Source organism: Rousettus aegyptiacus, unplaced genomic scaffold, assembly GCF_014176215.1.
Source record: "Rousettus aegyptiacus isolate mRouAeg1 unplaced genomic scaffold, mRouAeg1.p scaffold_m13_p_9, whole genome shotgun sequence".
NCBI lineage: Eukaryota > Metazoa > Chordata > Mammalia > Chiroptera > Pteropodidae > Rousettus > Rousettus aegyptiacus.
Genome location: NW_023416312.1, coordinates 1 through 120,702, shown reverse-complemented (window position 1 = coordinate 120,702; position 120,702 = coordinate 1). Strand labels below are relative to the sequence as shown.

At 46.7% G+C, this 120,702-nt stretch overlaps 1 protein-coding gene across 5 annotated transcripts; it reads right to left on the bottom strand.

Moving 5' to 3' along the window:
• Positions 1–11,035: 11,035 nt before the first annotated feature.
• On the bottom strand, positions 11,036–113,524 carry LOC107508375 (protein WWC3). 5 transcript variants are annotated; one of them, XM_036226447.1, is made up of 24 exons: positions 112,921–113,524; positions 76,968–77,077; positions 71,750–71,953; positions 62,303–62,379; positions 61,352–61,431; positions 50,193–50,322; positions 47,526–47,672; positions 44,915–44,988; positions 36,224–36,466; positions 35,513–35,602; positions 34,190–34,755; positions 29,140–29,260; positions 28,285–28,362; positions 27,382–27,468; positions 26,094–26,286; positions 24,637–24,888; positions 24,063–24,214; positions 22,730–22,895; positions 21,890–21,967; positions 20,458–20,619; positions 17,718–17,810; positions 15,722–15,949; positions 15,191–15,318; positions 11,036–13,792 (listed from the first exon to the last, which is right to left on the bottom strand). In XM_036226447.1, the coding sequence occupies exons 1-24, from the start codon at positions 113,196–113,198 to the stop codon at positions 13,726–13,728; spliced, it is 3,804 nt and encodes a 1,267-aa protein (XP_036082340.1). In that variant the 5' UTR covers positions 113,199–113,524; the 3' UTR covers positions 11,036–13,725. The 5 variants fall into 5 exon arrangements, with proteins under 5 accessions (XP_036082340.1, XP_036082341.1, XP_036082342.1 ...); XM_036226448.1 differs by having other exon boundaries at positions 29,200–29,260; XM_036226449.1 differs by having other exon boundaries at positions 34,190–34,425.
• Between the last annotated feature and the right edge of the window lie 7,178 nt (positions 113,525–120,702).

The following is a 120,702-nucleotide window of genomic DNA, read 5'->3' as shown; positions in this document are numbered from 1 at the left end:
AAATACCTTCACAGTGTATTAAATTTAAAAAGCAAATTCCAAAGCATACCCTTCTAATACAGGTAGGTGTGATGTATTTCTGTCTACACAAATATCTTTGTATATGAACATAGAAACCAATCAGGAAGCGAATTCACTTAAGTATTAACCTTGGTGTTTCACTGGTTAGTAAGATTAGGGGTGTTTTATGTTTTTCCTTTGTAGTTTAGCTACGTTTTTAAACTTTTCCGTGATTAACATATATTCCTTTTGTAAGAAGAAACAATTACCTCTGCTTGTTTTCTTAAAAGCACCACAGTAGACATGATTATGAGATAAACATTTTGATTACTTTTTAATTCAGGTTTCATTACTTGAACATTCTCAAATCTTAACTGCAAAGCCCAGAGAGAATCATTCCTAGTTTTCCTAAATTGCTCTGCTCAATCATGAGGAAAGAAGATGCCAGCCAGGAACTGCCGTTAATATTTAATCATCTGTAGGTCCAAGCTCAGTTTCTCTTCCGTTTAAATTCACATCTTCTTGTTCTGCCCGTGGAGAGAGGAAGTTCACTGCTACTATCCCATGTGAAAAGATTCTTCATATACTTATGGAATAACCTTTGAGCTTTAATTTCTCCATCCTGGCACTTTGTTTTCTTCACAGATTTCTACTTTTTATCCCTTTCAATCATTTACATCTTTTTCCTCTTGACTATCTGCTGCTGGAGCAATGTATGGGGACATTTTTGGCTGCCACGACTGGAGCGGGGGGTGGATGCTACTGGCATCTGGTGGGTAGTGGCCAGGGATTCTGCTCGACACCCTGCAGTGCCCAGGGCATCCCCACAATAGAGAGCGTTCCGGGCCAGGATACCGATAGTGCTGAAGTGGAGAAACCCTCATTTAGAATTACTTATAAGGTGATGCCTAGAATGTTCCATTTCCCAGCCATTTTTAAGCACTCACCATTGTATAATGTGCTGAAACCTGGAGGCAAGGACTCTCTTTTATCTGTTTTTATGTCCCGAGCTCCTGCACATTTGAACACATTGTCTGAATGAATGAATCAATCAATGAATGAATGCATTCTCCCACATCTAGCATGGTGCTATACACCTAGCCAATGCCATAAAAGATTTGGGGACTACGTGAATGATGTGGACTGTAAGAATACGCAGTCTAGCCTTTCCCATGCATTCTGAGCTGTGGTTGTAGATGGCCATGGACGTCTGAAAGCTACAAACGTGACCATATTACTCTGATATTATTCAAAGGGATGGCCTTGGTCGACGTGACAAACAACAGCTTTGAAAGCCCTCTGCATTTCTGCAGTGGAGTTATTGTCAAGGGTGCTGTCCATTCAAGGAAGCCTGAGAGGAGACCCCGTGTAGCACCAAGGGCTAGGAGGATCCTGCTTCCCCCGAGGAAGCATCACACTGTGTTCATCTCTAACAGTAAGCGTGGTATGATTGACAATGTCTCCTTTTTCTCTTTGGGTGCCGGGAAACTCAGATCATGCTAGGCCTGTCTCTCCAAACTGGCATATGCACAGGGGTGTGCTGGTCCAGGTTCAATACCCCAGCTCTCCAAGGCTGGGGGTTGGGGGCGGGGAGGGGAGGGAGCAGGCTGATTCGAAGCGTTTGCAGAATCCCATGGTATAAATTCTCCCACCACAGCTGGCGTCGTGCTGCCGAGCGTGGAGCTGGAAAGAGATACGGCGTATCCACCCTGCACAGGCAATAGAATTAGACTGAGGCACCGAGACAGATTTTCTCAGCCAGGACCTGGCCTTTGAGAAAAGCTGTTACTTGTCCAGTTGGTTTAAATTGGAAATGTGATTTTGTTCAATCATACTTCTTCCATATGGTAGCCGCTAGCCACAAGTTGCTATTTACATTTAACCTATTTTCCATTTGCCCCGAGAATACTCGCCAGCAGCGCTTGTGGCTGCAGCTTTTACCCCGAGATAACTCGCAGATTACAGTCCTAACCTCACCCCCAAAGTTTGCCATGAAGTATCTGGCTTTTATTATTTATTCGAGCATCACTCTAGTATGTTGATAGTCTTTGGAAACAAATGACATCATTCTATTTATAGCATTCTGTTTTTAGTAGCGGTATTTCCATTTACAAAATATAGTAATTCTCGATCGCTAAAAATGTCAAATCCTAGAGAATGTAGCAGTCCTACACGTTAAATTAACGCTGGCAGCAAGCCGCACTGTTTTTTTCTAAATGGGAAAATGGCTAGATCAATTTCAGTTGATAAAATTTCAAATTCAGTTCCTCAGTCACACTAGCCACACGTCAAATGCTTGAGAGCCGCGTGTGGCTGGCAGCTACCGATATTTTAGTGCAAATATACAATTGCATTATCACGGATAATTCAGTTGGATGGTGCTATAAAGCATTTCTTTTAAATCAATCCCATTGCAATAAAACAATTTGCGTTTTCACCCAGGGGATTCTGCTTATAATTGCAGGATAGGAAAAGCAATCTGGCCGGAGTGTCTGCTAGTGGGAAGGATGGAAAAGCACGCACAGATTTCAGAGGCTGTGCGCCTTCGGCCGCGGGTCTCAGGCGCGATGCTTCCAAACACCACGAAATGTTCAGCCTCTGCCTTTGAACTCCCCCAGGGGCCAGCAGATATTGTTCCGGAATGAGAAGGGAGCATCTGATCATTTGTTTCAAAGCAAAAATTGAAATACATGATGAAAGCACACACATGTTAGAATATAGGAATGGTCCTTTAAAGAGGAGTGTTTCTGTGGTCGGCTGAATAATGATCCCCCAAAGATGTTCACACCTTAATTCCCAGAATCTGTTACCTTACAGGACAAAGGGGACTTTGCAGCTGTGGTTACGTTAAGGTTCCTGAGGTGGAGAGATGATCCAAGGTTAGCCGGGTAGGCCCAATGTCATCACAAGGGTCCTTACGAGGGAGGCAGGAGGGTCAGAGCCAGAGAAGGAGATGTGACCACAAAAGCAGATGTCAGAGAGAAAGACATTTGAAGGGCTACGCTGCCAGCCTTGAAGATGGAGGAAGGGGTCATAAGCCAACAAACGCAAGTGGCCTCTAGAAGCTGTAACAGGCAAGTAAACAGATTCTCCCCTAGAGCCTCCAGAAGTAACACGGCCCTGCTGATACCCTTATTTTAGCCGAGTGAAACCCATTTTGGACTTCTGAGCTCCAGAAATATGAGAATAAATCTGCGCTGTCTTGTCACTAAGTTTGTGGTCATTTGTTACAGCCACGATAGTTACCTAATAGAGTCTTGACTCATTGATTCACCTGGTTCATATTAACTGAGCACCCCCTGTGCACCCAGAGTGCAAACCACCCAATCTGTGGCATTGGGTTATGGCAGCCCCAGCCAGCTAATAGATATACATAAAGTAGAGCGGCCAAATTGATCCAGGGATGGAGATCACTTCCCGCCTTCTTGAGAAAGTAACTGGTAACCTATGAAAGGATGTCCTATTCTGGGGGCAAATAGGAGAGTGGGCCAGGGGGGAGGGTGGACAGGGTATGCCAAAGGTAGCCAGGAGGGAGATACTTTATGCTACAGTAACTGAAGGAAGCTTGACTGGGCCACGGTAGTGTTTAAAAGAAAAAATTTTATATATATATTTTTTAAGAGAGAGAAGAAACATGATGACGTCCCTACAGATCATGAAAACATGCCAGTAAGATGTGTTCACAAAATAGTTGAAAAGTGTGATGTGAAGATCTCAGAGTAAAAAGAAAAAGAATATATGAGAGAACATGAATTAGCATGAGAAAAACTCAGAAATGAGGTGGAAAGATCCAGGAAAGAATTATAAATACGAGGAAGAAATAGAGGGAACACAGGAGTGAATAGATGCCTTAAAATATTAAAAAGTGAAAAGAAAATATTAAAAAGCAAAAGAAATGAGGAACTGGGAAGGTTTTGAGAGAAAGTGACAAAGAGGAGCAAATGCATATTTAATGGGAGAATCCAAGGAAGAAAAGCAAATGCAATAGAACTGGACGGATGCTTGAAAGTGTAATTGAAGAAAATTGTCATCAAATAAAGACAAGAAGCTATATATTGAAAGGGCGCACTGGAAACTGAGGAACTGATTTTTTTTTTTTTAATGGTCAACACTAAGATATAAGCTGGTAAAGATTTTGCCTTTAAATAAAGAAAATCTTCCAAGTATCCAGAGGGAAAAAATAAAGAACAAATCACTTACAAGAACATGAAAATCAGACTGCCATAAGACTCTGAGGACATGGCTTCATGCCAGAAGACGACGGAGTATCATATTCAAGACACTGGAGGAGGGAGAATGTGAGGCAGGGCTTTTATATCCAGCCGGTCTGACTCTCCACTATTAAGGCAGCAAACACACTGTTAGCAACATGCGAGAACTCAGAGAATATTATTTGCAGAGCCCTTCCAGAAGAATCTACTCAGAACAAGGTACAGACAACCAGAAGGAGGTGAGTAAGCAACAGAGGACTGACGGTGAGCATTATATGTAAACATTTACTCGTAGAACTATCACAAAATATGGTTATACAAAGGAGCGGAGGGGATGCGGCAGTCAGAGCCACCCTGACAATGAGGATACGTGACAGCTGTCAGAAAATGGGGCGCGACGGGGAAGGATTATGAAAAGGAGACTAAGCTTGTTGATGGACTTCTTATATTACTTCAAATCAAACCTAGGGGAAGAGGAAGAAGGGGTTACTTGCTAATTTCAAGATAGTTCGTAGTAGGGAACCAACAGACATCGATTAAAAAAAGAGAGGGAACTTAAAGGAGTATATAAAGATGTTAATGTGAGGTAATCATTAGAATAAAATGTAAGCCTTCCTAAATACTACATACATGCGTATATATTTGTGTATACACACATGTACAAACATGCAGACACACATGCACACAAGCATACAAAAAGAAAAGAGAATGGCTACACTGTGAAAATTATATAGCCAGAATTTTGAATACACATAAAAATGACAGAAGCAAGGCATATATAGCAAAAATATTAATAAATGTAAATAGCGTATATTAATAAATGTAAAATCGGTCAAGCAGTTTTAGAATATCTAACAGCAAAATATAATGTTAATTTGTGTAGAAACAGATGGAGCTAAAACAAAAAGACTGAAAATAAATGATGTACAAAGATAGGCAAGGAAAATGCAAATAAATGAAATCAGCTATCACGTTCTTGGCGTCTGACAAGGTAGAATTCCCAGCAAGACGCATTCAGAGAGAGGAAGAAGGCTGCTTTACAACGGGCCATGGCTACAACGCCCAACAAAGATTTAAGAGTCACGAATACTTACGCACCTAATAACACAGCAACAGCTTTCAAAGTGGAAACTGCTAGCAATGTAAGGAAAAATGGAAATGCATCGTCAATGCGCCCAGGACAGTTTAAGTAGCCAAGACCGAGTAAAGATACAGAAAACCCAGACGTGGTCAATAATCAACAACATAGAGCTGAAGCACGTATGTGTGTATGTGTAGTGGGCTGAACAGTGTCCCCCCAAATTCATGTCCACCAGAACCTCAGAATATGACCTTATTTGGAAATAATGCCCTTGCAGATGTAATTATTTAATGATTGAGATTAAAGTTACAGGGGGCAGAAATCCAATGACTGATGCCTTCTTAAGGGAAAGGAGAGAGAGATTTAGAGACAGAGAGATACAGAGAAGGCCGTGAGAAGACAGAGGTAGAGCTCGGAGCCCCCAGAAGCTGAAACAGGCAAGGAAGGACCTTCCCCTATAGACTGGGAGGAGCCCGGCCCTGCCAAACGCCTTGATTTTGGAATTCTGACGTCCAGAACTGTTGAGAGAATAAAATTTCTGTTGTTTAAAGCCCCCTTGTTTGTGATAACTTCTTATGGCAATCCCAGGAAACTAATATGTATGTATGCGTGCATATATATATGTAGGTATCAATCAATCAATTTCTGAACCCTAATTACACAGAAATGCCTGCTTTTCACAGAACACTCACAAAAGCTGACTATATCATAGGCCACAAAGAAAACCTCGATAGATTCCAAAGAATAAAAATGACACAAACAGGATTTTCTGACTATTTTGCAATGAAAGTAGAAATAAAAAATAAAAATTTATAGACTTTTACATCTGGAAAAAATTCTAAGGACAGGTTAATAAACACCTCTGGGGTCAAAAGTGAAATTATAGAATTTTTTAGAAATGATGATAATGAAAACAACATATTCGTTGACAGAGAAAATTTTATAGCACTAAATTGGTTTAGAAATATAAATTTTAAAATAAAAATAAACACATCCACCTCCAACAACTATAAAAAAGCAACTAGACACAAGAAAACAGGAAAGGATTAATAACAACAAAACAGTATTTCACGAGGTATAAAACAGAAAAAAAATAAGAGCACTAACAAAACCAAAAACTGGTTCTCTTCAAAAAAGAAAAAAAGTAAAAAAATAACCCAGTAACTAACCTAATCAAGGAAAAACAAGAGAGAAAACACAAATACAAAAAGTTGGAAGTGGCAAGGGGAAAGGACTCATCAAAATGAAGGAAATTACAAAACATTCCTGTGTACAGCTCTTTACAAATAGATTGGAAAACACAGATAAAATAAATCATTTTTAAGAAAAACACAACTTACCAAAATTGACCTCAGGAGACAAGTCTAAAAAGCTCAATTTCCATAGAGGAAATAGAAAAAGTGGTTTAAAGAGCTCCCCTGTGGAAAAAAAAAAAGCATGGAACACACCCAGATGGTTTCATAGCAGAATTCTCCCAAACTTATCTTCTCTGAGCCAAGAAAAAGAAGAAAAACCTGCCCATTTGTTTTTTGAAGTATAACATTGATCCTCACCCTGGCAGAAACTGCACTAAAAAATATTACGACGTATCCACACGAAAAATCATAAAAGCCTAGCAAACCAACTGCAAAGCACATTCATATCTCTATATCATGACCAAATGGAGTTTATTTTACAACATCTATTCATGTTAAAAACACTTAAGAAACTAGAAATAGATGTATGCATCCTTAACATCATAACTGTGTGCGTGTGTGTGTGTGTGTGTGTGTGTGTGAGAGAGAGAGAGAGAGAGAGAGAGAGAGAGAGAGAGAGAGGAGATTGCCCGTAAAGCCAACATTTTGCTAAATGGGGAAACACTAGTTTTTTCACTGGAGTCTGAAAAAAATAATATAGAACTTTGTGTGTAATTATATTTATCTTATATTTATCTTATAAAGACAGAAAATAAAATAGCTAAAAACTTATCAAGAAATAGCAAAAATATATGAGTAAAACTAAAGCATTCCTGACAGGCGCAACATGAGTCTTGAACAAATGGGAATACATTCTTAAATGAGGACTCAACGTCATAAGGATGGGAGTTCTCCCTAATTTGTGAATTGAATGCAATTCCAGTAACGATTTCATCATTTTCCTCCTGGAGCTAAAGACGGTGATTAAAAAATCCTTTTGGAGGAACAAATACACAAGAATAGCCAAGAAAACACTGAAAAAGAAGAAAGGAAGGAGGGCCAACCCTACGGATATTAAAACATACCAGTGAGCGTCGATAATTCAAGCTGCCTCGCTCAGAAGAAAAGCATACATGTACACAACACTGAGATGTCATTTCTCACCTCTGCAAGTGGCAAAGCCTCACCAATGTGACGACATTCTCCTGGTGACAAAGTACCCTCCAGGAGGGAGAGGCTGCGATACTTAGCCAAATGTCATATGCATTTACCCTTTGATCTAGATACCCTACTTCTAGGAGTCTATCCCGCAGAAACCCTGGCAAAAAATATGAAGAGATATCTTCATATTTAATTAATTTAATTATTAAATTATTTTTAATAGCAGAAGACTAGAAACACCAGGAGATGGTGGAAGAAAGTATGGTACAGCCGTTAATGCAGTGTGCAAAGGAAAGGAATGGAGAACACCTGTACAGACCACTCTGGGGGGCGGGGGGCGGTGAGTGTATTTTGCACGTGGGATGGATGTGAATTTGGGAGAGCCAGAGGGCAGATGGTAGTGGGCGGAATGGTGATCCTGCAAAAGTATGTCCCATCTGGAATGTGTAACGAGACCTTGGAGAAAAAGCCTTTGCAGAGGTAATTAAAGATCTTGAGATGTGATCATCTCAGATTAACTGGTGGGCCCTAAATCCAATGACACATGTTCTCATAAGAGATGAAAGAGGGAAAAGAGAGAAACAGTGGAGAGGGTGGTGTGAAGATGGGGACAGAGATTGGAGTGATGACTCCACAAGCCAGGGGACGCTGGGGATGACAGGCAGCCCCAGAAGCTCGAAGAGGTAGGAAGAACCCTCCCCTAGAGTCTTCGCAGCGAGCATGGCCCTGCAAACCCCTTGATCCTAGACTTCTGGCCTCTAGAACTGTGAGAAAATCATTTTCTATTGTTTTAAGCCACCCAGTGTGCGGTGAATTGCTACAACAGTCAACACAGATTTACACGGTCTCTTGAGATATCTTTAAGGAAGAAAAGGCAGTTGGAGAAAGTGTGTTCAGTGTGCTACCATTCATCCGAGAGAGGGGAGCAAGTACAAAGATGTGTACATATTTGTGTATGTACGTTCACATGTACATATGTGTACATGTCTGTGTATGCATATATATGTGTATATATACTTATATATCTGATTATACTGGAAAATAAACGATACAAAGGAGAACAGTATTTCTTAAATGGTTACCTGCAAGGAGAGGGAAAGAATAGGGCAGAAGGGCGAGAATAAACACTGGACTCCTCTGAACAGACCTAGTTTTGTAGAATTGACTTTGGAACCATGTCAATATTTTATATAATTATCAAACTTCAAATCCACAGTAAAGTGAAACACATATATATCTGACAGCTTAACCACACACACACAAAATATTGAGTTATTCTGATATGGGATAAAGCAAATGAGTTATGCGATATTCTATTTGTATCATCCTTTTTCAAAATCCTACCTTTAAAAAAATAAAATATTGTCTATCTGTTGGAAAGGCGTAAAAACAATGATCAAGTAGCATCGAGTACCCCTATGTCCAAAAAACCAAGTCTCCCAGGAGAAATGACTATTTTCAGGTTAGAAACACCTGGTCACGCAGAAGAGAAAAGAGACTAAGACTCCTGGGACTATAACAAAGGAGTCCCATAGCCAACTGGAAGTTCCCCAGCTAAAGATGGGAGGCTTTGAGCATCATTAAGGATAGCAACTCTATTGAACTAAAGCACACCAAACTTATTTAAATCCATGTGTTGATGTTCCAAAAAAAAAAAAAAAACCTCAAAAAACAAAAACAAATTGGCCACCACTGCGCAATGCTAGGGAAACAATTCATTGTTTTCAAAACTGGTCAATAAAGAAAACAATCAAGCCTTTATCTTATTTTCCCATACAAACTGTACCACTAGGTGACCAAACAGATGAGTAAGTTTCTCTTTACAAAGGTATTTCAAAGTAAATAGTAAGTTGAAAATTGATAGAATTTGAATATCATTTTTGCAACCCTTAGAAATTAATGGATCTATCAATGGTTATGAACATTATAAAAGAGATATTATAAGCCACCGGATGAACACCGGATGAATGTCTTGTTACCCATATCCTCCAAAAAATAAAGGAAAAAAATGAACTGGAATTTGATCAAGCTCCTAGACTCAACAATGCTTTACTTACAGGAACATGTTAAACTGTACTACAGGGAAACGTCCAGAATGTGGGGGACTCAGAGGACATGTAAACTTCTTTCTCTGACAAATGATAAGTTGTGTATGTGTGTTTGGGGGGCGGGGAGCAGATCCTGTAGATTAAAAATAGACACAACTACGATGAGATACCAGTTTGCACCTACTAGGATTACTATGATCAAAATGACATAACAAATGTTGGTCAAAATGTGGAGAAATTGGAACCCTCATACACTGCTGCTGGGGATGTAAAATGACAGCTGCTTTGGAAAACGGTCTGGCGGTTCCTCGAAAGGTTAAACGTAGAGTTATCATATAACTCTGCAATTGCCCTACCAGGTATATCCCCGAGAAAAGTGAAAACATACATCCACACAAAGACTTGAACACGAACGATCACAGCAGCATTATTCATAGTAGCCAAAAATATCCATCTGATAAATGGACAAGTTACACGTGGTAGGTAGAGCCACACGATGGAGTATTATTTCCAATGAAAAAAAATGAAGTCATGATACTCCTTATGACACACATGAACCTGGAATGATGCCGAATGAAAGAAGCCAGACACAGAAGGCCACACGTACGATTCGATTTATATGAAATGTCCAGAACGGGCAAATCTATAGGGACAGAAAGCTGGGGCCAAGGGGAGGGGAGAATTGGGGAAGACTGTTAATGGGTATGGGGTTTCTTTTTGGGGTGATAAAAAGTTCTCCAACTGATTGTAGTGATATTTTCACGACTCTGAATATATTGAAAACCGCTGAATTATACACTTTAAATGGGTGAATTGTGTGGTAGGTGAATTCTATATCAAAAAAGCTGTCACCCAAAAAACAGATTGGTGGTTACCAGAGGCGAGGGGTGGAGGGGCAGGAGAAATGGGTGTAGGGTTTGAGAAAAAAAATGACATTAAAATATCTCAATGAATGGATCCTATTTGGATTCTGCTCATTTTTTAAAAAGTTTTAAATGATACATGAGAAAATTAGAAAGGTAAACCTCGAATGGTTAATGACATTAAGGAGTTATAAAACATTAAGATGTGATAAGAAGATTGTGCATGTTTATCTTTTTCGTTTAGCAGTACACACTGAAAAGTTTACAGCTGAACTGAGGTGTATGGGATTTGCTTCAAAACACAGGAGAGGAGGTAGGCGCGAGGTATAGACGAAGCAACATCAACGACGATTCATCCATGTTGAAGCGGGGGAGGGCTGCGTGCGTGTGTTCATTTTACTTTTTATACCTCTATTTTTACGTTGAAAAAATCGTATATTTTTATATATTTGTCTTTGTAATTATTATTTTTCTTTAAAAAAATCACACATTTCCATTCTGTTCTTAAGGCAGGTTAGTTTAATTTTATAGAAGAAATAATTTCAAACAATGCGAATGACATAATTAGAACAGTGACCAAAACAGAGATGAATACTAATCAGAACTTAATCCCACAACAGAAGGTCAGTTATTTCAGCGGTGACGATTCGGTGATGAAGCGATGATCGAATTCCCTTTTCCCCGTCGTACTCTTTCTAAAGAGTCCTGGTGGCAGACTTGGGTGTGTCTGGACCACAAGCACTGATGAAACATAGCAATGTTCTTTTAGCGCAAGGCAGGCTATACAGACAAATTGCAACAGATGAAAACACTCCATAAGACAAGAGAACTTCCTTTCTGACATGTGGAACATTTCCGGGGGATGCCAGTCTTAACCAGCCAGACGCTGCAAAACCAAGTCAGGAATGAGAAGCCAGTCAGGTACTCCGAGTCCTCCTGCCTAATGGGCCCAGCCTGTCACTGGTCATGTGCCCTTTCCGGCAGGCGACGCAGCAGACACACGCAGGCAGGTGCAGGCAGTGAGCGGGAGGGTGGCCACGGCAAGCACTCCTAGGATGGGTACCAAAGCAGGGGCTGCCTTTGCTTCCGATGGATCTTTCTTAACCCCTGGGGCGGGGAGGCACTTCACACGGAAAGGTGTGCGTGCTGGGCAGTGAGATTTACCGGAAAGCCTTGCGGAGGGCTTTCTGCCCGGGCACAGTGGGTCTTCCCCACGCTGCCACTTAACGGGGCTTGGCGGAAAAGCTGCCTCGACCCGCTGGGCCACTGAGATTCACGTGTGGCCAGGGGACTCTCCCATATCTAGGGAGCCGTGCACCTCAGACGTTAATGATTTGCCATCCACGCACCCCAGAGTCCAGCAGCAGTTTTTGTTGGAGGTTAAAGTTTCAACGGCTGGGGGCGTAGAGAGGGCCTGCCATCGGTATCACCTGCTGAGCAGTACCGTCTGCTGCGGGGCAGTTCTGGCAAGGAGTGACGTTTTGTGTGTCTCTACCTCTGTTGTGGGTATGTACACAGAGAAATTAGCCCAAAAAAATCAAAAAAACCAAACGAAACAAAACAAAACCCCAAAAAAACCACGAGACTAGAGGCAGAAATACAGAGCAAGAGATGACAATCGTGAAAAAGCACAAAATTTTCAGTCTTACCACCACCGACAAATTCCATTGCCCGTGATTGGTCGCGTGTCAATGAAATGCTTTTACAAAATTCATTTTTAATAAATGTAAAAAGGCAGGTTATACAAGGGGGGAGGGGGAGGCTACAGACTAATGCGAATCAAGAGACGTTGATTAAAGGGGGCATTTCCCAAGGGAGGAGCAGAAAAATCTAGCAAGAGAAAAGTTCTGTTTTCTTTCTGATTTTGTGTGACCACCTCATTTACTTCTCTGAGGCCTCATAAAGGAGAGTGCATTTCATATATAATAAATATGTATTAGGCAAAATATATCATTTGGTATTTTAAAAGAATAATGGTAAATTTTCATTACATAAAACAATTTTTCCTCATGAACTACTTCTACGATTTCTTAAGAAACATGGATAGACTTCAGCATTAAGGGATGGGGGGAGCATTGTGATTAAAATCAGAGAAATCAAATCAATCAAATCAATCGAATCAATCAAATCCTCTCCTGTAAGTGACTCGCTGGGTAACTGTAGGTACCCGCATGTTTCCTTCCATAAAAAGGCGCCTTCAGAGGTCGTCGTCATGTCTACGTCACGACCGCTGTCTCCATCAGCGGCTTCGCTGACTCGCGAAAGTGCGCGTTCCTATTCCCTTTCACTTCCCTTCATGACAGAGCAGTAGAACTGGAGCCCCGGCACCCACCCTCCTGGCCAGCTATGGTCAGATGGAGCGCGCTAGCAAGGCGGGGCTGCCCAGGGCCTGGCGCGGGGGCAGTGTGGACTGCCAGGGTGGGCGGGCAGGCCACAGCCAGAACGCCGGGGGCTCTGTGGCCTGCTTCAGGCTGGTGGCGAGCACGGAATGATGCGTGCTGTGACAACACAGAAATGAGGGGCGCTCAGCGCGCAGGCCACGTGGGAGACTGAGCTCTGCGATGTTCGCACGTGTGAACTACGGCTGAGCCACTGCCGGGGCGGGGGGTGGTCTTAACAGAACACAGTGAAAGTGGACAATATACATGATAAAGGCACATATGAGAAACTGATACGAGTGACGAATCTAGCACATAGTGTTTGCATTTCCGTGTCAGAAACCAAACCGGCCCCAAAGTTCCATTCTACTGCATGACAAATACTGAAGAACAAAATTTCAGTCTTAAAAATACATCTTAAAGTCAGTATTTTCCTTCAAGGAAAAAAGTACTATAAATAAATTACAATACAGTGAATTTGCCTGAACTCACTTCGTTTCTGTCTTCCAGCCTTTAAGTCAAATAAAACAGTGTAAAAACTGTACACTCTTAACGTGATAGTTGATCTCTTATAAAATAACTTGTCTTCAGAGATGTCAATTTCACAACAAGGAAAAACCAAGCCCTGTTGCCGTCGCTATTATAAAATATATATGTATAGATATATGTGTTTGGGTTTTTTTTTTTTTTACAAAATGTGTATATTAATAGCTTTGCACAAATATTTTAAAGACGAATTGAGCTAGTCTAAAAACTTCATGAAAAATAAAACAGGCAGATAAATACTTCATGTGTACAAAGCACTACATCAAACATCGTCAGCGGGCAGAGGAGGTATGTTAATCCTTGGTCTGGTAAAAAATGCTATCTTCTCCCTGGGAATGGAAAGAATTACAGGTTAGAAGCTGATGGAAATACAGTGAGAGCTGGCAAGAGGCTCTCGATATCGATGATAGCGTTTCTTACTCGTACAACAAACTGAACTTAAATCCCCGGCAACAGATCCGTCTGTATATAGATTCTCTATATTTTAATAGCATACCCCACGTGGGCAAGGATTTGTCTCCGGCGCCTCGAACAGTGCCTGGCATACAGTAGGCGCTCAGTAAACATTTGCTTTACTAATAAATGAGTGAATAAAAAACTACGCAAATGAAAGTGTTTTAAATCTACTGAATGAAGAGAGTTACACTGTTTTACGTTCTTTTATGATGGGGATGTGAAAATTCAGGGCAGAAAAAAAAATTAAGGCTAGAAGTCAGGTGCGTGTTATTCAGCCATAAAAAGGAACGGTTCTGACAATGCTACGGTGGGAATGAACCTCAGAAACAGTAGGCGAGGCGAAGCCAAGCACAAAGGACGACATACTGTGTAACTCCATTTATATGAAATGTCCTCAACTGGGAAAGCCATAGAGAAAGAAAGATTGGTGGCTGCCAGGGGCCGGGCAAGGGGGAGTGCGGAGTGAGGGTTTAATGGGTAGGGGGTTTCCTTCCGGGGTGATGGAAATGTTTTGGAACTAGACAGAGAGGGTGGTTGCACCACGCTGTGACTGTACTAAATGCAACAGAATTGCTCACTTTAAAACGGTTCATTTTTCATTACGTGAATTTCACCTCGATTTTTTAAAAAGTCAGAAAGTAAAGAATATAGCTCTGTGTAATTCTCCTCATATAAAGAATAAAAACGAGGCAAACTAATGTATGGCACTCGAATTCAAGACGGTGGTTCCGGCGCTGTAGGATGTCTGAGGGCTGCCGATAACGCTCGATTCCTGCCGCGTAGTTTGCGACAGATCACTGAGCTATCTCACGCATACTACGTGCACACTTTCCCGCATGCGCATCATGCTCCAACCAGAAGTCAACTAAGAAGGGCAGGTGACACACGGATGTATGTACATGTCAACTGCTGTGTTGTTTACAATAGTAAACATTTGGAAAGAAACGGATTACAAAGTAGAGTATTCAGATAAGTGAGATCTATTAGATGAGACATTACAGCCAACGAAGATAGTGGATTATGTGGCAACGTGGGATATTGTAATGAAAAAAAAAAAAAAGCCAAATACAAACTTGAACCCACATTATGATTACAAGTAGCATGGAAAAAAAACGTCTAGAAAACAAAGACCAGAAGAAAATATTAAAATGCTAATAGCAGTGGGGATTCCTGTTTTGTGGCCATTTTTCAAGACCTAAGTTTTTACAATGACAGCGGCACGACAGTGAGCAGAAAGCAGGAAAGGGCGGCCCGGCTTGGTTTCCGCCTACCTGAAGGTCTGCACTTGGATGGGCTCTTTGTGGCTCTGCCCACGCAGCTGGCAGACCCCCTTGGAGGCCTTCTTCAGCATCTTCTCAGCTGCCTGTTCTTGATGGAAGTCAAGTTTGGTCTGTCTTGTCTGGAATGGCAACATTGGATGAACGAGATGTTTATAGTTCTGGTTCTAAGGCAGAATGAACGAAGCCACCCCCAGCTGTGAGGACCTAAAGGGGAGAAAGGGGTACCCCGCCCCACCCCCTGCCCCCAGGGGATCTTCACGGGAGCTGCTCAGGATCGCTGCAGTCATGCCTCACAGACGTGGGACCCAGCGGGAGTGGCGTGCAGGCAGGGGCGCCTCGAGATGTGTGTTGGTGCCGCCTGCACGCCAGCCACCTGGCCCGCAGAGGGAGAAACCTGCTCCTTCAGACGAGCCCCTGGACTGCTGGAATTATCACACTCTTATCATCTGCAAGGCTCACTGCAGAACCCAAGCAGAACTGGAGCAAAGGGCAGTGACTGTGCCCAGGCCCTGAGCCTCTTACCTGCCTCTCTGCTTCCTTCAGCAGACTCCGGAATCGTTCGTCCCGCAGCACCCAGTGCGGGAGGTCAGTCTGGCCTCGCAGCTGGGCATCCTCTAACCGCTGCCTCAGCTCGCGAAGGGTGCAGATCTCCTCATTCAGCTGCCTCTGCCGGGTTCTCGACGCCTGGAGGTCCAGCTCCAGGTCCAGGGAGGTACGGGCCATGAGCTCGGCCATGGATGACCTACAGGACTGCAGGAGATGACAGCCATGAGCACAGACACACACACACGAACCAGGCACACAGGCACCATGTGGCCAGCAAGCTCGGGCCTTCCAGAAGGTTCTTCCACAATTAAAGACAGATGAAACTCAGTTATTGGCGAGGTATTTCTCTATGCATGGCCCGATGTTTGAAAAAATAACAGATTTGGGCAAACAATATTGACGTAATGACAGCAAGTTGTTTTCTTTAATGATGACCTACAAATTTGCAAAAGTATGGAGAAAGAGACCCTCCCATATGGGGCTGGTGCAATCAGAGATGGGCGTGATCTTTCCAAAGTGCTATTTGCCAATATATATCAAAAGCCAAAAAATATGCATTTTCTTTGGTTCTGAAATTTCATTTTGACTTGCATTTGAAAGGAACGATTGATGACGTGCAAGTGGTCCAATTAAGGTTTAACACAGAAAAAGTCCTAAATATATAACAAGAGGAAACTGAGTAAATAAATGGTAAGTCCAGCAAAAAATGCTGCCATGGTAAAAAGTTGACAAACTATATTAATGTGGAAAAATCTTAATTATCCACTGTATAAGGGGGAAAAGCATGTCACAAATCACGTGAGTGCTTTTTGTTTTAAAAAATCACACATACACACCCATGCACGCGCACACACACAAACTGGCAGACTTTCCTCCTCAATAAACCTCAAGTATGCAAATCTGCTGTGTTTAAGAAAAGTCCTAAGACAAGAATTTTGCATGTGGAGTTGAGAGCAGTACTTCCTGTCCAATGAAAAACAACCCTGGGAATGGCAGTTTCGGCAACAGATCAAATCCGTGAGCATATCAGCGTTGTTCAGTGGACTAAATAACTCTGCTTTTTACACACACTACCACCATTTTGCACATATACGGAATTTTAATGCAAATATATGATGCGACTTAGTAAGTACAAATTCATTTAAAAGCACTGCTGAATTCATAGCAGAACTCAGTGCTTCTCAACCAGGGGAGACTTGGCACTGTCTAGGGACATTTTTGGTTATCGGAACAGGGAAAAGGGGGTGCCACTGGCGGCTAGTGTGTCCAGGCCAGGGATGTGGCCCTACATCCTCCAGTACGCAGGGCGGCGCTGCAATGAAGAATGATCCAGTTCAAAGTGTCAGCACGGCTGCTGCTGAGAAAGACTTTTGTAACTGAATTATGTATTTTCTTATCATTCTCAATCAGTGGCTACTGTAAATACAACTGCCACATGGAAATCGGAGATGTTTGTTGTTATTGTTGTTGTTGTTGTTGTTAAAAGAATAACTGCCCCCGAAAGATAGGGAACCACTCACTAGCTTACAAACTAAAAGCAGCAAAACTTTGTAAAGTAGCATGATGTGGAGAAAAAAAACTTGGCGGGTTAAAGACATGAAAACCATAGAACAGTCCCATGTAGAAGAATGTTCTATGTTGAAAAATTCGGATTTTCTAAACTACATATACTCCCTGTCAAAAAAGAAAAAAGAATCTCTTATGTAGAACGGTTGCTTGTTTATCAATTCATTATCTTTAAAAGTGTAAAGATCATGAATTATCTTAGCTCCTGACATTGTCTTTGGAAATTAAGAAACATTAGTAATATTCTGCCACTGTATATATGCTTTTAAAAATTAAATCTTAGTAAACGAGGAAGTAAATATATTACCTTTTAATTAATATTATCTAAAAGACTGCCATTTTAAAGGTTTGTAAAAATGAGTCCCAGGGTAAGTACAGATTCCATATTAGTTTACGTGGCACATACCTGCTTATAGCGAAGTGTTCGTCTTTCCAAAGTATTTCGGACAAAGGAGGACTTCCGGGGCAGTGTTGAACTGTCACTGTCACTACGATAAAGCTGCAGAAACGGAATGAGGTTCAGAAACACTTTCTCAGAAATTCAATAGTCTTTCTGTCTGTGTGCTCTGAATGGGATTATTTCATTTCTCCTCACAGGTACTCAAATGCACTTATGACTTTTAGTGCTTTTACCAAGACCTCTGGTTTTAGTAAAAACAGAACCTGCACGAGAGTTTTCAAATATGATGAAAGACACATAAAAAGAAACCAAATAAGCAAACCAACACCCATCCCAGTCCTCCTTTATGTCCATCAATGGAACCACGGGAACTTTCCAGGCTAAACGAGTCAACGAAATTTCTGTCCCACCAATACCAACTGCGAGTGGATGTGATGTGTGATGAACATGAAAGCCAGCACGGTCCTCGGCGCCTTTCATTTTCATCATTCCCATCTGTTGTATTTCTGGCTTTGGCAAGAGCTGGGGAAAAAATGGCTTCCCAAAAAAGAGACTCACTCCTGGTAATAGGACAAGAAAAAGAAAGAATGCCTTTTTTATGGGAACCAAGACATTATATATTTCATTGGGCGGCGAGTTCTCACTTCGGGACCAATATGTATCTGTGTGAAAGCAAAAGTCCTTGTCATTGTGGCCTGATTTTCCACGCCAACAAACCCGCCTGCTCAGGCCGTGCCGTGGCACGGCAGGTGACATGGCTCCCGATCCTCACGAACACACCAAAACGAGGAGGCCTCCGAAAGCACAGCCAGCGCGTGCACGCGCGCACACACACATACACACACACACACACACACACACACACGCACGCCTTCAGGCAGGGCGCAGGGCGCAGCGCAGGCACGGGGAGCCTTTCTCTGGGGAGGTGAAGGGCTTCCTCCTCTCCCGCCCTCTCCTGCCCAGTGAGCAGGCTCGGCCCGCTGGTTCAGCAAGTCTAGAATAAGGACGGGACGCGGGGATGGCCTTCCATCTAGTGCCTCCAGATGCTTGATTACACAACAGTCCCCGCAGGGCTGAAGCCTGATGGGGCAGGAGTGCTCGGGCCGGATCCCGTGCTGCCCAGGGCAGCTGTGACCGGACACCGAGCTTCTGTGGAAAGAAGAGCAGCTGGTGTCGCAAACGTGGCAGAAGGGCAGCTGGGGCCACCTAGGGCTCAACTCCTGCTGCTCGCTCTGTGACGTAAAGGATGAACCTTGCCCCAAGAAAAGTTTGTTCCTTGCCCAGATCCTGGGAGGTGACCTATAAGGCCCTGGAATGTCCTAAGTGTCGTTGTTTACCTGGGATCTTGGGTCAGGCCGCGTAATCTCTGCTGACAGTGCGATCTACGGTGGGAGCCTTGGCCGTCAGCTGACCTCTGGAGCGCTGGAGACTAAGGTCAGCCACGCAAGCCATCAACTATGCGTACAGAACCAAACCCCACAGAAATCCTGGACACCAAAGCTCAGGTGAGCGCCCTTGGCGTGCGATACTTCATGCACGTTGTTACCTGTCACTGCTGGAAGAGACATGAGCTGTCCCTACAACTCTACCGGAAAGGCCGACTAGAAGTTCCTGAACCTCTCCTGAACGCCGCCCTACGTGCCTCTTCCTTCTGCTGCCTGTCACTGTAATAAACCGTAACCGTGAATATAATGGCTTTTTGGAATTTGGTGACTCCTAGCAAATTGCCGAACCTGAGGGTGGGCCTGGAGACCCCTGCCCCGCACCCCCAATGCTCCATGTGCAGATATGGGGGTCTGTTTCTCTTGCGTGCTCTAAGTCCGGCTCTGCCCTGGTGGCACCAGCTCCTTGGTGGCCCCTTCACACGAAGGTGTCTTTTTGAACAAGCCCAGTTCGGAGGAGCAGGAAGGGTCAAAGTTCTCCTCGACCCAATGGCCCCTCCACACCCCTGTGTCGAGACTACCCTTTCATCCCTTCTCTTTACTAGTCCATGCTGTCATTCACTGTCACTGCTGGACGACCTCCAACATGCCGTCCCGTCTTCAAGGACCACAGCAGGTTGGGTCTTCCGCGTCACACATCTCAGGGACCTCAATCGCGTGTGCACGTTAGACTCATCTGGGGCCCTCCCAGCACTCCGATGCCCAGGCCCCACCGTGACCACTGACGAACCCTGGGGGCGGGGGGAACCCAGACACCAGCCTTTCGCGAACTCCCGCAACATGACCGCGAGGTGCAGCTAGAGCTGAGAAACACCCAGCATGTCCCGCTATCGCCCGTGGGGAGCAACTGTACGTGCAGGGGAGTCAGAACCATGCGCCTCAGTGCCCGCACGTCCCGGGCTGCGGTCCTCCCTGGGGACCTCCGACACAGCTGCGCCTCGGGACTTCTAACCGCTCGGCAACCCGGCGTGCCGACCTCAACCCCATCCGGGCGGGGCAGCCCCCATTTCCATGTGTTACTCCTTAGACTGATGGAAAACTGAACCACCCTGCCTCTTGACCACGCATCGGTGCGTCTGTAACCCTGAAGTCTGCAGCGGGGGTGGGGAGGGGGGGATGTATTAGAATCCAGAAGCAATCCAGTTAGGGGAGGCGAAACCAACATCGATGTGATACCTATCACATAAGCATGCTGTTTACTTACTGGTGTTATTTGTGAGAACATAGGGCTTTTAGTATAAATAGTAAAACATAAAACATGAGGAGGAGGAAGGAAAACTTGTGGCAAAGGGATTCCAACTTACTCTGCAAACATACTGGCTACGCGCCCCGGGCGAGAAAGTCTGTGAACGGACAATGGTGCTGCTGCGGACGAAAGGCGACCCGCGGGCCCTGCGGCCCGGCCGCTCCTTCGGATAACTCGCTACTTCTGGGAAGAGGTCTTCCGTGTTCGTTTCCTTATCCACCTAGATAGGAATTCAGTTATTGCCATGACATTTGTAGAACACAGGCAATAAACTCTGTGTGAACAGCAGTCTCCTCGCCTTGCCTACTTGGACGTCGAACTGGCATTTCACACTTAGCACATCCAAAACTGAACCTGTGACATTCCCAACATCCTGTCCTCTGACAAGGATCTCTACTGTGCATGTTTCATGCAAAAAAAAAAAAAGAAAAAAGAAAAAAAAAAGAAAAAGAAAAAAAAAAATCCCAGGTCTTCCTGGACTCTTCTCTTTCGCACACTCTAAATGGGGTCTAAGATCAAATCCTATTGGTTCTACGTTCAACACTAGGGACGTTTTGACCGCTGCTCACCGACCCTTCATCTGGGACCACCATCCTGTGCCCAATTTAGTGCAGTACGCCTCTCACCCACCTCCCCGGTTCCGTGCCTCCCTCCTCTTCCATCTCCTCTCAGCACAGCGAATGGGGAGATCCCGAGAAAACTGAAGCCAGACTAGGCAACCCTTTCCTCAGTGTACACCCCAAAGACCGGAAAATAGGTGTTCATTAATGAGAAAGGAAAGACTGTCTTCTTAAGCCACTCCAGTTTAACCAGTACCCGAGGGTAAACGGTGAATTCCTAACTAAAACCTTCCGCAGGGCTAGTCACGTCCGCTCTAACAGTCCCAATCACGGAGATAAGTGATTAGGGAGGGCAGAGCCTGTTCTCTCTACATCTTGATAAACGTTTCAAAATAATTGCTTCCAGACCCATTCCTGCGACTTCCTGTCGCCAGGTGCTTGAGATCCAACCTTATCTGCACATTCCCTCCACCTGAAATAAAACTGCTTCCTTGAATGTATGCAACTCCCTGAAAGCGCTGACACACAGCTGCATTTTCCTTTGCCTTCCTGCCCAAATAAGCACCGCCCCCCCCCCCCAGCGCCCTCCTACAGCCGGAGGCTGCTGCGGGCTCCTCGGAGTCCTGCTCCCGGGCAGTAAACTCGGCTGGGCCCACATGGAAAACTCTTTCCTTAAATCTACAAAGGTTTAAGTCTTCTTTTCATGAGCGAGACAAATACTTGCACACAAATGTTCACTGCACCATTATTCAGATAGCCAAAGCGTAAATGTCCACAGACAGGTGAGGAGAGAGATGAAATGTGGAGCACCCATGCGGGGGACACTCCTTGGCTGTGAACAGGAGCGAGGTCCTGAGACATGTTACAGCGCGGATGAACCTTGAAAGCATTAGACTGAATGAAAGAAGCCAGTTAGAAAAAGCCACATACTGTATGATTCCATTTACACGAACCGTCCACAATTGGCATATCCATAGAAACAGAAAGCGAACTGGTGCTTGCCAGGGGCTGGGGGAGAGAAAATGAAGAGTGACTGCCAGCGGTATGCGGTTTTACTTTGGGATGATGGAACCAGACAGAGGTGGTTAGCTGCGCAACACTGTGAATGTACTCAATTGCAACGAACTGTTCACTCTGAAATAGTTCATTTCATTGCTGTGAATTGCATGTCAATAGATTATTTTAGAAAACAATCAGCAAAAAACCCTTAAGTCAGATCATGCCACCCCTGGGCTCGAATCGTCTACCAGTTTCCCAACTGACTCGGAGAAAAGGCGAGAGTCCTGCGTGGGCCCTCGGCGATCTGACCCCTTCCGTCCCTTCACGCATCTAAAGCCGTGGGACCCTTGAAACATCCTGAGCCACAGGTGGCCCTGAAGATGGGCTGGGATCAAAATCGACCCTTTTAAGCTATAGCTATCCTTTCTTTTTAAAGTTCACAAACATTTCTATGGTCCCTGCAGTGCCTCTTTGAAGCTGTTTAGAGACCTTCAGCCACTCGCCGCCTTCCTGGTTGTAGTAAAATACCAGCTTAACTGTTGCCCCCTAACCCAATAGCTCTGTCCGCTTTACGCCACACCTTCCCGCAGCCATTGTGACCTGCTGGTAAGCCACGTGGTTCCACTCCTGCGCACGAGCCTATCAGCTCCCGCTTCCTTTACCCTGTCCCCTCACGTTTCACCTGAAGGACGCGTGGCACGCGCGCTTCCCTGCCTGGTGTGGGGCACAGCGCCAGGGGCTCCAGAAAATCCCTCGACCTTTTCCACTTACCTTTACAGGTAGGGGCTGAAGTTTTGCACGGCTGTACGGAACTGCCTGGCCAGCAAACGGATGTCCATGCATGGAGTTGACACCAACGCCGCAGGGCTCCGGGTGCGGGGGGCTGGTCTGGGCGCAGCTGCTGCAGCCACTATCCACCGAGTCGGCCTGCCAACTCCTAAAAGCGGACATTGCGAAAGCCCACAGGACACTCAACCAGAGGGACGGGTTCACTGCCGCATTCAGAGCACGGAAGTGGAGGTGCCTAATATTTGCTTCCACCGAGATAGCTGCTTTTCTCATAAAAGTGCACTTACTATGTTTTCTAGGGAAGACGATGCCACACAGCCTTTCTTTAAGTGGGTCTGTCTGTCTTCATCACCCAGTTGTAACCACTGAAGATGCCAGAATCCTGACCCACCCCCCCCTCCCCAAACCTCTCCCAGCCTCCCCCACTCCCCGGCCTCCTGCCGGGCCCTGAATATGATACCCTCCCCCTTAGCCATGCAAGTTCCGGCCCTAAACGAAATTCCTCTTCCAAATAAATTTAGGGAAAGCTATAGGAAGAAGCAGGAAGCTTTGGAAATATGATGCTCTTTGTGGAAAAACATAAAGCAATATGAGAATGCCTCTGGGAAGGATCGGATCGCTTGCTGGCCAGCTGACTTATTCGTGTATGGCAGGCAGGTCTGGACCGAGTCAAGGGTTCACAAACATTCTGCTTCAGGTAAAACGGAAAGGGGACATTGCACAGTTCCCTTTAGATGAAATGCCCAGATTAGGCCAATCCAGAGACAGCGAGGAGACTCGCGGTTGCCAGGGGCTGAAGGAAGGGAAGATGGGAGTGACTGCTAATGGGTGTGGGCTTTCTCTTTGGCTTGATGAAAAATGATGGTGATGATGGCGACACAACTCTGTGACTATACTAAAAACCACTGCATTGTTCACTTTAAATGGGTGAATCACGTGGCAGGTACATTGTATCTCAATAAAGCTGTTAGAACAATTTAAAGGGAACTTAGTGTATTTGATCCTGGCAGAGTGGAGTCACTCAGTAGTCCTACTCTTTAAAAGAAATTCTGGAACAAAACAAGGTGAAAAGCCTACACGGACAGCAGGGGACAGAGGTCAAAGCACCGCCCTTGTCCAGATCAGCATTCGGTACCCCGTGAGAGTCCCGACTGCGCTGAAGAATCACCCAGCACATTCTACAGAGGCATGGATGAGGAAAGCGACTTGTGCTCACAGATGCAGCTCCCCCGCGAGTCAGGGCCGACTAACACGGCAGCTGCCTTGTCCCCAACAAAATGCGCGCCGTCTCCTTGACAGCTGCAAGGAGCCTTACCGCTCAGACACAGCCTCGGCCTGCTCCTCCTTCCGCTCCACGTCCAGGACGTCCTCCTCCGCGTACTCCAGCTTCCCCCGCTCCTCGGCCAGCTCTCTTTCCACTGCCTGCAGCTGGGCTGTTGTTCTAGCCAGCAGTACTGTCACGGCGTCCTGCGAGACATAAGGGACATCTCTGAGAACCAGCTCAGATCGACAGCTTCGGGAAGCAAAGCAGAGAGCAGGCAAGGGCCCGCCCCACAGTGAAGTCCCTTCCTCCATGCTGGTGGCCATCCTAGCAGCTCTTCCGTGGGAAGTCCACCCCACTGCTAATGGTGAGACAGCACCCGGCCTTTCCATGAGCTCTGAGGGCTCAAGTCTAAAACAACGACACGAACACGTTTGCATTAAAATACTCTATCGTGTGGCCGTGCCCGTTTTATTTTCGTTATTTCCCTTGAAACTTTGCTTCTTCACCACTATGTTCTAAGCCTAAGTCTACACAGCTGGTTCTTAGAGATGACGTCCCCCAGTCAAAGCTGGTCCCAAGGCCAAGGAAGCAGGAGCCAGCTGCTCTGTAGGCCAGGCACACGCACCGTCTTCCTGGAGGCGGCGGCAGCAGCAGCAGCAGAGGTGGTGGCAGCGGAGGCGATGGCAGTGGAGGCGGCGGCGGCGGTGACCACGGCGGTGGCAGTGGTGTGTGGAGGGTCCCGGGCACCGCCTTCCCTGGCCCGTTCCCTCTCCCTTGCCCTGGGCAGCTCGGGGCTAGTGAACACCTGGACTGAGTACCAGCGCAGCTGCATTTCACTCAGCCCGTCACAGCTGGCCAAGTTAATTTGAGCAATGCCCTGCACAGGTGTTAAAAAACAAAGGCGGAAGAGGCGCTGAGTGATGTCACCTTAACGACCAACAGGAATCTCCTGAACCATCAAGGTCATCCCTCCATCTTAACCAGAAAAGAGGTACAATGTCTCCTAGCTATCCGAAGGGCCACAGTAAAATGAAAGCGCTCACAGCGGGTCCTAACGGGGCGGCTCCTCCATTGCTTGTCCAGCACAAGCGGAAAGTGCCAGAAGGGGGACCGGGCAGAGAATGGACAGCCCGGGGTGATGGGCTGGGCTTGGGGTCTGCCACTTGATGAGCCACTGATGCTCTCAGGAGTTTTTGAAATCAGAGAGGCCCGGCTGCAGTTCTGCTGCTGAGGGGACGGGACCAAGGGGCAAAACGCCAACCTTGGGAAGAAACGAGCCCGGCTTCCGAGCCCTGGCCGGCCCGTGGACGGCTGCGGTCCTGAAGGCGACCCGCTGACTGACCTGGCTCCAGGGTTGCCAGGTAAAATGCAGGGCGCCCAGGCAAATCTGAATTTCAAATAAACAATGGGTTTTTCAAAAGTATAAGTGTGTCCATAATTTATTCGAAATTCAAATTTAAGTGACCATGCGATATTTTTATTTGCCAAATTCATCAACTTTACTTAGTTCCCTCGACTGAAAATGGGAGTAATTTAGAAGCCGTAGCACAGGAGTTTTGCAAGTATTATTTGAGATAATATATTTAAGGTACAAGACACATAACAAGATAACTGGTTTTTTTTTTTATCAGCCCTTTCTGTATTCCCAGTTACAGACGCCACTTAACATGACGATTTCTAAGCAACCCACCACAGGAAAAAGGACAGGGGAAAGAGGGAAGGAGAGAGAAAGGAAAGGAGGGAGGGAGACAGAGCCGAAGAAAGCAGAGAGAGAAAAGCAGAAAGACAAAGAAAAGAAGATAAAGAAAGACTAAGAAAGAAAATGACAAAAGATGGAGGGATGGAAAAAAACACAGACAGAGAAGGGAGGGAGCGAGACAAAGAAAGACTGACGGAAACACAAAGGAAGGAAGGAGAGAGGCAGGGAAGGGGGGGAGGACCTGTAAAGGAAGCCGGTGTGGAGGGGGAAGGGGGGGAGAGGGGGAGGGGGAAGGGAGGGAGGGATGGAGGGGGAACGGGAAGGAGGGGGGCGGAGGGAGGGGCGGACAGGGATGGGGGGTCTCGTGTGTGCACAAGCCATACCAGCAGTTCCTCCTGCAGCTGCGGGTTCACTGAACACACATATAACTGAAGGGACTTCAATGTCAACATGCTTGAATGCACAGGGATTCTGAAAACGTCATTAAATACCAGGGGGGCCTGGAATTCCACAGCCTTGGAGCAGTAAGTGTCTGGTGTGCTGGAGTCCAGCGGCGGCAAATAGACGCGGATGTGTCTGGAGGCAGAGGGAGGAGGAAGACGCAGACGGTGAGGCGACCGACAGGTGTGCGTGACGACGCGCGTGCACACGGGCAGACGCGCGCGCGTCCCCGTCTGTGATGATGGGCGAACTGCAAAGTCTGCAGGACAAAGACCCTTTCTCGACTAAGAGTGAGACTAAGGCGCTTACGCGCCCCTGGGGGTCAGGGGAAGCCCCGCCCACAAAGAAAAGTTCAAAGGCAGCAGTACCAGGACTTGAGAGGGGCCAAACAGGGGTCCTGCTGGCGCACGTTTTGGGAAGACATCTGCACTGATCTCCCCAAAGCCCCTTGGCTCCCTCTTCAGGCTCCGCCTCGCCTCTCAGGCTGGGTGTCTGGCCCTGTCGGCCCAGCACGGTGCCTGGCACATAGGAGAGACTCAAACGAGGGGACCGTGCGAAGTCCACCACGGGGTGAACAGAATCTCGGGGGGAGCCCTCAGCCACGTCAACCCGGTGGCCTCCCAGGCCTTCAGAAGACCGGCTTACGAAGAAGACGCACGGAGGGGGCTGTGCCCTCGGGTTTGAGCGCACCGTTACAGGTGTGCCCAGCACCTGGGTACTGGGGCCATCCGTCGGGCACCGACCTCAGGCTGTGGAGCCCACAGAGGTAGCACCTCCCAGCTGGTGGCGACGTATATTTCCTTCTCCTCCCCTGAGACAATGACCCCTGGTCCCTGCCATAGGCCTCTTTAGGCACCTCATTGGATCACAGAGCCAAGTGCCACTTCGTCACCACCCAACCCAGTGACCGGGGTGGACATTTTAAGCCCAAATGCAGCAGATGACAGGCACATGGCACTTTCGCGGCATCGCTGTGGCACGTGACTCGCCTGGCCCTGTTCACTGACCGCGTCTGCCTCAAATAACACAGCAGACGCTTTTGAAAACACCTAGCCCTGTCCATTTCAGACAGATAGTCCCTGGTTTTATTGTAAACTCAGATTCGAAAACAGTCATTTCCGCCACCCAAAGGGCCAAGCGGAGCGGGCCGGTGAGCGGTGGGTGCTGTGTGCAGGTGGCCTGGGAGAGGCCCCAGGTTTCCGAGCGACCCCCGCCCGCTCGGGGGCTTACATTTTGCAATCTTCCTTCACGATCGTTCCGGCCAAGTTCTTCAGTTGGAGCACATTCACGAGGAGACATTCATTGGTACTGTCATGCCTGGAAAGTAAAACGCAGGTCCACAGACTGCATGGTCCCCACAGTGGAAAAGTCCTGATTCAACTACCGCGGTGGCCCTGGGCTGAGGGTGATTCTGCCACCCCCCCGGCCCCCGGAGGCATGTGCATGTCTGGAGACATTTCCTACTGTCACGGCTGGGTAGAAGGGGGACGCTACTGGCATCTAGCGGGTGGAGACCAAGGATGCTGCTCCACAGCCCACGGGGCACAGCGTAGCCCCCGCGACAAAGAGTGATCCGGTCCATGCGTCGCTAGTGCAACACTGAGAAACACTCGACTGGAATGACAAAAGCGACCGAAAGACAACCACCGGGCCGCGAACATGCTGCCGTGCCAGGCTCAACGCTAGCGGCTGCCGCCATCGTTGGGACTGTAACTAGAAAGCAAAACGCCTCGCGTTGCAAAGCGGCTGGTCCCTCACTCTGGGGAGCGGGGAAGGGCCTGCCATCCGCACTGCGGTCAACAGAGCCAACTCCGTGCGGAAATACGCGCTGACCCCCCAACAGCCCCACCTCACCAGGGCTTTGGGTGCCCCTGCACGACGACAGCCCTGAACCCCCGCTCCATGACGTGACGGCTCCCAGCGGTGACTCTCAGCGTTGGAGGACAGCAGTGAAGCTATGCTCCCCATCTCTCCTTCCCGCCATCTCTGTCCCCTACCTGAGACCACTGTAGCGGGCTCTCGGGAGCCAGGCCAGGAAGCAGCCCCCAGATCGCGTGGGCCCCCCCATCCCACCTGGTCTGTGTGAGGAGGTGTGAGTCGCTGGGCGGGCCCCGAGGAGTCTTCCGTACTCACCAAAACCCGACGTGGATCTGGGGCCCTTCCACAGCGCAAGCGTCTCCATGTGCAGCCTCGTCAGCAGCATCTTCAGCCCTGGGCACAACCAGAAAGTGGCCACGGTGACTCCACAGGCAACTGGTGCCCGCGGGTTTTGCACGAGCTCCCTCATCTCAGTGGCGCTTCGTACTGAGAGCGGCTTTATTAAATTGTGATGTAAGTAAATAAATTCTTTAAGTGACTAAAGGGGCACAGCAGGTTCCCGGGTCCATGACACACGTTATTGGGTACCTGCCTATAAACTGCTATGTTTTTAGACAATAATTTTGCATACCTTTCATAACCACGTACGAGATTCAGGGCAAAGTTCAAAAATTAACTTTTCGACAGTTTGTAATAAGTGACAAGAAACAATGACATCAAAGATTCCAAGTAAAAAGAACACCCTGAATCCTAAAAGGTGCTTTCTCATTGCAAAGTGATTCCTCTAGCTAGGGGAGAGAGGGAGGGAGAAAGGGAGGAAATTCCTTTCTAATGAATGTCCTTCCTAGAAAAGCAGGTCTCTCTTTGTACATGGATTCTCCCTTCCCAGCTCTACTGGGCTTAAGCCTTAAACCCAGCAGGGCCAAAGAGAGACATGGTCCTAGAAGCACGGAGTGAGGGCCAGCCTCCAAATGCCACACAGAAGCCACAGGAGCTTTCTCTGCAGCTCGCTAAGGCCCAACCTCCAAAGTGGGAAAGGCGGAAAAGGTCCTACCGCTGGGTTCACGCCAGGTTTCGGTCCACAGATGCCTGGGTACAGGCCCCTCTGGCCTCCCCAGTAACACTGTGGGAAGGTCTCTTAGGGAGGAGATAGCAAGACCACCTTCTAACCTTTTGGTTGAAGGTTCAAATACCCCGCTATCACTCGCCAGCGAATAATCCGACAGGCACCTGGAGACGCGGCGCGCTCTCCTCTCCAACTTCTTGGCACTGTCTTCTCGAAGAGTCACTGCTACAAATAAGAGACATACCGGGTCAGGAGGAGACAGCACGGGAGGCCAGCACGTGGTGCCAAGAAATAAACACTCTAAGTTAGAGCACATACCAGGTTACTAAGTGTTCCAGAGACACGCCATTATATGTACATGCATATGTTTAAATACACTGCACTCGACTCGTTTTTTAACATTGAAAAATTGAAGAAGTAGATTCCTGGCTACTTCTTTAAAAGCTCCTTAAACTGCCGTAAATCTCTTTGCACCTCCTAAATGAAAGCACAGAACGTCGGAGGGTGGTGGGGAGCGAGGCCTTTGCATCGCACTTTGAGAGACCGTCACACTTAAAAGAGCAGCAAAGAACGGGGGGCGGGGGGGGGGGTCGCCCCAACTGCGGACGGCAGCTAGGCTCTTCCAGTGCGGAGAGGGGGGTGTTTTTTATTTCCTTCTTTATGCTGTTTGGTATTTTCCATATTTTATACAACAAACATATACTAGTGTTTTATAATCGAAAGATGGAATTTTTAAAAATTATCCAAATTCACGAAATATAATGACTTTTGAGCCAGAGGACACGGCTGAGCCATCTGTCCGTCTAACTGCAGTATCCTCCTCAGCAGCCAGGCCTGCTTCCAGAATTGCTTTCCTGGGGTTAGAAAGCTACCATTACAAGGCGGCTTATGTTTGTCTGGTCTTGATTTGAATCGCGAGCCAAAGATAACCATTGACGGCTTTCTTTTTACCATTTCGGCAACTGTTTCTACTCCTTCCCTCATGGCAACAAGTTCCTTTTGACAAAACCAATAGAAACAGGCACGTCGCCTTCCTACGCTGCGTGTGAGTGTGTACGCGGGAGCCCTGATGCGTTCTAGAGCAGATACTGGGTTAGAAGATGACATTAAAACGCGAAGCCCCAAAAAGAGCCTGACTCTGACATCGTGGCGCCTCCTCTTAATGAGCCTGGGCCTCTGCTGCCTTTGTGCTTTTCCGCAGCCATCTGAGCTCTAGACATGGAAAATCTGCATATCTGTGCGGAGAAACGGGAGAGGCCGCCAAGGACCGGCTCTCTTTTCAACCAAATTATTATTCACATCTCAATTACATCCAAACACATTAAACACAAAACGGGCAGGGCTGTGGCCTTCGGTCTCATGACCTCGACTGCAGACAATGGGTGACCTTCCTGAGGTCTGCAGTGCCAAGCCTAAGGACTACCAGCTTCTCCTCCAGTCACGGCCAGAGCTGCCCCCGTTCTGCGGTGGCCGGAGGTACCACTCTCAAACTGTAGACCAGGACTCTCGAGTCCAGCTCTTCTTGTCACCCTTGCCACATGGAAGGACCCAAATCCTCCAGCTCTGAATTGCAGATGGAACCCCGCAGTTTGCTACATGGATCCCCAGCCAATGAAACTGCAATTGCCTTCCCAGCACTGACTCTCACACAGCTCCTAGACATGGCCTTCTGCCCCTTTAAGGAAATAACACCGCACAACCATCCTAAGCATTTCCAGTCAACCCGATGCTGCGACCCTGACAAAGTTTCTCTCTCATTGCAACGAAGACCGATGAAGAGAGAAAGGAAATAGAGGGACTGATCCTCGGAGATCCCAGGCTCAGTCGTCGCGTTCGTGGAGCAAGCAACACAGCTGACAGGAAGAACTGCGGTCAGCACGTGCCCTGGGTGCGGACCCCGCACGGCACCCCGCAGCCATCCGCGCCCAGGCTTCAAGGCAAAGAGACGGAGCGTAGGGAGCAAGGCCAGCGAAGTCAGGAGCAAAGCCATCTTCCGATCGTTCCTTTTTAAAATCTCTGAACTTTTTTCATCATTAAATACAGACAGACAGAAACCTAAGGACGTCAACGCTGCTTGACAAAAAGGAAGGAAATGTAATGAAAATCACACTGTAGACAAAGCTACCGGCTGGCATTTTTAAATAATGAAAGCCATTAAAAGTCTGGGAGATAGATATATAGGAGAATAAATACTTCAAGCTTTTAGATACGTTCTTACACAACTTTAGTAGGCATGATGAATATTAATGTTGAAATGCTCATAATAATGGTTAATTGTTGAGCTACATTAAAGTACAGCTATGAGACATGCCCTTCTTGGCCACACTATGACCATCCTAAATCCACTGCACAAAGATGTGCCACGGCCTGACCGACGAGGTGAAGGAGAAGTCCAAGGTCACTTACAGTGAGTGTTTCTGTCGAGCCCGCAGGAGAAGAGATAGGAAAAAAAAGCACAAAGTGAAAAAACTGCAGAATTTAAGCGAACAATTTTAAACAAAGTATGAATATAATCAAAATGTCCATGATTACATGAGCAAAGTCAAGAACTTCATGGATTTAGATTAGCAAATACCAACAGAAATTAAGATTGGAAAGGATTTTAAAATGATGGCAGATTTGACTTTTAAAATCCAGGGAAGATAAAAGTACAGCAAAAAAATGTAAAAAATGTTAAAGATTACAGTCTATTGCCCAACTCTCCTATATCATTTTGTGTCCCCTCAGATTGATTTAAAACAGAACGGAAAAAAAAATACTTCTTAGGGCTTGCCTTGTAGGTTTGGACAATTTTGAGTTTTATCTTACTAAAATTTTATCTAACTAAAATTTGCCTGAGGTCACACTTAGACTACTGTTCCAAGCCACACTGGAATTGAAAGCCAAAGGGAACTAAGTGACCTTGGGCATCATAGATGAAGGGTACGGGAACGTAATGAGTGCTAAGAATCCTTGCCAGCTTCAGGAAGCTACCACGACTGTGGCTCAGGTATTCCCATAAGCAGCAAGGGAAAGCGAGAAGTCACCCTGTGTCTGCGCCTGAAGCTGGTGACCCAAGGCGGCCCTCTGCATTCACCCACCAGGACCCAGTCACTGAGCCAATTAATTATTCGTAGTTTGTAAGGACCCAAGTCAATTGATAGTGTCATATATGAATGTACCACCAGGTGACAGTATCTGACCATAGCAGAAGCAAATACGCCCCGGTCTAAGAAGTTTGAAGCATTATCATGTCGGCCACAAAGTGAGAAGGAAAAATTAAGAAATAAGGACCAGAAACTACATCGACTCTTCTCCTTCTCTCAGCGTCTCTCCCCTGGCCCAAAAGGGCCCTGGGCCCCGTGTGGGTTTTCTACATAATGAGACTGATACTCTTGGACCCTGGTCTTTAAAAAAAAGTTGGCGTGGGGGGTGGACGCACTGACGGAGGAAGCGTAAGGAACAACAGATGCGCAATTCAGTCCTTTTTTAATGAAAGGAGCAAACATGGAGCTCTGAACCGGCCATTATAAAGAACAGCGCGAACGGAGGTCGCCTATACATGTGAATTATAGAAACGCTACATCGAGGGGTATGAAAGGTGTGTTTGCAAACACAAAGGGTAAGACGCCAAAATGACAGAGATGACAAAAAGCCGCAGGGCTGCCTCAGAACATGCCGGGTCTCTGGGTAAACATGCAAGTGTTCACGGGAACTAGTACACACGTATAACAGTTGTTGTATACGAAAAACTCATGGGTAACGGAATGGTGGCGAATGAATGGAAGAGCCCATAAAGATCACCTTGTTCAAGGGCGGGGAAGCTAAGACTCGGCCACGTCCAGAGATGTGCTCAAGGACACCCAGCTAGTGAGTTAACAGGGCAGAGAACAGAATGTGTCTCTAAGCTGCTAGCCTGGAGCTGTTTCCAGAACCACGCTGATTTTGGAGTCGCATTTTATTTCTACCCTTCGCCGCTAAACTAAACAGTATATGCCCAGGACGCTCGGCTTCAGCACTACTGATGTTTCGGCCGGATCGTTCCTTCCGGTGGGGACCGTCCTGTGCACTGTAGGACATTGAACAGCACCTGTGGTCACCACTTACCAAATGCCAAAAGCACCTCCCCACCAGCCCCTTCAGTTATGACCACCGAAAACGTCTCCAGACACTGCCAAGTACCTCCCAGGGGGGCAAAACGCCCCTGGTTGGGATCCACTATGCTATACGAATTACCTAGTGCTCCCCTCATGCAATGTCTAGAGCAGTTTTGCAGTGCAAATGAAAGTGAATTAAATGGATGGAACTTCTGGAGTGAGAGGCCTTGTTCTCAATCCTCTTTCGAGCCCGAGAAAGTTGGAGCTGCTGGAGGCTGGCTCCAAAAAGCGGACGGGGTCAAGATGAGAAGGGTTGGAGCCCAGGCCCTGCTTTGTGCACAAGCCATCAGCTGGAAGGTTCTCCAGAACAGCGGTTTGGTTTCCCATGTGGGCTACAAGCTGAGAGACTCTGGCACCCAGTGGAAGCTGCATTAGCACCGACCGGATGGATGAAGTTCCCCACGGCTCCATGTTTCTCTACTTGAAAACCACGGAGAGAAGCTGATCTGGTAGCAATGGCTGACGCTGACTGGCGTGTCTTTTGCAATTATGCCAATTATTTTAATTTACATTTCTGATAAAATTATGTCCTTGAAAACTACAAGGACAAAGGATAAAGAGATGAAGTCATAGGGACAAAGGAAGTAGAGATGAATCACTGAGCTGCAACCAGATGCTGGTCCATGTACTGGTCGGAGGCGGCACACACGGAACGACCCATAGGGATACGCCCTGGGGAGTTCACTGAGGCCCTAGCACCTCTCCGTCAGCCTCTGAACATGGAAAACTATGTGGTTCTTCCCCTCACTTTCAACAATTAAGCACATCCTGAAAACAAGCCAAACACCTGGGGAAGACTACTTTGCCGATGTCAAGGACCCTTCCAGGACATAAACCGGAAGCAGCCCCCACGACAGCAGGCCTGCATTCTTCCTCTCCCCAGCAATAATCTTAATTCAAAGTTCACTATGTAGTGAAAAGCCAGCTGGCTTCAGTGTGATTACACACGATTTCTTCCCTGAGCGTGAAGCCTTTCCTCCCAGGACTGAGAAACCCCACAGGACTTGTCAGTGCTTACCTGTGCTCATGGGAACGGTAGCCACTTGGGTCCCTCGTTCGCGAGGTCCTTCTCCATCTCCAGGAAATGCGTGCGGCTGAAAGGTCACCGTGCCCGGCAAGTCTTCATCGCCCAGAGCGGAGGCCTGGGCCCGCAATCTGTCTAAGGTGCCCAGGCCTGGCACCTCCAAACTGTCCCCCAGCGGGGCCAAGGGCGACTCACGCGAAGCAGGGAGGAAGGGTGTGTCCAAGGGTGAGCTTGGAGGAGACAGGGAGGACAGGGAGGAGCGGGAAGACAGGGATGCCAAGGACTGGGGTGTGTCCAGGGAGCGCCTCTGCTTGTGGAAGCCCGAGGGGACTGGGGGCTCCGAGAAGGGGACATCTCGTGCCAGCGAGTCGAAGGGAATCAGATCAAAGCGCAGAAGCTGGCTGCACTCGATGTCAGGTTTGTCATACTGTGGCAGGCCATAGATGTCAGTAAAACTGACAGAGCTCAAGGAACCCCGGCTGGAGGTGAGCGAGCCCCGGCTGGAGGCTAAGGACCCGCGGCTGCTCCCTGAGGACACCGTCAGGGTGCTGGCAGACAGGCTGAAACGAGAGAGCCCCCATGCCTTTAGGGAAGCAGCCTGAAGATGCGTGCTGGAGCCCCGCCGTTCACGGCAAAGCTGAGCGGCTAGTCTGTTCCATGAAGGAACAGAATCCTGCCTCATTCTCCCATTAAGCAGAGCGCGTGTTTAAATACCTGCGAGCATCGTAAGACACCTGCAGTGACATTCCCTTTGTTTCTTTGAATATAGGTAGAGGGCAGTGGTTAACATCAAGGAATCATGCCTGAGTTCGAGGTCCAGCTCAAATGCGGACTAGCTGGGTCCACGTGGTCAAATTATTGGCCCTTTCTGAGCCTTCCGCTCGCTCACTGGGGGTTGTGACAAGCAAGAAGAGTTCTGGCCTCCTGGCACTCTTGGGAGGAATAACTGAGAAAATCATACATAGGAACTATAATTGAGCCTCCAAATCTCATTTTTAAAATATCCATATCCTTTTAAAAAAAAAAAACCCAAGTAAAAATGTCCGTGTGCATATACGTAGATGAATACACACACTTCTGAAGCTGTGAATTATGAGATCCTTGGGTAAATTTGACTTTGGACTTGTTGTTCTGCAGCCTTTATCATATATTAGCAGTTCCTCTTAAAAACATGATGTACCCACTTTCGCATTCTGTGTTTACACCCCTTCGAGTTCTAAATTCCGGTGGAGAAAACCAAGCCAAAGGGAATGGTGAAGTTCAGACACGTGTCATTATCACGCGATAAGCACGGCTTTCTTTTTTAAAGCTGCCTACCTTTTTAACTGCGACTGGAGATAGGATGCTAAACGAGTAGCTTCTTCCAGCTGCAGAAGTAGACAATTTCTCTTTTCCTGAAGTAGAATCCTGTAGGTAAGAAAACAGTCCATGGGTGAATTTCAAAGATAGTGAGTATATTTTCCTAACAAGCGATTCAACTATAAATTCCCCCAATCTTGTTTAGGTTTGAATGACTAAATTCTAAAAACCGCACCTAGGTCATAAACACCCAGATAACACAGGCTGTTTGTGCCTTGCTCAAAAATGTACCACCGGCCCCCTGAACAGCGCCTGACACACTGTAGAAGCTCAGTGAGTGGGTGGGTGGGTGGATAGATGGATAGATGGGTGGGTAGGTGGGTGGATGGATGGGTGGGTGGATGGATGGATGGATGGATGGATGGGTGGGTGGGTGGGTGTGTGGATAGATGGATAGATGGGTGGGTAGGTGAGTGGATGGATGGATGGATGGGTGGGTGGGTGGGTGTGTGGATAGATGGATGGGTGTGTGAACAGGTGGACGGACAGAGGGAAGACACAAGATCCCTCCACCTTCTCTCTGCTTGGCGAGGAAACTGGCCAGGTAGTAGCAGCCCTAACCAAGACCCTTCTCAAGCCATGTGCAAGTTCAGTGATGTAGCTTTCCGAGGTGGTTCTCCACTAGAAGCCGCGATCTGCCGGCTCCTGGAGCTCCGGAAGCCAGCCCACCTTTCCGTGGCGCCCTGCACAGACGTGGCCCGGGCTCGCTGGTTCTCCTCTTCCAAGCGCCTCCTCTCCTCCTCCAGCCGGGCCACATCTTCTGCGGGTCTTTTCTGCTGGATAATGAGCTGCAGCTCCTGAAGCAAGGCCTCCTTCTCCTTGATGAGCTGCAGCCGGTCCTTGTCGGCCTCGGCCATGCCCGGCCATGCCTCATTGTCAAGCAGGGCCAGCTGCTGCTGGATATTGGAGACTCTGTAAGAGATGGACACGGAAAAATCCATGAACTTACAAAATTGTCTTCGCGTGTTCTCAGCTGGAATTATTGTGCCAACTGAACCTTAAACGACAAATATAAAGGATATGGAAATGATAGGTAAAAAAAGGATGTGTATGTCCTTTGCATAATCTCCCCCGGTCTATGAGATTCAGGGTGACAATAACTATATCGTGCTTGTTTCAAAGAGCTGACAAAAAAGGCAGTCATCCACACGCCATGTGCTGTGCGGTTTCAGAGTCATGGTTTCCCACGTGGCTCATACTGTCCCAGAGCAGGATGGACCTAGCTCATTTCTCCCGACCTCCTGCCCCCATCAGCACCAGCTAAACACTGCCGGACACGTGAGAGGTGCTTCCAGCTTCCTGCCTCGCCCGCTATGCCGAACTGCTAACACCGCCTTGAGAAGGTACCGGGAGGGAAAAGCGTCCATCACGGTGCTTCGGAATAGAAAAGCCCCAGACAGAGCCAGGTGCTCTAGGTGCTCTCTCCTGCACTGGGGGCCTTGACTGTGTGTGAAATTCAAAACACCGTGCAGAGAGCAGATACTCAACAAAAGCTGAATGCGTGAAATGGTGAACAGACTCTAACAGGAGTGAGAGTCAGCCCCGGTGAGTGTGGATGTGGCATGAGAGCGCGTGCAAACCATGCGGCCTCACCGAATGTGTCGGCGCCAGCATCCTCAAGGTGCAAAAATGCAGACTCTATGGTCAGCTTCCACGTGCCTATATGTTTCCACGTGTTTGCCTGGCAAACAGACTGTACCACTCTGTGTCCTAAGGTACTGGTGAACGCAGAATAAGTGAAATAGATGTGGCTCATACTTTCAGAGCATCCTTTCAAGGCAGAAGTAGAATGTTCTCATTATGTTTCCAGGCAGAAACGAGGAACACTAGACTCGACCTAAACCCAGAGCTATGGAGGACAGAGGTTGGCACACATGCCCCAAAGCAGAATCTAAAGACTTCTCTGAGGTCACAGAGAGCTGTGAGGACAGGTTAGCGGCATGTGCACACAGCCCTGAATGCCTGTAAGACAGTGGGTCTCAAGGTGGGGTCCCTGACCAGCAGCTTCAGCATCACCTAGGAGCTAGTTACAAATGCAAAACTCGGGCCCCACCCAAACCTGGTGACTGTGACACTTTGAGGACAGGGTTCGGCAACCTGGGTTTTGATAAGCCCTCCAGGTGCTTCTGATGCTTGCGTGAGTTTGATATCCTCTGCTTGCAGGCAGCTCGGCCTGCTCTGGAGAATGCTAACTGGCCTCGGGGCTCTCATGGGCTTGCAGTAGGCACTGATGTGACGGTCCTCACTAATGGGAGTGGCAGGAGTGCTCCTGACACTACCTGGTCTCGTGCCCAGGATACATGTCGCTCCTCAAAGCTGGCATCCTGCCCGCTGGATCCTGACTGCAGAATCCTTCTCAATACTGTGCTCCCTGCAGATACTGCCAATCAACTGGCCCGGGTTCACGCGTTAAAGCCTGTCAGCCAGCCCTGCACTGAGTCGCACTTCTCCAGGGACCTGTCAGCCCGGCTGCAGGACTGGGCAAGGCTCCTTCTTCAAGTACCAAACCACCAATCAGAAAACCCATAGAGTATGCAAGTTATAGTTGAAATGTACGCATTTTACTCACGTCCAATTCCCCAAGAAGGTAAAGAAAATAGTTGAACGTCAGTAGCTTTATTAGACAAGTTCTTTTCTAACTTAAAACTAATTTCCTGAAAATGTGTTGGAAAATGGTGCCAAATCATGTCACTGAACAAACTAATGACAGAGGCAGCTGAACAGGGTTAGGAATCCAACTGGGCTGAAGTGTCCACCTATGTCTAATTAGTGTAATTAAAATTTATGGCAGTCATATAACTGAAGCCCAAGGAAAATATACTCCAAGCAGACCCATAAATAAGTTAGTGCCAAATCATACATTATACTCAATGAAACTTCTGGAACATTCTACCGTAGATCAAGACAAGTCAAAGGTAAGGAATAAATATGAGAGAGACAAACAACAATGAGCAAATCCATTGTGTCCTCAAAATTTCTTATTTCAATTTATCTGCTCCACAGGAAAGCCTACCTGAGCCCAGCTAAAATGAGCGGTATGACCTTGTAATATGCAACGATTCTCATGCGTACACTACAGGCAAGCCTATTTTAAAAAGCGCTCCTTTCAAAAAAAGTAGTAACAAAAATAAAAAGCACTCATTTTTAGTCTTCTTTCCTCCTGGGGTCTACCCATGAGGAGATCAGGATTCCATCTGCGCTGGCCAGCTCCAGGTTAGCTGCCATTCTACAAGGATTCAAGTTGCTGAGGAGGAGGAAGGTCCGCTCCTAGGTAATCCTACCCTTTCTCAGAAAATCTAAAGCAACATCCACTATCAGAACAAAGAATGCAAGGGGGAAAAAAAAGGAATCATGTGAAGGAGAAGAGGCAAAGGGCAAATTTCAAAAGGTCTGCCCACTGCGAGCATAGAAGAAATAGTACCATGGCCAGCCTTAAACACTGTACTGTAACTTTCCATGGCTTGCAAGAAAAATATGCAAGGATGACCTCTGTAGCAGAAACAAAATCTGGATGAAGTTGACTTCATGCAACCCATCTGGAAAACTTGTTTGAGCTGTGCTGAATACTAGGCAAGCATTTTAGTGCTTAGAATAGTGTTTTTTTAATAATCAAATTTCACAATGATGCAAATGACTGCATGTTCATTTCGGAGCTACATACAAATCTAGAAGAATATTGGCATGTGTGCAAAGTGCCATTTCCTGGCCTGGATCCACATTCTGGATACAGACGTTTGGGGCCTGCTCTCAGCCAGATCGAGAGAGGCACATGTGTCTGTCTGCGCTGGAAGCCAAAAGCTCTAGAAGGAGTCCTTCAAAGTGATTTCTTGTATGTTCGCCAAAGGATAGACAAGACAGCTTTGCCTCTCAAACAACATGCCTTGTCTACCGTGCTGCTGGCCTGGGAACGAGCCATCTGCAAGGGGTACCCTTAGTGGGTTAGGCTTACTGGAGAGAGGAGACTTCCTGCCCAAGGCTAAACATGGATGCACAGAGTTGCAAGGCCCCTTCCCACACCACGCCAGACAGCGGATCGCAGGGTTGGAACCCCGCTCCTGCAAGTGCCATCACTCCAATTCTGGGTAATAAAAGAAAGAAATTTTCCAGAAAGGCTTTTTTCCTGAAACATCATTTCAGTGAAAATAAATACATGGAAGCAAAGTGAGGTCATGATTAAAGTTTACAAAAAAGAAAGTTTTCCAAGTTCATTTTTAAGGAGAACCGAGAACCACTTAAAACTGGCGAGGGATTTTCTTTTTTTTTTTTTCCTACAAGTCAACTGTATTCTTTATTGATTCTTATTTTTGATAGGTAATACATTTTATGACCTATATATACTCTCTCACAAATACTTTCGAAAGCTTTAAAATATATGTCCCTATGCTCAGGATAGTAAAGAAACGAAAACAAATTCTTAGTTAAGCATTCAGGTTTCATATTTACTATGTGATTTCCAAATTCTATTCCCTGAACAGGTCTAATGTAGACAAACGTAAAATAGGAATCATTTTTCCTTTGCTATTTTTGCCCAAACACCTTTTCTGTTACAACCCAGGCACCATTCAACCACGAATGGAAACCTGCATTTATGCTGCTGAAACTACTACTCAGAACCTCGCAATTCACATGGAAATCTTAAATATGATTTGCATTTTTCTTAGAAGAAAATGCACTTTTAATGTTATATGGTTTTGAGGCACATTTTAAATATCCAAAGTAATTCCCAATTATTTAAATTTATACCTAAATTCTGCAGTCTACTATAAAATACTGCTGCTTTCTGGAATAGAAATGGCACTCCGGGCAAACCACGGACCCACGTGACGGCGATGAGACGTGACAGATCCCCATGCCACATTCCGGGACGTGGTGTTAGCTTAGAGCCTCGTGCCTTCAAATTTCAATTACAGCCACAGATTCGATACTTCTGACGTCTTCTCTCCTTTGTTTTCTTTTTGTAAATATCCACTTAAATGAGAAGCAAAAGTTCAAGAAAATCTCAGCAGAGATCTAAGTCAGAGGAACGCTGCAATCACTTCAGCTGACCGAACTGAATATCGACAAACCAGAGTCCTTTCGGCTTAACTCCATTCTACACTGTGAATTCGAGAAGTCTGAATCTAGAATATGTGGGGTTAGAAGGGTCTACTAATACCCAATATCCCTCCTGCCCTCACATCTTTTCGCCTTTAAATGTACAGATCTTCAGAAAGCAACTTCTTTAAAAGAAAAAGCAGATAGTCTCTAGGCCTCCTTCTTTTGGCCTGAATGGGAAAGATGGGGCTACAATGGCCAGGGTGCTTTCCCCTGTTTTTCGCAGCCATGTCCTGCCCCCCAAAACTCAGATATACAGTCACTTGAGAAATGAAAAAAAAAAATCCAAGCGACTGATCAAATTCCACTGGAATCCTAACACTACACTGATTCCTGACAACGGATGAACAGCAGGACCCATCCTGGCAACAAACACTAAGACGCAGAGAAACTGGATGGGCCGAATGTTTTGTTCCTATCTGGACTGTGAGTGTTTCTATGGAAACAGCTACAGTTTGTGCACAGTTCTGGAACAAGTGCTCTTAGGTTAAAAATAAGGAGCCATCTGCGTCATCGGGATTGCTTCAAGAAGACTTGCTCTTCCAAATTGGCTTTGAAAAATTCTAAAATTTTTAACCAATAATGTGAAAATATTCCTATCGTAATGTCTGCCTCGGGAATCCAAAGCGATGGTCCTGAAGGCAAAGGAAGAAGCAGTTGTTTGGGTACATGTCACATGGCCCAGAGTTGAAAACACAAAAGTAATCATCACAATAGTGGTAGTTCGGTCTAGAGAATTCTCTAGAAATCACACCACCACTTGGAATTATGAGTTCCGCTTCCACTAAATACGAATACATATGAAACCTTTCAAATCGTCATTTTGACAATTTCCCAACACTTAAAAAACTCTCAAATCTAGATACACAAGGAAAGACTTCTCTGAAGTCCGATTCAGAAGTGGCAGAAGCCAGGAGCTTTGGCAGAGGGTAAGGAAGCTAAACTTCAAGGGGTGGGATGATTTCAGATGATACCGAGCCCATCTACATAATCCAGGATCATCTCACCATCTCAAGACTCTTAACTTAATCCCATCTGCGAAGTTCTGTCATGGGAGGCAACACAGTCACAGGTTGTGGAGATTAGGACGTGGACATCTTAGCCGTTATTCCACTGACTCCGGGCACTATGTCAGGAGATCGCCTGGCAGGTTTGAGGCCAGGCAAGTCTGAGAAACAATGAGGGACACAATGCGGCCGAGATAGGGAGAGTGAGGAGGACAGAGGGACCGCGCTAACCCCCGAGTGAGTGGAACACCCGCTCTAGTAGGCCCCTGTTGTCCACGCACAGTAGGGATGAAGGAGCAGGACATGAGTAAGATCTCTCGACTGTGCCACTATTGACACTCTGGGCCTTCTAAGTCTTTGCCGTGGGGACATCCCGCACATCGTGAGTTGTTTAGCAGCACCTCTGATCTCCGCCCACTCAATGTCAACAGTCACAAGAAACAAAAATGTCCCCTAGGGGGCAAAAATCGCCCCCCTCAATGGTTGAGACCCACTGTGAACAGAGAAATGATGGGCTCTAACATGTTTTGAGAGGCTCGCTTGTCTGAAAAAAATTCAGATGTGGCAATTTAAATACCCAAAAGTCATACAAAATTACGTTGAACTGTACCGCCAGGGAAAAGCATACGACAACTGAGAGAATGTCTTTGCCCATTACTCTAGTAAAATTCGCAGAGAATTAGCATCTTTAATGATCGAAGGAGATACAGAAATCAGGGCCCTCAATTGCCGTTACTGGCCGTGTAAAGCGGAGAAGTCATTATGGAAGGTGATTTGGTGGTAAATATCACAGCTTTCAATGTACACGTCTTTAGACCCAGGCATTTCATTGCCAAGCATCTGTCTAATGAAACGGTCATTTCTGCAAGGCTGGGCCTGTTACGAGATCTGTACAGTTTGTGAAAAGGAAAAACAGGCACCATCTAGATGTGCATCCATAGAGGATGGTTATAACCATTGTAGAAGCTATGCATCGTATACTATATTTAACTACACTATGCTAATTTATTCAAATGTTTACATAAAAGACTGGAAGGTTTTACACCCAACCATTAATGGTGGCAGGTAGGGTTGGGAGGGCGGGGGAGTCAGGTGGACTCTACTGATTGTGCCTTTGACAAAAACAATGTATCCATGTGTTATTTATGTAATAAAAATAAAGCAAATACATATGATGTATATGCCTGTATATGTGGGAACATGCGTGTGTTATATGTATTTATGTGTACAGACATCCGCATGCACATGCTCCTGACTCTGGTGTGTGTGCGCACATGTGTGTGTGTGTGCATACACATGTGTGTGTGTGTGCACATGCACACACAAACACACACACCCCCATGCCCCAGCAGGTACGGCCCTGGGTGTACCCCGCTCCTAGGTAGAACCGCTGGTCTCCCCACGCATTTCTATTAGTTGTGAAGGAGTTTATCTCCCAAATTGGTCAAAGATCACGTGTGATCCCAGCACGTAAACCACACAATGTCCTCCAAACCCCTGGAACGAGGCAGGTGCTAAGTAGCAGCACTGTCTCGCAGTTTCCCAGCAGCTGCTCTGTGTGGACGAAGCTATCGGGGTCGCCCACACAGGCCAGCCGTCCTCCGTAGCCGCGATCCTGAAACACGACTTTCATTTGAAACATACTGACAAAGTGCAGCGTCCTCCGCTTAATAATTTCTTCAAATCCTCAACTTTTTGCCCAAATGTATTATCTCAGCACTTAAAAGATTACTCACTGCGTACCGATACCATCTCTGGAAAACAAAGAAATCACTTGCTGGGTCTGGTAAATGTCACAGCAAAACACGTAACAATTATCTTCCTAAGTGTAGCAATCATCTAGTTTCTGCGTTTTATACGACACAGCAAATTCCAGCACCCACATTGTGCAGTTCCAGTAGAAACATGCAAGACTGAGCAGAGGAATACCCAGAAGGGACAATAGCCCTGACGAACCCCAGTCAGCTCAAGAGGAGGAATGCGTGCTAGATGGGGAATCTGAGCTCGGAGATAAGCGGCGTGGCTGAATGGACTTGGCCGCGGTCCACGTGCAAATGTAAAGCCCACCACGAATACATCGGGAGAAGCCAAGAAGGGCTGGGTAGAAATGCCCGGGCAAACAAAGGCCCATGTCAGTTCAAGCCGGCCCTCCAGGAGGGAGTCAGATGATCTGCTTTTGTTGCTATTTTTACATTTTCTGAAAAGCCAACAAAGTGGATTTCCAGACATCCATGAATGATACAGTATACTGAGCAGGCCTAACTATTGAGCAGGCCTAACTATTGAGCTTCCAGAAAGGACCCCCTCACTTCGCTTGGCATTCAGCTCCTTCTCCCCCGCGCCCCCCCAAAGGTAATAGTTCCTATGTGACTAAGGAAACATTAAAAAGATATGCTTCACAGCTTTCCAAAGCACATATTTTGAAGTCGTTTGGTTTTAAGACTCTTTCCAGAGGCGAAGAAGAGAGAAAGTCTCTAAAAAAAAAAAAACAGGACATGAAAGCTAGGGCAGGGTCAGAATACTGAAAACAGGGGCTCTGTGTACACGCGGAGAGACGTGACACGTTCAAAATGCCACGCGCTTATGAGGACTCCACGCCACCTCTTGGTTTTGCCCAAGTTCTATGGTTAAGACCAAGACGGTGGGAGGGAAGGAAGGAGGGAAAGACAAATCGGAAGATGTACAAACTAAGTCCAATCCCGATTTTCAGGAGGCAGATGATTTACAACACAGGTTAACAGAAATGGACGCCTCTCGATTCCCTCCATCGAAATGAAATAGATTAGGCACTGCTATGACCTGCTGACCTAATCCTTATTAAACTGTCTTTTAAACCAAGATACGTGGCTTTGTCCATTAACCTATGGAGTTAGAAGCCACATATATAAAAAATAAAGCAGTTTTGCTTAAGCTTGCCTAAGGGACTGATGCTCAGACTAAAGGGAGGGAGGGAGGATGAAGGGAGGAAGGAGAAAGAGGAGGAATGGAGGGAGGGAGTTCTGAACTACCTGAGATAAGGTAGTTAAATCGTGTCTTTATAACTATTTGCAATATTGAGAATTCTACCATTTTAAAATGCATGTCAATTTTTATCAATGTATTAAGAAGCTACGCATAAATGAAGATCTTTTATTTTGTATTTTATCGGACACAGCTTTCTGATAAAAGCGGGCAATCACACGTTGTAACTCCAAAATACCTCCTCCCACAGGAGAAAGGAAATAAGCAAAAGGCGAGATTTGAAAAAGGAGCGTCTTACCTCTTCTTGGCTTCCTCATACTGCCAATTAAGCCTGACTCGGTCTACAAGTCTTGTTTTATCATCAAAGACAAACTTTCCAAAACAGAGGGGAAAAAAGAAGGAAAACATATTAAAAACATATTTTCAAAATAGAATATTCATTTAAACTTTCAGCAACAACGAAGAATATTTTAATTCATCTTTCAGCTTCCATTCCTCAAATGTCTAGAAGGAAAAACACTAAATAATATTCAGTGGCCACCTCTGATCAGTGGGGTTGGGAGCAGGACCTGGAAGACCTTTGCTTTCCCAACACTGGTGGATTTAAAAAAAAAAAGTGGAAGTTTATTTGTTTATCGTGTAATTCCAAACGACAACAACAAATTAAGTTTTCAAATAAATAGTGAATTACTTAGTAAAAGTTGGTACAAGGGCAAAAAAGACATCATCCCATTTTGTGCGGCATATTCTGTCATTCTTCAATAAATGCAAAGTAATGATGTTCTCCTAAGGAGTCACAAGATCTGAAGACAACAGACTAGTTGTGTGAAGCGTGGCCGCTAGCACTCCTCTGAATGATACACGGCCTGTTAAAGAACCGAAGGAAAAGGAAAGAAAGGCCGGGATTGTGGCGCACCCACCTTAGGAGTTAGAGCGGAAACCTGGTGCTCTGCAGCTGTGCTTAAACTAGTTTCATATCAATTTCATATCAATTACACTGAAATCGACAAATTCCTAAGTAAAAGGGGGAAAAAAGACCCATACGGGAGGTAACCGTAGCTCACCTTGGTTACTTTTTCCTTCATTCCCGGAAATGTATGACTCTAGTTTCAAACAACTTTCTCTATCCGTAGATCTGACCCTACTAGACCACGTATTATGGCCACTACGCCTTTATTTATTTTTCAAAAATAATGTCATGTCAACAAATATTTGAAAATATTCTACTTCAATGATTAGTGATGAATTTATTGATCCACGTCATATAAGCGGATCCGTGGTTCAAACCTATGTTGTTCAAGGGTCAACTGTATTTTTCTATAGCAAAATGATCTGTTTTCTATAGAGAGCATAGGGATTTAGGAATCAGAGATGTCGGTTCAAACTCAGACCTGCCTCTCCCTGACCACATGAACTTAGGTAACCTGGCACCCTGATCCCTTCATCTGTCTCAAGGGCACGGAAACTACTTAAATCAAGATAACAACCTTGAGGCTGCCAACCCAGGCCAGGCCCAGTAAACTCATAAAGAATGATAATTTACTGCCGGAGTTATTACGACAGCATAACCGGCCACTCTCCCCCTGACATTTTTAGAATGTCTTACCTAAATCATTAGAGAACCTTTGATCTAACTGGTTTCTCTCAAACCAGTTAAGAATCTCTAAATTATAATTCTTTCCTTCCTTCCTGCCAAAACCTTTAGGCAAAACTGCTGGACATTTCTGACTTCGTGATTCCTTTCTGTTTATTATGTAGTTGGTGACCATGTTCTTTAAACTAAAGATGGCTGATCAAAAATGCCTGATTGTACTTTTGAGAACAATGAGGGGAAAACTGAAAATAGGGCTGTTCCATGACATCTAAGACAGAGGAAGTCATTATTTACTAATATTATGTTCCCCTCAAAGAGGCACTATTTGCCAAATTTTCAAAATATTAGCTAATTACTTAAAATCCAGAGTTGTTTTTTTTTTTTTTTTTTTTTGTCAATGCTTTTTCCCCCTTTTTCTTTTATTTAATTTTGGGGAGGGCATTCTGCATTCCAATGGTATTGCATATTTACTTAATAAGCCCAAAGAAAAAGAAGCCATCCAAGCTGTTTATCCATTTGTAACAAACGAATTATAAGCTTTACTCAATGACATTACAGCAGGAGTGTCTTGAAGTATTTACCGCTCTGCTTCGAATGGTGATTGCCAACTTTATCTGTGTGGCTAACTCAAGGTCTCACTAGACATCAAAAGCAGCATTATGAAATTCTTCCAAATCCCAAACACAATTAATTTTAATACGATTTCCTGACAGTCTTTGAGAAGAACAAAAAATAGCACCAACGTATAACCCAAGGATGACAAAGCCCCAAAGCCTTTGAAAATCACTGGTCTAAGCCAGAGGTTGGCACACTAAGGCCTGCAGGTCCAATCCGGCCCACCGCCTGTTTTTGTAAATAAAGTTTTATTGAAAAACAGCCCCGCTCATTAGTTTACATGTCACCTATGGCTGCTTTTGCTTAACACCACCACCGCCGGGGAGTTGTGGCCAAGACCGCATGGCCTGCAAGACCTAAGATATTTACTATCTGAACCTTTACAGAAAAAGTTGGCCCATGCTCTAAAAAGTCAGATGTCTATCAAAAAAAAAAAAATCTTAACTCTCAAAAGGATTCTGCTATTTCAAAGAATCCAAGTCACAAGTTTAAAGGTAACAAGTAATTCAAATGCACCCCAGGCTGCAGAATCTTCTCAGCTGGATGTGAGAAACAATATTTTTTCTTCGAACGTAATGACACAAAAGCCAAAACATTTCTGAAGAGAAAGTGGAAAATTAAAGCAAATGACTGATGGCAACACGAAGGCGGCCCTTTCCTCCCGGCCCTTCCCCCCGGCCCTTCCCCCCAGCGAGCATACCTCTCCGATGATGTCGGTCTGAGACCCAGCGTCGCAGCACTGCTGAGGTGAGGAATTGCCATGCGCGCCTGCATTGTGAGGGAATTCTTGCAGAGGTTCGGTGAGAGAAAAGCTGTTCTTGAAGCCATCGGTGAGCTTGGCCAGGCTCTGGGACAGAATGAATGAGCTAACTGAACGGAGACGGTGATGCCTTTCCCTCTCTAAGCAGTCACTTCCAGGTTGGCTGCTGCAGCACTGAAGGGTTGGCCCGCCCCAACCCTCGCTCTCGTCAGATTTAAAAGAAAGGTCTCATAGGTAGGTGGGTAGATAGACAGACAGACAGACAGGCAGAGAGATGGATAGGTAGATGGTCTTTCACCACAGGCACCTTTAATAAAATTCTCAGTAATTAAATCAGATAGCAATTGAGTCCTCTTGGCAGCATGTGAATAATACAGAGAACAACTGTGGTAGCATTTTTAGTGGTTTTCAAACATGTATGTTCCCTAAAAAGAAAAAAAAAAAATAAGGTATTCTCTCCAAAAAAGCCAAACTCATAGAAACCAAGAGTAGACCGGTGGTTGCCAGTCTTGGGGGGCAGGGAAAATGAGGAGATGCTGTTCGAAGGGTACACACTTCCAGTATAAGATGAGTAAGGTCTCGGGATGTAATGTACAGTGTGGTGACTGTAATTGGCAATACTGCACTACATATTTAAAAGTTGCTAAGAGAGTAGATCTTAAAAGTCCTCGCCATACACACGCAAAAAGGTAACTATCCGAGGTGATGGATGTGTTAACTAACTTTATTGTGGCAATCATTTCACCACATATATCAAATCATCACATGGTATACCTTAAATTTACAATAAAGCAGGGGCAGGGAGCATTCACATCTCAAATGTTCTATCAATAAATGAGTCCAACAGAGATGAATGCTAACTTGAGATCTTTATAAACCACACAGAAGGTGAAAATAGCTCCCAGACGATGTTTATGTATTTTTATAACCTGATTTTTCAATCATAATTCTACATGGTCAAAAGTCATCTCATATAGATGTTAGTTTGCCAAAAATTAGAGTAAGTATGTATTCTGGCACACAGATCCCCTGTGGGTGAAAGTTAAAGAGAGATCAGATTTTCTACCATTTTTTAAAGAAAAGACTATTTCTGCAGACACCAGAACGCCCAGGTACAGTATAACTCATGTAGCTGGCTCTGGATCTAGACAAAGGCGTCCCGAATGGGCCAGTATCAGTAAGCTTGTATAAGAAAGACCAAACAGCTTAGCCGATTTCAGGAGAAGAGGACCTTGCCCGTGCCTCTACCTGAAGCTTCTCAGAGAAGATGCTGAGCCTCCATAGCAGGGAGGCCAACCGAGCTTGCCCTAGCTCTGCAAACTCGGAAGGACAGGAGGGCCAGCTCGGCCTCCTGGGGCAAGGCCTCCATGTCCCTGTGGGGAAGCAGAGGTTTTGGCTTGGCCTAGATGGGTAACGTCCACAGAGCACCTCACGCAACGCCGCAAGCAGACATCCCAGTGAATGGGAGCCGTTCTCCCGGCTGGCAGTGCTCAGAGAAAATCTAATGATAGATTATTTACCTCTCGTGACCTGGAGAGGGCGTCTGAAAATATAGATTTCTGGGTCCTACCTCCAGAGATTCTAATCCAGTAGGTCTGGGGTAAGGCCTGCTAATCTGCAACTGAGGGAGCACCACAGGGACACGTCACAAGCCTCGCCTGTCCTTGACCTTAGGAAGCAATGCCCTGCGAGGCAGTGCCATGTGCACCTGTCCCATCTGGCCTGTGAGTCTCGTCTTTGCTACCTACGTCCTCCTGTGTCTTGCATTCTGCAGAATCGAGACAAATGCCTACCAGGCACTAGGTGCTCCCTTAGTGTGTTAGCAAAAAATAAAAACTGTAACAGAAACAACTGAATGCATTGTGGCACCGAGCACAGATACCAGCGTACATCCATCTGCAAAAAGTCAGCTTTTTCTCAAAATAATAGAAACTACAGGAGCTGAAGGGGCATAAAAATAAAGCAATATATAGCTACAATGATCCTAGCCATGTAATTACATCTATCCACGTGGTAGAATATTACGCAGCCATACGAAGGAATGAAGAAGCTCTCTGTGTACAGATTTGGAAAAAGGTACAGGGTACGATCGTTGTGCGAGGAAGCTGGCGCAGAGCAGCAGGGACAGTCCCGGCTCTCTGTCACGTGTCTGCAGAAACACTGGCAGGGTACACGAGAAGCTAACAGAAGTACTTACGGGTGGTGACAGAAAGGGGAGGTGGCAAGACTTATCATAGATTTTTAAAATTATTTTGATGATTGAACACTATGACGGTATCACCTAGTGTTGTGGCTTGAATTGCATTCTGCAAAAAGAAGAGTTCAATTCCTAACCCCCAGAACATGTGAAGTTGAGCTTATTTGGAAATCGTCTTTGCAGATGGACTGAAGTCGATACGAGGTCATACTGGATTAGGGTGGATTCTAATCCAATGATATGTGTCCTTATAAGAGAAAATTTAGACACAAAGATGCAGGGAGAACACCGTGTGACAACCAAGGCAGAGACTAGAGTGACGTAGCCACAAGCCGGGGAACAGCAAGGACTGCCCGGGCCACCGGAAGCTGCTTCAGAGAGAGCATGGCCCGAGGACAGTGGCCTCTTACTTGCATCAGGTCCCGCCTCTCCTTCTCGCCTGTGCAAATGGCCTTCTTGATGGTCCGAAGCTCGTTCATTATAGCCTGCGCCTCATCCAGTTTGTAGCTGGTGTGAGCATTTGACATCTTACGATCGATCCTGGTTAAAAGATAAAATAAGAGTCACTCCATGCGGGATTATAAAATCCCATTAAACAACCGAACCAAAAAAAAAACCTCAGAAGCTGCAGAGAAAGGTAGGAAACAGTTAAAAACAATGTTTTGGCGAAGGAAAGTAATGATGCACACAGCCCTCCTTGCGGCAAACACTAGGGGACGAGACTCGGCTGCTGGCTGACTCCCTTTGCTCTGGGACCGGCCCATGCAGGTGAGGAGCTCTGAGCCAGGATTCCACGTCCTCTACTAACCACTGGGTGACAGCATCACTGGCCTGAGTGACTGACTGCCTGGGATTTAAACTCCCCTCTTCGAGAGGCGCACCATGTCTTATTCGTTTATCCCTAGCATCTGGATCAGTGGTCAAAAATGTCCATGAAATAAAACACGCATGAGTTCTGTGTGCAGGGAGAACATATGGGAAACGGCAAAGAGTAGTGAACTCAGTAATGGTGCCTCGTACGAAGTCGGAAACTCTCATGTCTCCTCCGTGTATGTCTTTCATCTCTTCTGGTTCTAATTGATCTCTCTCTCTCTGTCTCTGTCTCTCTCTCTCTGTCTCTGTCTCTCTCTCTCTCTCTCTCTACTATGCACCTCCTTAATTCTTTCCTTCAACCCAAACATCCCTTCGCCCCTCCTTACTCCCCTCCCTCCCTGCTCGCAGGCCACGCCCACACGCCCGCCCCTGTGCACACGAGGCCTGCAAGTCCTGCAAGTCAAAGCAGAGCGCTGACAGAGATGACACTTGGCTCTGGCCTTCCAAGAGCACGCGCTGTCCTGTAGCGCACGCGTCCTTTGTCACATCTTCCATACCTAAGTCTTGAGGCTCGGGGCTAAAGAAGTTGCGATCCTTGGCTCCAGAAATGGAATGGACTCCTCTGGAAGGTCGTTAACTTTCTTTTCTGGTTCCAGCTGCACTTTATGCAGCTTCTGGTTCTAAATTGCCGCCCGCATGTTACCTGAAAATCTGGATGGATCCTTAACAACCAGCCCAAGTGCCTTTATTTTCCACTCATAAAAGCATCCTGGCCTGCTGGTATGAGTGATGCTCCAGCTCTACAGTGGGACCCTGAGCGAGTCACTCTACCTCTTTAAACCTCAGTTTCCCGATGTCTCACATAGGTTTAAAAAAAATGTTTCTCCTATTGAATGAGAAAAATGTAAGGAAAGGTCTTACCTGGCAGAGGCCTGGCATGTAATGCTGGTGGTGATTAGTATTATTATCAGGATGACACTGAATCTACTTATCCATGGGAGAAACAGTAAATAATTGACCAACTTTGGTCCTTTATGATCATTAACAAATTCCTGGCCACATATGTCACAACTCACAGCAAAAGTCAGCACGGGAGCTGATCTGAGCTGTCAGCACCCTTGGAATGAGAGAAGGACAAACGGAAAAGGCAGGAAGCCATTCCCTCCCTTCGGAACAGGCCCCGGGGCTCGGCAGCAGAGCCGTCACTGCCTCAGCCACGAATCAAATATTTATGGAAACTGGTCCCCAGTCTGCTCTTCCGTGTAAAGCAGACGCAGGCACACCACGGGACCCCGCACATCAATGGTGACACCCCTAAATCCCAACATGGCCTAGCCATGTGTTTTTCCATTTGAGCTATTCTATGAAGAACCAAGGCAAGGCAGAAATAACAGGCTATCCACCTCACAGCGGCGCAGCACTGCGTCTGCCAAGGAAGCGGCCTGGCTTTTCCTGCAGAGAAATCTAGACTCATTTACATAATAATGTCTTCTTGCAGTCACCTTCTGATAAAAGGCTTCCCGATACATCTCATTTAATGCCCCAAACCACAACACACATTGGCTGATGAAGTCTATAGAAAAGGGTTATTACATCATTTCCAGACAAAAAACCTGAGGCCAGAAAAGTCTGATTTCTCCCTAACGGTTAATGAGCACCACCTCTGCTGAGCAGGTCTGCTGGCTCCTCCAGGAAGATAAACACGGGCAATGGATCATCGCCTGACGCTGACACCCATGCAGAGAAATGAGACTCTACTGCTGCATCAAACGGAATTGTTTCAGTTGTTTGAACATCAATACTAGTCAAATAGCCATAGAGGTCTAGACACAAACTCACTGTTCGGGCTGCAACGAGGGCCCCTAACCATGTCACTGCGGCTCTGTACTTAAGTGTTGCGGTTTCCTTATGGCTTTTAGCAGCTACCATGCCTAAGTGACCCGGGGATGGAGCCAGCATTCTCTCAAGGCACCTTGCCTTACACTGGTAACGGCTGCCACATGGAGAAAAGCAGGCACCGATTCCCATCATAGAGAGGGATCAGCAACCCTGGAATTCATCTCACATAGGTGGCCACTGCCGAATGCCTAGAAGTTCAACCTCAAGGTCACAGACCTGGGCTCTGGCCTTAGTTCTATACGAGTGGCTCTGAGACCCTGAAGAAGAATGAAGACTGGCCTAGGGCAACTGCTTTCACTTTGTTCCAAGGATGTCCCAGTGTGGTGAGCAGGAACGGCCAAAGAGAGAGCCTGCGTGTGGCTTGGGGACCCTCTCCCCTGCTTCAGCAAGCACCGAGCCCCCACCTTTGCTCTGCCTCAGCCTGACTGGTTCCACAGAAGATATTGTTTGTGGGAAAGGAAAGGAGGAAAGATTCCGCTGTTTAAAAAAGTCTGAAAGCCATTAGAGAATGTGATCTCAAAGTTCTAGGAATTTCTGAAATACTATCATTTATGAAAGCTACATATTATTGTAGAACATACAATTGTACAAAAAGATAGTGTTATATATTATATAAGTATAAGCTTATATAACCACATTTATGTAGTATATGTTATTTTGATGATTATATAAATAGCATGTTAAAACAAATCAATGTATCGAGCGCCCACTAGGTGACAGGGTCTTACTGCGTACTTTACATTTGTCCCCTCGTTTAATCCTCTCAACAGCTTTATGAGATAGTGAAATCTCTGGTTTTGTAATGAAAAGAGTGAAGCTCAGAGAGATTAACTAAGTGGCTCAAGATAACAAGCTGATATGTGGCGGAGCCAGGATTCGAACCCACATCTCCCGATTCTCGAGTCTGCCCAGGACCACGAGCGTGGTGACGCCCCTTGTATCCACAGGTGTGCCCCGACTCAGAGCGGCCAAGGCAGGGTCCACAGGCTTTCATACAGGCAAGAAATGCTTCGCAGAATCCAAATAACTTCCATTTTTCAAATGTGATAGATTCTCATCTAACAAAGAACTTCAGGAAACAGGAAACCTCTTCCTCCACATCTGCAAAATTCATTTGGGACTTTTCTCCCTGTCTTCAAATGCCCTCTAGAACTTTGGTCACATTCAGAGGATGTGCTCAATTAGTTGGTATTTTCTAAGATATCAATATATTCCATTTATAAGGAAAATCGTAACGTCTGGGATTGCCAAAGAACTGTCTCTTTTCTTTTTTAAATTTTAATTAAGAGCCCAAGATAGTGCTTATACATCTCAAATAAAATGATAGAAGATTGATAACTGCTCAACAAAAGTTGGTAATAATAATGCCATAAGCTAAGATCTTACGCCATGTGCTGTGATCTGAATATTTACGTTCCCCCAAAATTCACCTGCTGGGATCCTAACTCCCAGTGTGATGGTATTAGGAGGTGATCAGGTCTTGAGGGAGGACTTTTCATGAATGAGATCAGTGCCTTTACAAAAGAGACCCCAAAGAGTTCTCCCGTCCCTTCTATCACATGAGGACGTAATGAGGAGGTGACCATTTATGAATCAGGAAACTGGCTCTCGCCTGACACAGAACCTGACCATGCGGGCACCCTGATCTTGGACTCCTAACCTCCAGAACTGTGAGAAATAAATGTGTTGTTTATAAGCGACCCAGTCTGTGGTATTTTGTTACAGCAGCCCGAACAGACTGACACACGGTGTAAAAATGGTCCAGTGCACAGAACCCACAGTCTTTACTTTTCAACCCTCAACGTTTCTCAGCAGCTCTGGTGAAGTTAAATGACTTGCTTAAGGTCACACAGCCAATAAGAGGCCCCCCACGCCAGCACTCAATCCTTTCATCACCGAGTTAACAATACACTCAAAGTCAAGGCCTCCAAACTTACACTGTGTCGAACCCGAAGGCCACCCACACAGAAAGTCAAATCTTGTCTCAAAGTAAACCGGGGCTTTTTATGGTCTGCTTATGAAAGAAATGGTTAGAGAGAAAAGGAGAAGGCGCAGCCTCAAATGGTGACTCCGGTACCATCGAGAAGGCATTTTTGAGATGTTTATCATCAAACCTCTTCTTCCCGCTGCCTGAAGTTTCCACATTTTTTGTTCAATTTAAGATGTCAAGAGAATTGCACTGGCAAAAGTAAAACCAAATGACTTCTTAAACCCACATCTTGAAGAAAAGGGCTGCCAGGCCTCTAAAGGTATTCCATGTTAATACCATGCATTACAACCCAAAAGAATGAGAAGTTTTGTTACAACTCTACCTTTTACATCACCAGCTCTGGCAGGGGGCCTTGAACGAACCTCAGAAAGCTTCCGGCAGTTTTCTATCAACAGCAGGTCCTGTGTGGAACGCCAGACCTGTCCCACAACCGGGAACAATGCTCTTTTTGTTTCCGCCTCCATTTCTGTATGTTTTACTGTTATCTGAGCAGTGCTGGGCTTTTCGCACGGGCTGGACCTTATGTGCTGTGTTAATGGGACATTGTTGGTCTAAGCCTGTTCTAACTGTGAACAATCTTATTCTCTTCTGAAAGCACTAAATCCCGTCGGACCGAAAACATTCATTCCAACATCGAATCCTGCCTCGTTCTGGTACGGAATGCTCAGAAGAGAGCAGTCACTCTTATTTAAGGAGATGCGTGGGTTTATCTTCACTCATACCACCCCGACAGGGAAGAAGTTCATCGGACAACTAAAAGGCTTGAAGCAAGGGGGCCACCTGGCTAAGAATGTACCTCATGGGAACTGGTTATTGGAACGTTTAGTGAACATCCCTTTCTGCGACTTGATTAGCAGTAATAAGAATAGGATTTCTTAAAGTACAATATAATAATAATACGTAGAAGAGAAGGAAATGCTAGAGGGATGTTAGGAAGACAGTGACCGACCGAGTCGCAGAGGCCTCCCTGAGATCCTCGCAGCCCGGGCCCTCACTCTGAGGGCCCCAGTGTCCGAGAACGAAGTGAACCGTGGGACGGCTCCCAGCAGGCAGGAGCAGTGACATCGGCCACTTTGCACAGCGCCGGGCCTGGTCCATTCATCCCATGGAACCCTGCGCTGTGCCTGGAACTAACTGAGGATGGAGCAAGGAACAAACCAAGTCTTTCCCCTTGAGCAACATGATGTTAGTCAAGGAGACAACCAAAAATACCCCGTTACGTCAGGCAGCGATCTGTGTTTCAAGGACAGCAAAGCTGGCTTGGGGAACGGAATTGTGACAGAGGGGGGTCCTTTTTAGATTCAGTAGGTAAGCAAGGATCTTGTCGAGATGTCATTTGTCCAGAGAACTACAGCAGGGAGGGAACAGGCATGCAAGAATTTGGGGGGAAGAGTGTTCCAGGCACAGGGAGCTGCAAGCTGCAGTGCGCAGACCAGCAGGGTGGCTGGGGGGGGGGGGCAGGTGACTGAGGGCGAGACTGGGGGGTGGGGAAAGAGGGCAGGACAGGGGGCCAACATCCCTCCAGAGCCTGGATTACATTCTAAGTGAGAGAAAAAGTCACAGAGGGCCACCATCAGAGGAGACACTTTCAAAGACTCCCCATGGCTGCAGTGTGGGAAAGGCAAGCCACAGCAGTGACTGGCGGAGCCACCGCGGCGGAAGCTGCGAGAGGGAACAGGTGCCAGATACAGGAACGGGACACCACGAACAACAGGTAGCAAGAAGGCAGTCGGGACGGCGCTCCCCCAACGCGTCCTGGGCCATCACCCCAGCACTCAGGGACGTTACAGGTGTCATGGCAGAAAAAGGCTTCAATGGCACATAAGCGTGGGAAAGTCAGGGTGAAGCAACGTTAAATGAGCTTCCTGGCTGCAGCACAACTCGGAATCTAACACGAGGTACATTCCAGGAGATCTAGAATAACTAGAGAGAGAAATCTCCCCACACCCATTGGCACACTCAGCACGTTCTTGGGCATCACCCATCTGGGAAACTGCACACGTTCTAGCCGAGAACTCCCCCTCTGCCCCTGGATGCCAGGAGCCAGATATGGGAAGGTAATTTTACAAAATGAGCTTCAGAAACCTTAGGGCGGCAGAGCCCAGGAGCTCTTTCACTGGAAAAGCTCAATTTTTCCCATAAATGTTGCTTCTATTTTCTGAAGACTTTTAGAAAGGGCCACGAGAAAAATGCAAATGACAACTACACTGAGATACTATCGCTCACCTATGAGACTGGCAAAAATGCCAAGGCCTGACAACATATTCTGCTGGCAAAGCCGTGGGAACAGGAACGCTCAGCTCTCAGCGTCGGGAGTGCAAAACGGTGCGACCCCTAGAGACGGGAATTTGGCAATATCTAATAATACCTGCAATGCATTTACCTTTGACACAGCAAACTCGCTTTTGGGAACTCATCCTGAAATCTTTCACACCTCCACGTGCGCAGCATTAGGTTAAAAGCTGATGGGAAAAATGGATGTACGAGGCAGACAATGCCGGAACCCACTGATAATCATAATACCCTCCCCCCCGCCAAAGAGAAAAGCAAAACAACTTGAACTTGAATCAGATCGAGCCTCTCAAACGACAATTACACCAGTTTGCATAAATAGCGGGGGGCACTGTGCGCATTTGAGCAGCAAAACCAACTGTCAGGGAAATTCTAGGGGCAAGCGAATTAGTTTCTTCAACAAATAAGTGGTCAGAAGGAAAAAAAAAAAGAAGAAGAGGGGAGCAGAGATTAAGAGGTACACCAACCAAAGCTACTGTGTGGGCCTCGTCTGAATCTGGACCCGAACGAGCCAGAAACAGGAAACATGCCGGAGAAGGGACAATAGTAAGAGACTATTACCAAGTGGGGGATAGGTATTATAGTTATGCTTTCAAAAGGAGTCTATGAATTGAGAAGAGATATTTATGGATTAAATACGATTCTGGGATTTGCTTCGATGAGGCAGTAAGAGCTTGGGAGATGAGCGGGGTGAGATAAAGCGAGATCGGCCGCCGTGTGCTTGGCTGTTGAAGTGGGGTGAGGGGTACTGGAGGGTTCCATTATACCATTCTCTCTACTTTTGTGTATGGCTGACATTTTCCATCATTAAAAGTTTATATATATTACACACACACACATTCTATCATTAACCCAGAGACTGTGTTCATGGCCAGCTCCCATCTACAAAAATTAACAACATACATAGACTTAAAAAAATACAAAAGGTTCTTTTTTCCTCACTTGGACCCAAGCGTAATGATGGATTTTCTTGCTAGTCAGGAAAGTTCACCAAGATAAACAAGTCAAGTTGAAAATGTTATAAGCGGCCAAACTCCCGGTGAGGTGCTCTGGAAAAGGACACACTGGATATTCTGGGAAGCAAGAACAGCAGAAGTGTTTCTGGAGGAAAACCTAGGGTCTCCGCCTTAAACCTGTGTTGGTGATGACATCCGAGAAGCCCATGTAGGGACAATGGCTCGTGCACGCTCTGCGCTTAGAGTTGAGAGTTTACAGTATGGGGGGCGGGGCGGGATCCCATTATCGATGCTTACCAAAGGTTTCCAAAACTTCTCAATAAGTAACAGCAATCTACATGGTCTGATTTATAAGAGCCCATGTTCGATATCAGAAAAATGGCGAGGCTGTCTCCGTCTCATACACAGCCTGCGCAACCCGGAGGAAGGCGTCCGATGATTTTTCGCTTGCAAAGAATTTTAAGCATGGCATCAGGGCCATGTTTTCTCTCCTTCCTGTGAGACTGTGTCACGAAATAGAGTGACCGAGTGTGGCGACAATACAGCAGCTGGTTAAACGCTGCCTGTCGAGGCGGTTCCAGCTGGCAAGCTGGGGTGGGGACCCAGGACCTCGGCCAGGTCCAGAACTTTCCCCGCTGCCGCTCCTCAGCCTCCGCTGGGGAGAGTGGATATCCCCGCAGGCTCTGGCAGGGAGTGAGGACTGTCCCCTTCTTGGGGACATGTTTACCATCACTGCTCCCAAACGTGGGATCTTGCTAAGGAAAGCAGAAAAAAAAAAACTGCAGACGTACCCGCCCTTCTGTTTGCAGGGGAGCAACTCATACTCCATTCTGGCTGCAGGTGTGAGGTCACAGCTCTCCCTAAAGTGGACTCCGCTTTCTGTCCAATAAACCTGGCCGCCTTTTCCTAGCCTTAAAATTACTCTGACTCCGAGAGACGAATGTACTTCCTAGCAATGCTAAGGCGAAGGAGTTTTCTCAGTCACCTGAGCCCTGGCCCTTTTCATTTTCTAGAGCGTTCAGTGTTAGCCCGACATCGTAATATAACCTTTGCCTTCGAATAAGGCACTGGAGATGGCGGAGTGATGGAGGCCACGCAAAGGACCAGGCACTGGGCCCGGCAACGCTGCTACAGATGGCAGAGCCGGTGGGGAAAGGTGCCGGGCGGGACTCCCCTCTGAGGCTCAGGGCTTCGCGAGACCTCAGAGCGCTCCTCGACCACCCCGAACCTCGATCACCTTCGCCACAGCTTCTACAAGTGAGAATTAAATTAACTGCGATCTCCAGCCCGCACCATGCCTCGCATTAAAAGCAGGTATTAGACACTGTGAAGTTTTAATTCTCCCTGGTAATGACAGAAAGCTAGAGTGTGATCAAATGAAAGAAGAAAACCAACCTCCAATTCAATGAGACGGTCCTAGCAACTTTTGAAGACCTACTAAATTAAATTATTTGCTTCTGCTTATTTCTGATCTAGGCCCTTTAGCAGACGTGACACAGGAGGACATGGCCACAGTGCACACAGAAGCACCTTAGAGGTATCTGAGTATCTGGAGGCTGGCTGCGCTGTACAGGGTAAAATGATGGAATGTAAATGGACAAAATAAGCATCAAAACCAGTAACCGGTACTGAAAAAGAAGCTTGATTTGCTTAGCCAAAACTTTTTCAAAAAGCTGTAGCGACCATGGCTAATTGAAGGAAGCCTCATTACAGACCCAAATCACAGCAGGATGCGTCCACACGCACACACTGCTGAGTAATGGTAGAGAAAGCAAAATGCTGGCTGTAAAGTTAAGACTCCAGCTCACACTAAGCATGTACCGAAACCCACCGCCTGGAGGAGTCCGCAGCGGGTACGGCCCGGTCTCAGTGCCAGAGAAAGCCAAGGCCCTCTAGACTGGACCTAGCTCACCTTTCTACTATGTCTTCCCCGGTGCCTGCGATATGTCTTTAATAAAGAAATGGACAAACAAATCAGCAACCCAACCAAACCTGGATGATTAAGAAAGTAAAGTTCAACCTAGTGTTAAAGCACAGGGTTTGACATGCCTGGTAATTACTTTATATTAGAGGCTGAGATAGGTTTGTCAGTCTCGTTCATGTGTTACCTGCCTATAAAGAGCAAGACTGTAGTCACACCTGACGCACTGTCATTGTATCTGTACACAGGATGCAAGAGACAGGTATGCTGCCCACCTCACTGAGAATAGCATTACACAATTCCTGCCATCTGCTGAAGGTTGACCAAGTAGCATGCACTGGACAATTTAGCCTGATGACTGCTGCTATGGACTGAATCATGTTCCCCGCAAATTCATATGGTGAGCCCTACCCCACAATGGGATGGTATTTAGAGATGAAGGCTTTGGGAAGTGATTAGATTTAAATGAGGTCACGAGAGTAGAACCTCATGATGGGATTAGTGTCCTATAAGAAAAGGAAAAGATATCAGAGACCAGAGCTCCCCCACAACCCCATCATGTGAAGACGCAGCAGGAAGGCAGCCACCTGTAAGCTAAGAAGCAGGCTCTCGCCAGATACCAAATTTGCCAGTACTTCGATCCTGGACTTCCAGCCTCTAGAACTGTGAGAAGTAAATGTCTACTGTTCGCAAACAGTAGGCACAGAAGGTGCGAAGCACGTGCCCAAGTTCAGCAAGTGAAGCCAGGCTCTGAATCAAGAGGTAATGGGCCCTCGACCAACAAGCACACAATACTCTTTCTTTAAAAAAGTAATTCTTTCAGACCAACAATATTTATAAAATAACTTCTGTTCATTGAATTTGCTGACTTAATACAGCTCGCAGATCAGAAATTCTTCCCAAACTCTTAGTAGGGATAAGGTCTTAACGTAAAAATGCCAACAAAAGGAAGCCCTATAGACCAGACTGTCCAATAGAATGTTCTGTGATGATGGAAATATTCTATTAACTGTGCCGTCTGATGCAATGGCCACTAGTCCAGTGGTTCTCGAATGGGGGAAAATGTGCCCTCCAGGGAATACCTGGCAAAATGTGGAGACATTTCTGGCTGTCAAAAATGGGCAGGAGGGTGTTACCGGCGTCTAAGCGGTCAAGGCCAGGGAGGCTGCTACATACCCTATGATGTACAGGGCAGCCTCCAGCACAGAAAGGTTCTCTGGCCCAAAATGTCAATAGTGCCAAGGGAGAGAAAATCTACACTAGCCACACGTGAGTACTGAGCACTTCAGATGTGACTACTGAGACTGGCGGACTAAATTTTTATTTTATTTTAATTAATTTGATTTTAACTTTTAGAATAAAAAAATTAAGACTAAAACTAACAAAGTTCAAATTCAAACTTTAAACAGCCATGCGTGTCTTGAACAGTGCAGCTATCGAGAATGTGCATAAAAATAAAATAAATGTCTTGCTTCCCAAGTATTTCCATTTAAAGGAATGAAGTATCATCAAGGAAAAGGGAGATTCTGATGCTTAGGATTAGGAAATAATGAACATCAATAAAAGCATAGACACAAACGCCAATGAAGCTTTAGGATTCATGTCTAGGCACCAAAGTGGTCAACACAAAAAGAGGTCACCAGAAACGCTTCCTTCTATCACCGGAAACGCTTCCTTCTATCACCATGGGCAACTCACTCTTGCAGGGTCTCCACCCCCTTTTCTTTGTACTGCAGTTCTTGCTTCATCTGGGTCAGCTCTCGTTTTAATCTGGAAAGCTAAAGACAAATTACATTTTTTTTTACAAAAGAAGCTGTGAAAATTATCTCTACAGTTGCTATCACTCTCATCAAACTCTCTGATTAGCTTGCAATTCATTGGATCATCTCTTCTCTCCATGACCTTCCATTCACACACATATCAAACGGCCACCCAAAAGAACTGCCAAAATCCCAGATCGCTAACAGGTTCCTACCCATGTGGAACTGGCAACCCTTTTCTTTTTCAAGGCATTGATTAACTCATTACAATTAGCAAACTATGTAATACTTTCTTCACCTCCCCTTCTACTTGCCATTCATAGATCCCACATATGAAATGCTGCATGGTCTCGACTACCTGAAGGTCCACCGCCTGGAGTGCTTATTTAAATGGATTCTGGGACCCACTCCAGCCTGTGTTAAAAACTCAGGGGGTGGGCCTGGGAGCTCACACTTTGAACCGACTCCCCAAGTGTTTTCTTAGATGCGCCAGAATTTGAGAACCGCTGCCATAAATGATAATGAGACACCAGCGCGGGGGTCTTTATTTCCAAGGTGTCTCTCGTGCTTCGTTGCAAATGTAATAAAATGGTCCCCCTTCTCAGATGACAAAGACAAGAGCTGAGGGGGTGACCCGAGGGGTCTACAGAGAGGAGCGCAGGCGGTTTTTTTGTTAGATGGGCTGAGGTTTTAAAATGAAACATTTTCTCTCCTATTGGAAAAAAAAAGTGGAGAGTAAAACCAAATGTAATAATGATTCGTGAAACTGAAAATCTTACTAAAATAGGACTGCCAGACACACTGACCACCATAAAATGAACCACGATAATCGGTGTTACATACAAACACATATGGGGCTTCTAGTTGCGAAAACACTTGTTTTACTCACCCTATCCCGGCGACTCGCTATTTCCGCTTTAATTTGGTGTGGGTCATATTTGGTATTTGTTGAATATCCGGAGTAGGCTAAAGAGAAGAGAATATTTTATTTTACAATGAGTCCTTTAAAATAAATAAATAAATACACGTAGATAGGAACTTCTGATTCACCATATTAAAAAATTAAGTCTCCAACTTACAAGTTGGTGCTGGCTTCTAAAGAATCAGTATTTCACAACCTCAGATCTGAATGTTTGACTTCTGCACGGGTCCCTTCTACAGGATTCCACATAATAAAATGGATGGCTATACTGAAATCCAAACTCTGTTAACTTCAGCTGCAAAACTACTAGGGTTAAAAACCATATACACACAGGGAGGGAAAGGTAGGATTATGGGTTGGAAAACTGTTCTTATGATGTAAATAGCACATGCAGCATAAATCATTTTTATTTTCTTTTAAAACGCACGCACACATGGGAGTCACTGGAAGGATAGAGCCAAAAAGTCAACTGTGGTTATTTTCAATGGTTTCATTACAAAAGATTTTAATTTCATTTTTTTCATATCTATATTCTCCAGATGAACTGTTTGATGTAAGAAAGGAAAAAAATGCTAACGCTCTACCAAATGAAAAAGACAACTTTCTAGTAATGCGTCAGTATCTGACAGGCTTGAGAAAAAGGTATTCTTTCCAGGTTGTTCGTTCCACACAAACTAAGGTGAAGCACCCACGCTTTTATTCCAGCAGCTCGTTTTGGATGGATGTTGAGCTAAAAGACATCACACAGATAAATGCGTCCTGAAACAGTGTAGTGCATGTGATTTAAACTCCATTTATAGACACGGCATCATTACTATGAGTAGCCAATACCTGGGGGTGAATGAGACATGGAGAGCTGTTTACCTAAGAAGTTAGCCCAGTTCTCTCTGCGCGGAGAGCTGGGAGCCTCCTGCGCTGTTTCAGCAGCTGGAGCGGCTTGGAGCTGTTTCTAATCCCATCACCCCTTCACCTCTCTGCATGGTTATTTCCTGATGCTTCTGTCTCCTTTCTCTTAGGCTTCTGAAGCCACCAGCTTTTCCGCCGCAATGACTTGGTTTCTATTTCTTCCTCAGCTGGTGGAGTACTCCTGTCTTCATCTGTGGTCACCCCATACTGGCGTAATCTGCCTCTGGGTCATTCTCATGGACACTGTCTGCTCAGAAGACCAATCAGCAGGGCCGCCCTCCTTTGTTTTACTCCTTTGATCTGGGTACTCGAAGGCTGTCAGTCAGATAACTAGGTGCCAGCACCTAGAAACTAGTTCAAAACCATTTCCTGGCTTTCTATTGGCAAGGATGGCTCCAAGCCATCGACTGGCTTAAACAGCAAGATTATTTAATAGTTTCAACTAGAGCCACATCCAAAGTTAATTTGAGCAGTTCAGATATCTCCTTTTTTAAAAAAAAAAAAAAACAGTCATATGGAAAATCTACTATTTAAGCCTACATCAGTCAGAATTTCAAACCACTAGACTCTGCTAGAAATAAATTTCTGGAGGAGCTAAGTGTTTGCCAACTTTATCTCAAAAGTTCTTATATTTAGAATCGTATTCTCTCAAGACATGGAGTAAAATGTTTTTAAAATAGAATTCTTCCTCAGATGAAGAACGTCTGTTTCCAAATCCTGCAACTTCCATCTTGTCTGACTCTTTGGTTTCATTTAAGATTAGTAATGAAAGCGACACAATACTTCGAACAATGCCGTTAAAAGCCAGAAATCATTTCTATCAAATCTCCACGTTAAACTCCTAGGGCTTAAAAGTTTCTCAGACCTGAGTTTAAGGGGCTTCCTCCTGGGACCCAGATAATATGCAAATGAGCCTAGGGCTTGCTGACTCCTCAATTCCAGTGTGTCAACCTGCCACCTTGCAGTTAAAGAAGACGATCGATGCACACAGTTATCACCTGGGACCTTGCCCACTGGGGTAAGCCCCACCACCAAGGTCCGGGGAAGTGAACTGCGGAGTCAAACACTAGTAACCATGATCTGATGTCATTGGCACAAGACTTGATATGCACAGGGAGGTGTAGCAGTTAAAACAGGACAAATACACAGCAACATGTTCCCCATTCTCCTTCCTAACGACCAGCACCCTGAGGGTAACCAGTCCTGGAAGCGTTGCCTGATGATCCACGACACCACTAAGCCACTGAATCCGCCAACGGGAAGCCACCTCACCTCAGAGAACTATTATGTGACGATGGATTTTCTTATAGTCCAGGGCCATGGGAACTAGTCTTTTCTGTGACTTACAGCTGAAACCATCCTAAATGATAGACTAGGTTTTACTTATATTGATAGCAGTCATGCTACATTTGCTTCAGTCTCTAAAACTGTAAGGTTCCAGGACTGGGATGAGGGAAAAGGCAACTCAGGTACCGAAGACAGTGAGTACATTTTATCTTTAAATGCTAAGGAGAGTTGTGAGCATTGGCATGAGTTTTAATAATGTAATTCGGTTTATACCAATTCTCAGTTCCTTATATCTGCCAGTAAGTCTAATGGAATCCATTTTTGGAGTCCAAGGAATAGCTCAGGACTCCAGACTCCATTTTTAACAGCATGCGCTACACAACAGTTAGAAAAAGAAGTATCTTTCTCTGTTATGTGTCCAATCTCAAGGTTTATGATCAACACCATACCTTCACCTCTGAAGCTTTCTTCTCTCAAGCTGAGTGGGCAGAGCTATTAAATAGATTAAGGAGTCCACTCAGGCATACACTATTGTTTTTGATGAGGTAATAATAAGGTTTTAGTTTAGCTGGACCACAACAATGTGAATTAGTATACCTTGCTATTACAGGGTGCTTTTTACATTTATTTCATCTATTCTCATAAAATTTTTTTGAGAAATGATGATTATGCTCCCCCCCCCCACTTTATAGATTAACGACTGAGTTTGTGGTGACTTGATTTACATTATGCCATCAGTCACAGAGGGACACATGTCTGGAACTCAGGCTCCTGTGGGTCGACTGTCCGACGCCCTTCCATCAGATTAACTTTTCCGATGTAAGAAGGGATAGCCCTCTGGCTCCCCAATGCCCATGGCCCAGTGAGTGAAATAGACCTGTGTATCTAATACTTAAAATGCTACTGACCACAGTACTCATCTTGGATTTTGATGTACAGGTTATTGAAAGGGGGAAACGTGTGTGTGTGTCCGTCCGTCTCTGTCTCTCTCTTCCACACAGGCCTCCTCTGTGCTGTGTGAACCTAAGGTCACCCCCAGGGGATGATATGCTTTAAAAGATCAGCAGTCCCTCTCCAAAGACATCCTCTGGGCAGATTGCTCCTCATGACCAGGTGTGCACCCCCAGGCATCAGCACTGATGGGAGTTGCTCAAGGGAGCCAAGGAAGACTGGCAGGAAGGAGGCAAGCCCTGACAGATTCCATGCTGACAGGTACTAATTACCAGAGCAGCGACAAATAACCAAGACCAACAAAGGAGGGCATGACATTTTTTAAAAGCGCCATAAGCAAAGGACCAAAAAAAAGCAAGCCCACTCAGGAGTGACCTACAGAAGTAACACAAGAGACCACCAAATCCAAATCAAGAATTCTTTCTAGAACGGACTGGGGGATTATATCTCGGTAAATGTGTGTACTCCGCTACAACCTTCAAGATTGAATCTTGCCAACTAATAGCTATGAAAAATGCTGTGTGATCCATTTTTCTCCTGCCTGCTCCAACATGCTTGCATGAGATAAAACAAAAGGCTGAATGGATGGACTTCGGCCCTTATCCTAATCTAGATAACAGATGAGAACCTTTACCAGAGAAGAAAAGAAGATAATCTTTGTGGGAGGGGCCTGGAGCCTCCGAAAGAATGTTGGCAGGACCGATCACTGATAAGGTCAAGCTCCACCACCACCTAACTCAGGAATTCAGGATGGATCAGCACTTTCTCAGCAGAGATAAGGCTGACTCTTTCCCAGCCATTCAAAGAGACTTTTGGTGTAGACTCTTGGTAGTTCCTAGGAGCCAAGCTAACAAATAAAGCCATATTCCTGCTGCTAAGAGAGACGGTCACAGTCCACCTAGTCTAGTGGGTCTCAACTCTGGGGATCACCTGGGGAGCTTTCAAACAAATGTCTGGCTCCACTTAAGTCCCATTAAATCAAAATCTCTTGGGGTGGGTCCAGGCAGCAGCAGTTTTGCAAAGTTCTTCAGGAGATTCTTACGTACGGCTAGGCAGGGCGGAAAACCACTGGTATAAACCAGGGATCGGGAAACGTCCTCTGCAAAGGGCCACACAGTCTCTGTCTCAACTCAACTCCGCCGTAGCAGCTGCTACAGATAACAGGTAAGTGAATGAATGTGGCTATGTTCTAACAAAACTTTATTCACACACACCCTGAGTGGACAGGATTGAGCCTGTGAGCCATACATAATTTATTGTCCTGTGGCTCAGACTATCATTTACCCCATGCACGAATCCCTTCCAAGAGATTCTGCAAATGGTCATATACTTCATCTGAACATATCCAGGGGCTAGAGTTTCTCAGGAAGAATGAAAGAGTAACTCTAGAAAAATAAAGTTTCTGAAATAACAAATGTATTCAGTTTTAAAAGAAAGGCAAACGGAAGAACATATTAAAATGAGGAAAGTAGGAGAACAGTCCACAAAATGGAGCTGCAGAAAAAGTACAAGGCGTGTCTCGGGAGAATGAGTCCACTGCAGAGCAGTTCCGTCCCAATGCACTACAAAGCATGAAACAGGACTGGGCACCAGACAACTCGCTCGTAAAGTCGCACAAATAAGGTTGGCTTCTTAGCCTCATGGGGACATGTGTGTTCAGATTCAGCAAAGCATCTAAGTTTGTTCTGGTTAGGGACAAAAAAGGTCAAGGATTAGATATTCTTAGATACCAGATGGTCTAATATTGACACAAAATCTTTCCTCTCCAATGAATGGAGTTTTATTCTGGTGATTTCCATAACTCGGGGGGAAATCTGTGAAGGGTGTGGGCGAGCTGAGCTTCCCCTCCTCCCACGCTCCTCTGTCCCTTTCTGCTCCAATATTAGAAATGGCTGTTCTACTTAATTCCTCTGTACACCATTATTGTCTTATTTCCCGCCCCCCCCCCCGAAATCAGCCATTAGGGATAAATGTGTCCCCCAAATTTACTATATACCAACAACAGATGCTAAATAAATATCTGTTGAAAACTACATGAATAGTTTAGCAATCCTACTGCGGGGCCATGAGAAAGTCAAAAAGTAGAAAGTGCTCTGCCTTCCACTTGCCCTATTAGTGCTGCAAAACAGTCAGATGACTTGTCAATTTATAACCGGCCCTTATTTCCAGATAACTTGAACAATGGGAGGGCATGGTATTCCACAAACACAGTCGGCTCTTCCGAGCTGCCTCTTCCATGTCTAGGAAACAGTACAGAGCACTGAAGGCTATATACACAAACACATCTGGATTCAAATCCAGGTTCTCCCGTTTACTATGTATGTAACCTTGAAGAAGTAACTTAGCCTCCCCAGTATTCAGTTTCTCGTGTGTACATCAAAAATAATGTCATGCGCTTCACAATGTTGCGCTCATAACAACGCATAGAAAACACTAGCTCATCGAACATTGGTTCCTTTGGCTTGAAGTCATTGCCAAAGAAGGAATAAAGGGAAGTAAGTCCAAATGATATTCTGTTACTAGGACTAGAGCCACCCCGCTTTAGATGACCAGCCCAGGAATGCTAGGAGTCCTACCTCCAGCAGCTCCGGATGTGGGCCCAGACCTCTGTAGTAGACATTTGTTAGATCCTGACAATTTGAGCCAACAGGATCACTGCTCGAACTTTATCCTGCAGCCGAAATAATTCCTTTGAGTCATATGTAAGAGTCTTCCTCATTTTAACTGGTAGTTCAGGTTAAATGGCAAATGGAAAGAGCTTGGTCAAAACCCCAGGGACTGTGGCAACCTGATAAACTACTTGGATTAATTCTAGATTCCATTCACAGTCTTTTTCCCTGATGACATAGGACCCAGCAAGACCCACTGGCCTCTCCAGGCCTTCTTGAAAACAGGAAGGCCCGATCTGGCCACCAAGGCAACCTACATAATAAGTACAGAGGTTGTGTCTAGGTAGAGACTTCTAGGCAGTTGGGAAATGGAATCTGATGACCATGTCAGAATTTCAAGTCAACACCAGAGTCATCTGTTTTCCTCTACTGACGGTTTCTTCATAAAAAAGAATGTCTTTTTTTTTTTTTTTAGTAGGCATTAATAAAATCCCATGGAGCACAGGAAGGAACATACATAATTGAGTGTAATTCCCTCTTTGCCCAAGTGTCAAGGGAGTGTAAAGCCCATAGAAATATAAAAATCGATGCTGAGGGACATCCCAGCCCCATAGGGCTGACTGCAGGTTCTGAATGCCTGTAACCTGCAGGCTCAGTGCTGCGCTGGGGCTGCTCCCCGCACGCCCCGGGTCCTCGTACATTTGCATACTCAGGGGCTCCAGCCCAGAGACCCCACACTCAGTGCAACGGACATCCTGGCTGCACCAGGACAGCAGCAAGTACGTAAGAGACCCCTTCTCCTGAGGCAATTTTTCCTTTCGATCACTGGTAACAACATTCCTTCCAAATTTTTCTGATACGTCCTTGTCCACTTCCATTCTTGGAAACACTGACTGGACAGCCTCTTTGGAGACCTAACCGAACAGGACCATGGAACAGATAAGGTGCCAGAAGGCTACTGGGAGGAACCACACCTTGAGGCTGAATCATGTGACAAACACGCTATGCGGATGAATCACGTGACACTGCCACTATTCAGCCATTTTTGAACTACAGAAATAACGATTTCATATGGTTTAAACTATCTACCAAGTAACTTTCTGAAAGGTTTAGAATCGCTAACTATATGTTCTCAGAAATAGTTAAAAGTCAATGCTTCAGCTGATGCGACCTCGAGGCACCAAGTCCATGGGCTTCCAATCCTCTGAGATCACTTAAAAGGGACCATATGCTGGGCCATAAAAGTCATCTTAATAGATTTCAAAAAACTGAGATCTCATAGTGTAGTCTCTGACCGCAATGGAATTAAATTAGAAATCAACAGCATGACGTCTTTAAAAAGTCCCAACGACTTACTTTTTAAAAACCCATGGATCAAAAAATAAATCACAAAGGAAATGAAAAAAATATTCTGAACTGACTGAAAATGAAAATACCAAAATTTGTGGGATGCAGTTAAAGTAATACTTAGAGGAGAATTTATCCCTTTAGAGGCTATGTGAGAAAATAAGAAAGGTCTAAAATCGATGAACTAACATTGCACTTTAGGAAGATAGCAAAGGAAGAACAAATTAAAGCCAAACTAAATTGAAAAAAAAAAAAAAGAATAAAGAGGAGAAAGCAATAAAATAGAAAACAGACAAGAAATGGGGGGAGGGGGAGTAAGAAGCCAAAAGCCAGTTCATTGTAAAGATAAATATAACCAATAAAAGTTTAACCACACTGATTAAGAAAAAAAGAAGATATAAATTACTAAGATCAGGAACGAAAAAGACAGGACAGGCCTCAGAGCCTTTAGACATTAGAACTATAATGGAATTCTATGAAAACTTGACAAACTTGACAGTTTGCACCAGTGATCTGTAATTTCCCTGATGGCCAAATCCACTTTGTTACCTGTTTTTATGCTTTTACCAGAACAAGCCACACACATTTATTCACATTATCGTCTCCGGCTGCTTTTGCATCATGACAACAGGGTTGAATAGTTGTCACTGAGACCATATGGCCCACAAAGCCAAAAACGTTTACTACCTGACCCTTTAGCGAAAAGGTTCCTGACTTTTGGATTAGATGAAATAGACAAATTTCTTGAAGCATGCAAATACCAGAACTGATTCAAAAAGAAACAGAAAATCTGAATAGCCCTTTATGTATCAAAGGTACTGATTGTGTACTTAATAAACATTCTCACAAAGAACTCCACAGGTCCAGGTGGCTTTTCTGGTGAATTCTATCAAATGGCTAGGAAAACATTAATACGAATCCCACACAGACTCTTTCTGAAAAGAGAGGTGGAGGAAACACTTCCCGATTCATTCTGTGAGGCCAGTATTATCCTGATACCCAAATCAGAAAAAAACATTACAAGAAAAGGACACTATGGAGATAAGAAACCAGCATCTAAAAATTAGCAAGGAGCTGGCTCATCGCATTCTGATAGACAGTTAAAATAAAAAACAAGAACCAAAAAAATCGAGGACATACCGATACCTGAAAAACAAGAGAGAACACAGCCTGCAATCAACGCGACGCGATCCCCGAGGCCCTGCATTCTCTCAAGGCATGTGGTAAGAGAATGACCTCAAGCTCCCGCCGTGGCGGGAAACCCCACCTCCCTCTTCCCCGCGGCTTGTACAGCTTGTCCGGCTGATTCACCTTCGGCAGTGGCTGCAATAAAAAAGACCTCTGACCCCTTGGCCTTAACTCCACTCCCACTTGCCACACAGAATAAAGCTCTGACCATGTCTCCAATGTTCAGAGCTGTGTCACCAGAGCCAAACACCTGACGCCATGGCAGTCATGTCAGAGGTTAAGTCTTTCCAGGTCTCAACTAGACTCAGGTTCTATAAAATAAAATGTAGCGGTACCAACTTCATACATTCTCCCCAAGCTCACTGGCACCCAGGACAGTCATGGCCATGCGCACCTGCGGCCATTAAGTGTGACAACTCTGTTGGGAAGGGACTGACTCAAGCAGTGCCTGTGTCGGAAATGAAATGCCTTAGCTTCCGAGACTAGAGCTGGTTCCTTCAGTACCTGGGTGTCTGCTGGGTACTGAGGAAAGGGGAGCCCGCCTCCAGCGGCTTCCGAAACTAAGAGGGTTCCCTTTGAGTACTGCAGTGTGTCCATCTAAGCTGAGGGGCGGAAAGAGTTCCCCCCATTCCCTGGGTCCCACTGAGTTCCTCCTCCACCTTCAGGGCACTGGCCAAGACCCTGCGGAGACAGATGCTTGTCACGTAAAGCCTCGCGACTCTCCATCCAGGACCATGACACCAGTGTGACACCTACACAGCACTGACTGCAGAGGTCCCTGGGTGAAGGCCTTTCCACACTGACGAACACTGTTTCGTGTCGCTACGTGAAATTCGCTTGTTTCTTTCCTACCTTCCCCGCCCGAATGTAAGCTCCACGAGGGCAGGGATCTCTCCTTTGTGGGGCGCCGCAGTGTCACACTGCTCAGGCACAAGGCAGGCACTTGATCGGTATTTGTTAAAGCAGTGGCTACCGGATGAGCATCTCACTCCGGCGCGGAATACTGATGACCTAACCGTATGTGAGTAGAAACTTTATGAGGCCGCCTTGGCCAAGGAGGGTCTGGTGTTTGCGGATCACCTAGCAGATAACCACGCGCGTCAGCCACGGGAGTCGGTCAACTCACAGCTGGCATACGAGCGGCTGTCGTCCTCGCACATTTTGTGCAGCTGCTGGTACTCCTCCTGAGCCAGCTCGAACCGCTGCTGCTTAATCTGGTAGATTTCTTTCTTGGCATTCAGCGCTTCCTGGGCTACAACTAAATATTCCTTCAACATCCGTTCCTGCTCTCGCCTCCACTGTTCTCTGGGATCCTCAATCTGGGTAAGCTCTGAAATTAAAAGAGTAAGAACGTTAAGTGTGACTTCGACGGCAAATCTTCAGGTCGACCAGTAGTCAGGCAGTTGTGTGACTAGTTGATAGGAAAATTAATTACCAGGATGCACATTATGGAAGAGTCTACATAACGAACCTTCCTACAGTGGGGAACACCTTCCATTTTTATTACCCATAGTTAAAACGAGGAGAAAACACTATCGTCACGACCTCGTTCATTGGAGGAAGAAGACAATACCAGTTTTGCACATTGTAAATAAATGCTGGCAGAGAGACCCGAACGCGCTCCTTACCCTCAGACTAGCAGATTTGCGAACCTCTTCTCGCTGACCTCTCTGACTCGGGCGCGACCAGCCCTGCTGCCCCCTGACGCTGCCTGCTCCCCTGCCCCGCTCACCGGCCACACGTGCAGTCCTTTGGCATTCCTCGTGGACCTCCTTGTCCCCTCCCACCCACAGACTCCCGCGTTTCCCACGGTGGCTTTCTCGCCCTATAAGCTCCCGCGAGGGCCCACGCCCGCCTCTGGCTCCGGCCTCTCTCCTGAGCCCCCGTCTTTTCTTTCCAGCTGCCTCCCGGGTGCTTCTCCACCTGGACAGACCCAAAGTAATTCTGGGTCATTCGTCCACAGCGGAACTCATTCTCACGCAGTGCCCTTTGGCTACCAAAACCGAAACCAAATCGAACAATGACATAACGACAAATGCCTGCTTCCCCGCGGCCCTTCCTCGTGCAGTGAGCGGCATCGCCCGCCCGCACCCACTTAGCCGGCTGGGGAATTCGGCCTGCGACCCACCCTCAGAGAAGTCCTGCTCTTGTCCCTCGCCCAGACTATGCCGTGGCTCAGCAAGAACCAGGGATTCCTGCCGCTGGATATGGCAATGGCTAACGACATAGTCTTCTCTCCGTCGCCCCTTAGTTCGATCAGAGCTTCACTATCTCTCTTCAGAAAACACCCAGGCCTCCTGTGCCATCCACCAAAAGCCGCCCTCAGTGCGCTCCCCGAAGCCGCCTTCCTACCTCTGCTTGCAATGCTTGCACACGCGAACTTCTTGTAAAGCACAAAGTACAATATCCCCCGCGTGACGGGAGTCCCGACACCAACTTGCCAGCTTCACTTCTAATTCCCTCCCTTTCTCCCACCAACATCCTCTGAACGCACTGAATTTGTCCCGAGTCCCCCTCTTTGGCAGTGCTCACCTGTGCATTCGTTCATGCTGCTTCCGTCCTCTTCTGACCCCCAGGAAACCTTACCATCCTCCGAGTCCCTTTGCAAAAAGGAACCTCTCTTTTGAAGCCTTCTCTGCTCCTCAGAACACACACGTCTCTGTGCAGTGGCCAGGACTGCTGTTCTTACCACTTAGCACATAACTGCTTTTATATTTCTTTGTTTACTACCCAAACTATGAGCCCTAGGAGGCAGGTGCGTGGCTTCGGTCGTCTTTATAGTCTCAGGACCTTTCGCTTGCTGGCAGTCAATTGTTGGCAATCAATTGTTGACTGCGAGCTCACTGAATGAGGAAAGGGAGGGGAAGTCTGCTCCGCGGTCCCCAAATCAAATCCTTAGATTGAGGGGACACAGTGAGTGAATGGGCAAGCCACTCGGACTCAGGAAAGACTAATCCTCCTCATGCAACGAATCTTCTAGTGAGAATTTCAACAGAAGGGCCACCCTAAATTAAGGAAAAATTGGAAAGTGCTGTCCCTGTTCCAAATTTAGAGACCCCAGGGTATGGTGGCTCTGTTATAATGATGGCATATTAGTAAATATATGTGGGCTGCTGGGAGCCAAAACAAAATAAAAGCGAGTTTATAGGCGAGCAAGGCTGGTAAAATTCTCCCACCCAAATACTAAATAACTTTGCAAAATCATTCTTCTAAAGTGTGCTTGAGCAGCCAGAAGGTGGAAACAACCCTAATTCCATCAACAGATGAATAAAATGTGGTCCAGAGAGACAATGGAATGGCATTCGGCCATAAAAAGGAACCAAGTTCTGATATGCGCTGCCTCTAAAACATGAAGCTGAGTGAAAGAAGCCAGGCGCAAAAGGTCACATATTGCATGGTTCCGTTTATGTGACATGTCCGCAACAGGCAAGTCCATAGGGACAGAAAGCAGATTCGTGGTTTCTGGGGGCCGGGAGACCGGAGCGGAAATGGGCAGCGACAGCTAACAGGTTCAGGGTTTCACCTTGGGATGATGAAATGTTCCGGAACTAGACAGAGGAGGTGGTTTTACAACACTGGGAATGCAGCGAATGCCACTGAGCTGCACACTTCCCAACTGTTAATTTTATATTCTGTGCATTTCACCTCAAAGTGGTTAAAAAGGTCAATTTTATGCTATATTTAACACACACGCGCGCACACAGACATACGCACACGAGTGCTGGCTAGGATATTTCAAGTTCTCCCTTTCAAACCCCCTCCCGCCAACATGAGAAACCAAAAACAACAGATATCAGGGTCCTGCCCCGGCCCCGGAGTTCCGATTTAGCAGGCCTGGGCCAGGGCAGAGTCACCGCTGTTTGTAGCTGCCCGATGTCTCTGACGTCTGACCGGAACTGTTCATCCTCTGTCCGGTGCACTGGAGGGTCCTGGGAACCATGAGGTGGCTAACCCAGGCCCTCTCTGGCCCCTCAGGCCACTGCCGACCTGCACAGCTCCAATTTCATATAACTGCCTCCTCAGGTTCTCTGCCTTTTTAAAGCTATGCTATCAAGATTTGGGGCCTCAGGAGTGAGTTTTCTGCAATAGAGACTTTGACCCCCTATCTAAAAATTATTACAACAATAACCTTTCCTGTTCCTTGGGGAAAAAAAAAGGCGGGTTCTCTGAAGGTCTCAGAAGGAAGAGGTGGTGTGACCCTGGAGCTGATGTCTTCACCCGTGTCCCCCACGGTGCTGGGTCATTCCAGTTATGCTCAAGGTGGCAATGAGAAAGTCCTTGATGATTACTCAGTTTTAGGGTTCACAGCCATGTCTAGAGTATCGTGTTGAACCCTTGAGGGTAGAGACTGGGTCTCGCTTTCCTGCGTCCCCAGGGCCTAAAGAGTGGCCAGCACAGAGAGGCACTCTATAATGCTTGCTGTGACTCAGTGAGCAGGGGAGCCGGGGGGCAGGGAGGGATGAGCAAGTGGGGTTTATGGGAGAGACGAGCCAGAACAGGTCCTGGGCCTCGGCAGCAGGCAGGCAGGCTCTCCAGAGAGATTGTGTAAGGCGGATGCCTATGCTGCTCAGTCATACCTGAGGCCGGGGGGCGAAAGCCTGGCGAAGAAGCCGTGGCGCACACGTACGCAGGCCCACAGCACAGCGCAGGGCCCAGCGGCCCTCCCCTGTGGGAACTGCCCTCCCCTGTGGGAGTGGCCCTCCCCTGTGGGAGTGGCCCTCGCCTGTGGGAGTGGCCCTCGCCTGTGGGAGTGGCCCTCGCCTGTGGGAACTGCCCTACCTGTGGGAGTGGCCCTCGCCTGTGGGAGTGGCCCTCGCCTGTGGGAACTGCCCTACCTGTGGGAGTGGCCCGCACCTGTGGGAGTGGCCCTCGCCTGTGGGAGGGGCCCTCATCTGTGGGAACTGCCCTACCGGTGGGAACTGCCCTTATCCTTAGGAGCTACTCTTACCTGTAGGAGTAGCCCTCACCCGTGCGAGCTGCCCACCAGCAGCTAGGAAGGCAAGCCCAGGTGGCCAGACACTCCGAACACACACAGACTCTGGGTACTGGGTCGGCTGGGGCCACGGGGAGGGCAGCTTTCAGCCAGAATCTTTAAGCGCCTTACCCTGTCCACTGGGGGGTAGATCCACCCAGAAGCCCTCTTCCCGCTTGGATAACTGCCTGGCGAGTACTTGTCCCCAGTGTCCAATGCCGTGCAGGGCTGAGTGCCATGAATCAGAAACTGCGCTGCCCCAGGACTGGCACAGGGAGCCTCACCGTTCAGGTTCCCAAATGCCGAACTCAGGAAGTGAGTCGGCAAGTGACAATGAGGGAATTGGCCCTAAAGACACCAACCTCGGGCAATCGCACTAAGAGGACACGAGGAGCCGTGGGACAGAGTGAGGACAGAGCTTCCGAGCCGCTCGTGTGGCGGGCATCGTGCATCTTCAGGCTGTCCCAGCCTCCCCCGCACTTAACAAATCAGAGGACAGGAAGCACACCAAGGGGAAGCCATGCTTCCTGTCCCAGTAGTAAAAAATGACAGTGACGGAAACAATGAGGTCAGAGAGATTGAAAATTGGAGAGAGTGAGAAAGAGTGAACCTGAGAGAAATAGATGCCCAGCTGATACCCAGTCGAGAAAGGCTGATGAAGAGACAGAAAGCCAGGAGCGACGGGTAGAGAAGGGTCTAGAATGAAATGGAGCCTGTGACCCGGGGAGTGTCAACCTCGGCACTACTGACGTTTGGGGTACATCCCTGGCCTCCACTCGCTAGACACCAGGAGCACCTCTCCCATGCGTGACAACTGAAGATGTCTCTGGGAGGCAAAATGAGCCCTGGTTAAATATCACTGTTCCCCAAACAGTTCTACAGAGAAGGCTGGCAGGGTCAAGGACCCGTTATTTTAGCGGTAGTCTTTACACTATCTTCTCCCTTCACGAAGATCAAAAAGGTTTGGTGTGTTAAAGTTAAAGTTAAATGTCTAGGCCAAAATGAAGTTAAGGTAACCACTTGGGAAGTTATTGTCCTGAGAACTTGTAAGCTCCACTTTGCAAAAACCAATCTCAATTATAAGAGGTATTTCTATTTCCAGGCTGCCTGGGAAATTTATTCTTCATATTAGATAGTAAAGCCCTCAATTAAACATACGCCATGCAGGGCTGAGCAACAGGTAAGCAACGTAACTACTTCATTTTTTTAAGAACTCAGCTAATGAAAACTTCAGGTTATATTTACAAAATCCAGTTTAATGCTGCATTGGGCAGTAATGATTGCTTTGCTCCACATAAAGAGATTCAGCATCTTCGCGATCAATATGAAAATCCGTTCGCATATAATAACTCAAATGTGGGACTCTACTTACTATTTATGTGGTCCATGTAATAAATTCCGATTTGTTTATCATATACGGTTTCCCATCCTAAAGGAAGTTCGTCCCCGACACAATCGGCAAAGGTCAATGGCTTTGTTATCCTGCAAAATAAAATTACGAAAGGAAATCTGAAAATCAGGTCAATTTCATCTAAACTTGGTGAATCGACTCAAGAATTAGGTTTTAATACAAAATGATATATCATCTTATCTAATTGACAGCTTTTGCCCCAGCTTTTGGTTGGAAAATTAACTCGCCGGCTTTGCCTAAATAATAATAAGTAACAATATCAGTGCACTCACAGTTAAAAAAGCATTACTATCTCAAAGTGCGACTTTAAATACCAGCGGAAAATAGATACTGAAAGTTACAAAACAGGTAAAACGAGCATCTTCCTCCAAGCAGCACCCTGAAGGAGTCGAAGGCAGTGGAATGCAGCTCATCCACGTCCACAACAACGGCGAGCAGCTCCACTCTGTTCCCACCCCCTCTCACCCTTCCCGCTTCCATGCTTTCCAGCTGAAATTTATCTCAAATGCATTTGTGCTACTTTTGTCTACCAGTGGTCCTAAGTTAAGGAGTTATACGTTAACCACTGGCCAAATGCAAAAAGCCAAACAAGCATGGTAACAATATAAGGAGATGCCTACTAAACACTGTCTGGCTTCCTGATACAGTCAGTGGGAATCGAGATTGCAGAGGGTCCTTTTTGTTTTCTGGAAAAAAAACAACAACAACAAAAGCACATTGTCTTACAGGCGTCTCTCCTTGAAGTAAATCTGATTAAGGAAACCTTGGCTTGACACAGATAGATAAAGGAAAGGTTTCCAGATGGGTTTCTTTAAGCAGAAAGCCCCCCCTCCCGCACAGCCCATTATCACACTGATTGACAAGACAGCTGTTGTATAAAACCGGCCACACCTATAATTGTCTGAGTCCGGGCAGAGATCTACTGGGTCGGCTCTATAAGTGCACACTGACTGGCATGCATGGGAATCCGATAACCTAAATTTCACTAACTCAATCCTCCCACATCCTCTGTTCAAGTCCTTGGCCCCAGGAAAGTGAGACACCACAACCACGGCCAAACCCCGCAAGACCAGTATAAATTTTGAACATGTTAACCCCCCAAACTGGTTCAACAACAAGGCTCTGTCTCTCCCAGTAGCACTTAGAAACCAATGAACGCCATCAGGAGGGCGCTGATTTTAACTCGTCTGCATTTTAAACATATGGTTAAGGAGTTAGAGTCACTATCAAAACAGAAAAACTCAGAAGGTAAAATACGCTGCGGACATCCTCCCAAACACCACGCGCTCGAAAACCCACATCGTCACGAGCGCCTACTGCGTGCCGGTGCCGCCCACGACACCGACGTCCGCGGCATGGTTCCTTAACAGGTCGGGAGCGCTGTGACGGTGGCACAGGACCAGGTGAAGCAGGCAAGGGCAGAGCGTTGTGCATGATTCGAGTCCTAAATGTGACCAAACCACAAGAAAAACAAATGCTGCTTTGCGATAAACTGAGTCCTGAGCGCGTCTCTGCTCTCCTACACTCGCGTATAAGCCCAAGGAAAAACGGCCAAGCGCAGGCGCACTGCAGGCGCGTTTACACGCGCGATCTCATTCAGTCAACGCGTGCTCATCCCGGCACCACTCACAACGGCCAGAAGGTGCAAACGACTACGGGCCGTCAACTGTGAGCGGGTATGTGCTTGACGTGGACGGACCCTGCGGCCACTGTGCTGGGGGAAAGAAGCCCGATGCGGAGGGCCGCATGTCGTGTGCTTCCATCCATGAGAAATGTCCAGAACAGGCAAATTCATAAAGACCGACGGCAGACCAGTGGTCGGCAGCGCTGGGGGCAAAGAGGGAATGAAGAATGACGGCTAACGGGCACGCGGCTTCCTTTCGGGGTGATAAAAATGTTCTGGAACTAGGTAGTGGTGGCGGTCGCACCACTTTGTGAATCTGCTTTAAATGGTGGATTTTATGGTATATGTGAATTACACCTCAAGTTTAAACAACGGCAACGGAAAGGACATCTCTGCAGCTCATAATCCGTATCTACAGTTATTTTCTTTGAAAGAGTCCCAGAAGTCAATTACAAGGTCTGAGGATGTGAAGCTCCTTTCTCCATATCTTGTTTTCGATGTAAAAAATTCAGACAGTAAAGTAGAAAGACTAGGAAATAAAATCGCCCATAATCCAGAAGCCCTGGATTCATGCTTTAGTTTATTTCCCCCCTTCTTTTTTCCTACATTTTTTCCACAGCTGACATCATACTAGATACAATTTCATCCACTGGTTGTTTTTTTTTTCATTTGTGTATTTCCTCAGGCCCTTTAACTCTTTGTCAGCGTCACTTTCTTCCATCATGTGCAGTAAACCATAATTTATTTACCAGCCACCTCAGATCATCTATTTAGGTATGTTCCAATTTTCTGCTCTTTGTTGTAAATAATGGATACGAGCTTACAATAAACGCGTGGTACATACTGCCAAAGTGATTTACCATCAGCCTACAATCCTACCAGTGAAGTAAGAGATGGTCTTTTTCATCACCCTCTGGGGATATCTTTAACACATTTGTTCAAGGGTTCAGAATAAATCCATATGGCACAGGCGTGCTTTACTTTCAAGGAACAAGTTGGTAGGGAGTACAGCATAAGTTTAATAGCATTTTCAGAATGTGGGGGAGTTGGGAAAACATGGTAAGCAACGAACTGAGAAGCAGGGTACCCACTGTTCCCACACTTCAAAGCCATGCACTCGAATTGTAGCTTAAGGCCTCCGGGCCAACTCTCACTAATGTCCTCCCTCTGTCTCCCCATGTGAGCGACGTCAACCAGGAGAGTCGCCCTGCCCTTGGCCACACTCAGATATTCCCATTGCGGATTCCCCCCTTAACAAATGGCTCTTCTTGGCCTCGGCAGAGAAAATGAATACGTCGTGCATTCTTCCCAGAGCTGGTCTGCGAGAAGGCAGAGAATGACGGATGGCACAGACGCTGGCTTCTTTTTAGTCCCTTCTGCCTGATGCATCCTGCAGGGCTCTTTCAGAGGTGGCACTGGGCCATTTCAGTCAGTGCCAGTTCCAAGAGAGCCATTTATTGCCATGAAACCTTGGATGAGTCAGTCCCTCTCTCTCTAGAACTCAGTTTTCTCATTTTGAAAATGGGGACGCTCAGACGACCCTCACAGGGTCACGTTAGCCGAGACGGGCTGTTCGGTCCCCACGTGGGACTAGCTCCGTCCACTCCCCTTCCCGCTTCCCTCTCGTTTCTCTAGTAGACTTCAGACTGTAAGAGTTCAATTTTGCTCCTGTTCTTTTTTTTTTTTTTTTTTGATTGGCTGAAGAATTTCTTTTTTTTTTCTTTTTTTATTATTATTAAAAATAATTGCGGTGACATTGATCAACAACATAGATTTATCGTCTTACAGTTCTGGAGCTCGGAAGTCCAGGTTGCTTTCGCTGAACTAAAACCAAAGTGTCAACAAGGCCACGTTCCTTCTGGACGCTCAGGAGAAGAATCTGTCCTCTTGCCTTTTCCAGTTTCTAAAGACTGCCTGCATCCCAGGAGGCTTCCTCCACCTTCAAAGCCGGCCACGGTCGGCACGGTCTTCCTCGGGAGGCCATCTCGCTGGTTCTCCCTCTTCCACTTATAAAGACCCTTGTGATTACATTGGGCCCACCTGGATAATTCAAGATACTCTCCCCATTACAAGATCCATAAGTTAGTCCCATAGGCAAAGTCCCTTTTGCCATGTCACGTGTTCACAAGTTCCAGTCCTAATCAGGACATAGGCAACTTGGGGGGCTGTTACTGGGCCAACTACTGATAGCCACTGGGGAGACTACAGGGCAAGAGAGGGGGAGCAAAGCAGTCGGTGGCAGCTCAGAGCCCCGAAGACCATGCCTTCCTCCCCAGCCAGGCTCAGGGGCCTGGAATACCTCACATCAACAATACCAAACTGCAGAAAATCAGAGGCGGGCAGCAGAAGGTGAGAGCAGAGAGAAAGATGTAAACACTGATTTTTAGCACATTTTCTTTATCAAAAGGAGGCCAGGGTAAGCCTGTGGCACTTGTACTACACTTTCCAGTCTCCTGGAACAAGATGATCTTTATATTTCCAATTCATGGTTGCTTTCAATATGCTATTCAGAGAGGATACGATTCATCTCAATTTCAGTTCCAAACCAATCCTCAAGAAATCATAATGACTTCCTTCACCTTTCTAACATACCTGGCTCACAGCGAGCCTCGAAGCCCGCCAGAACATGGACACCAGTCTGTTTGTGGTTACTAATGTGGTGAATTAGACCCTGTTTGCTGTACTAGTTGCTTCTCCAACTTCAATGGCATGACCTTGACACCTGAGAGCTGGGGTTCTCACTCAGCACTGAGCGGGTCCCTGAGCCCCCTGAAATCACACAAAAACATTGAGATGCACAGTCCCGGGCTTTCAGCAGGTTCCCGGAGATGGCGGTCACCTCCCAAAAATATTAAGTTCAGAAGCTCTTTTGGAAAGATTCCTCACTTCTCTGTCGAGTTTAAAAGCACAGTGAATGTACCACAAACCTGTCCCATTCTTCCTGAAAAGTCATTAGACTAATCGCAACCTTTACATTTTAACCCCAGATATTTATTTAGAATATACATATACATTGACTTAGTAATTGTCATCGAGTCCCAATTCTAGAATTTAGGGTAAAGAATTATCACACCTAGAACTCAGCTTAAATGTTGCAGTTGACATTTCTGTGTTTTAACGTAGCGCGAAGAACCTAAGTTTATTTTTTTTTTTTAGGACTTGATTTTAGTAATGACTCTTAGAATCATTCTTGAATCACATTTGTGATTTCTGTGTGAAAAAACTGTCTTCTTGAGAATAAAAAAAAAAATTATTATACACTTCAGTCTTTTCATTGACCCAAACACAAAACTAACAGTTAGGGTTTGTGGACAAACTCCCAGATTAATCTGAAGAGCAAATGGCTCCTCAATGACATCTCAAGGAAAGAGAAGACACAGAGGTTTTATGAATGGCAGTGTGGTCGCAGAGATTCTGGTGAGTTCCCGAGTAGCCCAAAACTGAATTTGCAGGAGCAGTCCAGTCTCCATGTCATCAATTTAAAAAACAAAAGGTCTACCGCCAGATTTGCTGCTTCAGTATCAACAAGTTTTACCACTATCCTTTGTACTTCCGCCAAGTACATCTTACTCAGACTTTTCGAAGTGTCATTCCTAGGACCAAAACACCATTTAGGGATGCATTTGTCTTTCTGAACCTCCACATGTAAAGCCAGGTGCCAGCATGTTCTGCAGGCCACATCTTTTCCCAGTCAAGAAACGGGCCAGCTGGCCTGAAGGGAGATGGCAGAACCTGTTCACAGTCAACTCACCTGAGTTCAAAGGTCAATGTTACTGATATCCCAACAGGGATATGAATCAGGTCACAAAACCCCACTGTGATTCATGCCAAATCCATCTTTTAATAGTCCCAATAAAACAGTCCTGCTCGATCAGTTGAGCCAATTCTTAAAGGCTGCCTCCTGTAAGTCAGCGTTTGTTACCCAAAGCAATGCAGGAGTGACGCGTGAATGTTTCCTCGGCATCTGGGCTCTGGCCAATTGGCTGTGGGCAGAGGTAATGTACACCCATTCCAGGTTTGTCCCGTAAGCTTCATGCCCTCTAACCTTTGCCTGTTGGCCAAAGACAGGCAGTCCAGTAGACGATGGCTGATAGGGTCTGAATGTTTGTGTGCCCCCCAAAATCTATGTTGAATTCCTAATGCGCGATAAGATGGTATCTGGGTCCCTCTGCCATGAAGCCCATCATGTACACGGTCCTGAAAACACTTTGCTCACCTCCACATGTAAGTTCTAATAATACGACTTAGAATAAAATAAAGACACGCTTCAGCTCAGTTGGTAAAAAGAATTCTCTAGGGCAGCGCTATCCAATAGAAATACAATGAGAGCTACTTATGTCAAAAATTTCTAGTAGCCGCTTAAAAGGTTAAAAAAAAAGAGGTGAAATTAAGTTTGATAACGTACTTTATTAGACCCAATATATTAAAAATACTATCAACTTAGCATGTAATAATTATAAAAATTATAAACAGGAGATTTTTTTAAATATCCTTTTTCTGTACAAAGTCTTTGAAATGCGCTGTGTGTTTTATGCCTAATGCCCATCTCATTTTGGGCTCACCACGACTCAAGGGCTTGGTCACCCATGTGGCTGTGGCTTCTGTGCCGGACGGCAGAGCTCTAGGGTCTCATCAAATTCTAGAATTGCGTAAGTCTACGAGATCACAACGAAATTCGCCAGCTGAGACTGAGACCACTTAAGAAATATCCGGCCTGAGAAGTCATTTTCCACAAGTCCCTAGTGGGACCCTTAAAGAGCCAGGTGTCTAAGACCACAAAACCTCATGCAGGAGGTTCCCGCCTGTCCCTCGGTCCCTTTGCATTCCCGGCAAGCTGCGGGAACCACCGTGCCCCAATGGGGACTGTTCCTTCCCTTTGCCGTGCTTCCCTCCCCCTCCTCCTGTTCAAATCCTAATGAATCGCCCCAGATGGGGCCTAGACTCCTCCCACCGAGCCCCAGCACTCCCCGGGAGAAAGTAAGCTGCCCTTTCTTTGGCCAGTCTCAGCAGTTCCTCTCTCCTCCTGGCACATTAAAACTATAAGTAGAACATGCATCTCCCCTAGTGTTTATTCTTCCTGGTCCAGAGTGGCACATCCCCCAACTCTGCGTCGCCCCACGGGGCTCTGGGGCGTATGATCCACAGACCTGACCTATCAATGGTGAGTGGAGTCTGCCACCAAATCTATGTCTACAGCAGCTCTAGAGCTGTTTTGGATGCTGCTGTCTCGAAAGAATATATGGCTCACGAGCAGGTGTGCAGATTTGAGGGTTGAGAGACGGGATCCGAGAGAGTGGGCTGCGGCGTGACGGATGCATCGCTTCCTCTTCGGGGATGGGAATAACAGGTGCTCGGGATCTGTTTACTAGCACGATAGGAAACAGGCTTGTCGCGTTAGGAATGGCATCCTGGACGCACAGCACTAACAGAGAAGAGACAGCGCGGGCTGGAGGGCCCTCCCAAGGAGACCTCAAAGTCAGCTCTGGCCCTTTCAATATTCTGCAGCTGCCTTACAAGACCCTGTGCCCACCCCATGCACAGAGCGGCCCTCACTAGCCAGCCCCCTCTGGAGGGACCTAGGTGTGTCCTCCTCCCTGGGTTTGAGATCGGGGCGGGCTGGCCACCAGGAAGAAGCCTGGCCACTGCGGTTCATCCAGCAGGGAGGGTGGAGAAATGATGACTCCCGGGAGAGTCTGACTTCTGGAACCCGCCTTTTCCAAAGAGGAAAGGCAGGTGTTCCAAAATACACATGCAGGCAGAAAGCAGATCAGTGGTTGTTAGGGACTGGAGCAGGAACAGTGACACTGGGGGCAGAGAGGATGACTGGAGATGGGAATGTTCTACAGTCATCTCATAGTGATGGCAGCCCAGCTATACACATCTACTATAACTCATCAAAACACACTAAAACGGGTGAGTTTTGTGGTATGTCAATTACACCTCACTAAAGCTGTGTTAAAAATACACACACACATTGAGATTCCTAGCGAGTACTTCATTTACAGTGGAAAGAAACATTTTCAGGATTCCAAGTCATATGAAACACTCAAGACAAGAAAAAAAATGTGAAAACTGTTGCACACAACTGGCAATTTTGACCCGCGAAGTCCAAGTCATGGCTGATCGATGTCCCAGAACATCTTCCAAAGAGCTCAACACTTGAAGCATCATCTAAACTGACAATTTCCAATTCGCTGTATTCATTCACCACATTACTCTATATCGGCTCTCACGTTATACTCACAATCTACTAGCGACTGGTAAAATCGATGGAGTAGGTCCCAACCGGCATTTTGGTTAAAAAAGAAAATATTAGAGTACATCGCACTAAACTGCCAAGAACTAGGGTAATACAGTACATACTATATCATGAACCTTTCTTTTTGGGGCGTGTGTGATACAAAATGGTCTCCTTACTTCCCGCGGCAGCCAGCAGTTTGCGTGGAAGGCAGTGCTCCAGGATATACCTACAGGTGGATGTATCCAGTCACACAAGCACTAAAGTGGTTAATGGGCGGGTTTTGCAGACACAACTAAAAGCGTGTGGCCACACCCACCAACCCTGGGCAGTGCCCTGGGCCAGACGAGGAAAGTTTCCATGAGTCAGCACCACGATTTTAAGAGGCGGGTCCATTATCGACACCCCCACTTCACAGAGGAGGAAACTGAGCTCAGGGACGCACACCTAAGAAGTGGCGAGACCTGGCCACAGAGGTGGGTAGTGGAGACTCGGAAGAAGTCTGCTCGGCTCTGCATCCCACCAAACTCAAAGAAGAAATTCAAGCAAAAATGAATGGGTTCTAAGAACCTATCACGCAGGAGCCACCACCATCCCTGAGGAAAACACTAGAAATAAAGATGCTGTATTACTGCTATAAGCATAAGCAGATATGTACCACTTCCCGCTTTTTAATAATTTATTAACTCCCTTACCCTCTTGACAGATTCTTAATGATGATTACTCTGATGAGAGCGCAGGTAAGGCAGTTAATGTTCACCATCTTAATTTTAATATTCTGGACGAGGGTCTTCCATTACTTTAAAATAATATAATAGACAGGAAGAGATACTGAAAAATTAAAAGGGGAGGTTTTGAAGAAGAATTTGAGGGAAAAAGAAACGAATCGTAACAACTGACAGAAGAAGTCAATTCAGCTGAAACAGAAGAGGAAAACTGGCCTGGCCAAGGGGAACGGAGAAGCCCAAAAGTCACATTCTTTAGAAATGGCATCACGGGGAGGCGACCCTGGATGGTCCTGGCTATCCCTACAGACAAGGGCACACAGCCGTGGCGACGTCAAAGTCCTCTGAGCTCTGTGATCTCACTTTCAGCTTTGCAAATACTGCCAAGGTCAAGCTCTCCCTTGTATGATGTACCCAGTTACCGAAAGTCCCGTGCCAGGCTTCTAAGAGTAAGAGCAAAAAATGTTATCTCTCGCCCTTTTCTGTATGAATTACCTCCTCTCCCACTCCACTGCCCTCGAAAACAACTTTCAGCAGTCACTTAATCTGTTTTCTTTTGGCACGAGAATTCCACTCTTTACAGATGCGTATTTGCATACATCGCCAACTGAATCTGTGAACAAAAGCACAGGGGAAAATGCCCGAACATCTAAGAGGCATCCATCAAGCTCGTGGGAAGTAACGTGTGCCAGGAAAGGATGCAAGAAACAGCTCAAAGGGACGGCGGCTCTTCTAGGTCTTGGATCTCTCTGGGAATATGAGATAACCCATCAATCTCCTCCCTAGAAAAAATGTGCCCACGCGTTTACCCAAAATGCTGCCCTCATATATGCAAGAAATGCTGCCAGTCCGGCGGGTCCAGTTTCGGGAAGCCTGTTCCCAGCTCTTCGCCCAGGAAAACAGGCACCAGGTAGAAAGCACGGCTCTTGGGGGAAGAGCCGTTTTCCCCAGTGCTGGGGTCGAGGTCTTGAACCCCCCTGAGAGAGAGGAGCACCAACGCCACGTCCGACCTACCCACGAGGGCAGGGGAGGGTGCCGATGGGCCGGGGCCCCGCCCTGGCCCTGTGCAGGTGAGGCGAGGGCGGGCACAGCAAAAGGAAGCCTTTCTCCGAGGGCGGGAGCCGCGCTGACAAAGACCCTTTGGGCTGCAGAGAGAGTGGAGAGCAGGGAGAGGGACCGGCGGCGTGGGCGGGAGATGGCGACGCCTCAGGAGCGCTGGGCCAGGAAAGCAGTGACAGGGGACCAAGTCCCTGACCCTCTGCGATGCCATTCACCGTGACCTCGAGCAAGGTGCGGCGAGCAGCATCGGCTTAGCCGCATGCTACGGGAAGAGTGACAGGAGCAGTAGTGCTACTTTGTAACCACCTCGGCACATGTCCACGACCCTGACGGTTTCCTTTCCAAGTGACGGCACGAAGGCACTGAGTCGAGGTCTCCTGCGGTATGTCAGCGCTAACACACGCCCGCCCAAGGGCTAACTTGTTCTGGCTGAAAAGGTTTCTGCGACGCCAGGAACAGGTGCCTGCTGCCTCTCTCACGGCATCCCCGGCAGGGCCCGACGCGTGGCTGCATGAGCGAGTGAGCAAAGCAGTCCAGGTGCTTCCGTGCTGGACTCGGGATGTTTTGTAACAGAGGAAGCTGTCCCCCCAAAGAGCGGGCACTGGTACCGGGACTCTGTCATTTTGCTGAATATCGAACCACGAGAATTGTAGCAAACATGCTCAGAGCAGGACTGAGGGCAACAATCCTCGAGCGGCCCCGTGAAGCGACTTAATAGTGAGCTCCACATTCTGCTTTAGAGCAGAAAAGATGCTGAAGTTTGCCCCGCCCCCAAAGGAGCACAGCAAATACGCCGCTTTACAACAACCACTCACAACTCTGCACCACGTGGACGCGAGCCAGGGCGCATCGCCAGAGGCCGCCAGCTCCAGTGCTTCTCCCTCTGGTACCCCCAGCTCTCTGGCTGATTTTCTGCATCTATGAATGTCCAAACCGAGCCTCTCCAGCGCTAGCACTGAAACACGCGTGCGGGACCAGGGAGCCAGGGAAGGCCGGCCTAGCCATGTGCACTGGGCCAAGCCCTGTCAGGCCGGCCATGTATGTTGGATTAGAGATGGTTCCCTGGGAGGACCCACACTAGACATCTCTGAAGGTTTCTCCCATCTTTAAAACCCCACTAGGAAGCCTGCAGAATCATCCCTTCCAGCCTGCAGACAGAGACGCCTGTGGCTGTGCCCTGGGCTCCCCGTCTCTGCTGATGCACGCTGCTACCTGGAGCCCTGGCCCAGGGGTCTGGCTGGGTAGGATGCCTGGCTGGCTAAAACAGAAGCACAGCACCCACTGGTCTCCAAAACATAAAGCAACACTTAGAACAAATACCCCACTATTTTTTTGAAATACATTTGTTCTGTCAAACTTGTCAATGCACATCCCCAAGACTGAGCCACCAGCACTCGGAGACTGAGCCCATCTGAGCAGAGCTCAGTACTGTCGCCAAAGAGCACCGGTAAGGCAATGGGACCTGCTTAACTTCGCATGCAGACCTGACTGGCCTCTCCTATCAAAGGAACGCTCTTATCAGAACTTTACGGCGAGTTCTTGCGCTGAAGCAGATCTCATACACCAGCGGTATGCTTCATGATGGCAGAGGGGACAGGAGAGAAGGGGTTATTCCCAGGACCAAAAACCAAGGGAGACCAAAGGTCACACCTGTCTGGCTTTTGGTCATTATGGCCAAGCAATCCAGTTGCAGAGAATGAGACTCAAGGACACGGGCCTTTGTCTTTGCATCCTCCAAAAAAAAAAAAAAAAAAAAAAAAAAACAGCCCAATGCTCCAAATCCAGAAGTGATCTTAACTCACGCTCTGGCTCCAAGCATCTACGGCCCCCTTTCCCTGGAGAGGCTACCCCACCATAAGCCCAGGCAGTTCTACCCGATTCTGCTCCGCTCTGAGTCTTTATTGAAGGGCAAGTGTCTTCAGCTGCCCCCACTACACTCTGTACACCACAAAGTCAAGCATCGCAGAGGCCTTGGCCTCCCCACCCCACCCTCGGGTACCTAGCACAGACCCTGACCCTACAGGAGTGAACTAGGCTCAAATGGATGTAGAGATGGTGTGAGAGAGAGACGAATGGAGAGAAGGAGGGAAGAAGGCGTGGATGGATAGAGGGAAGGATAGAAAGAGAAAAAGATAGATGGGTAGATGGATGAAAGGAGGGCGGGATAGACTGAGGGATGGACGAAGGGATAGATGGAGGGATGGATAGATAGATAAAAGGTTGAATCAGTGGCTGGGTCAATAGAAAGATGGATGGAAAAAAAACAGATGGGTATTCAGAGGGACGGATGAAGGATGGCTAGAATGGTGGAACAAAAGAGAGGGAGGAACAAATGGATGGAGGGGCAGATGGGCAAACGAAGAACCCATCTCCCCGAGCCAGTGGAGGGGAGACCTCTTGAAAAAGAGGAAGCAAATGTCATGAGTTAAGGAAAAACTCCGTCCTCCTCTCGGGTCTTCCCTGTAAACCAGGATTCCCAGATCATGTCCCTCAGGATTTAGAGGCAAACACATTCCAGGCAGGCTTAGGGGCCGGAGGACAGGCTGGTTTCCTTCCTATCTGTTGGGCTTGCTTTCCACAGAGTGCTTTCCTAACTGGGATGCTGGAAGGTAACAAAAGAAGGGACCAAACTCAATAGCAACCGCACACGAACCACACAGAAGTCACCCCAAAACATGCTAGTGATTTGATTTTCAGCAGGGCCACTTTGAGAAAGGGTGCGTCTTCTGGGGGTACCACAGAGAAAGGCTCTCCTGCACTGTGCACTGTGGCAGCCACTAGCCCCATGTGGCTACTTAAAGTTAAATTAACTAAAATTAAATAAAATTGAAAGTTCATATATCGGTAGCACTAGCCGTAGTTCAAGTACTCAAGAAACGTGCGGCTGATGGCTGCCATACTGGACGGGGGAGGCACCGAACATCTCCGTCACCACGGAATGTTCACCACGGAATGCTCCACTGGACAGCACTGCTCCAGATAGTCGCAGGGTGATGAGAGGACACTGATCTCTCCGGGGGAGGAGAATCGTGAAGCAGAGGTGTAGAGAACAGCGGCAAACGGTTCACAGAAATGTTTCCTCCAAGCAGCATATATTTCAAGGTTCAAAATCTTAAAACACATTAGCATCCTTCAGTTCACTAATATCACTAGCATGGCGGTTTCTCGACCAGCGGCCGTTTTGCCTCCTGGGGGCTGTTGGCAATGTCTGAAGACATCTGTGGCTGTCACGATTGCTGAGGAGAGTTGCTACTGGCATCGGGTGGGTGGAGACCGGGGGTGCCGCTGAACCCCCCAGAGTGCACAGGAAGCCCCACCACAAAGGATTACCTCGCCTACAACGTCGATAGTGCCACCTATGCAAATGATCTAAAATATGTAGAGTTTAATGTATAAGAGGTGCATCATGTCACAGTGCTATGTACAATAACAAGAAAAAGGAAACAGCCCCAATGGCCACCAAGAAGGATGGGACCCGATAAAGTGCAGCATATCAACAATCACTCAGTAGTTATTCACGGAGCACCTGCTACACGCCAGCCCTGCTCAGACGCTGTGGATGGACAGAGCCAAAACCGAACAGAATTCCTGTCCCTGAAAGGCCTACCTGGGACAATTTTTAAAGTGTGATTAACAGACACTGTAATGACTTCGCAGTGCTTTGGTTATTGGTCAGGGAGAAAGGGCGGCTATAAAATTATTTGAGAGAGGAACAACTTTGCGTTCCTTTGCTTACAAAAAAAAAAAAAACAACTAGAGAAGACACCCAAACACCGAAGTTACTGTAGGTAGAGGCTAGGCGGAATTGTTTATACAAATAAAATAAGTCACTTTTTATCAAGTTTACCCGGAATCCAACATGGCTTCTTCTCCTCTCCTCTTCCCATGAGCCCCGAGGACAAGTGTGGCCATCACTGAATGCTTCCTGGGTTCCTGCTTCTCTGTCTTGGAGAAGGGCAAACTAGGTAGCGAGAGCTAGAAGCACGTGACTCTAAGGCCACCTGGGCCAGCTCGGCCTACAAACGTTGTCAGGTTTGCATGCTGGCCCTCAAAATGGTCTACTAAAACCTCGACAGGTTGCCAACATTTAAACTCAAGAGATTTCAGTGCAAACACCTGGGTTTCTAACTCTCTTGAAAATAGGAAGAGCCGGCACACAGGGATGATAGTCCCCAGAGGCAGAAACTCGCTAAAGCCGATTAGGGCCACTTGATAGCTTGCCGCAATCCCCACCACTCTGTTGCTCTGACGTCTGGCCGTTTGGTTGGGGGCCCAGCCCTGGTGGGTATTTGCAATCACCGTGCCAAGGTGAGACACAAAGGAGGGGAAATCCTCCCCAGGGGATGGCCCCGCAAACAAGATACGTGCAGGGAGCTCCTGCCAAGCGGAGGCAGGCACGCAGCTTGGTATGAAGGATGCTCACAGTCTCAGGCACGTAATCGTGGCCAAGGATGAGAGAGCTTGGGAACCCCACCCTAGGAGAAGCTCTAAGAAACCTGTAAAGTGCTATTCATTTGTTTAAAAATTCACTGTAGGAAAGCTATTTGAGATGTGAGGTACCAGGAGTTATCCTCAAGGAATTCAGCTGGGCTGAGCAGCAAATAAACAACAAATTACCACTATGCAATAAATTCCCTCAACGGTAGGGGCACAGGCAGAGAGCTATGGAAACTCAGAGGAGGAAATGATTCAACATTAATATAAATTATTTTTCTGGTCAGCAAAATACCCAACCCTTAACCCCGTCTCATGCTCCAAAACAATACAATGTCATTATAATATCTGACCGTTCTTTCCCCTTTACAAGCTTCAACAAATGTTTCTAGTCTTCAAGGTCAAGGCTTATCTGCCCGAGTTTCATGGAGGGGTTAAAATCATCAACAAATATTTGTTGATTACTGAACAAGATGGAGTCCTGTAAGACAGTGGATTTCCACCCTGGCTGCTGTGAGAATTACTGGAGACACCTGGATGAACTCAGGAAGTTGGACTTAATTGATCGGTGGTGGAACATGAACAACAGTCGTTTTAAAATGCTCTTTAGGTAATTGTACCTTGGAGTCCGGGCTGAGAACCACTTGCACAAGTGATGCTCAAAAATAAGAGTCACCTGTCTCCGGCAGAGGGGAGATGGCGGGTGAGAGGAGTCAGGAGCCATGCATATGAAGCACGTGATCAGTTATTTTAACTAGCGTCTGCGATTCGAACTGAGAATTCCACCTTGATTATTTTAAAACTACATTTAGGACTATAATCAAGTAATTACTGATTCACCCACCAAGGGTTGGGTGACCGCGCTGCCACTTGCCAAGCGCAGGAAAAGCTCTAGGAAACAAGAAAGACAAGGGCAAGCCCCAGACGGTATAGAGTCTGGCAAGGTGGGGAGAGAAGAAAAGCTCCAGGGAAACCCATGGCCTGGATACGGCTCACGACAGCGTGCTTCCACGTGGCGAAATGCAACATCCGCCCCGGGCTCGGCTTCTCTTCCGGACGGGGACGGCGCTTCTAAAATAGTAATCGATGTTTAAACCTGGTACAGAGAGCACGTGCTGAGCGTGAGATGTATGGCTGACTAGGAGATTATTCGAAACGTTCATTTGCCTTCTTTCTCTAAGGTGGACTGTGATGCAGCGCGTAAGTAAAATGATTCTATAAAAACCTGCCCAGCCAAAAATATCCTTTGCCCTGACTTGGAGTTTAAGAAAACAAATGTACTTCTGAGGAATTGAATCTCTGCGAGGTATCTTTTTCCTCTCCTTTCCTGCCCATCAAAATCTGTTCTTAGGACTCCCTGAGTTGTTGCCCAAGTTTGTGTGAAAGTAAGTCATTTTAGACCAGCAGGAGGGAGGGGCCAGGTGGTGAATGTGTGTGGAATGCTCCAGGCCCTCAGCCCCTACGAGGGATCCTACTCTCTCCTGGCCCCATATCCAGCTTCCTATCTGATGAGAACTTCTTTCACTAGAAAATTCCACCAACAGCCTCAGAGCCATCCCGCCTTCTCTGTTTTGAGCCAAACCCTCAGCCATCATCCTTTGGAACTACGGGTACACGATGCAGGAGAGAATAGGCTGATGATATCTTTCTTCAGCGTGGAAGCCACAACATTCCGCATCAATGTGATTAAAGAGATGCTTTGAACAAGCACCAGTATTGCCCTCTCCATCAGAAGAGACCAAAAAGAGATAACGGCAGAGCTCAACACCTTCCATGTGAATGCCGAGGTGCCCTTCCCATGGGCACGGAAGAAACAGACAGACAAAATGTCACCTCCCGAGAGGCCTGACAACATGACAAGTCTTGGTGGTACTTCAGGGAGGCCGGGCCATCCTATAATGCAAGCAATCGTGACAGGCAGCGTACTGCACATTTAAGAAACGCTCTGCACAGAACATTCTGGGGAAGGGGGAGCAGGGAACTGATGTCCCCCTGATTCTCCACGGAACGACTAATTCTCTTTCCGTTTTGATAATATCTGCCCATTTAGTTCGATCATCAGTCACCTTAGTTAAACTATCTCTTTGCCATTGTAGCTTTCTTTGTTTTTTGGGGGGTGGAGGGGGCTTATCAGAAACTCCTGGGTAGCTTGAAGGCTACATTTGGGTTTTGGGTTGTTTTTTTTTGGCAAGCTTACCAGGCGTTTTGTAGGAAACCCCAAGAATTACTGGTCTAGATCAGTGGTTCTTAAGCCTGGTTGCTAATCAAAGCCACCCGGAGAATATTTCAAAATTGGACAGCAGTTGCAAATCATATATCTGATAAAGATCCAGAATATATAAATGACTCCTAAAACCCAACAACAGAAAGGCAAACGAGCTCATGTGAAAATGGGCAAAGACTTGAACAGGTATTTCTCCAAGATATACAAGTGGCCACCCAGCACATGAAAAGATACCCACGATCATTAGTCGTTAGAAAAATGCACATCAAAACCGTAATGAGATCCCACTTCACATCCACGAGGATGACCATTTTTAAAAAAGCAAACAAAAAAGACAGAGAAGAACAAGTGCTTTCTATATAATAAAATGGTCTTCAGCTACGAAAAGGAATGCAGTCCTGACACACGCTACAACAGGGATGAACCCTGAAAACATTATGCTAGACGCAAAAGACCACGTAGTCTATGATTCTGTTTACATGAAATGTCTAGAATTGGCAACTCATAGAGATAGAAATCAGATTGGTGGCCGCCTGGAGCTGGAAGGAGGGAGCGGTGGGGAGCGAGGGCTTAATGGGTACAAGGTTTTCTTCTCAGTAGTGAAAATATCTTGGAACTGGATAGAGGTAGTGGTTGCACAACACCGTGAATGCACTAAATGCCACTGAATTAACCATTTCATACGGTCAGTGGTTAATTTTATGTTACATGAATTTCACTTCAATCCTTAAAAATGGGGGGGGGGGTGGATATCAGGGGCTTCCTGGGCCCTGCTGATCAGACTCTCCTAGGGTGGGAGCATCTGTGTGTGTGTGTGTGTGTGTGTGTGTGTACAAATGCAGATACATACAAATACATACCTCCTAATCTTACATGCATCTAGGATTGAAAAGCATGCGACCTTTAATATAAAAACGAGAGCACTTCTATTGCTAAGACTTCAGAAGCTTACCTGATGCAACCAACTCTCATCATGGGTAAAGAGTACAACATGCTGCCCCTCCCTCTTTCTCTGAAAAAAAAAATCTACACATTTTCAAAACAACATAAATGTATAACATTTATGAAAAATGAAGGTAGGTGATCTTAGCTATAAGGCCCTCAAGAGCAACGTAACCAGCATGGTGTGTGAATTCAAAACCATGCCCCCGGAATGATGGAAAGACCCATAGTTCAGTCTGCACAGATGAGCACAAAACGAACCAGGGAGGTGTCAATGTCAATGGACTATGGTGTGCTCACTGCGAACACCAAGTAAGGGCAAATGTGAATGGACTCTTACGAGAACCCACAAGGACCAAAGGGGCAGGTAAAACAAGTGGCAGCCGAGGCCAGCTCAATAAAAGAATGATCAAACTCTGAGCCATGCTTAGAGATGTCATCGGGCAGAAAGGACCCGGCCACTTGACTGCTGATCGCCAACATTCAGTCTGTGGTTCCTGCGGGCAAAACAGAGATGATGCCCATAGCTTCCAATCTAGGAAGTTCCAATTCTGTTCCCTGTAGGTAGTTCCTGTAGGAATTTCAGAAATCCAGTTTGACTGATAATGATCAGAGATGGTGAGACATTGTTTTATTCAACAATTCCACCGCAGAGGAGGTAATCGCCATGAGGGCCCACTACGCATGGTATGGTATGCATTTGATCTTTTATAAACCAACTGTACTATAACTGACACTCTTTCTCCAACACGTTCCTGCTTCTGGAGAGTTCTGATTTTGAGCCTATCTTTCCAGTAAGTGTAAGGCCTAGTTCAAAACAAACAAACAAACAAACAAACAAACGAAAAACGGTGGCCTGAAGGTCATCCTTCTTCCCGCCTCTGCTTTCATGGGAGAGAAAAAGAACTTCAGTTTCTTCGAAACCCATTAATTAATACAAGAACAAGAACTTTAATGTAGGCCTGCCTCTGCGGCGAGAGGAAACCTCAGCCACTTCTTACATCTTGCAGCTCTGCAAACATTACCAGCCAAATGCTTCACGAAACCAATTCCAGTAACTCATATGCTTGTGGTCCCATTATGTCATTGGTTTGCTTCACGGAAAATTTCCCAATTTTCATTTATTTTAGTAGCTTGGAATATGCCAACGCAACTTCTCTAACTCCAGGTGGACAGGCTAAAGCGACCAAACACCAGTGAAACATAAAAGAGACCACAGGAAAGAAAGGAAGGACACAGAAGCATGTGTGTTGTTTCTGATACACAATCGATTGACGAGCTCACCGTTGACATCGACTACCTCCTATGGATTCCAGGTTCAGCTCTTGCTTCTACCCTAGCACCTGGCTGGGATTAATCTACATGGTCTTATAACTCCAGAAATGATCAGAGTAGTATTTCTCTCCAAAGTAACATGCTTGGGTGTTATTTTCGATGGTGCAAAACGGGATGACATCCACTCCGATCAGTGAAAGAGTGGCTACGAACCACCCCGAAACAGATAAAGGGAAAATAATATGTTTCTCTGCTTTACACAACGAGATACAAATTAGCCCATCTGAAGGAAATGCAGACTTTGGACTCCAAATATTTACTGAGCTGGCACTAGATTTAGAACTGAGTTGTTGACAATGACTCAGGAAAAACAAGTATTTTATCAGTTACATGTTTATATAAATCTGTATAGTGATCCATATTCTTAAAGGAGCTGGGTGACAAATGGCATAAGAAAAAGAATCCTCTCTATTAATAATTTTAAAGGCCTTTCAAGTACATAAATTCTTCTTTAAAAATTAAAAGTATGTCTGAAGCCCCAAGATAGAGCTGAGGGTTGGGAGTTGCTCAAACAGGAATTATTGGTTCTGGCCACCACAGTGGCACTTAAAATGCAAATGCTACTCTGTTCTTCTCCCCTGAGTACATGTGGACGCAAGAAGCTATTCTTGGTAATCCTTGACATTTTTGTCAATATGCCACCCGCATGGTGACATTTTGGAGGTTTATGATATTGCAGGGGAGACAGTTTGATTTCTGGTGTCTTGGCTTTTAAAACTGAGATTAACAAGATGACAATCTTGGATTGACCTGAGCTGGCTCAATCACAGAATGATCTATCCGACATGCCTTCTGAAGCATACGAAATGGCACCACGGTGCCTCTGAAGAAAAGTCACAATGTGAAAAAACACCGCAGAGTTGGCCACCGTGGGCTAGAGACTTATCACTGAGATCCCGAACCACCCAACCATTAGAAAACAACTACCCACTGCTTTTTCTTTAAGAACACATAAAAAAAAATCAGTTTCTAAACACACAAAAATTTGTAATATTATATGGGCATTCCAAAAGCATATCTGAAACTTCTCTAAAGACATACTTTGGAAGTACACAGCGCGACTGCTAAAATGACAAGAATGAAATATATCTGCTGCATGTTTCCTATTCCACGGAGTTCCTCGCAGCTGCCATCAGCAAAGCTGAGGAACGGTACAAGGAAAAGGCCCAGCTCCTTTGTGCTGATCCAAACACTTCGGCCATGCTATCCATTCTGATAGAACCTTGTACCGCCCCCCCAAACTGGCGAGGATTCTGAGGGAGGGCCTCAGGAGCAGGGGTGACTCAGATAAGCAACTACAACACAGGGTCCAGGTCCCTAAGAAACCGTGTCCAGGTCTGGGCGTGCCCCAGTGCTACCTCTCAGCCCGAGCTGCCATCGTCTGGCCCTGGGGAGCCATCTTCTTCCCGGTCTTCTTGCTTCGGCTCTCATCCTCCTAGTTCCGCCCCCCCCCCTCCCCGCCCCACACACACAGCAGTTGGAGAGACCCCAATAAAATCATAAGTCTCCCCAATGGAATGGCTCCCCATCCTGCTCAGAGTCACAACCAGAGCCCACAGGCCCTTCGGGAGCTGCCTCGGCCCAACTCCCCTCCCCCACCGCTCTTGCCTCGGCACCTGTGCCTCCTTCTCGCTAAAGCCTCAGTCCCCAGATACCTCAGGCTCCCTCCTCACCTCCTGCAGACATTGCTCCAAGGCCCCCTTAACAGTGAGGCCCCCTAGCCTCACTGCCCGGCCACCTCGCCCTGTTGGGGCTCTCTCCCCATAGAAAGTACTCACATACTCAGTTATTGCCATTTGCCACCACTGCAATGTAAGCCCCATGGGGGCAAGGACTGGCCGAGAATGGCTCGCTGGGGCAGGTTCGCAGCCTCAACACTGTTGACGTGTACTGGGTCGTTCTGCGCTGTGGAGGCCGTCCCGCGCACTGGAGGATGCTGGAAAGCCTCCCTGGCCCCCACCCACTGGATGTGACAACCTAAAATGCCTCCAGACATTGCTAAATGTCTCCTGGGAAGTGGAATCGCCCCTAGCTGAGAACCACAGTTTTAGTGGAATTGGTGAATCTAAGGGTAGGGAATATCTTTTGCAGCTTGGGAAACACGCTGCTAGGAAAATCCCGAGGTGAACCATGAACGCGGCTGTGAACGTCTTGTTACCTCTCTAACCCCATTTCACCCACTTTCCCATCTCCCACCACCGGCATGTGACCCCACAAGAGAGAGGACTTTCCAGAGGCACCAGTATGGATATGCGCCCTGTGGGTTTCCCTCCAATAGCACAGCAATTGGGACAAACTTAATTTCATCCCAAAGGTAAGGCCACCTGTGCATTTGGATGTACTTCCAAAAGCTGTTAAGACACATATGAAAACTGTTTCATGGATATTGCACAAGGCTGCGGAGAAGATATAGCTGAAGATCTTGACCTTGATTCAACTTCTATTCTTAGTGTCTGTCCAATATTAAGTGTCTATTAATTATGGAACAATTATTCCAATCATTTAATGTGAATTTTTAAAAAGTCTCTAATATCACTCAGTGCTATAAATACCACGCTCTGGAACAAGATGACATCCATACCTGGAAATCAATAATTCTGTACATATTTAGGGTATTTTCAGATCTGTACCCAAGCTAATACAACAATAATGAAAGGCAAAGATACAAAGGCTTTAGTCGTGTTAACATGTTACATAAACAAGCATGACAGTGATCACGGGTTGGTAAACCAGGGCCCATGGGCCAAATCCAGGCTGCATCCTGTCTTTGTAAATAAAGTTTTATTGGAACATGGCCAGGCTCATCCACATTTAGGTATTGTCTCTGGCCACTTTTGAGCTACAATAGTAGAGCTGAACAGTTGCAACAGAGATGGCCTGCAAAGCCTAAAATCTATCTAGCCCTTTAGCAAAAACGCTTGATGGCTCTGCTCTAATCTGTTACCTGTCTTTAATAACATATCATTTCCCGTAACTTCACTTACCCAGCCACAAAACCAAGAGAATGCAAAGAACAGTTCCAAGCAGAGAAGAAAGATAGTCATGAGGAATTCTGAGCTCTTGTCTTTACACTGGAGGGTCTCCAGTGCCACACGACTACAAGGTAAACGAGGAAGCAACTCAGAAGCAGAAGTGACATAATGGAGGGAGGAAAATTTGATGGGCAGAAGACAAAAACACACTGAAGAATCACAAAGCTGAATGACTACTTAATATGACAAGAACAATTAAAACATGTCTACTATACACTAGACATTGACCTAAGTGCCCCCATTTTATGGAAGAAGAAACTGAGGTTCGGAGAGCCCAAGCAACCTGCCTTAGGGCACACAGTGAATGGCAGAGCCAGATGTCAGACTCAAGACCAGCCATGTCTAAAATGAGGCCTAGCCACACTCGGGTGGTCCTTACAGTTAGTGGTACATTGCAGGACATACCCAGTGTTTACTCATACAAACCCTAACTAACAAGTACGTGTCACATTTTAATACATCTAAGGAGAAACAAATAACACGTAATACAATTTTAAGTGGTTTTTCCAAAACTATGTGAAAGATATATTTAAAGGCCCAAATATCAATGGGTCCTTTATCCACAAACTTCATTTTACCCCAAACACTGCCACATAATCAGATGTCAACTTTTCTAAAACAAAGAGCAGGGCTAGTGAGTTATCCTGTAAGATAAATTCCTTTGGATGAAAAAGCGATTTGCCTTGGTGAAAATTAACTATATTGTTAATCTAGTAATGATCACCACGTGTTACACGATGGTGTTCTCCCTTTACAGTTGGCAAAACAGTCCGGTCTTTGCAACTTTTCTATAATTCTAAAACATTCCGAAATGAAAGTGTATTTAAACAACCAACATACAAATGACTATTTGTTGCACTCATCACATACCTACAACTATCCCCCAAAACAACCATGGGGGAAAAAAAACCACTACAGAGAAAATAATTGCACGTAAGCAGTATTATAATTATAGTACTTATATAATCATAAATATCAGAAGGCAATCTAAGTGGTCAAAACCAGAAATATTTAACTTTTTATTTCAAAATCATCACAGATTCACAAAAAGTTGCAAAGAAATGCACAGGGAGGTGCCGTGCACCCTTCGCCCAGATTCCCCCAGGGCCACATCTTGCATAAGTCTACAACCCCAAACCAGGTAACTGACATTGGAACAAACCACAGAGCTTATTCAGAGTTCGTGTGTGTGTGTGTGTGTGTGCGTGCGTGTGTGTGCAGTTCTGTGACATTTTATCACATGCGCAGTTTCTACAACTATAAGCAAGATACAGAAATACTCCACCACTACAAGTCTCCCTATCACTCATTTATAGCCACGCCCACCCCATCCCCATCCCTAACCCTTGACGACCACTAATCTGTTCTCCAACTCTATAATTTTATTATTTTAAGAAAGATATATAAACGTTTTACACCTGCAGCACCTGGTCTTCCTAGGTGTATAAACGGAATCGTACCGGTTTCCTTCTGTGCATTGTGTTGGCTAGAATTGCATGGTGCTTTCCTCTAAAGGGGATGGATGGGCTAGTATCGGGCTCTCCCTGTGACGCTGTCCCAGAGGGTCTTTTCTTTGATTCCAGGTCTGTGAGGAGGGTGGGGAGGTACAGAGCAGCCAGGTTTCTTCTTTCCTTCTGTGAGCTCTGAGCAGACACATATGTGCACACCCATGATTCCCATAGTACAGGTGGTGGGGGTGGTTAACTTGGAGCACAAAAGAATGAGAGTCCTATACTCACATTCTCCCAGAAATTAAAACTCTTCGTACCATTAAACCTTAGCTTTTTAACTGTGTACTTTTTTTTTCAGCTTAATTGACATGTACGCCATGTAAGTTTAAGGGACACGGCGTGATCTGATACACTCATATACTGCATCATGACTGCCGCTGTAGCGTTAGCTAACACCTCCATCACATCACATAATTACCATTTCTTTTTTGTGCTGAGAACATCTAGTTTCTTAGCAACTTTCAAACATACAATACAGTATTGTTAACAATAATCACAATCAGATCCCCAGAAGTAACTGTATTTTTCATGAAAATCTTTCCAGAAATGGTTTTTTTTTCCTGCCTTCTTATATAGCCTTAATTTGCATGTCATTTAAATAACCCAACTTTCCCTGGTTGTTTTATGACAGATGCGGTATCCTTTTGGGGGGAGAAATTTCTACTGAGGGATCCTTGACTAAAAGGTCCCCCGCTGGCTTTTATAATTCCGAGCCCCTTCTCCCTGGTTGCCTAGACTGCCCTCTGTGATATTCTCACCCAGAACCCCTTACCCCACCCGCTGCCACCTCCATTGACCAATGGTTAGCTTGATTACACCCCATATTCTCTTAAGATCAGGGGTCAGCAAACATTTTCTGTAAAGGGCCAAGCAGTAAATATTTTCAGCTTTGCAGCCACATGGTCCCCGGCCAGCGACTCAACTTTGTCCTTGCAGTACAAAAGCAGCCACAGACAATAAACACGTGAGCATGGCTGTGCGCCAATAAAACTTCATTTATGGACACTGAAACTTGAATTTCACATAACTTTCACAAACTACAACTCTTCTTTTGATTCCTAGTCAACCATTTAAAAATGGAAAACCCATTCTTATCTTGCAAGGCTGTACAAAAACAGATGGTGGGCTGGATTCAGCCCGCGCGGGCTGCTATTTGCAAACCCCTGTCCTAAGATCTCTCAGGACCAGCCGTCACGTGTGGGAAACAGTTTACACTCCATAAACACTGGTTTGTCAACTGACGACAAGTATCGTCATTCTCATTGGACATGTAAGACAATCTACCCAGGAAGAAACACGGGGACCGGCGTGCTGCGTGGCACGGGCGGCAGGAGCCGACGTCTGCATCCTCCGACCCACCACCATTGTCAGTAGATTATTTTATGTGAGTCTTTTTGTTTCCTGGCTCCCTTCTCATCTCCTTGAGGAAAGGGCTAGGTGATGTTAATTATTTGTTACCCACCCTCCATTGCAACAGGCACAGATAGAGCATCCAGGTTATTAAAGTTTTCTGGCTTCCTGTCCCTAAATTTAGAAAAAAATGTGAAATATTTTATACTTCTCTCTTTCTCAAAGTAACAAACTAAAAGCTAAATTAAGATGATCTCTTTTCTTTGATCCCCATTTTCCTTAAAGGGCGCCGGCTGCTCCATGGGCAGAGTTCGCACAGCTGCCCTCAGTTAGAATCACAAGATGGCGTGTCCTCTGCATTAAACCAAAAGCAGAAACACAAAACCAGATCCTTACAACATGGATGAACCTCAAAAAACATGATGCTGAGTGAAAGAAGCCCAACACAAAAGGCCACAGACCATGATTCCATTTGTATGAAATGAATGTCCAGAACAGGCAAATCCATAGACAAAGAGTAGATTGCTAGTTTCCAGGGGCTGGGGAAAGAGGGATATGGGAAGGGACTTTTTAATGCCGTGGTCCCCAACCTTTGTGGCGCCAGGGACCAGTGCTCCTATGAGAATCTAACGCCTGAGGATCTGAGGCGGGGCTGAGGCGGTGATGCCGGCGCTGGGGAGCGGCCGCAGGTACAGATGGAGCTTCGCTCGCTGGCCACCGCTCACCTCTTGCTGTGCAGACTGGTTCCTAACAGGCCACGGACTGGTACCCTGCTTTAATGGGCACGGAGTTTCCTTTCTGAGCAAAGGAAATGTTCTGAAACTAGACAGTGATGATGGTTGCACAACATTGACACTGTAATAAATGCCACTGAATTGTTCACTTTAAAATGGGTGATTTTGTTATATGAATTTCACATCAATAAAACTATATTTTTTAAAGAATGGTGGTAGATCTATATGTTATTTTTTCTTTTTATTTAAATTGAGATATAACTGACATATAATACTGTGTTAGTTTTAGGTGTACAACATGATTTGGTGTAGTATATATTGCAAAATGATCACGATAAGTTTAGTTAACATCCCTCGCCACACAGTTACAAAATTTCTACTCTTTTAGCATCTTTCAAATATATACTATGGCTTTGCTAGTTCCAGTCACCATGCAGTAGCTCTGTGCTCTGATGGTGGAAGGGACGCCTAGACATAATGATAAAGTAGCAAGTCATAAGAAAAAAATTGATCGAATAATCCCATTTATGTAAAATCCCGAAACGAAAGTCTGGGTTTATCCACATATTTTAGGTAGAGGTGTAGAGAAGGGTCTAGAAGGACACAAAGCAGGCTGCATATTTATGCGGTGTGTCATTCTCGTATGGCAAGAATGCTTCAGGGGATTCCTGTATGATAGAAAGAACACTCCAGGTCCCTGTGGGCCTGAACATTTTCAAGGGCATCCACGGTCAGTTCCACGCACACCTGTGCATCGAGCACAACTCCCCACCCCCCACCTCAGGACTGAGTGGGGTCAGCAGGAGATGAGCACAGTTGGCTATAAGCAAAACTCAACCAAACAGCTCTTTGGTCACATGATGTCGAATAAATCATTTTAACTAAGTTTTCCCTGATTTGGCTGCATCGATCAGTTGATTAGTCACATAAGTGCATTAAACTTCCTAAATGAGTACACAGGCTTTAGAAGGGCCTACTATCAGGATAGCATCACCCCCTCTTTAAAAAGTTAATTTTCTCTTAGCAGTAGGCCAGTGTGCAGAAAGGGTACTTCAGGACAGAAGTAGGAAGATGGAGGGGAGGGTGTGAATATGGGAAGCTATAGCCAGACTATCCCTGAACTGGTCGCTGAATGCCAGGCCCCACACCAGAGGTCAGAGCCCAGTAGCCGGGCATGACCCCAGCTTAGTCCCTGAACTACCAGGCAAGGTCCGCCAGTTGTCCTGGGCCAGGAAACCCAAAACGTCCCCATCCCAAATCCCCACAGGCTTCGCCCAGGCACTCCCACCTGTCCCAATGTAACTGCCCCTTCCAAAAATTATCAGAGACCCAGGAAAAAAGGGCAAGAGAAAATTATCCCAAAAGGTGGGACGAGCGATTCTCAAGCAATATACAACAGAAGAGCCATTGGGTAGAATTTTGAAATTCCAAATGCAGTGACAGAACTAAAAATATCCACCTAAGATCAACATCATTGCACTGTATTGAGCTGTAGCGTTATCATTAGGAACAGGAGTATACTCAAGGCTCAAGTTAGGGAATAGAAACTTGACAGAGAAATTTACACTGCAGGTGATAGAGTTAAAAGAAGTGAGGAGGTGGGGGCAGGGGGAGGAGGAGGAGGAGGGGCTTCTTATATTCACATGTACAATACCGCCCTGTTTTCCAACGTCAAATGTTCTCATTTGATTATTTGAAACGTTAGTATATTCACACAGTTCAAAAAGGGAAAGGAATACAAAGATAAATTGCCCAGCCCTGGCCTCATCTTCGCTGTTCCTACCACCATCACCCCCAAACGGGTACACAAACGAACAAATCTGAATATAGACACTATCCCTCCTTCTTAAGGCACCTGGAGCCCCTCCTGCACCTGCATATGCCGTGGGCTTCCTCACCTCTGATCTCCAGACCGGCACCTTTCCAACGTGGTGCTACGCAGTGTCCTACATGCAAACAATTCAAGCTGTCTTGTAGCCGGGACTATTGCTGCGTGGGACCCAGGCACTGCACGTCACGCCCTTCGCTCATGTACCATCGCCACAGCCCACGCAGGCCCCACGTTACACAGGAGGAAACTGAAATTCAAAGAGGTTAGAAGGAGGCCCAGTTACCTAAATCAGTGGTCCTCGACCTTTTTGGCACCAGAGACCGGTGCTCCCATGAGGATCTGATGCCTGATGATCTGAGACGGAGCTGAGGCGGTGATGCTGGCGCTGGGGAGCGGCTGCAAGTACAGATGGAGCTTTGCTTGCTTGCCTGCCCAGGGGTCCCCACGGACCAGGGGCCGAGGACCCCTGATATAAATGACAGCCACGACCCTAAGGCAGCTCTGTCCAGCTGGCCCACAGAACAAGGGCACCTTCTTCTCTTTGGAAAATAAGCAAATGATCACCTTCGACTGATGTGCAGAGAAAAATGAATAAACTCATAAAGCCTATCGATTTTAAGATTTCCATCTCCAATTCCGTAAAACACCAGCACCTCCTATGTCACTTTTCCACTGGCCCTGGCACAAAATGGTTACGAATCTCGGTTATACTCTGCAACCCCCAGGGAGGCTTAAAACGCGGGGCTGCCGGGGCCCCACGTGAAGAGGGCGCCGGGATTCCTGAAGCAGCTCGCAGCCAGGTGGGCTGCGCACCGCCCCGGTGCGGAGGCCCACTCCTGGCTCTCCAGGAGCCGAAGCCAGCAGCATGCCAACGAGAACAGACAACAGCTGATCACGGCCAGCCCCAGACCTCGTTTTTTCCATCAAGTACTCGAGGTCATGTTTATATTTTGACATTGTAAACAGATGAATGGTCATTTTTCTGTGAGTAAAACAGTTGGGAGTTGACATAATGGAATTAAAGACATAGCTATTTCCTGTATTCTGCAGGGAACGCCTCAACGGGGAGGGCACTTCGGGGCGGCTTCCAAAAGGGCTCTAGCCACGCGGTGGAACAGTATTTGGCAACGAAGAGGAATAGAGCGCTGAGCCATGCTGTGACACAGATAAAGCTCCAAAACATTATGCTCAGTGAGATAAGCCAGACACAGAAGGCCACAGATCGTACGACTCCATTTATACGAAGTAGCCGTAATGGGCAAACGTATAGACAGAACAGATGTGTGGCTGCCAGGAGCCAAGGGAGATGGCGAGTGAGTGCTCATGGGCAAAGGGCTTCTTTGGTGGGTGATGCAAATGTCCTGGAATCAGATAATGGTGATGGTTGCACAGCCTTGTGAATACACTAAAAACCACTAGACCGTGCACTTTAAAATGGTGCATTTTATGGTATGTGAATAATATCTCAATTGTTTTAATCGGGGATGATGCTCAGGGCAAACCCAGTCAACCCATACACTCAGAGGGCTCCCCCACCCTGGAGACAGGAACCTGTCCACGAATGCAAATCCAAGTGGCAGGAAGAATCCATCTCCTGCAGTGGCTATCTGGTGTCCTGACCGAGCTCCATGAGTCCTGGAAATGTCGTACTCGTCTTGACAGTGCTCTGTCTCCTGGTAGCACCAAGGCTGGCTCACAAGACTCACTTGTGACCCACCCACCTGTATGAGAATAATTCAAGCTGCCTTGTAGCCTGCTCTTGTCTCCGAGGCGCTGGCCTGGCCAGCTCACTTCATCCTTCTCTCTCCCCCCATTAGCTCCCTGAGCTTTAAAAAAAAAAAAGAAAAAGAGGACCCTCCAAATAGAAAATGCTGGAGATTCCACTGTTCCATAAGCAGCCTTTCAAGATGCCCTCGCCCTGTCTTTCTAGAGCTTCTGAGCAAAGCCAGAGACAATCCTCTCACCGCTCCCTCGTCCACAGAAGGCATTGGAATGTGTCGAGGCATCTCAGGCAGCCCGATTCCCCCAGCCCACCTGCACGCACACTCAGAAGGCCGGGCCGGCTCGCGAAGTCGCTGCAGAACACTGACATGTTCACGGATTCATTTTCTTCTGCTCCACTGTGGATATGTGCACACCTGAAAGTCACTAACTACCTGCTAATCGCGAATATTTTAAAAATTGAAGACTAGATTCATACCAAAACGCATCGTCCCCAAAGTTTCCAATGCTGATATTACTATTTTATGGTGTAGTAAATTCAGGATTTTTCATATAAATATGTTCTTTACGGAAACACAGAAATTGGGCCTCTGTGTTCTTACCTTCTGTTCTGTAGCAGCTCGGTAACTATCAATTGGCTTGAAACAAACTGAGCTACTAAAAAGGAATCATTATAAGCAAGCAGATGACGGAAGTAGCTCAGGTTCTCAACCAGGCCATATTGCCTCCCCCAGCAGACATTTGGCAGTGTCTGAAGACACTTTTGGTTCTCATGACTTGGGGGCATCTAGCGAATAGAGACCAAGCATGCTGCGAAACCTCCTATGCTATACGGGACAGCCCCACAACGAGGAACTGCCCAGCCCCCAATATCAATAGTGTTGAGGCCGAGAAACCCTGCTCTAAAGTAACACCTGCCCAGTCTGGATACCTTTGAGGACACTGCACATCAGCAAGACAGTAAGGTAAGTGACTCAACATGTTTCTCTATGTAACCAAGTCACTGAACACAATCAAAACCAGCAGCAAAAATAAGGGAGGTTTATGGGTAGGGTTAATACAAGGCCTTTCGGTTGGCCCCTGGTGAGTCTCAGCTCCTCCTAAGGGGTCTGCAAGATTCCTTTGCCACCACCCCCCATCTTGATTTCACCTGCCTAGTTCAAGCATCAGCTAAATCCTGACCACTTCTTGTTTCCTTCACAATTCCTCTTACATAATCCCTGTCTTCTCTAGGCCTAGGGCCCTGGATCTCTCTAGTTCAGGCCCATCGCTGTCCGTGAAAACCTCTGATAGTTTCCAACTGGTCTCTTCTCTAGGAAATCCACCCTGCCCACCGCCCCATATTTGGCTTGCTCATCAGATATGACTTGGTGCCTAATGTGAGCCAGACTCTGGGCTCAGTCCACGAGAAACAAGGCCCCCTAGGGGTATTGAGAGGAGCCAGTGAGAAAATGGATATGAAATACTTAATCTGCTACCCCTAAGCACACAATAAAAGTCAGCTACTGTGGTTATCATCGAAAACACCCAGTGGACCACATGTTTCCATTTTCACTGAGAAAACAATGCACAGGCTGTATTAGTGTCCTACTGCTGCTACAATAAATTGCCACAAACCAAGTAGCTTCGAACAACGCAAATTTATTATCTCGCAGCTCTGGAGGTCTGAAGTCCAAAATCGGTTTTGTTTTTTGGTTTTTTTCTGTTTGTTTATTTTTTGTTTTTGGCTAAAATCGAGGAGTCAGCAGGGCTGGGTTCCATCTACAGGCTTTAAGCGAAAATCCATTTCCTTACCTCTCCCAGCTTCTACGGGCTGCCTGAATTCTTTGGCTCACGGCCACGTGACCCCCACCAACTGCTTCTGCTGTCACGTCTCCTGTTCCCACTCTGACCCTCCTGTTTCCCTCTTGTAAGGACCCTAGTGATTACACTGGGCCCGCCCACATCATCCAGTATAACCTTCTCATCTCAAGATTCGTTCATAATTTAATCCCGCCTATAAAAGCTATTTGCCATGGAAGGTAACTTATTACAGGTTTCAGAGACTAGGACATGGACGCCTCTAGGGTGCCATTATTCTACGTACCATGGATGGTGGGTTAAATATCAAACAACGATGAATGCAAGATAAAAATAACCGGTGGGTATAATACGGTGCAAGGGGCACAGTTACCTAGCCGAGGGAGGGTCAAGTACAGGTAGTAGACCTAGCCTGAACTCTGGAGCTGGAAAGACACTGTCCCTAGTTGGCTATGGGAAGCAAGGTTACTAAGTCACCCTCCCTTGGCCTAGTTTCATCACCTGTCCGCCTACGCTTCTGCAGCCATTGTGGGCTCCCAGTGAAAGCATCCACGCAGACGCCTAGAGCACTTGGCACGTGGTAAGCACTCCACATATGTCTGCCATAAGCAGAAATCCAAGGGATTCCAGCGGGGAGAAACCAGGAGGACGGAACGGCACGGTGAAGCTCTAGGGGGAAGGGCCCGGCACATCTGTAAGCTCCATGGAGGTGGGGATCTGTCTGCTGGTGCTCACCGCTGGAGCCCCGAACCCCAGAAGAATGCCTGAGACTGAGTGGCTGCACAACAGTCATCGAATGAATGAATGAACAGAGGCAGGACGCTTCCAACTGCGTAGGGATTGGGCAGTCGGGCGGCACACCGGAAAGAGCACTGGTTCCTGGTCAGAAGTCCCTGTTCTTCTAACTGTCGGAAGGACACACCGCTTGGCTGGAGCCCTCAAGTGAGAAACGAGGATTATGAACAAGACAGCGCTACCTCGTCCACCCCCAAAGCTGTAGATCTCTAAGTTATACGTGGTCACACCCGCATCCCACCTCCCTTACGCAGAGACTCTGGGTCAAACTGTCCAATTTTCTCATGTATTCCAAATATACCCAGCACTTCCTCGTCTCCAGCATTTTTCTCATGTTCCCTCTTTTCTTCTCCAGTGCTGAGAAAGCATGAGAAACCCTCAATCCAGGAGACAGATGGATGAGGATAAAGATGCCCCCAGGCACAAGCGAGCTCTTCTTCCTTTTCTGGGAAACCACCGCCATTTGCTAATTGTACCTGGTGACCATCATTGCCTTCATTTTATCCGTCTGTCTCCCATCTCCCAGACAGACGTCTCCATCTACCATCCCAGCACACAGGACGCCAAGAATCTCTGTAAACAGTTCTTCAGGTTACTGGATTTAAAGAAGAATAGCTGAACTCGGTAGAACTTAACTCTGCTTTTATTCCACCAGATTAATTATATTGGATTTATCAGAAAGGCAGTCAACATTAGCAAAAGGACCTGGGCTAGAAGAAGCTCACCGGGCTCACCAGGTAACCTTTAATATGTCACCTGTCCCAAGGGCTCCTGAAGTAGAACTGACCAGAGAAGGTGAAGCACATTATTTCCACTTCCAAAATCAGAGTGAAAGGGAAGAAAAGGAAACCAAACATCCGGGAGCTATTTTTAGAAATGAATGACTTTTCCATTCACTTTTAAAAAAAAAAAATAGGAAGGAAAGAAAAAGAAAGATATTAGACCAAGAATAGACCAAGAAGTGGTTGTTGATAATCTAAAAGAAAGAAGATTCTTCCAGGAGCCCACGTCTTATGGCCTTAAAAGCAAGACGCTCCTCCATGTTCATACAAACACTACCTATAATCCTAAAAACTGAAAAATTGAGAAATCATTACTTGTTTATCAGAAAGTTTATATAATTCCAAAGTAAAACTGTGGGGTAAATATAGTAAATGTCGTTAATTAATACTAAGCAAAAGTGCCAAGAAGGTAGCAACGAATGATGTCATCTGGCTCTGTTCTGTGGGGCTCCAACCTGGCAAATTCCTGAACCATGGATTGTTTTCTCCTTAAAGCAGTAGCCTGTCCAAAGGACTTTTAATATACCACAGAATTCCTCCATGTGGCACAGTCAAATCCACCTCATGAACAAATGGGTCCCTAAAAGCTGTTGTCATGATATCATCCGGGCCTTCTACCATCATCACGAACGTTTACACTCTGCTTTGATCTCAAATGTGCCATGGTCCACCGTTCTTCAGCTGCTCAAGGTTGGCATTTCCAGTGCTGTGCAATAAAAACTGAGCTAGAAGAAACAGAACATGAAGTTTCAGCCACCCAGTCCATCTATCCGATAATATCAACACGATCCCGCAGGAAGGCACATGTTATGTATATACAACTATCTAAGGCACTGAATTTTACCGAAGGAAGCAAAAACGTTCTTCCCACCATTTCTACCTAAATAGTAAATACCTTTTTATAAAGTGGTCCCTGAACTCTGCGTTAACATATGTAGAATACATATGTGCCATAATGTAAACCACACAAGACTCACCCACAGAAACTACTAGCCACAGAAATGGTGAATTAACTTCATATTTTTGAAGAAAAGTTTTTGGATACGATTCCCAGAAAACTACGAAAATTATACTCACAGTACTGATCGCAGAGAAAGTGAATTTAAGCCTGAGGTGGGTTCATAATCAAACTAAAAGAATTCTGTTCTGAAAGTACTGAGATGTTTTACACATCTGCAGCCACATCTGTAAAGATGTCTCCTTAGGCTCTCAACCTCTTTGTTGTGAGTTGAAAAAGAAAGTACAGCTACAATAATTCACCAACACGCCTTGAGCTGGCAATATCCAATGCTGTTAAACACAACAATGAATGGAATGAATAGAAAACTAGAAGATATTGTTTACAACTGTTGGCCCTCGTTTACTTTGCTTGCAGCAGTCTATTTTATGCTATTACAGTTTGTAGAAAATTATATATAAAATGTTTTAAGTCAGCAACAATTTGCACCTAACCTACTAACATTCACATTCCTCCATAATTTCATTTTCTTTAAAAACCTATTTAATGGCCTCTCTCTTGTCAGTTTTCACTTCAGGAGCCGTTTAGGGAAAGTCCTCAATTTCTTGAATACTGCTTTCTGGTCATGTGAATAAAAGGTGACTCAAAAGGGTTTTAACTGTCAGATGCACATGGAGAATATGCTGTGCTCCGACACAGTTTTTTCCATATAATAAAACAATTCCAACTCTAAATGATACCCAGTCACCTATAAAAATCGGCAGGGTTCTGTTTTGAAAGAAGAAGAAGAATGACTATTACACCATTTACACCCTTCAGAGACTCCACTTAAATGTTTGTGGCTTGCCGAACATTCCATACATATTTCGGGCAAGGTATTATGGGAGCTGAAGTGCAAGCTGTCCCCTGCTGAATTTTCACTCACTATAAAAACAATGTCTCATAAAAGTATACACATGTTTTTACTTTACAAAAAAATGTAAAATATCCACTTTTGTTCACTCAGTTGACACTTTTAGCATTAGAAACAGGACTTTTTAAAAATCTCTAACATAAGCGATGTCTGAAAGGGTGAGAATGTCATTCGGTAACAGACTTCTGGAAGGAGAAACATAGGAAATGTGCATGAAATGCACAGAAAGGAAGATTCTACAAGCTCACTCCTGTAGGGTCTGCTCACCTATGTCCTGGGTCGTACCATAAAAACGGAAGTTCCTACATTTATACTTTTCATCACGAATCCCCACTCCAGTATAACCACAACTGTTTTATATTACTCTCATAAAATGAACCTTCGCCTTTTCTAAGCAAAACAGTATTTTTAATTGGTTCATTTTCCAGTTGTTTGGGTTTTTAACAGACATACAGCCTAAAAGGGCACCACATTCCAAGTAGTTCTACCAATTCCAGAACCATCCAAGGCTTGATCAAACAGCTGTGGCTCTAGCCTTTGGTTAAAATTATAATATGATCTCACCTGATTTTCAAAATAACTAAGCACCTTTTTAACCCATAAAACTATGCTAGGATTACCGAAGTTTCTGAGTCCAGAAGTTTGCAAAGCTCAGAGAGAATATGAGGGAACTACGACCCTTTTGCTTTGTTTTCTTTTTCCCTATCTGAACCCAGAGAAATCTTCAAACAATAATTCAGCAGCTGCCCTCCTCCAAAGTTTATTTTCAAACGCCAGTGCCATGCAGCGCTGCCTTTTCCTGTGCAGGTAGGAGGAAGCAGGCACGATGTCACCACACTGGGCCTTTTAAAGTCTTAAAATCACTGGGAAGCCTGCAGTATTTCTTTTCTGGCACTCAGGGCCGTGGAGAAAAGTTGCTCCAGATACGACGAGATATCAGATAACCATTGGAAACACTGGGTTTCAACGGAATTCCCACTGCCGCGCGCGCGCACACACACACACACACACACACACACAAAATGCATCTCTCCAAAAGCAACTGAATCATAGAAAAAGTCAAGGAAAAGCATCATTACATGAACTTAATTAAATGCAAGAATCCGTATTTTACACCGTAGGATTTATTTACATAAATGAGACAACTTAGCGACCTATCTATATCTAGCACAAAAAGAAAACCTAAAATTCAACTCGTGTGTTTCGTTTATTCCAAAAGCATCTGGGTCTAATCATAACCCATTCTGGCCGCAGTACACAAGGCTGTTTCAATCAGAATTTTAACTCAATGTTTAAGGCGCTAAAGAGTAACCTTCGCAGTTCGGGAAGAGGCTCTCTCGACTCTCAAAGAACTGGGGATCCCTGAACTGTCCGGTCTGGCAGCGGTCGGTCTGCGGATGGAAACTCGGCTAAGCCCGCCAGCCAAGGAACGCTCACCACGAAGCTGGGGCGCACGTTTGTGCTCCAAGGTGACAGATCGTTTGGCCACCGCGGGGCCGGAGCGCCTGCAGGGCCACGGACGGGGATCGTGGGCCACGGACGGGGATCGTGGGCCACAGAGGCCCGGCAGGGATGGGCGAGGCCGCCGCGGAAAAAGGAAAAGAGGGCCATCCGTCAGCCCCGGGAGAGGAAATTCCAGGCGCCCAGCTCCCAGGCGCCGGTCAGCGGGTGACGTGAGGGAACCAAGTCAGAGTGTCCGCCCGCGGCGGGGGCCGCGACGAGGCCGGGGCTCCGCACTCAGGGGCTTGAAGCCGGGAAACGAGGCGCCTCGATCCTCGGCCAGGGCCCCGGGGGTGGGAACGTGGGGGCCTCCCGCTGTCCTCTAGCCTCTCCTAGGGCCCAAGGGATGGGGAACCGAAATCCCGGCCGGGGCCCGCGCCCCGCGCGCCGCGCCGGAACCCTTACCGATCGCGGGGGTCGATCCACGACGTCTGGCGGGTGTTGTGGTCGATGTAAAAGATGCGGCCGTCGTAGTCGCGCGCCTCCTCCCAGCCGGCGGGCAGCGGCAGCTCAGAGCTCTCCCGGGCCCGCGACGGCACGGAGGACACGGACTGCACAGGGACCACGGCGGCGGTCACGGACGGCAGCGCCTCCCGAGGGGGCTGCACGGGCGACGGCGGTTCTCGCGGGACCTCGCGCGGCTGTCCCCTTCGCCGCCGGCGGCCGCCGCTCAACCACGGCATGACGGCACGGGCCCCGCCGCTGCCCGGCCGCCCCGCGCGCGCCGCCTCCTCAGCCAGCACTAAGGCCCGGCGGCCGGGGCGCGGGGGCGGCCACGGGGAGCCGCCCGTCGCGCCCGGTGCATCCTCCGCTGGGCGCCCGTGCACCGGCGCCCGCCTGACGCTCGCTGGTTTTGCGCGCCGCTGCCTGCGCCGCACGCCTGCTCTGCTCGAGTCACTAGAGTCGTCGCCACGCGTGGAGTCACAACCCCGAAGTTGCTGCGCCGGCCGCTGCCAGTGACTCCTCGGTTCCCGCGGCGCGCCCGGCCATCTTCGTTCCCCAGCTCGGCCCGGTCGGGGGCGGGGCGAGGGCGGGGACCGCCCCCGCCCCGCCCCTTGCCCCGCCCCCTCCTTCCTAGGTCCCACGCCTGCTGCGACTCCTTCCATCTCCCCCCGCTGCTCCGCCTCCAGTCGCCCCGAGGGCTCCTCCGCTCTACGCGCCTCTGTCCCCCAGCCCCCACCCCGCGCACCGCTTCCCCTCCTTCCCCCGCAGCCTGCCGTTCCTATCCCCCCCGCCCCAAACCCCGCTCCACGCGCTCCTCCCTCTCCCCTTCGCTCCACCACCTCCTCCGGCCTCGCCGGGAAACCGCACGGGGGCCAGGATGGGCGCCACCGCGTCCGTCCGCCCCCGGGCCACCGCGGAGGGGAAGGGGGGCCGGGAGGACGACGCCCCACCCGGCCTGCAGGCGCGGCCTGCCTGGGGGTGACTCCTGGGGCCCAAAAAATTCTCGGGGGAGAGGGCTGTCACCTCACTCACCCATTCCACACGACCTGGGGTCTTCCCCTGTGCCCACTTGGGATGTGGGGAATAGCTGTGCCCTGGGTCTCCCAAATACGCAAGACGATCCAGCGAAGGTGGGGGAAGCCCCAGAGGGAAGGCCGAGGGAGCTAGATAGCTGGAGGAGGAATCCGAGCTGGGGCAGGGAGGACCACCTGGAAGTGGGGAGCTGGGCAAGTGGCCGCTTCCATGTCCCTGCCTGAATAGCCCTAAAAGGGCTGATCCCGAGTACCCACTCTGGGCCGGCCCCCCTGACCTGCCCTGAGCTCTTCCATCTTCCAATCTAGAGGATCCGGTAGTATGAGCAGATACCCAAGTAGGCCACTACTGAGGAGGAAGACAGATCAACTCCTAAATCGTGAAACCTTGTGGTAATTTATGTTCTACTCATATGTCATAGTTGGGGAAACTGAAGTCCAAAGTTCGGGTTCTCTCTTGCTCCAAATCCCCCAGCTACTTAGTGCTCCAGATCCTTGGCAGCAAGACTTAATGCCAGGAAATGCTAGAAAATATCAGGGAGGTTTTAAAACACTGTTAAAGTGATGCAAAAATATCTAGTAAAAACTCTGACAGGGGTCCAGATGGAGATACAGAGGGGAAGAGACTAGAGAGAAACCTCCCAAAATGCGCACGGTAGTTCGCATTCCTTCAGAGAGATGACTTTTTAAAGAAATTATTTCCCTTCCACATTGTTTGTAAAATGGCAATATTACTTTCAGAAGGGGAAAGTTGTTTTAAAAAAAGAATGTGAAAGCATGGAAAGTGCTAATTGGGACATGTCCAAGGAAGGCCTGTCCTCCCCTCCTCCCACCACAACACAGAAACTTCCTCGCTCCCCAAGTATCTGCCCCCACTCGAATGTTATATGCCGGAAATTCCACCACTGGAGTCCTTCTAGTTAAACATGGACCGTTATTAAATGTCTAAGGGAAAGAGGCAGCGAGTATCAAAAACGCGAACACTCAGTGATCTTGCACGGTCCAGGGAACTCCCAGTTGTCTTGCCCCGACATCTTCCCTTCTGATTGGCATGTTATATTTCCAAGAGGGGCTGCCGCTGCCTTCTTTTCTCTTCTCTTCCTGCCCACCCTGTAGTTACCTTACTACACAGCACGGCAGGGCTGAAGCTGCATTCTGGCCCCCCGGCATCACGTCATTTTAGAATTTCATAAATCTGGCAGCTATCACTGGAAATTACCTTGAGTGGGGCTGGAGCACACTGGAGCGAAGCCAGCCTCAACAGAGGGAGTTGGAGGAGAGAGATAACACCCCCACCCAGCAAAGGACTTGGGTAAGGCAAGGCAAGATGAAAAGTATCAGATGAAGAGGAAAACTCAGGGGAAGCTACATCCCTTAGGAACTAAGGGGCCTTTCGCTGAGGGTGGGAGGTGTTACGTACTCATTCTGACTGGCAGCAAGTATGTGCTGCAGACCTACTAGATGCAGGCATCGTGCTGGGCATTGGGGTGCTGCAGAGAACAGGATCGAGTCTCTGCTCTCTCCACTGCCCACATTCAGGACTAAACAAAGAAATAGGCACCGATGAGTGTGACGTGTCTACAAATGAAGCCAGGGTGCCAACCTCAAATTGGAGGCTCGGGCGAGGCCTTGTGAAACAAAAAGAAAGACATCTCGGATAAGGAAACTGAGGCTCAGGTCTTCAGATCCCTGAGTTCCAAGCCCTTGTTCCTTGGTACATAGAGCCGCGGTCATCAAATACTTGTCGATTTGCATAGCGGATATGGTGTCACGCCCAGATCTCCTTGGCTGAGCCACGCACCCTTTCAGAAGATTACCCTTGGTTGACAAATGTCTGAGACGCTATGCCCCACCCCCCAGGGACTCATTCCGTAGTGTGACAGTCCAGTCCCCTTGCCATGGCTGGACAAACACTGGTGCACCTCACATTCCAGAGCTGCCATGGGCTACCATCCTGCTGGCTCCTCCCTGCCTAGCGTGCCTCCCATGTCCCCATCGGCCAGCATACCCCAATCGTTCACTTGCGTGAGAACCCCTACCTTGGGCACAGCTTCTAGGGGACCTGACCTAAGAGAGTCCGTCTGCTGCCTCACTCAAGCACTTAGCAAATATGAATCATTTGGTCATCACAACATCTATAGGTATCCCTAATGGCATTTGCACACGAATGGAGAATTCAGGAGTGTGACATGGCATGTCAGTGACAACAGATTGGAGATCTTCATTGAAGAAGCTTTATCCACATGCCCACCCACGGTCCCTGAACCTCTCATGAAGCAGGCCTATTGCATTTGTCTTTAAATGAGCCAATGAAAGGACAAGGCCAGAACTCGAAGTGACCTGAGGCCTGTCTATTTGCACTGTTAGTACTTTTTGACTTGTAATGTTTGCCCCAGGCAGCTGCTGATTGTCCCTAAAGATCCGTGCTGGGGGTTGGGATGGAAGAGAAGTTGGTAGGGGGTGCAGGGACTCTTAACTCCCCAGCTTTGCCATAAATTGGGAAGTCTTGTATGCGTGTGTTAATTGTCAGGGAGAATAAGGCCTGTCTTTCTTACAGTCAAGCGGGGCTTTCCATGTTGGACAAAAAAACACATGCGCACACAAAACACTGTAGGGAAAGGAGCCTTTGGTCTTAGCTGAATGCACAATTATGCATTCTTTATTGCCTCCATGTTAAAACCACAGCCTTGCCAACAACAAAAGTACAAACATTGTAGTGACCTCTCCTCCCACCAAGATTTCTGATGGAAAAACAGCTCAGGAAAAATCCACTTAGGCTCCGGTAATCGAGACACAAATACTTGTTCTCCTCCTCACAGACCCTCTGGGAAATCCCCTTGCCGAAACTGTTAAAATGCACTCAAATACAGCTTGCAGAATATTTCCCTTAAAATACTTGTTAAGGAGTAAATCCAACACACTCCTTGCATACCAGACAAGCAAGAACAGAGTTTGAAGATTTTTACTCTCCATTAGATTCGGCCTTCTCTCCGCCCCTCTTCACAAAGGGTAACTAACCTTTGTTTTAAAATAGGAAGGAACGAAATTACATCTATACATATTCAATACTCCAGAAGCTTCTAGAAGAGGGAGCACCATGAAGGCTGCAATCATCATGTCTAAAATGAGAGAAATAAATACTGCCAAAGAAGTCTTGCTTACTTGTGTAAACAATCGAGTGTTCTAGGAAGTGACACATTGAGTAATTCTACACAATGTGCTAAGAGGAAAACGGAAATGGGCCGGATTGGGTCTGAAGAAGAAATGGCTCATTGTTTGGCATTCTTCAAATGCTGGAATAATTACTCGATTATGAGCACTTCTCATATATTTAAATAATGCAAATCCACACTCTGTTGAGATTAGATGTAGTTCTTGCTAATTCCTGTCTTGCCGGTTTAGGGACTGCAAAGGAAGAGAGAAATGCCAGGATCCCTAACCCCAGACCTCTCCCCAGGCTCGCAGGTTGGAATGGGAAAGGGGTGGGGTTATTCCTGGAGCCCTTATTCCATGGCTTTACAACTTTAGACACTTAATTGACTTGTGATCGGAAAAGCCGTTGTTTAGATATTATGTGTGGATGGGGAGACCTGGGAGCACTTTTCTCAAATGGGACTTCCTTGATTCGTGTCCAGTTTTGAGATTAAGGGTTTTTCTCATTTCCTAATCTTCTACTCCAAAGAGATGCAGGGTATTCCGGAAGAGTCAGTTGTGTGGATAAGCCAGGCGGTCTGTGTTTGATCCATTTTAGTGCTTTATTCTGCTCCGTGTCAGCTTCTCAGCGCAAAGCAATGTCCTTGGAATTGATTCATGGCTGTCATGCTGCAGGCGGACTCCATTTGTACCTGGGTTATTAAAATACAGATTAAAAAAAACTGTTCGACCAATTTCTCTCCCAAACTTAGAACACTTACAGTCACCCACTTCCTTCCTCTCCAGGTCTCCCCTCCCAAAGCTACATTTTTACTTCTTTTCTTTCCCAACCCATGGGTTATGTTCAACAAAATGCTAACGAGCCAATTGAAAACGTATTCCAGGCAAACCATAATTTCAGGAAGACACAGCTGCCATGAGCCAGCATACTACAAAATGCTTCCTCCTGGCTGGATTCTCTCCTGTTTAGGATTATGACTCTGGTCCCCTGTGCATTTGGAAAAACAGATTCTTAAACTGCAGACCTCTGCTTTATGAGCCAAGCAGAGCAGCTTGGAAGTCTCAGGCTTTCAGAAACAAGGAGGAGGATTTATCCGACAGAGAAAAGAGCAGTTTCTGGGTCATTAACAATTTTTTTTTCATTTGATGACACCAGCATTATAAATTAGTTTCTTTTGTAGCATGAATGGAACAATTTTGGAACACACGTAACCTTTACTAGATCCTGGAACAACAAGCCCGAGATGGTAATTATATATCAGTGTTTCTCAACCAGGCTGATTGTGGCCCCCAGGGGACATTTGGCAATGTCTGGAGACGTTTTTAGTTGCGACAACTAGAGGGAGGGGTGCCACTGTCATCTAGCGAGTAGAAGCCAAGGATGCTGCTCAATATACTACAGTGCACAGCACGACCCACAACACAGAATGATCTAGTGTCGAGGTTGAGAAACCCTATCAGATATGTGTAATTTGCACTATTAGGCTTTATAGTGGGGAAACCAAGGCTCAGAGATTGCAAGTAACTAGTCCAATGTGATCTGGCCACTGCTGGAAAGCATTAGCCCTTGACATTTAAACTCAGCTATCCCATCTGACTTCTGTAATAGGGTTCTCCAGAGAAACAGAACCAATAGGTTGTACATATATCAAGAGATTCAAGCTAAGGAATTTGCTCATGCAATTCTAGAGGCTGACAAGTTGCAAGATCTGCAGTCGGCAAACTGGAGACCCAGGAGAGCCAGTGGTGGTGTTCTAGTCTGAGTGAGATCAGCAGGCTTAAGACCCAGGAAGAGCTGATAGTTCAGTTCAAGTCCAAAAGCAGGAAAAAACTGGCATCTCAGCTCCATCTGTCAGGAGGGAGCAGTTCCCCCTGACTTGTTCGAGAGTGAATCTTTTTGTTTTATTCAGGCCTTCAACTGATTGGACAAGGCCCACCCACATCTGCTTTCCTTTGTCTACTGATTCAAAGTTCATCCCATCCAGAAGCACCCTCACAGATGCATGAGGAATCACATTTGACCGGCCCCTTGTAGCCCGGTCAGGTTGACACATGAATTGCTCATCATAGTTCCCAACTCAATCACCAGACGCTCTGTTTCTAGAGCTCTTTCTGCTCACAGTGGTTCATGGACCAGCAGTGTCAGCATCGTGGAGGTACTCATTGAAATGCCCAGACCAGACCCATTCATTTGCAAAGCTCTGTATTATACACATGGAAAGGGGTGGTGGGGGTGGCATCTAAGAAAAAACGATTTGACAATATTGATTTAAAGAGCCATCTGGGTAGTGTTCTGGCTACTTAACCTCATAATCAACAAGGGCATGTTTTTCAGCTAAGGAGGGAAAGCCCTGCTCCCGCCACTGAGCCAACGCTCACACTCGTTCTTCAGAAGCACATTTAAGAGCCCAAATCTGTTTGTTACTCAGCTTCAGGCCATGTCTCCATGAACTTCAGCCAGACTTACCTGGCACAGAAGTAGAAATGGGCCCAAAGCCAGCCCAAAACCAGCCCCAAACCAACCACACTGTAAGCAACATTTGACTTTTGCCTGATTTGCTTTTCCCGGTGTCCCCACTACAGGATGAAATGAAACTGTGGACCGTGTCTTAGTCTGTTTGGGCTGCCTTTACAAAATCACATCGATCAAGTGGCTTATAAACAACAGAAGTTTATTTCTCACAGTTCTGAATGCTGGGAGTCCAAGATCAAGGTGCCCGTACAGTCGGGCGAGGGGCCTCTTCTGGGTTGTAGATTTCTGGTCGTGTTCTCACATCCGGAAGGGGCAAAGGAGACCTGTGGGGTCTCTCTTAAAAGAACATCGATCCCATTTATGAGGATCCACCATCACGACCTAAGTACCTTCCAAAGGTCTCACCTCAGAAAGCAAAACTGCAGATGGGGGAAGGGGGCAGGGGGCAAGGACAACTATATAATTTAAAATACCCCAAAAAGTATGCGCTCCTGATGAAATCACAAAAAGAGAGCTGTCCAGACTTGATGTGCCTCTAAGGAAGAAAATAACCACCACCTATGAGGCAATTCTGCCCTAAGATCTAAACCCAATCTCATCAAAGCCTCTAGGAAGATTCCATGGATTCCAAAGGTCTTATTAGCAGATAAAAGGGTATTTGCGTATCTTAGGATTCCTGGAGTGCAAAGGTCTTTAGAGCTAGAGGGAAAAGTACATATTTTGAGAACCACAGAAATGCAAAATCCAACCCAGGGATCAAGCTGCCAGTCCTACAAACTACACGGAAGAATCAATAACGTGTATAGCTTAAAACTAAGGGTCAGGGTCTTGAGGCCACCTCCCGTGAAGTAGAGCATTGTGGACATAGCAATCATTAATAGGCTTCAAGTGTCCCATTAGGGTCACTGACAAGAATCTAGCCAGGGGCCAGCCCAAATCTGGGGTGGGTATGTAGGCTCAGTCACGGGATGGCGACTACCATCTCTAATGGGGTGACTCTCTCAGCTTCAGGATATTTAGGGAAAGTACAGAAACCTTTAAGAGAATCAAAACCATCAGATTCGTATTCGAGGCGAAGAAGGAATC

Excerpts from the sequence above, each read along its gene's own strand:
- LOC107508375 (XM_036226447.1), bottom strand. The coding sequence starts at position 113,198 with ATGCCGTGGTTGAGCGGCGGCCGCCGGCGGCGAAGGGGACAGCCGCGC. Across the intron at positions 77,078-112,920 it reads TGGATCGACCCCCGCGATCG|GATAACAAAGCCATTGACCT; the intron begins GTAAGGGTTCCG and ends TTTATTTTGCAG. Across the intron at positions 24,215-24,636 it reads CCGCCGCCTCCAGGAAGACG|GACGCCGTGACAGTACTGCT; the intron begins GTGCGTGTGCCT and ends TATGTCTCGCAG.